The sequence below is a fragment of the Tachypleus tridentatus genome, chromosome 10, assembly GCF_004210375.1.
Source record: "Tachypleus tridentatus isolate NWPU-2018 chromosome 10, ASM421037v1, whole genome shotgun sequence".
In the NCBI taxonomy this organism is placed as follows: Eukaryota; Metazoa; Arthropoda; class Merostomata; order Xiphosura; family Limulidae; genus Tachypleus; species Tachypleus tridentatus.
Window position 1 is genome coordinate 39505794 of NC_134834.1, and position 144179 is coordinate 39649972.

The 144179-nt window shown below is 33.6% G+C and overlaps 2 protein-coding genes across 8 annotated transcripts; one reads left to right on the top strand and one right to left on the bottom strand.

The window, feature by feature from the left end:
* Positions 1–4739: 4739 nt before the first annotated feature.
* On the top strand, positions 4740–60189 carry LOC143229104 (uncharacterized). 7 transcript variants are annotated; one of them, XM_076460932.1, is made up of 10 exons: positions 4740–7176; positions 8547–8609; positions 14601–18557; positions 22885–22956; positions 24613–24791; positions 33735–34936; positions 44669–44834; positions 48890–48950; positions 55250–55349; positions 58873–60189. In XM_076460932.1, exons 3-10 carry the CDS (start codon positions 14704–14706, stop codon positions 58972–58974), a joined length of 5736 nt encoding a protein of 1911 aa, XP_076317047.1. In that variant the 5' UTR covers positions 4740–7176; positions 8547–8609; positions 14601–14703; the 3' UTR covers positions 58975–60189. The 7 variants fall into 7 exon arrangements, 6 of the variants coding, with proteins under 6 accessions (XP_076317047.1, XP_076317046.1, XP_076317048.1 ...); XM_076460931.1 differs by having other exon boundaries at positions 4747–4902; XM_076460933.1 differs by having other exon boundaries at positions 4747–4836.
* Positions 60190–85988: 25799 nt separating this feature from the next.
* LOC143228051 (uncharacterized) lies at positions 85989–110614 on the bottom strand. The gene is made up of 2 exons (XM_076459391.1): positions 110002–110614; positions 85989–86777 (listed from the first exon to the last, which is right to left on the bottom strand). Exons 1-2 carry the CDS (start codon positions 110507–110509, stop codon positions 86521–86523), a joined length of 765 nt encoding a protein of 254 aa, XP_076315506.1. The 5' UTR covers positions 110510–110614; the 3' UTR covers positions 85989–86520.
* Between the last annotated feature and the right edge of the window lie 33565 nt (positions 110615–144179).

Genomic DNA, 144179 nt, shown 5'->3' on the forward strand with positions numbered 1-144179 from the left:
TTCAACATCTACTGTACTGAAATGGTATAATTTTGTTATAAACAATTTTCTAAGATTTAGAGACTGACATAAATTCTGAAACTGTTTCAGAGCTTATTATTTAGCTGCATTTGCTATTGCCACTGGTTTCTTCCTCTACTTCAACAGGAAGTTGTATGTGACTGTTTTAAACCATATTAAACTGAAACTCCTTGAAAGACAAGATGTATTTCAGTCCCATATGGTACAACATGAAATAACTCAACATGCCTCAATGTAAAATTGTCAATGAGTACTTCACTGCAGTCTGTGAAAACATGCACAGAAAAGTCTTCTCATGTGATTTCTTGAAATATCACTCCTCATTGTGACTACGGTCAATGCTTTTTGCTGCCGTGAATAGTGAATTAATACATATGTAATCCATAAAGATTATTTCACTTGTCTTTCAATCACTAGTCTAGTTATCACCATTATAAGCCATCCTTACCACCATTTGTTCTTGTAATACATAAAAAAAACACTTATCGGAAAGCAATTTGGTTCAGTGGCTGAGCTTCTGCTTTTTAATTTGTTAATTCCAAAGATAAATAGACAATACCAGTGGCGTAACCAGAAATATAGTTTAGAGGGGAGGGCCATAATATAACAATTTTTAAAAATCGTTTTACCTTCCTTATTTGAAAGGTCACAAATCGTCTGAATATTGCTTACGATAAATAATTATACATTAAGGAAATTAAACCAATTTAATGTTTTTTATTTGTTAAAATGAAAACAATTCCACTGTCAAAGATCAATAAATAAATTTGCATCATCTTTATAGAAAATTAGCTAATTAGTGCATTTTGTCTATTTGTATTAAATTTGGAAAATAATCTAAGAAATTATATTATTACATTCTATGAAGAATGAAATATTAACTAAAAGCAAAATACCTACAAAAAATTTAAAAATAATTTTTTAACCTATCAAAATAAATATTATGTTATTCTAACAAAAGAGTATAATCTGTTAGTTTCTAAAAGTCACAAATTAACATATATTAACAGTCATTAATTTGAAGATCTGAATAAACAGGGTGTTGTTATACTGGAACTAAGCTTGTTTATTTGGAATTAAGCACAAAGCTACAGAATGGACTATCTGTGCTCTGCCTACCAGAGATATCGAAACCCCATTTCTATTAGTGTGAATCTGCAAACTTATCGCTGTGCCACTGGGGGTGGAACTAAGCTGGTATAATACTTGGGCAATAACTCAAGATTAGAAAAGGTGGTTCAAATATGCCTTTCTCTATAAATGGGAAACGTAGTCAATAATTTATTGATTTATGTAAGAACTGTTTGTACGTATTACGAGTATCACCTATACCTTCAGAGAGTGAGAAAACCCTTTCATGATCAAACAAACGTAAGGTTGTTCATAAATATACCACGCACTTCTATCTTCTTGTAATATTACAGTATTGGTTTGATGTGTAATATCATTGATCTGTTTCTTTTCAATTATTTGATAAAAATAATGCAACTGCAATCCATGTAATGATAAAGGTTGAATTTATTTTCTCCTTTTCATTTGCTACAAACAGACTGCTCTTACTTGTAGTTGTAGGATAGGACTTAGTGCACAAACAATATGGCCCGGCATGGCCAAGCGCGTAAGGCGTGCGACTCGTAATCCGCGGGTTCGCGCCCGCGTCGCGCTAAACATGCTCGCCCTCCCAGCCGTGGGGGCGTATAATATGACGGTCAATCCCACTTTTCGTTGGTAAAAGAGTAGCCCAAGAGTTGGCGGTGGGTGGTGATGACTAGCTGCCTTCCCTCTAGTCTTACACTGCTAAATTAGGGACGGCTAGCACAGATAGCCCTCGAGTAGCTTTGTGCGAAATTCCAAACAAACAAACCGTAAGCACAAACAATATTTCAACAGAAATTAAGATCAAACATTTGTAAAGTATATTGAAATACTTATAATTTTACAATGATCTATTTTTATTAATATTACATATTCTTAAAAAAACGTTTTATTTATGGTAATGAGTGCTGTTTAATCTATTAGTACTCCGTTACAGTTTTGAAATTTGTTGTCATAAGATTACAAACAAAGTCATAAGATAAATATATAGTTTACTCCACGTAATTAAACTAGCAATAAAGGCATTTTTTGTTATATTTTAAGTCTTCAGATGAGTCGGTTATAGACTTACGATTTACTAAGTTAAAATCAGGGGTTTAAAATTCCGTGTTGAACAGAGTACTTATATTTATTGCGTAATTTACCAAAGGTTTATTAAGATACACGTCTGTTTGTTTGTTTTTTCTTTTAGATTTCGGAGCAACGCCTATCAAACCTTAAGTATGGTTCACAGCTGGTGCTTCCTAAAATAGTTTTTTCGTTGTTTTAATTAACGAACTTTTATTTCTTCTGTGTATACACAGTACTCTGAAAAAGTGTTAGGACAAAGCTATTATCAAAGACAATGGAAAGTAACTCACAGGTGAGACATCAAAATCTTATTAATCTTCATAGTTAGTGCAAAACAAGCTCAATGAAAATGCTTAAGTTTAGCAAATAGTTAATAGTTTATATATCTCCATTTTGCTTAAATAACTGAAGACAGTATTTCAGGCATCGTTGCAACATATTTAATCAAAGTGTCCTTTCTGACTTTACTCAAAATATTTCCACCACACTCCCTTAAAGTTGCTTTGGAAGAAAATTATGATTTGTCAAGTTTTTAATCTATAAAACCCTAGATCTGCTCATTTGGGTTAAGATCAGAACTTTGTTGGAGCTATTGCATCAATTGAATGACTCCAGCAGCTTCTTTATTAGCTAAGTAATCTCTCCCTAGGGTAGATGAGCGTTTGGGGTCATTATCGTGTTGGCATTAGAATCATTTACCAATAATACGCAAACCACTGTGTATACCATGACGGATTAGTATCTGATGGTACTCGCGCTGGTTCATAATTCCATCTATTTTGTGAATATTTGCTGTCATTTCAACAAAAATAACACTTGAAATTATCATATTGCCTTTTTCATACTTCATGGTAAATGCTACGCTTTGAGGTAAGTATCTTTCACCTTTCTTCCACCGAACATAAATCTATATTTTATACCAAATATTTTAAACTTGGCCTCATCCGTCCACAACACTCTTCGAACATCAACAGTTCAGTTTTTGTACTTTTTAGCGAATTCCAGTCTCTTGGTAATATTTGGAGATCAAATTAAATGTTTTTTTTTAAATATTATATTCTCTTTAGGTCGTCTTGATACTACAGATCTTAACACTTTTCTGTCATTTGATACATGTTTGTTTAATAAATCGTGCTTGAAATCAGTGGCAGTCTTACTTCTCTTTCGAAAGCTGTATAAAAGAAGACACTTAACATCAGTATCATGGATTTTAGGTGTTCTACTTCGTCCTTTCCTACTTTCAAATTTACGTATCACAGTCTTATGATCTAGGTTGTACATGACAGTGTTTGGAGAGTATTTTAAGTCTGCAGAAATTTGTCGGAAAGTCCAACCAGCATCACGTAAAACTTTTATGCGAACTCTCTGTGCTGTTAACAATTTTCCTTGCTTTTTTGGGCTGTGGCATGACAACAAAACTTAATATAGAGTTAAACATTTTTTTTCAAGGTTTAGTGGTGGAATGCTGTAAATTGATTTATTCTAGCACATAACGGTATCATACGCTAGCTTCTTTCTAAGCAACTCATAGAATAAAAATGCACAAACTATGTATAAACAACAAACATCGTATATGTTTCATATCTGTCGAACATTGCAATACTTTCTTAGTTAATATCCACAAACTCTCTTGTTTGTAGTCTTAAGCACGAAGCTAGACAACTGGCTAACCGTGTTCTGCACACCACAGGCACTAAAACACGTTTTCTAGCGTTGTAAATCTGCGCACATACTGTTGTGCCATTGGGATCTCTGCAAAATAAATAATACTTCATTAGTCGTTATATTGTTCCTTTAAAAAGCGGCAGTAAGTACATCAAAGATTTTGAACCTTTACTTTTTCATGACACACGTTTGCGTTATATTTTACTGAAATTAACGGGTTGCACTACAAAATTAAAAATACTAGTGTTTAAAGGAATGTTATCAACCTCTGAAATTCTAGGTTTCCATATTAATGCTATTACAACATATGAAGGTTTGTGTAAAGGCCTGGCATGGCCTAGCGCGTAAGGCGTGCGACTCCTAATCCGAGGGTCGCGGGTTTGCGCCCGCGTCGCGCCAAACATGCTCGCCCTCCCAGCCGTGGGGGCGTTATAATGTTACGGTCAATCCCACTATTCGATGGTAAAAGAGTAGCCCAAGAGTTGGCGGTGGGTGGTGATGACTAGCTGTCTTCCCTCTAGTCTTACACTGCAAAATTAGGGACGGCTAGCACAGATAGCCCTCGAGTAGCTTTGTGCGAAATTCCAAAAAACAAACAAGCAAGCAAGGTTTATGTAATATTAATTATATTATATTAATTATATTATTATATTAAGTATTTATAGCAGTGTTAATAACACTGACAGAGCAGTAAAGATTCTTTACGTCATAATATTTGTCCATACAAATTATATATTTTTATTATTTTGTTTAATGTAAAGATCTTTAGTGACACTGTTATTTGTAGCTTCTAATTTATTTTTTTGTTGATGATGCTAATAACAATTTTGTTTTTCACAGTTTGAAGCATTCCGTAGGTATTCAGATATAAATGTTTTTTCTTTTTTATTAGACGTAAATCACGCAATGGCATAAACGCCAAAACTGAACGTAATGAGGGTGAAATGAATGAGTTTTTAACGACTTCTGTTTTGTTTTTAAATAGTTGGTGAAGTTTTATAATTATGTTAATATTTTACTGTACTAGTATTATCAATTGTCTGCTACTCGGTAATGATAGAAATTAGTATTACCGTATCTTATACTTTTACTGGAACTGGTACTAATAATAGTAGTGTTAATATTGCAACTTCTCAGTATAAATTTAACATTAATAAAAGTATATTTGAGTGCTGAAGTAACGAGAGTCGGCAGTTAAACCCTAAAATTTGAAATGAATTTAATAATTACAAAGCAGATTAGTCTTAGTGATACTAATACTATTATCTTTTTCGATCAGTGGAGTTGAAGTTTGAATTTATTATATAGTTGGAATGTATCATCTCCAAAGGTCATTTTTTCTTTATTTACCTTTATTTATCTCCAGTTCTGATTACTAAGGGAATAAATAGTCTAAAACGTTTAACGTGGTCTGATATATTTCGAATTACTCACATACAGAATTTGCACATTGGAAAATCACAGTTTTCCGTACCCTCCCGTTATATATACATACAGCGTGATTTGGTTGTGTAAAAACAGAGTATTATGTTAGCAAATATAACACTAATACTAGTGATGTTTTATTACATTTCATTACATTTATTGTGTTTTAGCTTTTTTTTAATTTGTAAACTGTTGGTAGTGGCAAATATTAGTAATGGTGCATATTGTACATTTTGCAGTGTTATTTAAATAATCCTCTTTGTGCTAGGCAATGCATAAGGCCTTCACAACATATTTCCACTTTTAGTTTGGGCTCTTCTACTGTAAATATCAGATCAGCTTTGATTGATTTTCTTCACATTGTTTTAGGTCTTTTTCTTCTCCATTTTAACTGAGGATTCTAAGACAGAGATATCTCTTGTGCTACTGTCTTTTTGTTTCCTTAACATGTGACCTATCTGCATTCATCTCCCTATAATGATCTCTACCAAGATGCCTTCCTATCTTGTTTTTTTCTCATTTCTTTATTTATGATCTTTGTGCAACCATACTGTAGGAGTTATTTTGAGAAATTTGTGTATGAATATGTGTAACTTTTTGACAATTTCTTTGGTTGTTTTCAAAAAGTTTGATCCAAAGACCTATACAGATTTTACATTGGTATTGAAGAGCCCGAGTTTGATCTTGAATTATATCTTCACAATAGTTTTAGTTATGCAAATATATATCTAGCTTTGGTGATTTGAGTATTCACATCAGTGTCAATTCCTCCTTGTTTCAATTATTCTTCTAAGGTATGGATATTTGCTAATGATTTTTACTTTTTGCCCATTTGCTTGTGATCACATGAATAACTGTCAGTCCCTCAGTGTTATATTATTATAAAACTGATGTAACTCTCTATTCTTTAGAAAAGTAAACATCCAAAAATGCAAACATTTGAAGAAATAATTATTAAATTAAGTGTTAATGGTACCATTATATTATTCTTGTCCTGTTTAGCTTGAAGTAATTATTAATAATTTGTTTTTGATGCTGTTAGGTTCAAAGAAAAACATAGTATTAATATGATGTTTTAGAATAAGTTGTTGCATATCATTCAGATGTTAGAAATATAAGGAACAAAAGGTGGTGGAGGCAGTGGATAAAAAGAAGGGTAAAGTGTTGGGAATGGCAACAGGATTTAAAGAGGAATTTAAGCTTTTCCATGTGATGAATACAGTAGCTAGTGATGATTTTCATAAAGTTAAGAATGGTACTAATATGTCTTGTAGGCTCCAATAAATAACAGATTTTAGCCTTTAACTTATGTATGTGAAGAAATAGGGAATGGAAAGATAACAAAAGGGACAGATAGGGATGGGTGTGAATAACATAAGGAAGTTTTTGTTATAGGTGAGTCTTTTAGTATGGTAAATGTATAGGATAGTCTGTGGGGTAAATAGGGGGAAAAGATTTATATTATATTATCCATGGATTGGAGTTGATGATACAACTGATAGAGCAAGTGATATATAGATGAATAGATAGTAGAGAATGGTAGCAGTGATGCAGGGACTAATAATGTAAGCAAGGTTTTTGAGGTTATGGTAATAACCCAGTTAAATGTAAACAGTTTTGAATGCAGGAATTTATTTGAAATATAGTGTTATAAGTTATTTAATGGCTATAAAATATTTAAAACAGGGGAGAGGTGGTTTTATGTGTAAAATGCAAGTTGCATTCTTCAACTTCTTCAATTTCATAATATCAAACTAATAACAATGAGGTTAGTTTGGGTTTATGTTAGTAGGGAAGAAAGATTTTAGTTGGAGGTTGTTACAGACCACTGGATGAAACTGATGGATGACATTAATGAGATAGACTGCAGTGAAATAAATAATTCCACTGTTAATGATGGTAAAATAATGATATATTTGAATTTTTGGCCATATAATTATGGAAAGTTTAGTCATGAATAATGTAGGTTTTTAGAAACTTCAGGATGATTTTATTCACTAATTGGTTAGGAAATATACTAGAAACAATACAATACTGTTTTAGATATGTTGTTAAGTTATGAAAATGGTTGACAGAGTGTAGTTTGAGTAATATTTGGGTGTAAGTGATCATTGTTCAGTTAGATGTTTTACTGTATATGGAGTTAAGGATAAATAACATTTTGGCTCCATATTTAAATAAATGAAAGTAGAAGTATAAATGATTATCTGCTGTGATCTGGGCAACTGAATTAATTAGATACTGATAAGATGTGGAAATGTTTTTTAAATAAATTCTTAAATATTCAAGGTAGGTATATGTCTTGCAGCAAAAAAAAGGCTTCTTTAGCTCCTATAGGAGGTCATAATTTTGCATCTCTTTAAGTGTTCATGGTCATGAGTATCCAGATTAGTTTCCATCCATATGCTTGAGATTCCTCTACTCAGAATGCCAGTGGCCATAACTGTTGTATGTCTTTAGGATCTGTGAGTGCTAGACTCTGAGAATTTATGGGTATGTGTAAGATATTTAACACAGATCCCTGGTTGTGCAGGTTGTTGCTTCAAGATTAGTCATTCAATTCACATCTCCACTACCCCCTCCCTCCCAAACCTATAGTGTTTCCACCTCCTGCAGATCCTTGGATTTCAGAACTTCATTCCACAGTTACTGGAGATTTGTGGGTCAGGGAAGCAGTGGAGAAAATAATTTCAGTTCTTCCTGGGTTTTATTCTTGTCTGTCTGTTGTGCCTAATAAGGTGGGATATTGGCTTCCAGTTATTTGATTCTTCTTGTACAAATCAATTCCTAGATCTTCCAAAAGTACATGGTAAAGTCATTCCTCACTCTGCCTTGGTATTTTTTGCCAAGACTGTGGATAACCAAGTTCTGTGTCTGCATGTTTCCACAGTGGATTTGTTGTACCACTATCTGCATTTCATGCATAAGGAATTTTGAATTTTTGAATTCTTATCTCATAAAATAATGAAATATAAACACTATAAATTATCCAAAATGTTTTTCACATTTACATTTGACCCATTGTTATTCTACATAAATGCCTATAATGCAATAGTTAAATGTTTTCTTTTTGGCCATATAGATCCAACTTGAGGAATATGTGCGAATAAAGGTGCCCAGATTCCCATTGTGTCGAACTGGAACAGGAATTAAGATAATCACATTGTAGATTGAATCCTGAAGTTAAATTTTTTTATAGTAATTTATGTTTCCATTTATTTTATATACTTGTATACAGACTACTTTTACTTATTCATCTCCCTTTTCAGGCTTTTCTTATACTTTACTGCAGCATGAATCATCTTTTCAATAGAAAAATCATACTTTTTTAGGTGAGTGGATTTTTAATCTTCAGAGCATTTCATAAAGCCTCAAGAAAGTTCAAAACATTGTTAAACTTGTGACAAATTTGTTTCTAAATGTTTTTTATATTGAACCAAGTTTTATTGTTAATTCTTATTTTGCTTATAAAAGAAAATATTATCAATACTGAATTCTTTTGCTAGGAGGACAGACTCAATAACCATGAATTATAATAATGTACTTCATTTTTCCTGACAACTTCTAAACACTTTAATCCATCCTGCAGATCTCATGGTGCCAACTCTTAATTTTTATTTAGTAAAATATAGGTCAGTGCTGTAGAGATTTTTTAAAACTATATGTGATAGTAGAGATAAACTTTTTCTTAATATCTTGGCTAATTTCTTATTGATCTTTTTTAAATTAACGATTCATATTCAAGTGACAAAAATGTTTTTCATGGTGTAAATCGAGGTGGAACATGACATGGAACAAACATCTACTAATATTAGACTTAATAACATTTTCCAAAACTTCAATTTTTCATAGTGAGATTTTGGCTTCTACTGTGTTCTTGTTCACTATCGACAGATTATTAGTAGCTAAAGTAGAACTTTTGTGCTATTGCTACTGACTGTAGTGAAGTATCATTTTAGAATGTATTTAGGTTTCTTTGTTCACACTGTTTTTATGTTTATGCTTATGTAGTAAGGTTTATGATGTTGTTAGAAATATAGCTTATATTGTAAACAAATGGAAGCACTTTTCGTAATTATGGTCAAAATGCAATATTAAGTTTTTTGGAATACAAAGTGAGGTTTCTTAATCAAAAGTATTCACTCCTTTCTGAACTTTGAAAGACATCAACTATGATGGTTTTGTGAACTTCTAAAAGATGAAGTGATTAGAGCACTTTTATGAAATTAAAAAAATGTAAAATATCAGAAGTTTTTTACATTAATAGCAGTGACATATATGGCATTGTTAGTAAAAAATTACATTTTTTGCTTACATTTATTTTTGGAATATGCTCTTTAACTTCACTTTAACATCACTTCAGTATCTTCCTGTTTATAATATCAAACTTAAAACTGTTTTTTCTTTGTATCATATCAGCAATTTAGTATTTTATCTTGAAGTTGTGTTGGACTTAATTATTAATTATTTCAGACTACCATTGATGTGTTATAGATATTTTCACTGTATCAATATGTCTGATACTTTAATTATCAAAGTATTACCATTTTTATAATTTCTGGCTCTTTGTTTTTTTAAACTACCTCTACTGTGACTTGAGAATGTGCCCAGACGTTGTCTACTACGTTATTTTTCAGAATACTGCACTGTGTGTGTGTGTATATATATACACATACAATGCTTTCCAAACCACAATGGATCAGTAACAACAACAACAAAAAAAGACTACACATCCACTCATTTAGGCAATTTCTGTTGTTCCTGTTTAAAGTAAAATGTTGCATACACACTCTCATTGAAAGACCTTGTACAGGTTAGATGATTCATATTTGGTTTAAATGACTCATGAGTGTTCTACTCTCTTTGAATTCCTCTTTCATAATTTTTTCTAGTGTTGAAGGAGAACCCTGACTTTCTCAGTACCAAACTAATGAGAAGAGGGGGATGACATTGAGTTCTCTTTCAAGTTGGGGTATTCCTATTAGTATTGTGCACATATATACTAATAATATGTTAAAATATTGCTAACATTTCCAGGATAACAGTTAAAAATTCTCTAAAACAGATTTTTCATCCATCTAACTTCCTGATCAAGTCAGTGGAGCTTGTATCTAGACAGCTCAGGTTATTTCTACAAGATTTCCTAAGCTTATTTGACTGGTTTGTGGGTAACTACTTTTGATATTCGAATAAAAATCCACAGATATGATGTAAATGGTAAATATATTATCCATAAGTTTGAATATCTTTTTGACCCAATTCAAGCCAATAGATTGTGCTACATATTGATGGATAGACATGAGACAGTTTCTAAAAGTAAAGTATATACTTTATACAGGTATAACAGAAAAAGTAAACAAATAAGAGTGATAAAAGATTATGAATTTTAAATTGAAATGGGGATCTTGCTACAAAAACTAATGACAACAAGAACTAAAACAGCAGTTGCAAATATATAAAATTTAATCCCTACTTAGACAGCTTTATGCACATATGTAGACCAAAGTTTTGTTTAATATATATAAATTGTGATTGTACTTTTCATTCTTGTAAAAGTTACAGCTTTCAGAGATATGACTATACTGAAAGTTTATAGACGTTTTGTCCATTTCATAGACCTATAAAACTGAAGAAATAAATAGCTGAAAAAAACATTGTAATGGAAAGTAGGGACTGTTGGTTATTTGTAGAATTGCTGTAAGAAATATTTAAAACAAAATAAGTGTTACAATCATTTTAAAATCACTCCCACGTGTATCACTTCTGTGAGTATTTTTTGTTGTAGTATTTATTTTGTTTTGGATACTCCATATAATAATTCTATACCAACAATTCACATTTTTCATTGACTTTTCATTTTTGGAATCCATTTTGCTCTTTATGTTCATCTCCTTAGGGCATTATCTTGGTGATTGGATCATGCTCAGACTACTAAGTTCCTCATACAGGATCTCTTTCTTCTTCAGTGGTTTCCTCTGTGTTAAAGGCAGAAGTTTGGACATTTTATTGCTGGTGCTGTGTTCTCTCAACATCCATGGACTTGATTCTTTCTAATGTTTGGGCATATGTTCCACTTGATCTCTTACATGTTCATTTTTTTGCACCAACCATTAAAGAGGATTCTGTTTCAGGTCCCTTTGCCTTTGGGTGTTTAGTTGCACCATTCACTTTGGGCCTATTTACATCACGTTGATCTCCTTGCCCGTCATTTGCAGTGAGCTTATATTTTGATGGTGGACCACATCTCTTGGCTAGTTCATGTTGTATCAACAGAGTGGTTTCTTCATCCCAGACCTTACATGGAGTTTTATCTTGGTTTGTCATATCCTTCTTGGATAAATGTATCACCCTTCATAACCCAAGAATTTCTTCTTTATGGTCTACTATTTCTAAACATTTTGCTCTGTCTGTTTTCTCAGCCTGACCTGGTAGTCCCATTTTCTATATGCCTATTTCCATATTTGGGTACTTCTTTAGGTTCTCATCTTTATGCACTACTTTTCTTCATGAATCTTAATGTTGGTGCCTCTGCCTAGCTCAGTCTTTGTCCACTTGCATTTGGACGTCTTTCCTTTATGTCTCTCTTCATCAACAGTTATCTTTCTGATGCATGGAATGTGCCCAGTCTGTCAGTTCTGGGCAGGACTTCTGTCTTTGTGTCCATTCGTATGCTTTCTTTTTCAGTCAACAACTGTGGGAGGTCTTTTTTCATCAGTCTTTCCTCCTTCTTTTTTCCTTGGTCTCCACCTCTACAGTTTTTAGTTGCTCAAGAAATTACCTGTACTTCTTTTCTCCTTTTCTACTGACTCTTGCCTGTTGAACTATTCAGACTTAAATCAGCTCCTATAATCTGATGGACTGTTTAATTTGCACATTAATAATGAACTAAATGTTCAAAATTAGTAATACACATATCTGTGACAAAAACTTTATCTTTATTTGCAATGTTTCAGTCAATTTTTGAGTAAAATATTGTAAATAAATATAAAGTTTTTGTCATATCGACATGTGCTTTACAAAACATGTCTGTTACCTTTTCCAGTAGACATGCTTTTCTCAAGTTGGAGGTGATTGGCAGATTAGCAACTTTTTACATTTGATATAATATAATATAAAAAATATACATTTTTACATATGTTACCTTTCTTTTTCTCTTACATCTCTTTGCCAGCCAAGGACCAGCTTCTTCAGGCAGTCATGTGGAGGTTCTCCACACATTTCTCCTCTATACCTTCTGGCTGTTTTGTTTTCTGATAGTTTTTGGCTTGAGTAGGTGACCATTCTTCTATCATCCCTGTCATTAAGAAGAACACGTACTATTTCTTTTTCAAGCCCCTTTTACAATCACAGGATCTCTCCAGGTGAATAATAATGCATCCCAGGGTATACTTCCTAAATAGTGCATTAAGTCAGGATAACAATAAGTGCTCATACTATCTGTATATATGCCCCCTGTCAGATGGAGTGTTCTGCAAGACTACTTGAGGTCCTTGTGGTAAAAATATGTATCTTATGGCAGTTGATGTAATTCAGTTGAGTTGATGTGGGTACACATCATAATTTTCTATAGCATGACTTTAGAAGCACTCAAAGGAAGCCCAGAGTGTATGACATCCACTGGCAGGGAATCCATAGGGGCACATCCATGGGATACTACGTCTCATCTCTTTCAGAGTATACTGTGTCTGGATAAAAGGAAGGAAGAGGAAAACAAGTCCCATGTGTTGCAGGGACAGGCAGAATAAGAATATGGCAATTTGAATAGCTGCACAATAGGTTGGTAAGCCAATGGGTATAGTATGATTGGAGCATGTTCAGATCATAACTTGTGCTCACCTCAACTAAATCATCAGACTATATTGGACCAACATTAGCTGCAAAAAACAGAAGGATCAGTAGTCATGCTGTAGAGAAGTATGTTGTGTACCCATGTCAACTCAACTGAATTACATCAACTGCCAAAGGAGGGCATGGTTTATTAGTGCATGCTCACTTCAGCTCATCTGAACAAGTGATATCTGAAGGAGGAGGTTACATTGTGCACTCTCTTCAACTCTACTAAACAGACCCAACTCTATGGTCCACTAACTAAGTAAGAATTGATAAGTGGCAAAGGTCTCCTATGCTCTACTCAGTGAGAAGTAATGGAGAGAGGAATTTGTAGTGGGAAGACCTGAAGAAAATGGTTGAATCCATGTCAGTCCTTCAGTCTTGGAAGCATTATCAGGCAACTGGAGGGATCCTGTGATTGTAAAAGGGGCTTGAAAAAGAAATAGTATGTGTTCGTCAGGTAAATAAAGAATTAATTTCCACATGCATGCATGTGTAGTATCTCGTGAGTGTGCTCATATGGATTTCCTGCCAGTGGATGCCATACACCCTGGGCTTCCTTTGAGTGCTTTCAAAAGGGATCTCATCTAAGTAAACCTTTGAACTGCCCTATTCACCACATTAATGTGAGATTCTAGCTTAAAAGTGTAAAATGTTATGTATTATCATGGAAATTAATTCTTTACTACCTGAAAATGTATTTCCAGTGCACATTTTCTTGTCATGTCAAAGAATGAATATTCACAAGTGCAAATATTTAAAAGGAGTTAATGCACATGGCTGTGGCATATTCATGCTGGTAGAAAGCTTTGCTGCATAATTATGTCACATGCAGTTGCATAATTCTTGTTAGATCATGTGAGGTTGGGTGGGATTATTTTTTAATGCTAGTGGGATGCAAGTCTTTAAGGAACATTTGAGGATAATAGCTTAATTGGAGGCAGAAGTATCTATTGAAAACATGCTTTCAGATAAGGAAAATGTTAACTTTTAATTTGTAAAACATATGTTTTCAGTACAGAACATTGTCTATTTCATCTTCAGTTTGAAAGTTTCTATAATAGTGTTCAGGCTGAAAAGCTTTAAGGTTTTTATGCCATAATTACATTATCATATTTTAAGAACACGGTTTGTTTTATGCATATTATTATTCTATGATTTTAGATGCTTTATTTCAGTAAAAACAAATTTAGTGCACTAGTATCATTAGCATATTCAAAAAAAAGAAAGAAAAAGGTAGGCTTACATTTTATCAGTAACAAACAGCAAAAAAATGAGGCCTGAAGTCAATGCTATAATTTTTGTTTTTCATGTATATTCTTTATTTTTTTTATTATAAAGGAAATCAAAATCTAAGAAATGCATTACATTAGATTAGGTAAGAATGAAAAATGATGATAAATGTTCTTTTTGATACATTGTACTAAACTAACATGTATACTATCTGATATAAGATGCTGTTTCACCTTCTCATTTCATTTTTATGTTTTCAGCATTCAAGAGAATAAAATAAAATGCTGGCTTCCAAGGGTGGATAAAACAGAACAAAAGAGATGAAAAAAAAAGAACTTGCAAATCTTTGCAGAGATAATTTTCATGCCATTACAAGATATGGAAAATAGCAATTCTTTTGACAGATCCAGCATAAAATTTTCACCTTCCCAGTATCCTCTGCCTGAGAAGAACAGTATTTGTTCTAATGAGGATACAGGAAGTGGGATTCCCTTTTGGTATTTCAATGCAATTCCCAATGAAGAACCATGTTGTGGGCCATCTAGTGGGGACAACAGGATAAGCACTAGTTGTAAACTCTGTACTCAAGTCTCTACTTGCTTTGATCAAGAACATAACATATCACTGAGGAATTCCAAAGTAACGTGTGATTCAAATTTTACTTCACCTAGCACTAGTCAAAATGGTCGTGACACTTCTGGACACCCAATACTTTATCAGGTTGAAGAGGAACTATTCACAGCAGTACCAAATTACCAGTTAGCAAGTGATGATTTTGATAAATCAAGAAAAGATGCCTTTGAAGTTAGCATAAGAAAAGAGCCAATGGGAAGTGATAACAAAGACATTTCTTTGTCTGTGATGACAACTTTACATAGCAGTAATGATTTAAATGGTGAAAGCCATCATTTAATTTTCTCTTCCAATTCAAAGGAACCCCAGTGTGTAATATTACCAGTTAGCTCAGTAAAAGAAAATGAACAAGGTCTTTATCAGCAAGTAAACAAGGATAGCATGAGTTTTCACCATCCACTGCCTTCCATGATAGGTCAGTCTTTTGATGTTTCTTCAGGAGGTTCTTGTAGTGAAAACAATGATTATTACAACAAAGGGGTTTCAGAAAGTGAAGTAAGTAACCAATCATGCCGACAGAGTGAAAGTTCCGGAGAAGATCAGGATACATTGTCTCAAAGAGTGGAAGCTCTTCTTGGAGAAAAGATTATATATACACAAAGTTCTGAAGAGTCTTACCAACTGAACGATTCTTCTAATGATAATGGGAATGAAAAAAGCACACTACAAGAACAGACAAACTCTGATAAAAGTATAATGACACAGGAGGTGAATCAACTTCAGAACAGAGATTTCATCTTTTCTAATCAAATGAGTGTTAACAGTGGTGATAGTGAAATAAAAACTAATTATTCCAAATCCAATCTGACAGAATTACCAATAAAAGGAAATGAAATAAAATTATTGAAAACAGATACATCTTACTTTCCCAATTGTGATTTCCCTTATTCAAATGATGCAACTCATTTTCAGTTTTTTCCTACTGTAAATTTAGGACAAAAGACTGCTGAGAAAAAACTTGAAGATGGTTGTCAAAGTAATACTGACCTAGAAGAGAGAGGGATTCTTGGTACTGGAGAGGAGAGAATGTTATCTCCTCTTTCTGTGTGTAGTGCAACATCAAGTAGGCGCTTAGAGTGGGACAGTGGGGCAGATATTGGGTACCCTGTATCTCCTGCCTGTTGTAGGTCTGAGCCTGAAGGATATTTCCCTATTTTTACCGACAAAATATTAGTAATAAATAAAAGAGAAAAGGGTATTCAAACTGTAATAAATGAGGATAATAGTCTAGAAGATAACTTAAGTGTGAGTGGAGAATCTGTGAGTTCAGAATGCATTTTAGAAAGCCTGTATGACAAACAGTGTTTTACTAGTCCTTGTGACCTTTCTAATAAAGAAATGGAGAGGAAGCAGTTGATTGATAAAGTTCACCATATATTACAGTCATCTAGAGCAAAGAGGTTGAAAGCTCAAGAAACAAACAATTTGTTAGGGAGAACATTAGTTTCAAGAACTGAAAATAATGTTAGAGTATTGAAAAATCAAAACTGTGTTGCTGACAATGGACATGGAGATGATTCTTCTACACCCGATTGTTCGGTATACAGTGACTTAGAAGTTTTGAAAATCACAAATTCTTTGAGTTCGTTGAACATGAGGGTAGGGGATATATCCAGCAGAACAGTGAGTAGCCAACCTCTTGTAACATGGATTTATACAAATCCATCATTAAACTGTCCTCAGGTTTCTGTAACACATAACAATGCACCTTTAAGTTGCATCAAAGACTTGTTTGGAGGGGAAACAAAGGAAACATCAGTAGTGAAAGAAACCAATTATCATCTGTGTGATAGTAAATTTACTAGAGATAATGACTCTAACTGTAATGACAAAGTATTTCTCTCCAATAAATTATCAGTTTGCCATGACAGTCAGGGTATTGGAACCTTATGTCGTAACAGTCAGATTAATTTGAGTTCTGTTCTTGGATGCAATAATAAAGAAACTGAAGATATTCAGCAGAATGAGGAAGGTAAAAACTTTCAAATTCAAACAAACCCAGCTGGAAGCATAAGCCTTTTAGAAGTTCATGTCAAGGATGTATCTGGTTACAATGTACAACCCTGTAATGGATCTCAGTGGGAGAACACTCCAAGTACTTTGGTCAGGAACAAGACAAATGAAAATCCTGTTTCTATGTACAGTATTTTTTCACATTCCATAAATCCTGTTATTCAGGATTTGAATCAAAGTCCAGGTGAGAATCAAGAAAAGAATTTACTTGTAAAACATAGTGATGGAAGACTGGTAGATAAAAGTATAACTGACCAACAAAAGCAGTTAAAACAAGTTGTAAATGCTGATAAACAAAATGTTGAAAAGAGTAGAGCCTTTCAGTTGCTTCCATATAACACAAATTTCAGTCAGAAAGAGCATTTTGCTAATTCACATTGTTTAGAAAACACTGGCAGAGAGCAGGTATTAAAATTCAAGGATAGTGAAACACGAGAGATGAGAACAGAAAATCGGTTAGCACCAATTAATGGCAGTGCCTTATTAGTTTTGGGGAATTCTAAAGTCTTAAATTCAGATCTAAAGGAAAAGGATTCTGAAGGCTTTGAGAGAGATGCTGAAAAGTCATTATTTGCTACCAAAATTCTCATTAGTAGTCACCTTCCTGAATTGATGAAACCTAATGTTTCTGAAGCACAAACATCTAAATTATTTCAAGTGATAAAGACTGATACAACTATGGTTGAAGGGTCATGCTGTGCTACAGAGGTAAGAACCAGAATAAAGTCACCTTTAAAATACAGTTCACAATTGCCTTCAGTAGAAAAAACCTTAAGTGTTTTCTATCCTGTGGGAACCCCAGCTGATCAACATAAAATTAATGATGCTTCTCTACTCTTGAATTCCCACGCTTATGATCTTGATAAGGACAGTAATTCAGTAGGTAAACATATTTCTACATTCTCAACAAAGTGTGTTGACCTTAAACAGCATTTTAAACTTCCTTCTGTTCAATGTGTTAGCAAAGATGACCAGTGCTTTTCCTCCTGCAGAACCATTCCTGTTGAAAGTAATCAGTGTTCTATGCAAATAATGATAAAAGACATACCTCCCTCTGCAAACCATGAAATTACTAAAAAGAGCAAGTCTTGTGATACTTTCAGTGAATGTGCTAATGCAAATGAGGGACAAAAGGATAATCACAAAGAATTATTAAATGAAATACATGTTCCAAGCTTTGAAACACAGATATTTCCTTCAACACTAAGTATGAATACATATCAAAGATCTCCAACATCAATAAATACTGACCTGAAACAAAATCATCAAAATATTCTTGCTACCTTCAAGAGTGAAAAAGTTGTTGTTTCTGAAATGTGTCAAGTATGTGGATTCAAGTCTAGATCAATGATACGTCGACAAAAGCAACCTCCAAACAGACTTTCTACTGAACAACCTCCTGAAATTAGTCTGTCACATACACCTTTGTATGTACAGTCAGCAAGTCGGGAATCCTTGTTATCAGCAAGGTCAAAATGTTCAAGCTGCATCTTTGCTGTTACAGATACTTTACTTACAGATGACCCCACAATATGTTCTGAGATGCTACAAAACAAATTGAGCTGTAAACAGTAAGTTAATGTTTTATTTGTTGATAAGCAGATAATTTGAATGATTACTGCAAGTAAACTTTCTGAAAAATTAATATCAAGTATAATAATATGATTAGAGAAAGCACAGTGCTTATGAACTAAATATCGTATCTGGATCGGCACATCCCATTCTGGAGAAAATGTTGCACCACTGAATTAAAAAAAAAGTACAAAAAAAGAACTTGTGGTCATATTTACATACACTGAAATCTGAAAAACAAGAACTTTAAGACTTGAAATTTATTCAATAATAAATTTATATTTACTTAAATCTACAGATAGGAGTAAAAATAAAAATTTCAAACTTTAGTTTTAAGTTGATTGCAACATGCTTACAATGAAAACATTTGTGTTTGTAATTTTCCTGAGGATTATACAGTACTTGGAGCTCTCTAGGAAAAAATTCTAAATATATTTTAATAAATTAGCATCAGTTTGTACCTTAACTCGAATACAACTGTGATTTTACTGGTTTTAATCAGTCGTTGAATCTTAGTCTTGATTGTTTAGGTAATTGCCTACATCTCAGCTCTCAGAAGCCATAGACAATTAATCTAAACATGTAATGAAAGCTCTCTTCAACTGTGTAGGCTAAGGTAACATCTAGTTCAATAGATTCACAGAGAAATTGAAACAAAGTGATAGTGTAACTTGGTGATATGTTGATTGAAAATATGTTCATGAACAACTGCCAGAATTGCAATGCTGACTTTTTAAAGCTTGCTTTATCATTTTATACTTCATTTAAATTATGATGTTTACAGTATGATAGAAAAATAAATATAATTTTTTTGAACAAGATGAGATTGGCTAAGTGAGATTATTTTTTGTTCCACCTACCTTATCAAGTTTCATTTTTATTAACAAGGCCATGTTTACATAAAGCTTTAATGGCATGAAGAATTACTTCAATGAGCAAAGGAAATCCCTAAAAACAAGCACAATTGAATGTATAATAGGTTTAATCTTATGTTTATTAAATGAAAATTACTGGTTAATAACTAAAAAAGTCAGCTTGTTTGTTGTTTAGGTATGGTAATTTTTTTTTTATTGTATACTAGTGAACACAGTGAAACTGTGCATATTTTCAATAAAACAAATTTAAAATTTAAAGATTTATAAGAATGTTGAAAGTCACAAAAAATCGCTTACTGAAATCTACAATAAAGGTAAATATTATTTTTATTTCATAATTTATCATAATGAAATATTTTCAAAGGTTTGAATTCATTCAAGTATCTCACTGAAAAGTAAAATGCTTGCATAACTTGCAGATAGTTCTGTAGTTTCAAGTTAATTCAACCAGTTTTTTTTTTTTGTGCATTGTAATAAAACAAACCACAGAATGGGTGCATTGAATTGATGTATCCAGAGATTTTAGAGTTAAGATAATTGAGTTTTGTGAGAAATAAACATACATAATATAATGGCTTATCTTTTAACTAAAAATTGTTGCAAACTTTATACCATATTGCAAGTTCATAAAAACAGATAAAAAGTTAAACAATTGCCTTATTACTGTATGTACTAATTCTTTTAATCCTGACTGGATGTTGCCAGTGTCCAGATGGAAATCCTGGTTTACTCATTGGACAGCATCTGATAACATGTCTTTTTGGCTGAAACTAATCCAAATCATGTTATTATCCACCTATTATAAATGGACTTGAAATTTTATACAGTGTGATGATGAGTAATTCTGGCAGTATTTGCTCACTGTTGCACATAAAACTAATTTGTTACTACTATTGCACTACTATATTCATAAACAGTACTTGCTTTTCTGTAGAACAAAAAGTTATTATTTTGCACTTCTGTTGAAGATTTTTTATCATGCTATGAATGAAACTCCCTCCTCTGCATGTGTTAAAATTGACTGTGTAAGCCTATGATGTAGTCATTGTGGACATTGACATTACAATAAAGACTCATTCTTGTCATTAGCAGTGTTTTATTTCAGTGTAATTTTTCTTAATAATTAACCAAAATTTTAGGGTTTTTAATTTTAAACTTTCATTTTTAGTGTAGGCTTTCTTCTCTATAGTTTATTGATTATGAGAAAGAAATATCGAATTGTAAACATTTAGTTTGAACTTTGATTCAAAATAACTTGGTTTTTAACTTTTGAACTAATTTGTAATTTTAGGACAATGTTCCAGTATGTGATAAGGTTTCATTGATAGTACTCTTTTTATTGTTTTAACACAGCATACAGATATTGTTACATATTTCATTTCATTATTTCATCAGGGATTTAGGTTTTATACCCTTAATATACCAAGCCATCTTTACAAAAAAAAAAGACGATTTATTGGATCATCTTGATAATGAATTCATATTCCTATGTTCCTAACATTTTTTCCAGATTTCTGACACTTTTTAGCAGTAGTCATCCATTACTGTCGTTGTAGTTGGAGGCACTCATATGGTCAGTGATGCTACAGTCATTGTTCACCAAATAGTTGTTCCATTAAATCTTGAATACAGAATCTCTGATTACCTGCTTCTGTTTCTTCTGCTACACTTGCTTCATTTTTGAATAAATTTGACCAAGTTTTTACACTGGAGGCAGATCATTAGTGGCATTTACTAATCAGTGGCTTCATTAATTAATTACTTAAATAATTAATTAGTATATACTCCCCAAAGAAAAGGAAAATACAAAAGTGGGCACATACTAACTTTCTCATAGTTTTTCTCATTCATGTTATTTTGGTTTTTTTAAATTAAATTTTCAATTATCTATGGTTCTGTATGATAGGTCCTTTTGTAGATGTTGCCATTTGCCCATTTTGAGAAAGACATATTTTTAAAAATATATGCTATATGTCTTGCCACAAATATTTTTCTAAAGATAATTTAGGCAGTTTCTGTTTGAGTGAATCAGTAACATTGAGTAAGTATCACCATTATGCTTTTTTTTAAAATACGTAGTAATCCTACTAATCCACTAATCATCTGCAAATAAAATAACTATGATATAAATAATTCAGATATTTTACTATGAATGATGTGGTTAAGATTTTTTAAAAATTTTAAACATATTACCATTTTAATTAGAAACAACTAGCCAGTTAAAATGCCGTTTAATTAGGATAAACAGAAATAATAAGCAATAAAGATTTGAGTCATGAGGGTATTCTGTAGTCACCTGTTATACTTACTAAACAGTGAACTTATCTAATTTGATAATGGTTTGTTTCATGAAAAGAATAATAAACAACTTGTTTACAAACATTGTGATGCAATAAAACCAAGTAGAACTACTAGAAAGTTAAAAAACAAACAAAAAAACTTTAAACAAATTATTTTGAATTTTGTACTTAATATTTTTCTTCTGTGTTGGTGTCTTATTTGGTTGTAGTTTTAATGTAATTTAAATAGATAAATAAACTTTGTAAATAAAGTTCTAATGTAAATAAATTTGTTTCTGTATTAATTCACCATGCCTCTTGAGAGCATTTGTTTCACATTACAGTGTATGAAAAACACTCGTATAACAGCAGAGAAAGTGTTCACTTCACATTCTTCATTTTATGGTCACCTTTTTTTTTTTTTTGAAAATCACTTGTATGTTTTTGTATCACTTTTTTATGATAATCTTGCTTTTATATTTTTTGTCACAATTGTAATTTTTGTATGTGTAAATCCTTGTAAGTAGCACATAACACTTTTTTTTTAGTGGCTTCATTACCTTCTCTCAAGAAATATATGTTTAAAGAGTATGTACTATACTTAGCAGTGTGCCAACTTTCTCAGGAACTAGTATCCTTTTTCCCTTGAAAAGCATTTTATATGTTAATACTATGAATAATCAGTATGTACTGTTTAAGTTGTGATTAGTGTTTTGTATGTTTATGAGACTTAGTATTCCATGTATGGTGATCTGTTATGAGGTGCTGTAGTGTTATAACTGTTTTTGTTACATAATAAGGATAAAGCATGACAAGTTTTACTGTTTGTAAGCTTGCTTCACTGGATTAGTCCAGTATTTTATGCTCCCATCCTATTACTTGGAATTGATCAGTGTTATAGAAACTGAAAGACTCAGTGACTATCTTTATATTCATGAGAGAGAAAGAAATTCCTGTGCTGGTTATGTGGCATTTTTCCATCATTGGCAATAGCTGCTTTTATTTAAGATAGTGTTATACTTCTTGTTTACATTTTAGATACAATAGTCTAATGGGATAGGGCTCTTACAACCCCATATTACTTAATTTTGTGGTTAAAATGTTCCTGTTTATTCTGATTCCTACCATTGCACTTTTTAACCTTTTTTTTGTTCTTCTTGCCCCTATCTTAGAGTCTTTGTTTTTATGGGATATCCAGTACTGGTCCTTGCCTATCAAAATTGTTACTTTCCTGACATACAGATGTGAGTAAACATTCAAGAAGAACAAGCTACTTCCTTGTTTTCCACATTAGAGTTATTAATGCTTTTTGATCCCTCACTTTATTATTATGAAAATAATCAGGAAGTAATATTTTCTCTTTGAAAAGTATTTAATTGAAATTTAAATTAAGGAGAAACTTATCTCTAGATATACCCATTTCCTTCATTTTTTCCCTGCAAAGTTGTCATGGTAAGAATGAGTAGGTAGATGAACATGAAAAATGCTTTAGTCAGCTGTACACTGGAATTTGAAAGTTTAGTATTAGTGAGAGTTGATGAACTATGAATAACTTCAAAATTTATACTTATAATTGTAATTTGACCAAGTTTTATAAAACCATGCACAGTGCTGTATTCCCATAATTTTTTTTTCCACAGTAGTCAGTTAGGCTCACTGACTGAAGGTTTAGAGAAAGCCAGAATTTGAAGTATAATGCTTTCTTCAATTTACATCTGTGATCATCAATAAAAAGATATTTGTCAAATTATCAGGGTTTAATACAGTGTATTTACATAAACACTAAAAATAAAAGGAAGGGCAAGTGTTATTGATGTGTATTGAAGTGATATTAGTAGAATCAAGACATTATTTGAAAGGCTCTTATTAGATTAGCATGTTTGCTTTGTAAGAAACTAAACTATAGAAGTGAAACCTCAAGTTAGAACAAAGTGAAAATGAAATCGAAATTAAGCTTTACTCTAAGAAGATAACATTTCTAAGTTTAAATCAGTATAAATTACTGTAACATAAGCTTACACTTACAGAAGTTACAAAAGCACTACAAGATATGTTGATTAACTAAAGAAAAAATGTTTAAAAGTGTAAAAGTTATGTATGTATTTTTGTTACACAAGTACACTTGGCATTAAGAATAAATACATAAGCAAAGCCTGGTGTTACTCAATAAATCTTTCCTGTATTTAAGATCTTTGTTCATTGAGAGCTAAGCTCTAGTGTGCAGCTTCCTGTGACTGTTCTTTGTCCTGTGCTATCATCCCAGCAAGAAAATCGATTTAATTTACAGTTAACAAACCCATATCTTCATGAATAATTATTAGAATATAAGTTAACAACTCTAAAGAACATTAATTTTGAAAAAGAAAATTGCATCTTAGCTAAAAGATTAGTTTGTAATACAAAAATTCTTGATAACAATATGAACAATATCAAGATAGGTTATTTAAGTATACAATGCTGCATTGTAAATTATATATATATATATATATATATAGCATAGAGTAGTCAAATAACATTAGTAGCAGTTCTTAATAACGTGAAATTACATAGGATATATTTCATGCAAATGTTTTGTGTTACACATGACATATGCTTATGAAAATGTTTCTGAGTAATGTTGTTAAAATAATGTATTACACTAAGATATAGTATTTTAAAAGGTCTTAAATTATTCCAATGTGTGAACATTGGTTCAGTACTGTTTAAACTATGGCACAAGGTTATAAAGATAATCATCATAAGTTCACTTTCAGTGAAGCTTAGATTTGTTTTACAGAAACTGTGTTTCTTATTGTGCATATGTATCTGTTTGGTAAGAACATTCATTGTTTTGTAAGTATATTGTTATTTCAGATTTTAATTCACTCTTATTAATATGGATTGCATTATATTACCATTAGGTTACCACAGTGGGAAAAACACCATAAGTATTACAACGTTCCAAGTGCTTGGCACCTATCAGGGAGCTTAGAAAACTTATCAAAGAAATCACAGACAGAATTAGAAAGGAGTAACACTACTATTCATCAAAGCTTTGAACACTTGGATGCAGTAAGCCCTACATTACCAAAAGAGAAAGGTGTTTCTAAAGCTCATTCCATTAAACTTTATCATACTTGACAATGCCTAGAACAGTTTTTGAAGAACTAACAGCATTAATATCAGACCTCAACTTGTAAGTCAAAGACTTATGTATGGAGGTTTTGTTCATCAGGTATATTCGAACATCCCTTAAGAATATGTGATATTATCATCATTCAGATTTGTTTAAGATATTCGTAAAAGCCAATATTGTAACAAACCTCTGCACAAAATTCTTTTGATTCACAGGCTGAAGCCTGAAATTAACGTAATTAGAAAAAAGTTTGGTTGAGACTATAAAATCCAATAATAGTTAATCTTTTATTTTGTGCCAAAGTAAAAATTACTTTTATGTTATTTTCTTAAACCTTACATTACGAATTATAACTGTAAAGATATCTTTAAACACAGAGTAACTTTTTTCTCTGAAAACTCATTCTGTCATTATTGTTAGTTGTGCCATACAAAATAATGAGCAAGTTAAACTAAGATGTGAGTCTGTCAGTTACTAGTGCATTTAGTCATTTAATCAGTTCAGGAGTTAAACTAATGCCTAATGTTAGTTATTACATAAAGTAATGAATTAAACTAAGATCAGATTCTGTCTGTTACTACTGTTTTTAGTTGTTCACCTAAGGTAATAAACTAATATCAGATCTATTAATTACTACTATTGTTAGTTCTGTCACATGAGATAATATACTAATACCAGATATGTTAATTACTACTATTGTTTGTTGTGCCCCATAAGGTAATGAGTTATACTAAGATCAGATTCAGACTACATTACTCACCTTTCCACAAAGCAAAAAGTTAACATCTCAGTGCTTATATCAGAAAGACTTTAGTGCAATGCCAAGTCTTTGAATGATTTCTCATCCCTACATGCTGTAATTTGAACTGTGCCAATCTATGATGAAATCACCATTAACCCATACCTCATAAGAGGATAACTTACTCTCTTTGAGTAGCACTCTCCTTGAACTGTAATCTGTAATGCATTTGGTTTAACAAAGGATCTGTTGCACTGTGCCTAACTTTTGAATTTAATTTTCAGTTAAAATCTTCTGAAAAGAAATTTTTTTTTTTTGTTATATTACATTGATGTGTGGTTTCTTTGGGATAAATATATCCCATTAACCTCAGGGTATGGTTTAGGCAGAAGCCAATAATCAGTTGTGGCTTTATTTAAAAAGAGAGAGAGAGAAGAAAAGTACATGAAAAAGAAATACTAATGACAATTCTTTCAATTAATTTATTTTCATGGATCTTATTGAATAATAATTATTGTATTAATGTTTCTGAAGGCTCCATAATACCAATCACTTTTTAATAGGAGTTGACTTATTCTACTTTAGTGGAAACTGGGTGTGCTCAACATTATCACCATTGTATCTTAATTGGTTGGCTCTATTCTGTTTTTTTCAAGTTGGGCCTGAAATCATGCCATGTTGATTCTGTAGCTTCTAATGAGCTGGCCTTCTATTTTGAAAAATCTGGCCAGTTCTTCCCACAGTGTGCTCTTGCTTCTGACTTTTATATCTTTGAGAAGGATAAGTTAACCCTACCTTTATCCTTTACTATTCTGATAACTTAGGTGTGTGACATTTTTTGTTAGATCCCATTTGTTTTTTTTAATTCAAAGACAATCTTTCACTATGACAAGAAATGCAGTTTAAGTAAAAATATATTCTAATGAGGGGTTGTATGGGTAGTAAAACTTTAATCAAAAATAAAGTATAGAACAATGTTTCGACTTTCTTAGGTTATCTTCAGGTTAAAAAGCCAATTTGAAATGGGCAACGGTCTTGTGTACATGTTTGTATGAACACAAAACTATATGTACAGGGCTGTTTACCAATCAGTTGTTTTACATTATTTCAGGTCAATTCAAAGAACAAAGAAATACATTTTTTTCACTCTGACAGTGGTCACAACCACCTTCTACACTAGAAATACAAATTCTAAGACCCCTATACATATTTGAAGTACATGTTTATAACCAATAGAAAGAGCTGAACTTAGAATACAGTCTCTTAATGGTTATTTTAAAATGGCATGCATTATTCATTAACAAGTGTATCGTGCTGCTCACGTATTGTTGGAGGTCCATCTTCAGTAGCATTTAGTATTTTATTTTCCATCATATAAATATTAGTTTGATATGCAAAACATTATTTAAATGGTTTAATAATTATTTTGATGTAGCCCAAACTTCACCTTAAACGATGAGGCTAACATTACTAAGCGAGAGCAAAAATATTTTATTGGAAGCTAAAATATCTCTGCTTGATGATACTGTTATATAACCCCTGAGCACCCACTTACTTAAATAAATCAAATGGTAAAAAATATGAAAGGAAAATAAAAATAAATTTATTTTACAGGTAAAGGCATGAAATTATGCATATGACCCAAAAAATATTTTAATATTATTCAACAAAAAGCTAAAAGGTAAAAATTGATAAGATATGAAACTTTGCTTAAAAAAATTGTTCATTTAAAGTGGTTCTAGAGGTTATGAAAATAAAATTTGAAAAATTTAAAATAAAAAACGAAGTATTTTTATACTTGAAAATCACCTTGTGCTTGAACTATTCAGACTGAATGCAGAAAAAAAAAGTGCAACAAATATTTTAGTAGAAAAAAAAAGTCAAAATTAAATATTGTATTTATCTGAAACTAAATACCTTCAGGAAATTGCATGTCAAATTCAAACAAATTTATCCACTAGTTTTGTTTTGGAAATAAATATTACAAGAGTTACATTTTCTCCTCATTGTGAGGACCCAGTAACTAAAGGGTTTTGTTCACAGTATGAGGGCAAACTCAACAAGAAAAGTCTTTCAGTATTTCAGAGGGAATTATATATTTCAAATTCATTTTAATTCTAAAAATGTAAAAATTTCACATATTATTGTGAAAGGAAAATGTATATTAAAAATGCAACTGCTTACTTCAGGATCAATTACCAACTCCTTGTATGGTCAGATTGTAGATTACTTTTTATGAAACTGCCTGCAGATAAAGTTCAAGGTTTATGAAAAAAAATTGTTATGATAAAGTTGCTGTAGTTTTATTCACTGTGAATCTGAAACTTTGTTTATCCAGTGTGGTTTATAAGAATGTGGGAGCTATAGTTATGGTTCCTAAAATATTGTATCATTATATTATCTCTGACAGAAAGAGTACATATGTTACGATAAATCAACATATTCCTATAAGAGTCAGATTTTAGTTGAAGAGTGCTAAAGAATTTTTTGACTACGTAAGTCTTAATTTTTTCAAACTTACCTGAAGAAAGAAAACCTCAGTTTTATAAAATGTATTAAAGATTTTAGATAGTTGAAAAATGTCAAACATTTAACTCTTTTGCAAATCATTTAGAAAATTCAGCACAGAAGAATGTAGATAAACTTTTGTTGAAAAAGAAGTAAAAAAAGTACTTTGTTGCTATTTGATCTTTGTAAAGTTTATTACTGTAAAATTTTAGTGATTGAAGAATTTGTTTTTATTATTATTTATATGACAGTAGGGAAATATAACTTTGTTAATGGGTGAAAACAGTTTGCATTCAAACCTTAGAAGTTATGGGGTGTTTAAAATTGGGTAAGCATGTACATGTAAATGCTTAACAAGGAAAATGAAACAGTGAATCAATATCAGGCACAGGAAGAAAATCAAGATTTTTTTGAAAGTTGTAACTGTTTTCTTGATTTGTTAACCCTATGTGCTCAGGTGTGGTCAGAATGCACATCATGACTCTCTACAGGGTTGTATTCCAAATTGAATTAAACTACTGTTATTCATATATATGAATAAATTTAGTATCAAAATAAAGTTTGTAAATTAAATTTTAATTTTACATAGGTTTTGATTTCTTAGTTTCAAATATAGACTTTTCATACCTCAAGTTTCACCTCTTTATATCATGTGATCCATTATGATATAAAGATCATAATACATGTAGGTACATGTCAAATTGCCCCCCTTTTTTATGCCATATAATCTTCTAAATTTGACATCAATCACTTGCAGAGCAATTATTATTAAGCCACAGTGTAGATTCCCCTTCAAGGTTATTCCTTTACTAAGAAATAACTAAGAGCTCTGCATATTTGCATGATTTTCAGCTCTAGTGTTGCTGTATTTGGTGACAAAATAAAAGTATTAATATAAGTAATTTGTAATTTCATAATCACTACTGGAAAAGAAAGAACTTTGTTACTCAGTTTTTTCATGTATTTTTAATTATTCTTTTAAAGTATAATTAATTTCGTGTAGAGAAATCTAATGTAGAATGTAAAATGCTACCAAGGAAACAGCTTTTAATATTAATTTAGGAGGTTCCAGAGGTTATTCAGATGAAATCTGAAAACTTTAAAATGAAAAGCATTTTTATTCTTATTGTGAAATTCACCTTTCATGCAGACTGTGATTTAATAAATTCTGAGATAGATCTTTGTTTAAGTAGAAATACGTAATCGAAAAATCTGTTTTTTTGTGCACAACATACTTTTCACATTTAATAAAATACTACTAACGTATTGAGCCTGTGTACATACAGTTAATTAACTCTACTTGTGTGGTAGTGACACTTTCATGCATGTCAGAATCTTTAGTGTTACATTCAACATTGAATTAGACAACTTTATTATCAATCTGTGATGATAAATTTGGCATTGAAATGAAGGTTCTAATAAAATTTTTATATTAGCTAAATTTTAATTTCTTAATTTCAAAAAGAAATGTTTTAAAATATCTCAATTTTTATGTTACAGTGTCATGTGACTCTGCTTCATTTTCTCCACATCAAAATTTTCTAACTTTAAAAATAGGCTGCTGCAGTTTCTAAATAATTAAAAACTTTGGGGATGGTTTATGAATCAGCTTTATGTGGCTGGTGGGGATGTTTTATAGCCAATAGAATTTAAGTTCTGTAGGTGAAACATACAACCTTCCTTTTGAATTTGGTGGGGTTAATATTCACTTGATGGAAATTACTTGTGTGATCATGGTACTATTGCTTCAAATAGGTAATGGAACTTGTGTAACCTACTTATCATTTACTTAGAAAGCTTGGGAATATTCTGTTTTATTAATTGATATTTTATTGTGTTCTAATATGGATATTTTGGAACCAAATGAATTATTTTTGAACATTTAGATTTACCTATTTCAACATGGCTTAAGAAATAATGCTCATAGACTTACATGTGAATGCAAACTAGTTTAAAAGCACATTAAGTACTCCAAGTGTTTGTGCTTATGTATATTTTTCATTTATTGTTATATATTTTTTGACATAAATTACTGAGTTGTAAACAGTTTTCAACTTCTTGATTTAGTTTCACAAAACTAGTAAATATTTGATATTTCCCAAATAATGCACATCTTGTGTTTCAATCTAACTTCATATTCTGTTTGTGTTACATTTGTAAAAAAGACAAATGGCTTCTGCTGTGATTTATTTTTTTGTTAGTGTGAGTATTGCTGATTTAGTGCATACAAAGTACTGCAATAAATCCATAACAGAAAAACAAAATGTGAAAAGTTTAACCCCCTTTCACTAGTGGTTTGATCAATGTGACTGACTTTTTTAACTGCAAAGTGATTATCATAATTTCTATACTATAATTTTTAATAGGTTTTGTGTATTTTCATGAAATGTGGAAAACTTTTGCATTAACATTACAAAACATTTGTTGGTGAATATATGGAGTCAGTTTTGACTACTCTTAGTGAAAAATGATTTTCATGTTAAGATTAAAAATACATTTTAATCAGGTAATTGTAAACTTTCATTTATGTAACCTCTAAAACTTCCTTAATAAACATCAAATGTTCTTTTTAGCAAAACTTTATATTTTATCTATTTTCTCTACTTTAACTCATTGCTCATTTGCTTGGTTTGACTGATCTGGTAATTACCATCAAAGCTTTCAAAATGAGGCAAAATTATCCCTTTTTTGTTGTTGTTTCTGGAATGACTGCAGCTTGTAACAAGATACTAAAATTATGTATCCCAACTAGCTTAATCCTCTTCTTATGACCAGGGAAAAATACATGTTTCAATGTTTTAGTAACTTTTAATTAAATTACTCAATAATCATTGTATATGAAGAAACATGGTAGCATAGTTAATAAATCAGGTTTTATATAAGTTTTAAGCTATAATTGTGTAAAAAAAAATTTGAAAAATTGTTGATTACCCTTAGTATGAGAACTGTTACATTTGTTCTGCAGGTCTTCCTTCTTCTCCAATTTATTTACCACCCCTCTGATAAATATAGAATATGACATAAATTGCTCTTTATAACATAGATATTAATCTGTAAAGCATACTTTTTACGGCTTTCAGTCTTGTGTGTTTACAAATTATAAATTAGAAAATCAAGTAAATTTGCTACACTCGCCTTCTCTCTTTCACAATGTATCACTAATTCTATGCGACATTTTTTACTATATTATATATAAGCAATAGAAAAACCAGAGTTTTAATCTATTAAATAACATATTACATTGTTTTCTGCACAGAGAATAGTCTAATTTATTTCTTCCAGTTTGAAACTTTTTTTCTCACAGGAATCACATCAGCAATCTTACTTAAGTAATTGATAGCTCTTAACACGTAGTTAAAAAGCCAAGAAAAATATGCCAATTACAGGACATTGTTTGTTTTGTCCATGTTTTTACTCGTGTCTTTAGGTGCAATCTTTAATTAAATAATCTAGTGTAGTAGTACAGTACACATAAGAGAAAAAAGTAGGCTTGATGCTCATTGACAGTTGACAGCAAAAAAATAAGTTCCAGATAAGTACTATATAACTTGTTTTCTTATCTGTATTCTTTATTTATTATTATAAAAATTACAAGAATATTGAAATTATAAACTTTTTCTCCAACCATAATATTCTTATTAGTGGTTGTAATACCTAGATTATATATACTAGCTTTACAAGCTATTGTGTATATTTAATGCAAAATAAGGAGGAAACTAGTATCCTTTTGTGGGTCAAATGTTACACTTTTATGTGATACTAAAATGTTCTCAAATACGCTGTGTATCCATAATTCAAGTCTTTCAAGGAAGAAAAATTTAAGAGACTTTAAACTTGTAGGAAGGTGAAATGTAGGTAAAAGGAAACAATTTAACAGAAATTAAACTCATAGTTAGGTGGCAAAGATTAATATTGTATGTTTTTTGTTTGTTTTTTTTCATTATCCAATTCATTGAGGGTTATTTTCTGGAGTATGTACATACTCTTGTATTCTCTTGTTATGGTAGCTGCTTTTTTTGGCCAGTAAGGCCTTAGTTTCTTCTTTTTGCTTGGATGGGTCTGTGAGAATGTTTTTCTTTACCTCCTTTGTGCTTTATTTTATTAACTACATATCATCTATGGTTGAAATGTGTATTATTTTCAATTTATGTTTACTGTTTTTGATATTCTTTTCCCTGGCTTTTAACTTGCTCATGCCATATTTATACCTTACATCATAGATATATCAATACCAGTAGAAATATTTTCTGTACTAATGTGGTTCTTCTATTTCTTTTATTTCACCTTTGTATTTTCATTTTTATTGGCTACTTTGCCTTTCAGTTTGGTAGCTCTGACTAAGATGTGTCACACTTAAGTGTTTGGTTTGTTATTTTCTTTTTCATGTATCTTTCAAAACCTTTTGTGTTTTTTCAGGTCATAGGCTCCTTGACAAGTGTTCAGACCACCAATTTTATTTCAACCAGAATATATTGATTATTCTTACCTTTCAGAAATCCTTACTGCAAATGAAAAATATTGTATGTATTCCCAGGTTATTGCCCTGTGTTTTTCACATGTTTTGTTAGTCATTCTGAGGTGGATAGGTTGCCTTTCTCATCCAGATAGTGAGTTATTGATTGGCTTGTAGGTGGCACTTGCATGGTTATTTTTTTGGAGATAATGTTCATCATTGGATCTTCATTGAGAGAGATGTCCTACCTTCTTATCACAATTATAAATTGGCTTAAGAAGCTTTTGTGTAAGGTTTATTTATATCTTATTATCTGATGCACATTTCTCTCTCCTTTTAACCTGTTATTCTATGAAGAAAGTCTGCATGTTATGTAGACGATACTTGATACTTTTATATGGATTTTGTTAGATGTGGACTCCAGGTTGTTCATTTACCTTTTTTAAGTCACATATATCATCTAATTAATATCCTTGTTTGCTGCATTGTTTTCATATATATGAAACGAATCCCATCCTTACAACTAAGTATTGTGTTAGTGGATACTTTTGCTTCACCATCACATAAGGATGACTTAATATGGCATTATGTACATTTTGAAATTTGAAGAACCCTTTACATGGCCACAATTTAAAATGACATTTTTTTCACTTTAAATTGGTTAACTTATAATTCACTCTTCATTTCATCATGACACTGACATGGATTATGTGATACTTTGAATGTCATTCATCATTTCTTTCCTGTATGAGGAGGCTTCTGTCTTTTGTTTATTTCAGGATTTGACATTTTTGTTATTGTTGATATTCTAACCATTATACAAATATAAGCAAGTCAATAAATCTTGATGTAGTGTTTGTGGAATTAAAATTAATTTTAAGTACATACCTTTAGTCAGTTTCATTTTCATTGAAATTAGGATGTCAGCTGGTATCATTCAGAACATGTGCTAATACAGGAGGCTTTTGTAAAGGATAAAAAATCCTGTAAAAAAGATTCTGAATGCAACAGTATTAAGCTTGAATAGAAGTGACAGGAGTTGAGCTTAGTATAGCAATATCTTTGAGAAAGCTGGTATACAAAAAGAAGTATATCTTTTAAAATTTTTAAATTTAATATATTGTTATGTTGGTGAATTTTATGTATGCATGTTTATTTAGAATGATTTTTATATATAATTCTAATCTGAGTCCTAATTTACCAACAGAGGTCATGAACTCAAGAGCTGAGACACCAGTTGAGCAGTTAGGTGTTAACAGTTATATGTCCATTTCACACTCAAAGAATTCAATTGCTCAACCGAGTAAGAATGTGTTATCATCTGATGAAACAAGTACAAGTTTATCTGAAAGAAAGTGTGTGAAAGCACCATGGAAAGAGTGTTTAAATAAACTTAATACACTTAATGATTATGGTGAAATGCCAACTTCTGCTAAGCAGAGCAGTTCAGGAGAGGAAAGGTATGATGAAGATTTTAGGAGAAAGAATGTTGAAGGAGGGGTAGGGTCTGAAAGAAAAAATATACAGAAAATTAACAGCTGCAAAGATCACACATCTTTAAGAAAGGAAGGTAAGAAAACTGTTTTACAAGCACATCAGCAATCAAGAACAAAGTCTTCTCTTCACAGTGCTCAACAACAGAAGTTAGTCTATCCAGTGAAGAGAAAAAGAGAAACTGCCAAAAAAGAGCTGGAGAAACTAAAACATTTAGTTGATCGACAGAAAAAGAGCTATTTACACAGACTTCAAAGAGAAGTAGAGCGACTAGAACGTTTAGAGAAATTATTCCAAGAAAGTAGCCCAACAGATGATGAGAAAACAAGTACTGTTTACACTAAAGTACAGGAGATTTCTGAAAACTGGTCATCTGCTAAAGGAACAACATCTTCTACAAATAGTAGTTTTTGTACTATAAAAACCAAAACTCTATCTAAGCATGCTGACCTATCCAGTCTGTATGACCACTATCCAGCACATAAGTTCAAAAGAAAAGTTTTACACTCAGCTGGTGTTCAGGAAACACAGAAATATAGAATGGATGAAAAAGGTGAACTGTCTAATTGTCAGAGCTCTAAGTTTACATATAGGAGAAATCACATTGAGAAAACATCTCCAGAACTTGTATCAGTTTGTGTTCAAACTCAAGTAGAACCCCAAGAGGGTATAAACAAATATGAACGCCAGTTTGTATCTACTGGACTTTTATCATCATTTGAAAGGAAGAAATTTGCAGGTCAAAAAGGGAAAATTTATAGAAACCAAAGACTTAATTCAGCAAAAAACACTTTAAGAAAAATGATTCCTCCTAGTGTATCATGGTTTGTGCCTGTAACAGTCAGTGTGAGAAGAAACAACCAGAGTGGAGCACTTCATAAACATTTTCAGGAAACTGGAAGAATTACTCTTCAGGTCAGTTAAGCCATGTTCTAAGTGTATATATAATGTATATACTATTACACAGTAACATATTAGTAGAAAGTTCTGTATAATAAAAAGTAAATACATATTTTTTGTTGCATGGAAATTCATACTGTTGAGTAGAAGTAATTTTAAATGCTAAATAATGAATAATGCCAAAACTTAAAAACAAAAAAATATAGTTTTTCAAAAGAAAAATTGTGATGAAACCTACATTCTCTCTTTTTAAGGAAAATCTGGATTAGATCAGTTAGAAGGTGATTGTTTTTGTTTTACTTTGATATTGTATCACAATTTTTTCAAATACAATTTAGCTGAATTGTGGCTAAACTGTCAATAACATATTTAAATGTTTGTTTAAACCAGTTAGAAAAAATTATTTTTTCTCTTCTAATAATTGTATAGAATTTTTTAACACTACACTATTTCAAACACTAAAGGAACATTAATGTAGCAAAAGTATTCTCTTTATGAACAAATTAATTAGTTGTACATACTTTATGTTTTGTATGTGCTTACTTTGTATGCTTTTAGCCAGAACTTTAATTGGCTGAAGTTAGTTTTAGTTTGCACAAAGTGTTACTGATGTTTTTAATACATTCTGAATTTTTACCTTCAACTTCTTCAGTGAAATTGGTTGAAAAGAAATATCTCAAGGTGCATAAAGATAGCTATAACATCTGACTTTGTAATGTTTCTTTGTAACCATGATTCTGGAGACAATGTATTGATAATAAATTCATGTTTAAAATTATAACCATTATTTAAGAGTGTCTTCTTTCTAGATACTAAATTATTTTATTGCAGTACATATTCCTAATTTTTGCAAAATGATCCTCAGAAGCATGTCTTTAGAATTAAAAGATTGCTGATTTGACTAAGAAAACTAGTTTACATTTTAGCTAAAATGTTACCATAGTCAAAGCTCCAGTTTAAACTCCTTGCATAAGATGAATTTCAAGTGATATCAAATACAAAACAATCTGTCCATTGTATTCTCAGTGACAATAACTATATTACTAGCTGATCATTTTATTACATTCAAGAGTTTTTATAGTTGGTTGCTAATGCGTAATGACTGGTATAAATTTTGTAGCACAACATTATAGTCATTACTCTTTACACCTGACTTGGAGTTGTTGGTCTGTTCATGTGTATGTATGTGTATGTGAAATTGTAAAACTGGTAGGATTATGATTAAAATTTCTAAAAAACAAGTGTGAACCATAGATAGATAACACGAGTAAGGAACAGATGACTATGAGTAGATTGTGAGAGCAAAAATGAAGGAAAACAGAAAATAGCAGTAAGCTGAAAAAAAAAGATTCAAGTGATAGAGGTGCATCAAGGTAGCCCAAGGTACAATGAAAAATAACTGGAGAAAAAAGAAAGCAATACCTATGGATTCAAACAAAGAAGGAAAAAGATAGGATTACCTGATCCTTGACAGAAAGAAAGAACCAGAAGCATTGTGAGTAAGCATGTAAATAATTAGCCAAATCTGTCATAAGATGTGGCAGTCTCAACTGAAGCTACAGAAGCATGAGGTTTGGAATCTTGGTTGTAAGATCTTATTGGAACAAACTACGTTATGCACAATGACAGTATTATTATTGGCCATTGGAGTATCTACAGTTGCTATTACATTTTGATGACTTCTTTTAGAGAGCATCAGAAACTTTGAAATGTGAATTTAGAAGCCCAATGATCAACAAAACTATAATTTATATTTAATAAACATACACATTTTATTAATTTTATTTTTCTATCAATAAAACTTGGTCTCTCACATCAGTGTTGAACCTGTATATTGAGTTAACCATTTCACAATGGGCTCTGTATGCACGAGTTTGTCTACACATTTGCACACATTAAGTATTTGTTCTATAATTTTTTATACAATTTTGTGTGTATCTTTACAAAATTTGATAGACTTTTAGTAAAAATTACAATTTTTTTGTGCACAAAAAATTAGATTTTGTAATGAAATATTTTTACTAAAGATATGTTTGTGAAAGTATTGAGACTGTTTCATTAATAGTCTGAATGCAAGGTTTCTTTTTGTGATTAAAAAAAACAACTGTTCTTTGTTTCAAAAATCTTGAATATTATTTGCATAATTTCTAAAGTGTCCTAAATACATTTCAGGTATCTGTTTTCAGTAAGATTTTTTTATTTTCTGTACCTAACTATGTGGGGTCTGTCCTTTGATTAACACTGTAACCATCATAAAAAAAATTAGAAAATAAATATAAATTTTTTTTGTGCTAAAATGATTGTAGTGTAACACAAAAATACAAATGTTTTGTCTAAGTAGCTTAAGCCTCATAACACTATATATTTACATATATATTCATTATTTCTTATTTTATTGAACTTCCAGTCATGCATAGCTAACATTACATAACTTGCAATAAGATGGTGTTAATTATTCAGTAATATAAAACTGACCTTTAGTCTTTCCTGTCTTGGTTGTGTTTTAATGGACTACTATTTTATAATAGTCACATTTCAATTATTACACATTACATATTACTATTTAGAAATACATTATTAAAACTTATTTTTCTTATAATACAGAACAATGAATGAAAAGTTAAAACAAACAATTATCTCTTCTCGCTACAACCTTTGAACTCGGTTGCTGCTGGACATAGATTGTTAAGTTTTTTAAAATTTCACATATGGAGGATATAAAAGAAAATTTATTTTTGTGTGTGGGTGGTATATATACATTTGAATAACCAAAAAATAATAAATATATAAGTATTATTACTACTTTGTAGACAGTTCCATCCCTCAATTGGGCAAGGTATATATATATATATATATATATATATATATATATATGTGTGTGTGTGTGTATGTATGTATGTATGTAAGTGAATGAGTGCAAGTTAAGTTCAGTCAGAAAAAAGTTAGTGTGTGAATGATTAGCTTTAATGGGTGATTTCTGTAGTGTTTTTCACAGCTGTATTCAAATAACAGAGATAGGAAAAATAATTGTCTTGTTAGTTGGGTTCTAAGGTAAGTGAATCAGCCTGTATGGATTTTGATGAAAGAAAGAGAATTATTTAAAGCCCTGGATACAACTGTGGTAACCAACATAAGAAGTGACAGAAGTCAGAAAGCACTAAATTGGTGAAAGGGAAGTTAGTCTGCATGATTGTTAGTATAACTGTAATGGGCAATATTTTAAAGTGAGTTTCACAGGCTAACAGAAATAAGGAAAATAATTTGTCTTGTCAAAGGGAGTTCTAAAGTAGTTGAACCTGTCTCTGTGGACTTTAACAAAGAGAAGACAATTATATAAAATGCAAGGTTTCAACTGTTGTAAACCATGAGGTAACATAAGTGAATTTTTTTGCAGATTGTAAAATAAGAAACAAAGTTGAGAAAAAGAACTGAACTTGTGACTGTCTTTTGTTTTTTAAAAGTAAATGTATTTTTTCAGTTTGTTTACCCTTTTGAAGTGTATGATTTTACTCAACTAATTAACTTTTCTGGTAAGAAGCTTTCCATGCCACGTAAGGCATTATTTTCAAGAATTCTAACAATATGAAGTTAAATGTGTCCAATCCCTCACCTCATGACCTTCCTCATATTATCCTGTATCACTATGTTTAGTTTGGTGCTGATTGATCAAGAAATGTGGAAACATATAAAGAACAGTTACACACGTGCACATTGACATTTGTTTTTATATATTGCTACACTGTATTTCACTCTACCTTGTACACATTTTATAAGCTGTTTGGTTTTTAGATTAAGTGGTTTGTAGTTTTTAGAGCTGTTAATGGTCATCTTGTAAGTACATCAGTGTTTTACTGCACAGGGTAATTAGTACATTAAATATTTCTACAAAGCAATCAGTAGGCTCTTTTTACACACAGTTCTCAGTTACCAATACAGATATATTGGATATGACAGCAGCATTATCTTTTATACACTTATGTTCTATATTACTTAGCAATTTCTCATGTTTACAAAGAGTATCTTTTATGCAAATAGACAACTACTTAGTTGTGGAGCTTACAAGTAAGTAATCATCCCCCATAGTCAGAACAAACCCTGAATTAAAAGTAGCCTTTTTGTAAAGTATTGTAATTCTTGTCCTACATCAACTTTATAATGTTATAAATAAAATTACTACTGAATTAATTTTGTTTCATAAAAAAATTATACACAAGTTTTAACTAAGAAAATGTTATATATTTTAGGAAGAAAATTATGAAAATGAGCATATAATTCTGAAAATGTTGTATTATATACAACAATTTTAAAATCATGTTTATATTTAGCTCTAAAACTTTATATTTGATGTTTGTTATTTCAAGTGTTCATTAAAGTTATGTTATGATTGAAATTTGGTAAATACATTGTCCATAAACTCTATATTGAAATGGTTTATGACACATCTTCTCATCTATTCTTTATCATGATAGCTCGAGGACGTATAAGCAATAACAAGTGCAAGTCTTGATCCAATATTAACTTTATTAACCTGATCATAAGTCAAAAGTTCAAAATAAATGCAGTTTAACTATCGAAGGCATCAGCATAGAAAGAAAAAAATGTTTCAATGACCAGTCTGTTTATCATAAATGAAGATGAAGATATACATGTTTTTATTCCTTCCACACATAAATCTCACAAAAAGATGTTAAATCTGATAGTGTATCTCTACTAGTGAGTTTTATTTTCTCAAATACCACTTTTATTAAGATGCAATTTAGCCTTCCTGCAATGTAGTTTGTGTCCTAGTTGTGTGATCGTTTTTTTTTTCTTTTATAAATAGTTAAAATATAAAACATAAGCTGTATTAAATTTATTGAAATTTATTTTTGAATGTGTGAGGTATAGAATACACATTGCACAGTCTGCATGTGCACTACTGTCTCAGTTGGTGTAATGGTATTCTTGTAGCCACTGTAGCAAAGGATCAATGATAATAGCCTCTGAAATACATAAGATTACACTAAATTTTAGGTTACTAATAGTTTTTGGTAAACAAATGTATATATTAAAAAGTATTAGTGGTTAATTTTTAATCTTATAATGTTAATTTTTTACTTAAAACTCATTTATATTGTGAAATAACTATTCAAACAACATGAGTGAGCTTCTCTTTCTGAATGTTATTAATATTTAGACTTGGTAATAAGAGTCATAACAATAACATAAGTCTTCATCACAGTTTGTCACATGAATTTTAATAACATATGACAAGAATAGCCTTTCCACTGATGTATAGAATAAAATGAAAAAAATTATTTTTGCTATTTGTCCATACGTTTTTTACCAAACTTTGCAATTAATTTGTTACATATTTAGTTTTTGTTTGTGGAGATTATGAAGTATTAACTTAATATATTATTATTTTGCCTGAGGTATGTGGGTTTTTTTTGTTCTTTGCATGTTCATAACTAAGAAAGCCTCCAGGTTGAAGATACTTTCCCAATATTCATGACACCCCACATAGTTCTTATGTTGAAATTAAGTTCTTTGTCTCCATTTGGTAGCTTTCTTGTTATTTGCTTTGTAAAAGAATGGTTATTACACTAAAAGATCAAATAATTCTAAAGTTTCCCATGTTTTTTTCTAATTTAAGTATCAAGTAACCCCTCATTTTTCTGATGTTCTAGGGTCATTCTTTATTATTTAAGTATCCTATTAAGACAAGTCTTCAACAAATTGGGTATTTCAAATTCTCACACCTTTCCAAGTATTGAAAATTAGCTCCACAGCAAGTTTGTTTAGTTTTTAGGGAATGAATTAGGTGTAGCATTTAACATGTATTTGATTACAGTCAATATTATTTTGTATAGTTTTGGGCAAAACTAAAATCTAAAAGCAAATTAATTATTTGAATAATTATAAGACTGTAATAATAATATTCAGTATTTTTTATGTATTACATAAAAATCAAATGTACTTTTCTCAAAAGTTTGCATTATATGATTTATAGTTTCTTTTTACCATAAAAATTGTTTGTATGTTTTAAGTTATATGATGTTTCACAGTAATTAGAGCTTTTTTTACTTTATTTGAATGCCATTTATGAGCACTTTAAATGACATGCATGCATTTCAAACTTTAATTTAATTGATATGTCTTTGTTCCATATTTATAACTTAAGGAAAATAATCCAAATGCTAGCAGCCTAATTGTAATATCTGACTAGTATACCCAACAAAATGACAGTCAAAACATACATAAAAGATATTTACCTTTTGAAATATTTTAATAGTGTCCATGGTTTTTGAGTTTAGTTAATATAACTAGTAATTCCATTAAAAAAACTAGTATAATTTCAGTACTGCAACCTCAATATAGTTTTGCAGTAACTCATAACATGTCTTCAGCAGTAACTCATAACACGTCTTCATTGTATCTTACAAATATTATATAGTTTTATCCAGAGAAGAAACTGAGATAGGAATTACTAGACAGGTTTTGAAATACACATACATTGAACAAAACCAGTGTGACATAAACTTGGGGTGATAGCTGTTGTGATAGCTTGGTGTGATAGCTTAATAAGATAAAAGTAACATAAATTTGGTGTCATACCTGTTGATGTTACTTTAACCAGATAAAAGTAATGTGAACTTGATAGGTATAACAATTAGCTTAGCCAGACAGAAATAACATTAACATGATAGCTATTGTATTTAGCTTAACCTGAAAAATGTAACATGAACTTGTTATGATAACTGCTGCAGTTACCCAAACTAGAGAAATGTAACATGAACTTGTTATGATAGCTCCTGCAATTACCATAAAGAAACAAACTTAACTTAGACATGACATGATAGCTACTGCAATTACCATAAAGAAACAAAGCTAACTTAGAAATGACATGATAGCTGCTACAATTACCATAAAGAAACAAAGCTAACTTATACATGACATGATAGCTGCTACAGCTACCTTAACTAGAGAAATCTGATATGAACTTGATGTGATGGTTTTTGTAGTCATCTTTCATTAAAAATTTAACAGTTATTTAATATGATAGCTGTTGCAGTTAGCTTAACAAGAACTTGATATAATAACTATTGCAATTAGCTTAACCAAACAAATATAACAGAAACTTAATATGAGAGCTATTGTAGTTAGCTTAACTTAAAAAATATATGAACTTGATGTGATAGCTATTTGAAACTTCAGATCCATAAAAAATATGTTAACTCTAACCTTTCACAGATTAACAACATAACAAAGCAAATTTGTTTCATTCTATTTTTTGCCAGAAATTACTAGCCTATTTAATAATTTTAATGATTTAATAACTATTCATAACTTCACATAAAATCAGTACTACACTACCTAATCCAAAATAATTCCTACTATAGAACAAAAATAAGGATATACAGTATCATGTGTAAATGTGGAAAGAAATACGTAGGACAAATGTCACATTCCTTAGAAATAAGGTTGCAAAGAATGCCAAAGTAACATGCATATAGGTGAATTACAAATATCTACCTCAATGCATTGTTAATATAAAACAGGTCACAAAATACTTTGGGATGAAATTCTTTTCCTACACTGACCCCAAAAAAACATTGACACTGTTAGAAGCTACAGGAATTATCAAAGCAAACTATCACTTGCTTAACCTTGATAATAACCTTGGCAACATCAGCTATATTTGACAAGATCTATTCAGCATTTATTTGCAATGGCCATGTGGGCAGCCTGTGGACTTAGTTGTTGGGTTTGACTTTAGACTCATTTCAAAGTAACTTATTTAGTTTTGGTTTGTGCTGTTGTGAGTGGGCCACACAGACCAACAAAGTGAAGAGGTTTAGGTGAGGAATAAAGAAATTACATAGAAACAACCAACTACAAATCAGATAAACTGTTGAATGGTTCATTTGTGTTAAAACTCTCACAGGTGTCTTTTGAAAAACTGCTTCCTGTTAATTGAGTTATTCATTTCAGAAGTCTGGATGTATGCTAATAAGTTCTGCTGTTACATTCAATAACATAGATATATTAGTGAAGTTATTAATTACCACAAATTCCCCCTGTTATAATGTGTATAACTGCATTAACAAGTCTTCTGAGATATCTTTCAGTAGTTCTGCTATAACCTCTATTAAATCTATTTCTTTAGTGCAATTAATGTTTGTCATTTTTCTTTCATGATACATTATACAGTATTAAATCTTGAGTGAAACACTGTTAGAGTAGATAAAAAAATAACATATATACGAGGTTACTTACAAATTTTTTGTATATTCTGGAATATTGCTGTCTTCCTTTCAGTTTATAAGGAATAGAAGTCAGAAACACTGAGTTATTTATTTACTCAATTTTTTAGTGTTTCTCTGATTATTCAAGAAGTTTAGCAAATATGTTGGTACAAGTGGAATCTTCCAGCAAGGAGTGAACAATTCCATCAGACTGTAACCAAGATCCACTTTGTTTGTTTTGAATTTTGCACAAAGCTACTCGAGGGCTATCTGTGCTAGCCGTCCCTAATTTAGCAGTGTAAGACTAGAGGAAAGGCAGCTAGTCATCACCACCCACTGCCAACTCTTGGGCTACTCTTTTACCAACAAATAGTGGGATTGACCGTCACATTATAACACCCCCATGGCCGAAAGAGCGAGCATGTTTGGCGCGACGGGATGCGAACCCGCGACCCTCAGATTACGAGTCGCACGCCTTAACACGCTTGGCTATGCCAGGCCTTCACTTTGTTATTGGTCCTTATGGAACTTATTTCTGTCTCTTATCTAATATCGTTTGTAAAATCGCCCAAGACAATGAACTTGCGGTATATAGAGACAAACTGGGTGACCTTGGACTTTTCACTAGCACAGTTTCACTGTTGTCTTTCATCACAGTTCTATTAACTGCTTTATGTGTGTGGCATGGGTTAATTTCATTGCCCATTTTGAAGTTTCACAGCTGTGAACTGTGACTTCTTGCCCTAATGTTATAACTGGAATGTTGCTTTTTGTTTACATCCACTATGACCTCAACCCTGTATCTTTCTTACCTTGTAGATTATGCATTAAGAAGTTTGGTCTTTTGCTTCCATCAATGCTCACATTATCTTCAGTTACACCAAACTTTCCAGCAATGGTAGAGTTTGTTGTTTTTTTCTGCCTCAAGCAACACCATAATTTAATTCTTTGTTAATTTGACACTTTATTATTCCCTGTCTTTCAGTGTGGTCACTGATTCTTACATAAGAGTCAATCACTAAAATAAGACTCATAATCAAAACAGTAATGCATCTCAAAATAAACATTATAACAGAACAGCAAATTATTTAATTAATGGATTAATTGCAAGAATTACCAATTACCTTGAGCCAAACATCTTGTACTTGTGTATAGATGGATCCTACCTAAATACTCAGAATGCAATAGGCTAAAATAGGGTAAGGGGGCCTCTAGTCAGTCATAATTATAAAGGTAACTGAATTTTACAGCTTAATTATTAATGAAAAACATTACCTTATAATTATGCCAATATGATATGTATGAACAAAATTTTCTACCACAATTCTTTGTTTTTTTATTTACCTGATCATGCCAGTATTAAAGCAAATTTTAGATTCATTTATTCAGCATTGTGGTATAATAATGAAGAAAGTTATAAATATAAAGCCTGTCTGTGCCAGAAGGGAAAGATAAAATTGTGGATAGGATCTTGAAATAGTGCAATACATTTTTTAGTAAACATTTTTTTTTTATCCAGGATGCATTCAACAAGCATTGTTCTCATGTCATTAAAAATTCACAAGAGAGACTTCAGCACGTAAGAAGCTTAGCTGAATTTCGAAAACATCACTCAGCAAAATATGTGAAAAATGGTCTTATCTGTCACAAACAAAGGAGTCATAGGATCGGCAAGACATATAAAGGTGATGTGTTTCATTCTGAAATAAAAATTAAGGCAAGAATTGGGAATGGATAGTTTAATATTTTTACATGGAATTAAGAAAAATTGAATTTCATAGGCTTGCACATTTTTAAATCTGAACACCTGCCACATGAGCCAACCCAGCACTTTTTGATATTTAACCTGAAATGGACAACGGGGAGGTCTTTCTAAAAATTGGTGGTTTATGACTATTTCTATAGTCCTTGGTGAATGAAACTCGAAACCACTTCTAAAATGGGAAAAAAAAAAAAACTAAATGTTAATGGAAATACAACGTGATTATATTTATGTAATGGTACTATATAAATGTTTGGTTATACTACACTGAGACTTTGAGAATTTCTGGGAAATCTTCTTGTAGTGCATCTTGCATCTGCTTTTACTTCAGCACTGCATATTTGGGCTTTATTGTGCTGTTAGTTTCACAAAATGTTGAAACCAATAATTTCTTATTAATTGTTACTTCATCCAACCTGGAACCATGGTTTAGCTTAACACTTACTGTATGTGCACCATTTTCTTAGCATTTCAAAGTTTTAGTGAATTATCTTCAAAATTTAATTAAACTACTTTTTTATGGTATACAAATAAACTTGGTATACAAATGTAGCTAATAATCTAAATTTTAATATTATATAAGTTATACTTTTTAATTTCATAAGGCAGTATTAAAAACAATCCTGAATTTCCCCTAGTATGAGAATTGTGACATTACTTTCCAGGTTTTCCCCTCTTTGATTTTTTTTTTTTTTTTTAGTGATAATGCGTTATTAAAAATTCTAATTTTTTTTGTCTCAAAATCAGTTTTAATGTATTACTGAAAGCTTGCAAAATTTCATGAAATAAACAAAACATATCAAAGTTATAGTATGGAAATTTTAATATCAGCTTAGGGTCACATATTTGGATGAACCCATAGTGAAAGAGTTAATCATTACACTTAAGTCTTCACATTCACAACCACATACAAAACATTTCATGCATGCTTCATTTGCTACATCATTTCACTTTGCTTTCACAAGTTAACTAGTCCATGTTGGCTCTCATAGTCATGTGTCTGGTCCAGTGACACAGACCTCGAAAATAGTGCCAAACATCATCATCTTGTCTAATTGAAACAACTCAAACCTTTCCAGAATGACTGTTTTTCTGTTGTTGTTTTTAATCCACATCAAGGTACTAGGTTGGCTATGTAGCAGGTATTAATATATAATAGTATAACTACACTAGTTTGTTATAGCTTAAAAAAACAATCTGAAACAAAAATAAATTAAACAAAAAATGTTGCACTAATTGAAAAGATCCCAGGATAGAAGCTGTAATGTGGGATTATAAAATGTATCCTAGGTTTTGGAGGTGACTGAAGAAGTAGGACCCACATTACACTGGGGATACATTGTCTATCGGTCTTAACCTCTATTTGCCAGTCTCTCATAAGAAATATAAGAGTAGTAATATAGATACAGAAATAGAAATTAGAAAAGCAAGATGTAGGTGCTCAAGCATAGATAATAGACTTTATCAGTTTGAAATGGTGCCTTTTGGTCTTAAAACTACACCTGCAACCTTCCAAAGACTTGTATGACTAAGGCTTTAGCAGTAGCAGTTACATGTTTCAAGATGTATATTGATAAGAAAAAGTGAACATTTTCAGTTTTGAAAAATATTAACTTTTATAAGAGCCAATTTCAAAGAGTTATGATAACATTGTTTACACTAAAATTATATATATTTTTTTTAAATTACTAATAGTTATGAATCATGGGTAATCCATTTGGAACTATGTTACTTCAGTGAAATTGTATGTTACCATTGTTTGGTTTTTGAGTTATCATGTCATAAAAATAAAGCAGAAATAAGAAAAAGAACTACAAACTTTTGGCTGTGATATTTGTAGACATTCCAAGAACTTGTGATTTAGTCATTGCATATAGATATTGCTATAAAATGAAACACTGATCTTTAAAATATCATTTTGATGAACAATTCAAGTGAGGCCTACATAGGCCTCCCAGGTAAGAAAGTTAATATCATATTAGAAAAATGTAATGGTTAAAAATGTGTAAAGATGCACTATTTGTTTTTATTGTATGGGTTGTAGGGAAATGGTGCTAATAGATAAATGAGCCCAACAATTAATCATTTAACAAATGCCTTAATTGCCCAGCTCTAATCTTAGCACAGTTAGTTTTTGATGCTAATTATCATAATCCAAGATGTGTTAATTAAGTGCACACTGATTTATACCCTGTACTGTTGGTACAGTTAGAATTTAGAACTCCTTAGGCACCCCTCAGTTATTTGAGTATGCATATGCACCTAAGATTTCTCAAGTTCTGTTTTGTAAGCCACTGCTTCCAAGGAATAAGTAATATTAAATGCTACTCCCTTTTTGAAATTGACTGTATTTGTATAATGTTTGGCATTTTTTGATTACCATGGGTGGGAAACTATTTTTCTATTCAGATTTTAAGTACCCCTGTGGTATTTTCAGGTTAAGACAGATCTTCTGAAAAGTATTAAGTACTCAGACCTACTAATAGTGGCAGTTTTGTTCAGGAAATAAGATTAATTTTGATTCTGATAACTTCTTTTTGTACCATATTGACAAATTTATAAAAATGAAGATAGTATTTCTTTATAAAACACTAAAAGAAAGCAAAACATACTTGCAGACATGAAAATACACTTGCTTGTCATAGTGAATGTTTAGCTACATGAGATTTGACGTCATTTGAATTAAACATGATAACTTTTAAGTTTTGTTTGTCAGTCTACTAATAGAACTGAATTAAGAAAATGCATTTAAGTCCAAGTTCCATGGATAATATTTTTTTTCTTTGCGTAGTCAACAGTGTCATCTCATGACCTTAGTTCTCTCACAACATTGGTCAGCCATTCCATTTAGGTAACTAACTCAGTCAGCAAAGGATATTAAATATTATTGCAGTATCCTCTTGGGCAGAATAGATATTACCTACCATAGAGAATAAAGCAACTAGAGCATACACATTAAATAAAAAAATTCCATCATCACTAAATCAGAAAACATATGATTTATATCTATTTCACACCATTTCCACTTGAATGCTTGGGTCTGGCACTATTCTTCACCTCTTGTTGTTTCATAAATTGAAAGACAGTCTTTAGCAAAAAATACTTTATTTACTATAAACATATTTTTTGTGAGGAAACAGTAATATTATAAACATTGCTACATGCAAGTTACAGAAGTGGATGTTGGTTCAGTCCACAAACGCCATACACCTGGTGTTCAAACTTGTTTTGTTTTTAACAAACATCATATATTTTCATATTAATAATATTTGATGACCTTCAATTGTATTTTCAGTAATCAGAGTCAAGATGACTATTCAGTTTGAACCTATGTGTTGCTTTTTGTTAACAAACATGAGCAAGCTATAAGCTGTTGATGCAAGTCAAAATTTCAAAGATCAGTAGTTATGCTTGATTAAACTGTTGATATCTTTTAATGCCTCTCTATTAACTTTGTGAGGTAGGTGTAATTTGTTGATTTTAGTTAGTACCCAAAATTCAACAGTCAAGTCCTGTTTAGTGGCTCTAAGTAGAAAGAAGAAAGCCAATGCTTGAAAAAAAATAATTTCTATTAGGAAGTAAAGGTTACTACACCAAAATGTTGATAATTTTATTTCTTTGAATGAAAAATATGATTAATTTTTATTTTCAGATTTTATAAGTTGTTGAATTTTTGTTTTTATTTGGTAAACTAGTAATATCAAAATGTCTTCACTGAATTGTATTTTTAACAAATTTACATGTGATGCTGTTTTGCTTGCTTTTTGTAGATGTGTTGGTAGTTCTCTAATATTCATATGTAGTGAATGCCAGTTATAGATCTATTGTTAAGCATTCTGACCAGGAGTGTTTTGTATATTTAATCTCTGTAGTGCACATCAGTATATAAAAGATAGTACTAGAGATAAATTATTTTAAAACACCCAAGTTTCTATTATAATTTTACTAATATGTAAGTAAGCATTTTTTATTTTACAGATAATCATCAGCAAAAGAGAAAAATCTTCTCTCATTGGGAGATGAGGCAACAGACAGAAAAGTAAGTGATATAATTCCCTATTTTTATTTGTTTTTTACATGCTGATCATAGCTCATGAATTGTTGTGTGTATTTTTAATATATAATTGATAACATACCAACTTCAATCTTATTACAGGTTTTTCTATACTGTTGCCTTTTCAGGGCTGATCAAAGATGATTCTTAGATACAAACATACCATATTTACATATATAATAATAAAAAGTTTATTTTTAAGACACTCATGACTATCTTATCCAATTGTTGCTATTTTTATTATTTTTAAATATAGTCAGTATTGGAAAACTTCATTACAGATTGTACATTATTTTATAATTTTTTTAATTTACTGCAAACTTTTAGATATCTTTAGTTTGGAGATTTTTTTTCAGCTGTTGCTACTGTTAGAGGAATATTAAAAAATGTTCTAAGAATGGCCCAAACAATCAGATACAAGTATTTTAATTCATGATTCTGAATGTGCTGAATACATTCAGTAGTGCACATAAACATATTTTTCATGTTTTAATAAATAAAATAAATAAAAATAAAACAATGCCTGGGTTTTTATGCTCTTTGAGCAACAAAATTTTCAGACTCTTCAGTTAATCACACATTTTAATGACATTTATATTTGATTTATATTAGGATGTTGTTCAACTGTCTACAGCTACTGAATAGCACAATATCACTTTCAAAGTTGTTCAAAATTGTACAAAAATTTCCAAGTTTTAGAATGATTTTGAAGCATTTTGGATTTTTCATTTAAAGATGCTAATGGCATATATACAAGTATGGTAGAACAGAATTAACCCTATTGCAGTGGTCATATGTCTAAAGCCATATCATCGTGATGGTTGACTTGCATTCAAAATGTTATTGAAGTACTATTTTATGAACATATGTTAAGTTTGGTATCAAACTGTATATTATAATTCAAACGATAATACTATATGTGAGTTAATTTCGTAATTTAAAAGTAAATGTTAAAAGAACACACCTAAATATCGATTTTTTGTGAGTCACATGATATGTTGAATGCAGCACTGTTTCAGATTAGATGTTTGTGATATCAAAATACTAGGTCTATAGCTTTGTATGCATTAGGAATTCAAATTACCAATATTGACAAGCTAGAATATAAAATAACATCGTATCTTTTCATTTTGCTAAGATATGACTTGTATACTGAATCACAGTGATGATTCACCACTGGTGAATTAACATTATTCAACTCTTTCCATTTTTGAAAATGGTCCCTTATACACACTTACTCTAATAATTGACATGTGAATAACTAATTGGCAGCTTAGAATGTCTCCCTAGTGATTTTCTCAGTCATTTTAATCTGTTAGGGGGCTTACTAATTTTTTTCAAACTAAGATTTCAAAGAGGTAGGTTGTGTCATTAATCTGCTTGAAATTTCTTCTTTTTTTTTTTTAAAGACTTAAATACAGCTTAGTTACTTACTAAGTTTGATGAATTATAGTGAAAGTGTATGGTATCAGTAGAGTAATTTATGATTTTTTTGGTTATTCAATTGTAATATAAAAATGTGCTGTTTCATGTTTTCCATGTGCAAAATTTTAAAAAGCTTAGTGACTTGCATCAACCAAAAATTAGTTCAAAGGTTGAAGCTAGAAGAGATAATTGTTTGCTTTACTTCTTTATTTATTTTTCTACAGGGTGTTCGGAAAGTCACTGTGCACTTATATATTTATTAACAGACGTGTTTCAATATAGAATACAGGAGGTAAATATGAATGACAATTATAAACAATGTTGGAAGTGACCCCCCTTAGCATACAGGCCTGGATTCTTCTTATTTTGTTTCTAAACACTGCTATCAGTTGCTGGCTTGAAATAGACTGAATAAAATATGATTACAAAACTGCACAGTGACATTCCAAACACCTTGTATATTTTAAGAAGAATAAGTTGAGTAACTTATTCCTCTAAATAGTAATAATCTGTATATAATAATTGAAATGTGATTGTATTTTACCAAATATCAGTCCACTAAAGAACAGCCAAGACATGTCACTTTGTAAAGACTAAAGGTCAGTTTTATATTATTGGCTATAATAACCTGAGTGTACGTGTCCTGTGTCAATGCAAGTTCTGTCATGTTAGGCAGGCATGACTGAAAGATCAGTATAATAAATACATATAAATGTATAATGTTATGAGCTTTAAGCTGTTTAATTTAAACATTTGTGTTCTTCAGTAGTCATTCTAGAACAAAAAAAAGCTTAATTTATATTTATTTCCTAATTTTTTTGTGGTAGTTAAAGAGTTGATCAAATTTACAGACAATACATACTTAGGTTAGAGGAAATAACAGACAAAATATAAGGTCTTATTGGAAACACATTTGAAATGTATTTAGGATGTTTTAGAGATTATACATATAATATTTGAGATTTTTGTGATGAAAAATAGTATTTTAATCATAACATCAAAAATCACTTCTTACTTAAAACTGGTAATGAAACAGACTTGAAGATTTTGTAAATAAATCTTTAATAAAGATACATCATCAAAAAATCTGATTTTCTATGTACAAAACACTTGTAAGCTTTACCAAAATATCTTCCAAATTTTGTGAAGATACACATGCATTGCATCAAAAGTTATAAATACTTCAGTTGCGTAAATGTGTAAATAAACTTGTATGTTATACTGAGCTCATCATGAAAGGGTCAATATTAAAGCAATGGTTAAGTCTTTGGGTGTTTTATTTTTATGTTTGTAATCAAAATGCTACTTTTAATAAATCATTATGTGTTAAGATTAAAAGCAAGATGCTATTCCTAGCTTTCTGGTCAATTCCTTTTCATCAGCAAGCCTGTTTTCTCTGAATGACAACAAAAATTCACATTTTCTTCAGAAGATGGAGGACACTCGAGATTTAGACATTCTTCCAACAACTCCACACATCTTTGAACTGTTTTTAAAATTTCTGACAACAAATGAGAATTGTTGTTGTTAGCTTATGTAAGGAGTAGTGTCAAGCATAGCTTTCAAGCATTTTGTCTTTTTGACTTCCTGTGTAATAGTTCCCCTTATTTCATTGCTTTGCAGTTTTATGTGTGCATTTTAAATGTTTACCTATTTAAGGCATACTTCACATTTCACTGGTTAAAACTATTTACATCAGGATCAGACCTGGTAATGAGTTAAGTTGACCCAAGCCAAGGGTGATTCTTTTTCTTAACCGTTCTTCTTCCTCTTCCTTCATTTTGACCTCCAGATTGTTATCTTCAATAATATTTATTCTAGATGCCTAGATCATCTACTCTTTATACTGATGTTTATCTTTTTATTGTTTTTAGGTTTAATTTATTGAGCACTGTGCTGTAGTGGCTTATAAATAGGGTTCTCTGAAGCTATTGCTCCTTTTGGTGATCTTTCTTGCAAGACAGATCACTAATAATTCCTAGCTTTGCAGTTGTGCTTTATCATGCTAGTCCATTATCTTCAGTTTGTCCTTGTTTTTGAGAATTGAACATCTTTTACTCTGCTTCTTTATATAAATCCACTTTGACCCTAAGAATATTTCCTCATGCAGTTAAATTTATCTGTCAATTAACTGTTATTTCCATTGTGGGTGATGTTGTGTTGTGGTTTATTTTTTGATTAAAGTTCTCTGGATTGTTCAATGATTACACATGATCTTCAAATAGTAAGGGCAGCACAACTAGTTTTTAGCCTAATGTTCTTAAAATTTGAAACAACTAAGGGCCTTACTACTTTGCCTGAAATGCTTATATGTGATACTGTTTGTTTGACAGATCCATAATTTCTTGATATGTAGATGGAGAATTAATTGCTTTTGAACTGTCCGACAAAAACCTTTAATTTTGTTCACTACCTTTAACATGTGGGAATATGACTAATGTCATCAAGTTGTCTGTAAATGGTGAACTTCAACAATATTTTTGTAAATCATGTCTTCTTTGTTGGAATGATCTGTATTTCAGTTCTGTGCACTTCTTTTTGACCCATTTTCTTTTTTACACTGAGAATGTTGCTGACTGTGTTAAATGTCTTGATTTGCATTTTCATATTTATCCATCTAATTTACTTCTGTTTTCCCCATTCTAGTAATCAGTGGTTGTAAGACCTAGGACTGGTTGTTCATATTGCGTTGCCTCTAGGTTGGTACATTGATCAAGGGGAAATGCCTTCTGGTACCAGCTTTACTCCTGCTTATTTCCTTTGTGTTAATAACCAGTTGTTAAATTTTGCTTTGTGTAAACTGCTAAAATTGGTAAATTATGCCCAATTTTAAGCCAGTGAGAGAGAGATACAAATGCTAGTGGATTTGTGGTTAAAGGTATCAATATCTGAAGCTTTTTAGTATTGTGCAATAAATATAAGATTAAATGCAACACTGTGTTGTAGCAACTTGCATTTTCAAAATAAAAGTAAATTTTAATGGAGATTAAAATAATCTTTTGTCTTAATTGATAATATTCTTAACTGGTGTTTATTTGGGCATTGATTCCCCTTTCTGGTAGAACCAAACTCCATCCTTATTCATATGTTGCAATTATCTGTAGTTATATGGGATCAGAATGGTTTGTACAAACAGGCAAAGAATGTTTAGAGTAATACCATAAACATTAATGAAGTAAATTATTAACTTAGAAGCTAATATTTTTTATAACATCAGTCTCTTCATATTCTGCTTTAGGCTTGACTTGAATGATGATAATATGCAAGTCCTTAATCTTATTGCATGGGATTCGTAACATTTGTTTTCTAGGTCTCTGCCATTCTCTAGTTCCCTTACCACCCCTTACAGTATGGAGTTTAATATAAATTACTCATTATAAGATAGATATTACTGAAGCAAAACCTAATTTTATAGTCTTCAAACATATTTGTTTACAGAATCATAAACTAGAAAATCATACTCACTTGTTATACCTACTTCTTGCATCATCTCTTTCACAAATTTCCAATAGTCTTCTGTATTATTTATAGCCAGAGTTTTTATGTATCAAATAAGTTACTATATTACATGGTTTTATGTGCAGAGAAGTATGTATATTGTCTCCAATTTGAAACTTCTTTCTTACAGGGGTCATGATGACAAACTTAACTGAAATTATAAAGGCTCTCAAGGCAAAGTTAAATAGACAAACCAAATATGATAATTATATAATACTGTTTACTTTGTACATGTTATTACACAGTGTTCTTAGGTGTATTCATAAACTAATTAAAAATTATATAGTATAGCAGTACCCGTACTATGAAAAAACCGTAGGCTCAAGTTTCATTCACAGCAAAACAATATAAGACCCAGATAATTACATTATGTTTTGGTTTTTGTGTGTATTCTTTATTTGTTATTTTAGAAGTAATTGAAATCAAAAAATAAAAAATACACTTGTATTAGGTTATCTAATGTTAGTTTGGGTACAATAATGAAAAAAGATTTTTCCAGGGGGTATGCTTGTGTGTATCTCTTGCATTACATTTTTTCCACATTATCTACAACTTGTATGGCAAATTATTATTAGTAAGATGTTGTTTAAAGGGTGAAAAAAATAATATTAAATAGAAACAAATATAAATTGTTACAAGCCTAGGGTATTTAGGATAAACAGTTATAGTTTCTTACTGCAATTTGCAGTCATTCAAGAAAGAAGAAAGTTTTCATTTAGATTCATTTTTTATGGTAGATACAAGTATGGTAGGTAGTTACAAAGTTGGTCAAGTTGACTGAGTCCATATAAAGTTGAGGTAGAAAAAATAAGATAAAGTGTAAAGTTTAATTTAAAAAATGTTTTATTTATTTAGGAGGTTTCATAGGTTATGTAAATGAAATTTAACATTTTTCATATGAATAAAAAGTACTTTTAACCTTTACATGAAAATCAATTTACACTAGAAGCAGTCAACACTGACTCCATATTTTCACAGACAGATCTTTGGTAAAAATACATAATTATAAAATCTGATTTTCTTTGTATCAAAAAATACTGAAGATGACCTTGGAAGGTCGAAACGTTGTTCTTTGCTTTAATAGTAAAAGTGTCAGTACTCATACCAGCTGTTCTGAGATACAGGTATGGTTTTCCTTCTTCAGTCTGTTGCTTCTTTGCTCAGATTCAGTTAGTTTTAACTAATATCCTGTTAGTCCTCCTGTTATCCAACAGACTCGCCCATTTCTCTTTAAGGAAGTCAGTTTCACCTAAAGATACCACATGCATTTTGCAAGATCTTGTAAGACTAATATAAAAATAATTACTTAACTAAAAACAGCTGAAAATGATAAATAGTGTTTGCTGTTTACATTCTTTCAGAGTGTATCAGAAGCTTCCTGAAGTTTTGAAAAAGTCTGAAAATGCCAGACGAGCTCAGGAATACAAGAACAATCAACTGAAATTACTTATCTATAATCAGGTACATTCTTTTGTGGTTTTGTACAAGTCATTTAAAAGTGAAGTAATAGCACCTGCAATTAACCAAGTTCAACTTTCAAACTTTATTTTGTTTCCTATTAAATATTTGTATATATATCCCTTCCATTTTTATGCTATTTATTTTGGTTCAGCAATGTAACACACACACACACATTCAACAAAGTTTATGTTGATTTTTATTTTATTACTTTCTTTAAATAATTTTATCCTGGGATTTAATTTCTATTGCCACACTACTTGTTTTGTCTTTGTTATTGCAAAGCTACTAAGGCTGTCTGCCAATATCACTAATTTTCATTTACTGATTAGAGGGAAGATAATTGGCTGCAGCACCAATTGCTAACTATCTGGTGACTTAAGTGTTAAATAAAGTTTACTGTTTTTTTATTATTTATATTGTTTTATCATTGTTTGTTTTTAATTTATAATCGTATCCATTACTGTTGTATAAGGAAAAACAGATCCAAAGAACTGATCCAGATTTACATTCATTCTTGTTTCAGAAATTAAGTACTGTATTATTTCCAGGGGAGGAAAGTCTTGACTTGCTTCAATTTTTTTTGGGAATTAATAACTATTCAATCTAGGACAGGAGTGTAAGGGTTGAACCTCTCCACAAATTTATAATTGTATTATTTAATATTGTTTAAATTGACATAGATGGGGAGTATATTCCTTTTTTTGACAAATTAATTTAAAACAGCCAAGTGCCCTTATATTATCATGTAGTATCAAAAATAAACATTAAAATACCATAAGAGGTTTTGTGAGATATTCTGAAGGCCCCTGTTAGGCTATTAAATACTAATCCAAAACATAATTTAGGATAGTTAGCTTGAAAAGTGAACTTAGAATGTTTGATTTTTGAGTTTAGTCGTAAAAAGCATATAGTGGTGATTTTTTAAAGTGAACTTATCACAGCTTGTATTGTAATAACAGAGCAAAGAAGAAGAATTCATCTAGTAAAATTGTGTTTCAAAGTAACTGAACGAGACTGGAATTTGACAAAAAAGAGATTGTCTAAAGCTCTGATACAATGAACAGTGTAATGGAATTTGTATATATGTTTGACACATTTTAATGTATTTTGTTAAAACAAGCAGATTATGTGCAATTTATTTATTTTTGAAATTTATTACCAACAAGTCACAGATATTTACTGTAAAGAATCTGGCTCTTGTTATGTACATAAAAATCTGATATATATATATATTTATTTATTTTTTAATGTCAAATACAGTATTTGTTTTTGCATGTGTTTAGAGAATAATTTTATTTCCAATAATGAAAGAAGTATTCAACTAGGCATATAGCCGAAGCTAAATGACGTTTAAGACACTAAATTTTGTTAGTTTGTGTTTGAAAATGTCAAAAAGCAATATGTTTATTTTCATAAACAAAAAAATGCAATGATTTTAGTACAGTGGTCTTAAGTTTGTAGAGAGAAGTCCATGGAATACTATTACTCATATTTTAAGTTTGTTGCAGGTTTTTGTTGCATGGTATATTTTCCTGTATAACAATCTAGGATGAAAAAAATAACTTACTCCTGAATTAATTTATATGAAGACAAGATTTCTTTTAACTTTTCATTTTAGAATTGATTCTTGCCATTTTCAACAGGTACTTAATGTAATTCATGAATTTAAAAAATCATATTTTCATTTCTGCACAGTTACCTGCAAACAAAGCAACCTTTGTGTTAATTTATTTCAGAAATCTTCTGCACTTTCCAAAAAATAGATTTATTTTTGCTAAGAGCTTATTCCACCCTGGGAATATGTTATTCATTTCTTGGTTTACAGGTTTTTAACTGTTGTTAGAGTTCAAGTTTAGGTATTATTGAACAATGTAACAATTAGTCTTTTATGTGTTAATGAAATGAACATTTAGATTGAAGAGTTGTTTTTTGTATAATTTCTGTTAACATTCCTTTAATTATTAATTATGCTTTAAATATTAAAATGTATCTGTTTAAAAGTTACAGAAATGTTCTTGGATGGTAGATGTTTGATAATTAATGATAAGATAAGCTTGTACCATTTTAAATGTGGTTGAATGGGTAACAAAGGAAACTATTACAAGTTTAACATAGTAACATTTGGAAAAGGTTTTTTTATTATCAGGTACAAGTAGTTTACCTAGATAGAGGAATATATATATACACACACACAAACAGTTTGAAACAATGATTACAGATTGCTTAAGGCTTAATGAAGGCACCGTGTTGATGTTTGGTTTTTTTCTTTCAGATTTAGTGTCTTTACCTTTTAGTAAATATTTTAGTTTTATTCTAGTGTTTGTAGATATGGAGGTTTGTTTTTTTCTTCATTATGTTAACTAAATAAAATGTCTTCACATTATATAACTATTTAATGAATATGGTAGGTAACTGCAAAATATTCCAATTACTCAAATTCTAATTGAATATTATTTTTATCTTTGTCCTATTAAAATGTACGTAAACAAATTTCTAACTGACTATTTAATTAATTTTTATTACAGCTGTTAAGTATTTTCATTATTTTGTTATCAGTTTATCAGTTTTGTGAAAGATCAGTGTGATATTATACATTTGAAAAAGAAATGTAATGGTGATACTTAGTTAATATAAGCAATTCATTCAACAACTTGGAAATGTCTGGAATATGTTCCTTGTACAGGTTGTAAAGTGAGTATATACTAGTGGTTTAGTTAAAGGTAATGAGTCTGTTGATTAATCAGTTACTAAAAGCCAAACAGCTGTATGAGACAGATACCAGTATGAAGTAGTAATATTCATATCATCTGTTTTTCTTGGTAACTTTATGAAAAAGAAATTTCATCAAAGGCAGATACCAGTATGAAGTACCACTTTTATTAGAATCAGTTTTAAAAGTGTCTTTCTCCACTGATGGGCTCTGCATGTACAAGCATTAACATTGGTATGAATAAATACCCTTTATATCAAAATGTGAGTCACTACTTTTAAACAGACATAAAAAAATAAAAACATATGGTATAACATATATTTTTATATGTTGACTTCATATTACCAAGTCCAGCATATTAAAGAAATAAATTGGAGACTTCTTATGACTTTGTACAGAAAGTGTAGGTAACATTCAAGAAAAAGGTTTTATAAAAGTAACATAACTAAAGTTATATACAAATGTTTCAATGAACAGAGTACTTTAAGCAGTTGATGACTCGAAGATCTTTAAGAAAACTTTCTGGAAATTGATGGTTTGTGAGAAAAATCAATTACCTATAATTTTATTCATTAAGCTTACCAATGCTTATAGATAGAACATGTTTAAGCATTTTTTAGATATAATACTTTTATATGATATCACAAACACCATTTATAAGTAAAATTTAGTGTGATCACTCCTCAGTAAGTGAAGGCTCTGCTATGAATGTAGATTTACACATATTATATACATATAGCATATGTATAAAATTATGAGCAAAAGGTGTGTTCTGGGTTTATGATTTGTTTGTTTTCTTTTCTCTTATCACAGAAACAGAAGGAAAGAGTTCTAAAGGGTAAAGTAAGCTTACCTATTACCCAGCAGTGTTGTCTTTCATCTGTTCATCAACTACCTAAGCAACCAGCACAGTAGAAAATTTCCTTTATACTGATTATTCAGTAGTTGATAGTACAGTGTTTCTGATGATACATATTTTGAACACACATTATTCACCAAAGATACTTTAAATTTACATCTGTTACTTAACAATGTCTAATTTAGCAGTTTTATATCAGTGCTGTGTTTGATGAAGTTATGTATCAACATCTATAATGTTGAGATACAATGTAAGTTCTATTTCTCAGTGACTATTTTATATTTCAATGTTTTTAAATGAAAATCCTTAGATTTGTGAAGAATTAAAGTTTTGCATAATAAAATGTACAGTTAATATTAACTCAGAATTAGAAGATTAATATTATGAAAGCTAACATAGAAATGAACAAGTATAAAAGGTACATGTATTATAATATTAGTTTTCTTAAATTTTTAATTGTATATATTTTGAGAATGGTGTTAATTTAGGTTGAACATAACTTTTCTCAACTCATTTTAAACATGCTTTAGTCACAGTATGAGTTTTGAATTGATGTAATATAGGCTGATAGTATTATTCCATGAATTATGTTAATTCACATTATTAATAATGACCATTTTTTTGTGTAATGATAGAGTAATAATATTTTCATTTTTTTGTAATATAATTGTTTTCACAATAATCATTTATTTGCAAACATTAAAGCCTCTTTTGTTAGATTGATTATTTCATCTATATAATTCCATCTGCTTCATAAGTGAGGAAACAAAAATCAAAAGTGAGAAATAAGATCCATTAAGTCTGCCTTAACAAAAAACTGTAATATAATGTTGGCTATGTGAGAGTTTTTTGTTAAAAATGTAAAAAGTTGTCCAGCTCCATTTTATAGGTACTATTAATACACATGTGAGGGCCAACTTAATGCTTACCTCCCAGTAAACATACAGATAGTTTTATTTTGTGCTCCAACAAGAAATCAACTGTTGCAGTTTAAGTTTTGAGAGCTAAATCAGTGAAAAAGAAAGACTGAGAAAATAGTATTTTTGACAAACTAGAATAGTGTGGTATTCTTGTACTATAGAAACTTAATTTTTGCAACAACCTTTCATGAATAAAAATGTGTCAAGTTAATTATATTCAAATACTTAAGAAAAATCAATGTACCATAAATTCTAGCACAATACTGCAATGCCTAAAGAAATTGTTTGTAACTTAGAATAGGTTATTAGAACTTGTAATATCAGTTTCTTAATAAAATTTGTTTCTTGCTATAGATCTTAACCCCTGCACCTAACATTATAATTTTTACAACAAAACTTGTGTCCCTAAAACTGGCACAAAAAACCAAACAACTTCTAAATCATATGCAATGTGGCAAAAAAATCAACAATATTTCTATGCACTGAAAGACACTTATAGAGAGTTTCATTTTTATAAATTTGACAATCATTAACTAAACCACACAAATTAAAACAGTTTGAGCATGAATGGTAGCTACATAAAATTCCATTACCAAGATAAAAAATATTACATAATTAGGATAGTATAATACATTTATAATATCTTAATTATTAATACTTTAGGTATCATTAACTCGATATTTTGAAGATAATAAAAACCTCACTTTTAGACATGGAAAGTTGCCAAACAAAATGCAATTATTATTGTTATAACCTAGCACAATATGATAAGAGTGATGTTTTCTTAATTACCATATTTACTCCATTAATCAACTGTACATGGGATCTATCCAGTTGACTGACCCTGTATTGGAGAGAAATTGACTAATTTTGAATTTACTATGAGTATCTACACAGAGTGTGGCTAGCTTTTATTTCATTGTACAAATGTGTTTTTCACAAAATAATCAGATGAGTTACAGTTGCTGACATCAGTCTGACTTGGACAGGTCAACTTACAAGGTGATGTTCATGTGATGAATAAAAATAAGTTTGTCCATTGTACAATGTGCATATTACACTTGCATAACATCTAGAATGTCCAAAATTCACATCTATGGTTTTTTTCTGTATCTCTCCATATTGTATCTAATATTTCTCCTCTCTCATGAACTGTTACTAAGTCAGCAGTGCAAGGTCAAACTAATAGTCAATAACTGTGGTATCAAATACATAATACCACGTTGAAAGAGACTTTATAAAGGTGATGGCAGGTGCACTTTGACCCCACCTGTACACATACGTTTAACTACCATAAGCAGTTTAAAATTAACAGAACAGACTTGAAGTTGTGAGGAAGGGTTTATTGCATTGCTTATTTTATACCAAGTAACATGAACGAAGGGGGCTGTCCTCTCATAGCACTGAAACTTGCATTTTATGTTTTACATTTGATTCATTACAACATATTATTCACTGATGAATTTCTCATTATCTTGGTATGCTCTTTTCTGGCATACATGAGATAAACAATTAGTATAACATACTTCAGGATGTTTTCAAGATAAATCATGTAGTGTTATTAAGATTGATTAATTACAAAGGCATAAACATATGATTGGAATCAAAACTGATGTGAAATAAGTTTCTGATTTATGAAAATATAAACTTTTATATCTTTCTTAAATAAAATGTTTATTTAAACATCACAAAGTAACTGATTGTTTAGAAGTATAAATTACAGGTATCTATTATTTGCAGCATTTAAGTTTACTGCCACTGACTTGTACACTTACTAAACTGCCCTGTCAGTGGAATCGGTAAAACATCACTATCAAATAATATAACTTATATAATAAAATATTTAAATTGCATTTAGCAGGGTGTAAATGTAGTGGACCTCAACAAGTAGCTGTATTTTTACAAAAGCAGGACTTTGCTGTTGACAGACGAACCTGAGTGCATAGGAGGACACAAAAAAACATTTTAATTTTTAATCATTAAAAGTACTTAAAATCAGTGTACATCAAAAAGAAAGAATGAGAAATTTCAAATGTTTTGAATAATGTAAACAGTGGTCATTTATGTAACTTGGAAACATGATAACAACTAACATTTAGTAACAGAAGCTTTAAATAGTTGCATCTTTAAGAAGAACTTTTATATCTAAGAATAAAGAGAATGTATATCAAATAATGGGTACTGACAACAAAAAGCAATTAAAGGAAGAAACTAAAGTTTTCCTTTAGCATAGATTTACATTTTTATTTGTTAATTAGCTTTCACTTGCATGAGTATCTTAAATCTTTTTTTATTATTATTATTAAATTTTAACCCCAATATTCCTAAGTATTATTAAGGATTAGACATTTTTTAAAACTGCTTTATAGATTACCAGAGCAATTGTTCAACTCACTTTTGTTAGAATCTAGTATTTCAAAGAAAACTGATATGTTTGCATATATTTGTCAACAAGGTTTATGACTTCTGAATAGAAATAAGATAATATTTTGTGAGTAGTATTATTATAATTTAACAGTGAGTACTGTTATAGTAAAACCATGTTAAAAATATTATCAGTAAGACTAAGCTAGCTTTAGCAACTTCCAGCAAGCTAGTTTGATTAAATGCAGCCAAAATCATTGTTTAAGTTGGAATTTGTTGAAATGAAGAGAGATTCCTGGTGAACTGGCAGTTAGATCATGTTTTGATTCACTTTTATAATAAGGACACGTGGGAGTGAATGGACACATTGCCTAATTAGCAGTATATCGTGTACATTGTTAATTTCAACATTGAATTTAATTTTTTTACTTCAAGTACTTTGAAACCGATGTAATAATATTTATATATATTTTTTCACAGCTTTAGGTAGTGCTCAATTTTTTATTGCTCAATTACTTAGTAATAAAGTATCACAACTTGACAAAGTCAGCATAGATACTTTTAATGATGGTGAATGGTGTTTATATATATATATATGTGTGTGTGTGTAATTTATATCCTCTGATATTTGTGGAATTTTACTTGCACGAATGTGGCTGGGGCTCTATATGCTGTATTATTCATTACTTGGTAGTAAGATTAGTGAAGGTTGGTTACATCCTTTTGATATAATATTTAATTAATGCAGGAACTTGCAATGAAATTTCAGAAAATTCACCTGAATACACCTCTTTTTAGATGTATTCAGTCTAAATTATGAAAAAAATAGTCATGGTAATTATATATCACAACTCCACTTCCTCTCTTATCTGAGGATCATCTTCAGTCCAATTACCAACCAATTAACTTTTTGTTTTAACTTGTCATAATAAACTCAGTCTTTATGTTTGGGAAACCTCTAGGTGCTGGGATAATAAAAAAAAAAAAAATTTTTAAGCATATTATAAAAAACGTTAAAATTGAATACATAACCATGTACAGCCTAAAACATGATACAATTTACAATATAATAAATAGATGCAAGTTAATATAATAATCAATTAAATATTAAATTAACAGCTATACACACATTTCCATAAGACACAACCCTTGAATAATATTAAACATTTTAATAATGAACTGATTACTAGCAAAAGAAGATGGGTGATATGTGTTTGATTACCTGAAGATCAGAGATTTTTATTCCGTGATGATGGGAAATCCCACTTGTAGAGAAAAATATACATGTTAAAACGGCTGGTATGGATAGAGAAAGCTCTATGTAGAGGAGCGATGTTTCTGTGGGTAACACTCTTACTTGACCCTACCTAAAATTTACCTATCATTTCCTACTTTTTCCATGTCATCTTCCCACAAATGTTTGCTCTAAGCACTATAGAGGCCTGGGTGAATAAGGTAGCTCTTTGTCACCCAGAACCCTGTGCTAGGGGAACTATTACGTATTATTTTGTGTACTACAATGTCATACAATTACATCAGATTTTTAACTTTACGTGTTGACCTTGCCATCGGAATTCGGCTGTAGTCCACATTCGATTTCTGCTCGGAATTTAAACTCTTACCTATGTTGAGCGACTTCGGATTGTTACTCAAGGTCATCAACTTTGTGTGGTCGCCATACTCCAAGTCAGTACTTGACCCTATAGGTCTTTCCTTTCTCAAAAAGGTGACTTCCTTCACTGACCTGAGAATTCCGGCTTCACCTTAATGTACCCAACACCCCGCCAGTATGACGAACATCCACTCGACGGCTAACCACACGGTTTCCTGCGCCGTCCGCTGCCGAGGACAGTCAGGCCCCCGGGTGCGATCCGTACCCTAGGGGTAGGCTTCCTAACTCCATCTCCTGTAACACACCTCATTCATTCCTTCAGCGTAGAGAACACTTAACTAAACCCTTACTGTGGGGAGAGGATAGGGCATATCTCCAGCCTATCCTGCAACCCCAGTCAACATAAAGTAAGTTATAGAAAATACTTACCCTAGTTTCCTTTTTCTCTGTTACTGTAGGATTCCTTTGTCGCAGTGATTTTCTGTTGTATGTTGATTTCTTGTTGAACACATTTGGGGAGCTCGATACACAACTTCACATGTGTAGTCAAAGTCACTATTTTTACGGTCCATGAGCCATTTGTCCAAGCACCTACCATGTGAAGTACACAAACACACTCGCTAACTAGGTTTGCACCTCCAGCGTTGGCTCGTCCGCCGTGGTTCCCTCCTTCGTCGTCCACTTGAAGTCAGCGTGTGATGCTTGTCTTAACATAGTGAATATTAAAATCTCAGATCTATGAATCCGCCTTTCGTTTCCATGATTTTCGACTCTTCCGGGACCCATCTCTTGTTGAATTCTACTTCTGTTAATCGATGTTTATCGATTTTTAGCCTGATCCTCGTGTTTGCTCTAATTTTTTTTCATCACCACCGGAACACTTACCTTTACATTTTAGTATACGGCTTTGCACCTTGCGGACCATATCTGGTATTTAAATTCACTCAACAAAAAGAAGGAGAATTTCTGATTGGTTTTACAGGTAGTGGGGTATTAAGGAGGACTATAGCGTAACTTATCAAGCCCGTATAGAAAATATCAGATATCTTCCGCTAATATACTTTAACGTATGCACAGTCATAGAAAGCATGCTTTGTTGTTTCTATGGGCTGGCAGTACGGACATTTGTTTGTCTTCATAATTTTCTGTTTGTTTAATCTTTCTTTTGTACTAACTATATCATGTACTATTTTATAATTTAGATCTCTTCTTTTGCTTTCGATTTTCCTGTTACTTGTTGTGGACTATGCTGTCTTTCAGTTTATATGTGGATATTGGTTTACTATTTTGTCTTGGATTTTATCTGTTAGATTGTTTGTTTGTTTTTGAATTTCGTACAAAGCTACTCGAGGGCTATCTGTGCTAACCGTCCCTAATTTAGCAGTGTAAGACTAGAGGGAAGGCAGCTAGTCATCACCACCCACCGCCAACTCTTGGGCTACACTTTTACCAACGAATAGTGGGATTGACCGTAACATTATAGCGCCCCCACGGTTAAAAGGGCGAGCATGTTTAGCGCGAAGGGGTATTTTTTAGATTTTCGTATATATTTTCCGTTGACATTTTATATAGTTCAATTGCTGGGTTTTTTGTCACCGTTTTTGTTTCTGTTATCATCATTTTTAGGTAGGCTGGTGGAGTTTCTGCTCATAGTGTTTGAGGTTTGGTCTTATTTATGTGAAATTTGGCGTTGAAACCAACTAGAGGAGCGAACAACGTTTCGACATTCTTCGATCATCGTCAGGTTCACAAAGAAAGAAAAAGGTAACCGAGCGATAGCCGACCACATATTTGAAGGCGGTTGTGTAATTGAGTGTAGGAATGTAGAGGGCGTGCTTAGATGTTGAATTATATTTATCAATATTGGTATAAAGATGTTCCTTTGTATTGGTTTATTTTCTGCTTGAGTTGTATAAGTAAGGCCTCTTTAATTTTGTATTTGTTTATGTTGTTTCTTTATTTAGTATTTGGGTGTTTTTTATGGTTATGTTGTGTTTATCTGATTTGCAGTGTTCGAAAACGTGTGAGCTTCTCCTTTATAACTTGTTAGAGTTTGTATGTACAACACGTATATGTAAAGATTATGAGATAATGAAATTAGTTTGTCATTCAGGTGTACATCCACTTTAAAAACAGAGAATAAAAAAATAAACATGCGCAACTTTATCATTTTTTAAAATGTCAATTCCATCAGGTTTGACAATCTTTACTTTCATATGAAGATATGATTGTACCAGATCTAAATTTTCGTCTGCTCAATCTGATATAGTAAACTCGATGAGTCCTTTGTTGATCAATGATAATAGAGGATAATATTTTGTCCACTGACCTTCCTTGGTTATGGTTTGTGTGGAAAGGAGAGAAAATATATCTAGTTCGAATTATGCATACTAGCAGTTTTCATTGGGTAAAAGAACAAGACTACTCGACAAAAAATTATAGAGTTGATGCTAATGATCCAAAACAGAGGACCTTTTTCTTTTATTAGGTATAAAAGAATGTACTTAACGCGTTAGCTCCCAAGACTATTGCCTATACTTTCCATGGTCCCACTAGTCATTTTACAATTATCTTTACAGGAAGAGTCTAAAATTTTTATATCGTATTAGGTACGAGTCAAAGACGTTGTAAAGGTCATTTTTTACCCATAGGTCACGGGTGATTCACTTGGGATCTAAGAATGATTTAGTCTTGCTGTCCCACACGACCTACTAATTATTTTTTATCTTTTTCAGATATTTTAAATATTTTTTATGCTTCTAAAAAAAATCAAAATAAGATTGTTCGTAAATTTAAGAAAATTCAAATACTGAAAATAAAAATTATGAAGATTCAGATTATGAAACTAGTAATGAAACTTTCTACTCAGAAGATGAAAAATCCCTCACATCTGAATATTTTGAAAATATAGAGTCTGAAACTGGAACTAATGGTAAAGTCTAACAGCACACTCTATCTTATGGGTGACACCCACTGAATAGTTCCACTTTTTCATTTATTGCTCCAAGTTCCGGATGCTATAATAACGCGTTTCGAGGCGTGTGAGCTTATGGTCAATGACGAAATAAATCTTGTAGTTCAACAAAAAAATCTCAATTATCACCAGACTAAGACAGCTAGTAACACAAAGGTAAGCATTTGGAAAGACACTAATTGTGATGAAATAAAGACGTTTCTTGGAATTACTGTGTGAGATACCGAAAGATCGCCTACTGTTGGAAGAAAAATCTCTTCCACAGGAATTCTTACATACCACAAATAGTGTCAAGAAATAGGTTTCAAGTGCTCCTACGTTTTGTTCATTTTGCAGATAATTAAATAATTAGGAGGGATCGTTTAGGAAAAATAGAGCTACTTGAGATTCTTGAACACATTTTGCAAGAGTTAATATTCTAGATGAATGCATTGGAGTAGATGAAACAATCGTACCATGGCAAGGTCGCCTAGTGTTTCGTCAATATAATCCTCGGAAGGCACATAGATATGGTTTGAAAGTATACACACTATGTGATCCCCAAGGTTACACATATATCAACACTGTTTTTGCTGGAAAAGATGATAGACAGCAAAAGCGATGGCGTTCCTTAGATTCACCCATACAACTCAAATAGTCCTTGATATTACTAAAAACTATCTAGATGCAGAGAGAACATTCGCTACAGATAATTTCTATACATCAATCAATTTAGCAAAAGAACTACTAAAGTGTCAAACCCAATTTGTGTGAAAATTACGAATAAACAGAAAGGGTAATCCCAAAACTAAAGAAGGGAGAAATTGTAGGTCGCCAACAAGATGATGGAATTGTGATTGCAAAATGGAAGGGTAAACGTGACGCCAATGAAGCATGATCTGAACTTCAAGGAAACTGAATGGAGAATCAATAATGTAGATTTTGAAAAACAATAAATTGTTTTCAATTATAATATCATAAAATAAGGAATAGACATATCTGATCAAATGTCCAGTTATTTCTCACCACTTAATTGGTAGCACAAGATGGCTTTTGAGTTTTTGTGAAACATATGAGTGGTAAATGCTTTGGTATTATTCAATAAAGCACACTGAAAAACTACAAATGCATGAGTTTCGAAAATCAATCATTATATCACTGTCAAGTACATGCTCAAGCAGCAGGAAGAGCCAACATACAACACATTATGAAGACTTGCACTGAAAGAGAGAAGTCTAACAGAATAATTGGTAAAAGATACATTGGCTACTACAGTGAAACAAGAAAGACAGTGCCTGCAAAAGAAGTGGACAGAAAGACCAAAAAGTTCGCACATAGTGTGATGAATGTGATGGTAGCCCTGCTCTGTGCATTACTTATTTCAATAAAAGACATTAGGTCATATAAATTCCAATTATACTTATAATAATAACTGTCACTTTGTACTACTTTCTTACTATTCAATATTTTTAATTTCATGGTGAACTGATTTATTTGTTTTCTGATCTGTTTTGGAAACATTTAGTTGGAAAATTTACAGAACATTTCTCTTAAAAACTTCCTTTTTATGCTTTTTTCATTCACTGTGTCAAAATAACAATTTTGTTGCAAAATTCATTTATTTTGTTCTAGCCATTTATGTCTAAATAAATTATTTGCTTAGTCTATTTGTACATACTATATACAACCATCAGGTTAATAAAACCTAAAAACACTTTAGAAAAATAGGTGGGTATAGAAAAGAAATGTCCTGATATCCTACTCCCATCTGTATATGTAGCCGTTGTGTCCCAGCCAATAAGTGGCCCTTTGAAAATAAAATAAAGCATGACTTACCAGTGAGTCGTGTGGGAGCCAACATGTTAACAAATGTTTCCTCGCATCTAGTACGTATCAGATTGGTATGCATTCTAGTGTATACAATGATGTTCCTCTTTCCAGATATTGCTTCATGTTAAGTATATACAGAATTGGTGTGCATTCCTAACATTGTCTTGCATTTAGTTCACACTGTAATGGTATGCCTTCCAGATGTTGCCTAATATACAGTTCATACTAGGATAGTGTGCTATCCAGATATTGCCTTACACGCGTTTCGTACAGGATTGATTTACTTTTCATATGTTGCTCAACATCTGACACGTGTACCTTTATGATATATATTCTCACATCCAATACATACATGGTTGGTGTACCTTCGAGATACTGCCGCACATACAGTACATGCTAAGACGAAGTGCATTTCAGATGTTTCCTTGCATTCATCATGAACAAAGATGATGTGCCTTCCTAATATTGCCTCAAATCTAGTACCTGCTGGGACGGTTCGCCTTTGGAATACTGCCTTACATTTACTATGTAAGAGATTAATGTGCTTTCCAGAACTTCCCCAAATCCACGTCGTACTGGGATTGTGTGCTATCCAAAAATTGCATAACAACCGTTATATACAGGGTTTTTTGTCTTACTGATATTGCCACAATCGAGTTTATAATAAGCCAGCGTGTCTTGAAGATATTGCCTCGCGTTCAGTTCATATTGGGATAGTGTAAATTTCAAATATTTCAGCACATTCACTACATAAAAGATTGGTATGCCTTTCAGATGCTGTCACACATCCAAAACGTACAAAGTTCGTGTGAGTTCCAGATATTGCCTAATATCTAGGAGGCACAGAGTTTACGTGTATTTGAAATATTGCCTTCCAGATATTGATCCACCTCCAGTATGTATAGGATATTGGTTGTTGTCTGCTTTGGCGTGGTATTCATTGAAAATATTTCTTTACGTCCTTTACATATAGGGTTGGTGTGCCTTCCAGATATTGCTTCATCTCCAATATGTATTATGCACAGTGTTAGTGTGCCTTTCAGTTGTTTTTCCACATCCATGATGTACAGGGTTTCTGTACCTTCCTAATATTGTTCCTCATGCAGTTCATAATTAGATAGTGTACCTTCCAAATATTGCTTTACATCCATTTTGTAAAGATTTGGTGATTTTAATCACATTAAGCATTTCATGGTTCATGAGCCTTCCAGATGCTCTTGCACATCCATTACAAACAGGGTTGGTGTGCACTTCAGATACTTCCCCACATTAAGTATCTACAAGATTGCCTGTTTTTTCAAATATTGGCTTACATCTAGAACCTGTTGATATGGTGTACCTTTAGAATATCGTCTTACATCCAGTATACACAAGATTTATGTTCCTTCGCGATATTGTCACACATCCAGTACTTACGGGGATGTTGTGCTTTTCAAATATATCTTTGTATCCAGTATGTACGGAGTTTATGTGCCTTCCTGATGTTGCCTAACTTCTTGTACATACATCGTTGTGTGACTTCTTGATATTACTACACATACAGTAACTATTGAGATGAAATATTGCCTAACATTTAGTATGTAAAAGATTAGTGTTCCTTCCAAATATTGCTCTATATTCTTTATGTACAGTGTCGTCCACGATGCTGCCTCACATCCAATACGTACAGAGTTATTGCTCCACATCAAATAAGTGCAAGACTTACGTGCCTTACAGATATTGGCTAACATACAGTGCATACAGAGTTGATGTGATTTTCAAATATTGCCCAAGAGCCAGTACATACATGGTTGGTTTTACTTTACAGATATTTCATTACATCCAGTACGTACGGGGATAGTGTTCTTTGCAGATGTTGCCTTATACCTAGTATGTACAGGGTAGGTTTGCCGAACAGATGTTGCCTCCCATCCAATACAATCAGGATCGATGTGCATTATAAATACAGCCTCACAGACAGTACGTACAGGGTTGGTGACTTATTTAATAGTTAGTCATATGCAATAATACATGATTGATCTGCCTACCACATATTGCCTCATATCCAGATTCAGTACATACAGGTATGGTTTCCTTTCCAAATATTGACACAAGTCCAGTTTGTATACAGTTGATATATCTTCCAAATATTGTTTCGTATTCAGACCATAATTCTATGGTGTATCTTCCAAATGTTACCTAACATTCAATTCGTACTGTGCATCCAGTTGGTGTGCCTTTCAAATATTGCCCAACTTCCAGTATATACAGACTTAATACGTTCTGTATATACTATCCCACATCCAATATCTAAAGGGTGTTTATGTGACTTCCTGATATTGTTCCACATCCACTTTATTCTATAGTAGTGTACCTTTCAGATATTGTCTAGCATTCAGTTCATACTAAAATGGTGTCTCATATATTTCCTCACATCCATTACATACAAAATTCGTTTGCCTTCCAGATATTGCCTTCCATCTAGTATATAGTGTTGGTGTGCCTTCCACATGGTGTCTCACATCCTGTTCATGCAGGGCAGGTGTGCCTTCCAGATATCACTTCACACCGAATCCCTCGGTGTGGATTCCTGTATGTGGTGATGGGCACTCCCAGGGAAAGTTCTGTTCTTTCAGTTTACCTCCCCTGGGATCTAAACAACCACCAACATGTTTGCCGTGCGTGGTGACTCGTAAGAGGAGGAGAGTATCTTGTGGTTGAGGGGTCCAACCCTAACACACCACCTTGGGTTTGAATTCCTGTAGACGGGCGGCCTTGGGTGGCCCTTCTAGGGTCAGCCAAGTACCAGTGTTGGATGTTCTCAACAGGTGTTGTGGACATTGTATTTGATGTTGGTGTTTGAATATAGTGCTCACGATACCCTGGCGTTGCTGCATTGTCCTTGTTTGGCATTGTAGTGTGTCCCCTCTTAAGGCTCCATGGTGAGCACCAAAAATTCGTTTGTATTATGGATCCTACAAATAACAATTTAACTAAAATAGTGAAAAAACAGTCCATAGGTAAACGACAACATCTTGAAGATTCTAAGCAGCAGTCTTCAACATCTGTAACACCTGTACCTCATTTTCTTATATTACATTATCTTTCAGTCAAACCATTAGGACAAAGTTCTCCTTTTTTCATTCAGAAAGAACTAGAGGGATTGCTGGCTCTCCAAAGTCAATCAAAAAGCCTCGCTCTTGTGGCATATTGGTAGAAACATCCACATCTTAACACAGTGAGCTCCTCTTACATTCAGTGGCGATTGAAGATATACCTATTGAGGTTACGCTTCATGCTACTTTGAATTCGTCACGAAGGGTTATTGTTGGGAGGAATTTGAAAAACATCCACAAATCAGAGATTCTGGCTGATTTCTCCACCCAAAGAGTTTCTGCACTGAGGTATATCTCCACTCGCAAAGATGGAATTATGATGCCAACCAATGTCCTCATTTTAACATTTACATCATCGTATCCACCTACCACCATCAAGGCAGGTTATCTTAATTGCAAGGTACGGCCATACATTCCAAACCCTCTCAGATGTTTCCAGTGTCAGCAGTTCAGTCACTCGAAGACATCATGTCGTGATTCCTTGACGTGTGCTCATTGTGGTGGGAAGGACCATGATGCCTGTGAGTGTGAAACAGACCTTCATTGTGTCAGTTGCAATAACTCTCACCACCCTACTTTCGTTCCTGCCCTTAATGGTTAGAAGAAAAAGAGATGCAGCATTTGAAGACGATTCAAAACATTACTTACCCTGAGGCTCGAAAGTTGGTGTCCACCACTTCATCTCGAACTATGCCTCTGCACTTCGTTCCACTACTACAGTGGGAGTGCAGACGGAGCTCTCTGTGCCTCCAAAAAAATCATTCTCAAACCATATGAAAAGGCTTTTGACCTCCATGGTTAACAAAGTTGATTAATCAATATCAACACTCATCTCTGTCCCTAACATCCATTCCAACAAACCAAAATATCCACATCCTTTGGTTTTGGGTACGGGCATTTCCTCAGGTAAATCTTCTCCCGCTACAAGATGCAAAACGATCATTCGTTCACGTCCTCAGTTGCTGAAAACCTCTTCTAACAGCAAAGACCTGCCCAATTGACCCAGGGCCGGATCCATGGAGGTCGACAGACCTTCCTTGAATAAATACAATAAAGAAAAAAGATGTAGTCGTAAACAGAAGGGCGCTCCACCCAATTCACTTACACGTACATAAAAATGGCCAACATGATACAATGGTTTATGATTGGTCAAGGTTTATGATTGCTTCCTATCATCCTGTATGTCTTTCCATAGAGGAAACATTCCTGAAACCTGCCGATACCGTCACCTTTAAGTTGTTCTCTTTGTACAGAAATGACAGCTGTGTGATGGACGAATGCATGGAGGAGTGGCACTTTTGAATGATCAGCATGCGCCCACCCTGTCTTTGCCACTCGACACGCCCTTGGAGGCCGTAGCCATCCGTGTTTTTTGGGTCGTACCATCACTGTTTGTTCTCTCTACCAGTCGCCTGGAGAGACCTATGATAAATCAGCCCTTGATGCTCTCATTGAACAGTTGCTGTCTGCATTTTTAATCCTGGGGGACTTTAATGGACATCATCTCTTCTGAGGAAATGCTGATATTGATGGGAGGGGTCACTCCATAGAGCATATGCTCTCTGATCACAACCTTTCTCTTTTCAATACTTGTTCTTCTACTTATTTTCACGCACTTAGTCAGTCCTTTACTGCTATTGATCTCTCAGTTTGCTCTCCTTCACTATTCTCCCACTTTTCATGGAGGGTTGACAGTTGACAATAACCCACGAGGCAGTGATCATTTTCCTATAATTTTTAGGGAAACTGGCCGTGATTGATGCCATCCGACCCGCGATCCCCGTGGAAGCTGGTTCTAGCAAACTGGCCCTCTTTCACTGCTCTCGCAGAACTTGATCATGTAATCGTCTGTAAGCCATCATTAGACGACTGTGTGGCAGCAGTAATTGACTGTATTATACAGACAACTGTTCAATATATTTCTAAAACCTCGATACATTTTTCACGATTATGTCGTCCGCGGTGGAATTCCGCCTGTCACATGACATGGAAAGCTCAAAAACCGATCTGGCATACTTCTCGTAGGTATCCCACACTCTCGAACTGCATCACTTTCCAGCAGGCCCATGCACATGCTCAGTAGGTGAGACGACGAAGCCAGAAAGAATCTTGAATTAAGTTCACAACCAGCATGTCTTCTACCACCAGTTCCAAAGTTATACGGGACAAGATTTGAAAGGTCAGTGGGCAATATAATTCTGTACCACTCTCGATCTTACTCTCTGATGGCCAGAAAGTAGCTGATATTTGGAGCATGGATGATACTCTAGGTGAAAGCTTTTGCCAGGTATCTAACACTTCTGCTTTATCCTCCACCTTCTTAGCCATCAAGACACGGGCAGAGCGATCACCTCTTGACTATATTCGTTGCTTTACATTGATGGAACTCAAACTGGCCTTTCATCAGTGGCAGTACATTGGTTGAACCTGATGATATATACTACGAGATGCTGTGCCATCTATCTTCTGCTTCTCTTGCTATTTTTCTAATTTTTTATAACTGGATCTGGCAGGAGAATGTTTTTCTTGTTGCCAAGCTATTGTTTTATCTTTCTCCAAGCCTGGTAAGGATCCCAAGATTCTTTCAAACTACTTACTGCCCTATTGCTTTGACGAGCTGTCTCTGTAATTTCTTAAAGAGGATGGTTAATGCTCTTCTTGTTTGGTTCCTCGAATCAAACAGTCTCTTCTCGCCCACTCAGTATGGGTTCCAACGATAAAACTCCACCATGGACCACCTGAAATGTCAATCAGCGTAGCCCTTCTCAAATGACAACATCTTGAATCAATATTCTTTGACATTGAGAAGGCTTATGATACTACATGGAGGTATGACATTTTGTGAGACCTCCATTTATATGGGTTATGTTACTTTACTTTCTCAAAACAGACATAATGTCAAATAACTCAAAACAAGGACTGGAAAGGCCAATTTCAGGTGACTAATATTAATTTTTGAACTTACCCATTCGCCATCCTGGCGAGTTATGATAATTACAGTTATATATATTGCCTCAAATTCATTATGCACAGTTTGTGTACCACATCCAATAAGTACAGTGTTGATGTTCCTTTTAATATTGTAACACATCTAGAATATACAGGGTTGGTGACATTATAGACTTTGCCTTGCATTCAGTTCATATTGGAATGGTGGGCCTTCCACATATTGTCTTATATTCAATATGTTCTTGGTATGTGCCTTCCAAATAGTACCTCACATCCAGTATGTATAGGTTTGATGTGTCTTTAAGATGTTGCCTCACGTCTAGCGTGAATAAGGTTCATATGCTTTCCAGATATTGGCTAACAACCAGTATGTACATGGTTAGTGTGACTTCAACATGGTCTCTCTCGTCCAATAGAACTGGATTGTGTGCCTTCCAAATATTGTCTCACATCCGATATGTACATGGTTGGTGTGTCTTCCAGATTTTGGTGCATATCTAGTATATACAAAGTTGGTGTGCTTCACAGATATTGTCCCATATGCAGCATAAACATGGATGGTGTGCCTTTCAGATATGGCCCCACATCCAGGACTTACTATTATAGTATGCTTTCCAGATGTTGCCTCGCATCCAGTATTTATAAGATTCATGTGTCTTCCAAATATCATCTCCCATTCATGGTTGTGAGCCTTCCAACTAGTGCTTAAAATCTAGTACATACAGTGTATATGCCCTTCAAATATTACCTAACATTCAGGATGTACATATTTGTGTGCCTTTCAAGTATTAACTAACATCAAGTACCTACTGAGATGGTGTGCCTTCTACATATTTTCTCACATTCAGTACATACTGGACTGTATTCTTCCAAATATTACCACACATATAGTATGTACAGCTTTGGTGTGCTTTGCAGATATTCCTTCACATTCAGTATGTAGAAAATTGGTGTGCCTTTCAAATATTGCATAACATCTAGTACATGTTGGAATGATATGCTTTTTAGATATTGACTCACGTCCAGTATTTCCAGGTTTGGTGTGCCTTTCAAATGTTGTCACACATTTAGTGTGTACATGGTTAGCGTACCTTCTAAATCTTGTCCCAAATCAATTAAATAGAAAGTTGTTGTATTTTTCAAATACTGCATCACATCCAACACATACAGGATTGGTATGCCTTCCAGATATTACCCGACAGACATTACAATCAAGGTTGGTGTATCTTCCGGTATTTCCTAACTTCTAGTACCTTCTGGGATGGTGTGCCCTCTGGATATTGCTTTACGTCCAGCACATACTGGAATGTTGTACTTTTCTACCGTAACCACATGTTGTTTGCTAATTCCCTGATCGTTACGATAACATGTTTCTGCAAGAGAGTAAGGTAACTTTCTCCAGTCATTCTACAATTAATGAAAAGTGGACTAATAACATGAAATCTTACTGGGCTACACCAAACATACTTTATCTACTCATGGTTTCGAATTTCTTCAATCTCGTGTGAATGTTTTTCATAATTATATCGGAAAATGTGGCAGTTCATTACACTCTTAAATCAAAACGTTGCTTCAACTCTTCCAAACACCTGGACATACAGTCTTTCTGCACCGCGAAACATTCACAAACCGTGATTGCCTGCCTGCAGACTTCTTGGTTATATGTAGTGTGTTGTGATGAAAGTTGTATTGCTTCAGAATTCAGTGCTTTCTCTTTCTTCTTAATAATTTGTTGAGTTGAACTAAATAAAGGCCCGTTAAAGTATCTGACCAGCCACTAAACTGATTTTGCGAAACTTGACCAAACTACCAACACTTTTATGAGACAAAGTAGCCTCCCACCCAATACATTTCATGTTCAGTAATTACAAAGTATCCTCCTGTCCAGTACACCGAAGGTCAGTAATTATAAAGTAGCCTCCTGTCCAGTACACCTCAGTAGCCTCCCTCCCAGAATATCACCAAATGAATTCTGTCTCGACCTGCAACTGATTTAACCCAGGATTCCTAAAGAAGAAGATTACATCAGATATTCTTTCAGGGCTAATGAAATTATAACCAATTATTTGAACTAAGGCGAAAAGGCAGTTAATGAGCGCAAATGTGACTCTCAAAAAATAAAGTGATGGTGCGCGGCGTTTTTATTTTCCAGCATTGATAAAACATATGTAGGATGGATAAAAATAAAATAAAGTTAAACTTGTTTCTTCCTTTGAAATCGTAAAAAGCTAAGATCAAGGGGTTCAAGATTGCTGTGAAACTTCTACCTTAATAATCTGTAAGGTGAAAATATATTTCAAACTTTGTGATATCTTATTGGCTAAATATTTTTTTCCGGTTAGCAGCTTATGAGGCAAACGTACCAACTCTCGACATGTACTTGTTTGATAGCTCATGGTAAGAAACAAGTTTTCCTCAACGGAGATGGAAATGAAACATAACGAAGTTAAGATTTCAAGTGTTTGTAATTCGAGTTTTAAAATTAATGACAAGTATAAACAAAACTGGACTTCAAAGCTTGTTGAATTTTTTCTTCATTTTACATTTACAGAATACTATATCAGATACCTGCTCCTGGCAAAATATTTATTCCTTTTGGCTGCACATGGATGCATAATGGCGTACATGTTTGCCATTCATCATCATTAAAAATAGAAACAAAGGTGAAAATTTAAATGTTTGTCAAATTGGTAAAAACAAGATCAATAAAGTAGAGAAAGGGTTTAGAAATTTCTGAAGAAAATACTCAAAATAACCCTGTTTATAGCATCAGTTTGTTTGTCATGGCTACAACGTGGAACATATTACTTATGCTCCTTTTTTCCTAGCTTTCTATGGTGCTAAATATAGATTAATACACAATATCACTTGTAATCATGACATCTCGCCTTTACATACTGTATTGATGTGTTTAAAATATGTGTGTACACAGTATATCTTGAAGCCATAACATATCATCGTTACCAGCTGTAATGATATACAGTGGTACCTCAGTTCTCGAACAATTCGGTTTTCGAATATATTGTTTGAGAAAAAAATTTCTCGGTTGTCGAACATAAGCTCGGTTCCTGAACCAAGCTGTCATGGTCCAAACCCCCAAAATAACTTGACTGATGACCCGTACGACCCTACGACCATTTTCGGCTCACGCCAAGCTTGCCCAAAACATTTTACCCGCACCTGTTGCTCAGTCCACACCCCCACTAAAATCTGCTGTGAACGTTCTCGTTTTTTTTTTTGTTGTTGTTGGTTTTCTAAATATTCTGATTAAATAAGCCACCATGGGGTCAGAGAAGGATAATAAAGCAGCAAACTAAAAAGAAAAGTTGTTAGAGCCACAATAGAGGTGGAAAAAGATCTCATAGCGAAGTATGAGAGTGATGTTCACATGTCTGACCTTGCTACACAGTTTGGTATGGTGAAGTCTACAGTCTGCACCATACTGAAAAATAAAGAGATCATCAAAGGAGCTGATGTTGCAAAAGGAGTGACAGTGCTTACGAAACAAAGATCACAAACAATGGAAGAGGTAAACGAAAAAATAGTTAGCTGGTGATAGCATTTCTGAGACCATCATTTGTGAGAAAGCAAAGCAGTTGCATGCTGATCTCCTGAAAAACACCCCTGGAACGAGTGCTGATACAAGCGATGCCTTTAAAGGCTAGTACAGGGTGGTTTGAAAAATTTAGGAAAAGAAGTGGCATACATAGTGTGGTGAGACATGGGGAGGGTGCCAGTTCTAACAAAGACGCTGCTGATAAATTTGTAAGGGAATTTAAGGGCTATGTAGAAGCTGAGGGTTTTATTCCCAAACACATTTGTGATGAGACAGGCCTCTTTTGGAAGAAAATGCCAAAGAGGACCTATGTTACCAAGGAGGAGAAGTCACTGCTAGGACACAAGCCAGTGAAGGACAGGCTAACTCTGCTGTTATGTAGTAATGCAAGTGGAGACTTAAAACTTAAGCCTTTGCTTGTGTACCATTCTGAGAATCTGAGGGTTTTAAGAAAGATAATGTCCTGAAAAGTAAACTAAATGTCATGTAGAGGGCTAATAGTAAAGCATGGGTAACCAGGCAATTTTTTTATGGAGTGGGTCTATGAAGTGTTTGCCCCAAGTCTAAAGAATAACCTCACGGAAAAACAGTTGCCACTCAAGGCCCTTCTTGTAATGGACATTGCACCTGCTCACCCACCAGGCTTGGAGGACGGGTTGATGGAGGAGTACAGTTTCAGTACAGCAAAGCTCTTGCCCCCTAACACGACTCCTCTCATTCAGCTCATGGACCAGGAGGTCATATGGAACTATAAGAAACTCTACACCAAAGCACCGTTTCAAAGGTGCTTTGAAGTGATCTCTGACACAGAGTTAACCCTCAGAGAGTTCTGAAAAAATCACTTTAATATCCTCCACTGTTTGAGGATCATAGACAAAGCCTGGAGGGAAGTGTCTTTGAGGACCATGAACTCAGCCTGGAAGAAATTGTGGCCAGACTCAGTAGCAGATAGAGACTTTGAAGGCTTTGAGGCTGAGCCTGTTATCGAGGATATTGCCTCACTAGGCAAGTGTATGGGTTTGAATGTGAGTGGTAATGATGTGGAGGAGTTGGAAGAAGACCACAACACTGAGCTCACCACGGAAGAACTCCAAGACCTTCAAAGGAGCAGCAACAAAAGGCAACTGAGGAAGTGTCTTCAGATGAGGAGGAGGGAAGGGAGAATGTTCCTAGTTCACTAATCAAGGAAATGTGTGGAAAATGGGGAGAGTTACAAAGTTTTGTGGAAAAATTTCAACCTGACAAAGCTGTAGCAAACCGCAGCATAAACCTTTTCAATAACAATGCCATGTCTTACTTCAGAAACATTTTAAAATGCAGGCAGAAACAAACCTCATTAGACAAGTTTTTAGTGAGAAATAGGTCCAGTGTCTCAAGCAGGTTGTAGCGGTGCAAAGAAACAAAAAAGAGAAAGAACCCCAGAAGGAGAGTTACCTGACGTTTTTATGGAAGGTGACTCCCCTTCCAAACAATAATAACCCTCCTATTCTCCACGTTCCTCACCACCTTTCACTTAAGCGATGAGCTCTCCTCAGCACAGGTAAAGTGCAGTTAAATTTTCATTTATTGTTTTTTATTGTGCTTATAGTTTTTGTGGTTGACTTTATGCATGTAAGTATCATTATACAGGTATAACTAAGTAATATTTTTACTTAAAATGCTTCATAATGCATAATTTTTGTAGGTCTGTAACGGACTAATTTAATTTACAGTATTTCTTATGGGAAAAATTGATTCGGTTTTCGAACAGCCTTCTGGAACGGATTAAGTTCGAGAACCGAGGTACCACTGTATTTAATGCAAGTTGATAGTTTGTTTGTTTGTAGGTAAGCTCAAAGCTACACCACCAAGGGTATTGAAACCCAGTTTCTACCATTGGAAGTCTGTAGGCATTCCTCTATGCCACTGGGGAGAGGGGAGCTAATAAACATTATCACTCGCAGCCTCAAGATCTAGTCGTCATCTACTGTAACGATATTTAATATTACTTATTACCAGGGTTGTAGATCCTGGGGGATACACCCCTTCATTTTAGGTGGGGGTATGGTGCATACAATCATCCCCCCCTACAGTTTGGTCTGTTGAATTGTTTTATTGCATCACAGGCCTACAAATTGTGTGTTTGTTCTTGTGATTATCGTGTTCTTATCAATCGAATTACATAATTAGGCCTAGATGTAGGCTTTTTCAGAAGCCGAAATGTTCATCTTTAATATAGACGTGCCTCTAAGCTTTTCGATCTAAGCGATAGTTCGTAAGTATCAGTCAGTAGGCCTAAGTATACATGGAAGGCTTGCAAGAACTATCACAGAATCTACCTATGTCTTGTACGTAGTGTAAGATTAAGTAAAATTTTCATCACAACAGATTGAACAGAGCATGAAATTCGAAAATAGTACTCCCAAGCGTAAACTCCTGTGATCTAGATCTGGCAGGCCATTTGTAGCTTGTAGCTGCATCAATCTTATGTGAATATTGTGCGGTTTTCCTATGCCATTTGGTCTTATGCATGTCCAGCCAGTTTTATTGTCGAACGCTTTACTCTCCTTAGCTGCCGAATCCGCTGACCATAGTGTACGTTTAGAGTACAGTTAATGACAGGTTCGGGCCGCTCGGATCCAGACGCGCCCTCCATCAACCCCCTCCGCTCCCTTTAGTCTGAGCCTCGATTTTACAACAGGGCTCATTAGACCTGTGTTTATGGTCCTCATTAACCCATGAAATTTTAGATTATCACCGACCTCTAATAAAGTGCTGATGCTTTATGGTAAAAGAACAATATATTCTCTTATCATAGATAGCAAAAATATTGTATTTTCTTGTATAATTAGAACACAAAAGGAGCGATTTCAACGGCCTGAAACCTCTACTCGAATTGAATTGCTAGTTTTTGTTTAGGTGTTTTTATTTAATATACGTGCTTATGGACATTATATCACAACGTGTTTGCCTTTTGATGAACTTTAACAGGAATATAATATATTTGTGATTGTTTAAGTATTTTTCGAGAAACTTGCAATTACTTGTGTTGTAACTAGCACACATTATTGTCCCAGCGATGCCCAGGTGGTCAGTCGGCTCGGTAGTCACTGTGAGGTTCGCGAGTTCGACTTAAATACATTGTACAGTTCAGTCCTACTTCCATTCTGTTCTATCTTCGTTCGTTGTACGTTAGAGCTTTTCAAAAAAGACTGTATTTTAGCCTGTTGAGTCATCTAGGAAACAGATTCCAATTACGACAAGCAAGCGCCTGAAACTTTCTGATATTAGACAGTTCTGCAAGCCAGTTACTGGTACTACAAGTGACAATGCAGATGCAGATAATCCAACAACCTCAAGCAAAAGAATAGAAACTTGCCATATAGAGGAAATACCATGTTCATCAGAGGACGAGTCTGAAAATGCTTGTGCAACTATTGCACATCATGAACCACCAGATAGTTCTGAAACAAGTTTGTGCAGTAATGAAAAATCTGCCACTCCACAGATACAGTGTGGAAAGCCATATCATTCAGACGCACAACTAATACCATGACAGAAAGCAAAATATCAAAATATCAACTTCCAGAGCAAGTGGTTTGATGAGTTCCCATGGCTGAACTTCGACAATCAGACTCAAAAAGTCATATACTTTCATTGTGCCAAGACGGAAAATAGAGGCCTTTTTACAGGGAAATTGGAGAGACCAGTGGAATATACCTTCATATCCACCGGTTTTTGCAATTGGAAAAAGGCAAAACAGAAATTCAATGAACACCAATCCTCTTCTCAGCACAGATTCGATATATTTCCAGAAGGTTCATTTGATGTAACTCCAGTGACTGTCCACCTACATGATAGAAAAAAAAAGCAGCAGGAAGAATGCAAAAGAAGTCCAGCCAAAATATTCAGAAGTTTACGTTTCTTACTGCGTCAAGGTTTAGCATTACGTGGACATACTGATACGGACGGGAACTTCCTGCAGTTAATGAAGCTCCTGGAAGATGAAGATCCTGAGTTGACGGCTTACTTGTCAAAGAAAACCACATTCACATCACCCCAGGTTCAGAATGAAATAATAGAGATGTTCAATCATCAAATACTGAGGAACATAGCATACGAAGTTCAGCAAAGTAAAATCTTTGCATTAATGGTTGATGGCACTCAAGATGTTACAGGTGCTGAACAGGAAGCACTATGTGTACGATACGTAGATGAGAACCTTGATGTCCATGAGACATTTCTTGGTTTGTACAGTGTTTCCAATACAACTGGTGAAACAATATCCTCGACTATACTTGATGTACTGACTAGACTCAATTTACCACTGTAAGGATTAAGAGCACAAACTTATGATGAAGCTGCTAACATGAGTGGTGCGTACAGTGGATGCCAGACAAAAATAAAAGAGAAGCAACCGTCAGCTTTGTTTTTCACTGCAGAGCACACAAGGCTAATTTAATAATGCAACATGCAGTTGAAGCTTGTGAAAGTGTTCGAGGTTCTATTCAGTGAGTACAGTGTCTTGCTTCAGAGGTCAGACAAATATAAGACAATCTTTGAAAATACTGTATCGTCAGACAGCCACAATGGTCCAGCTAAATACATCCGCCCACTGTGTTCAACACGCTGGTTGTGCCGCCTATCAGCAATTACATGTGCTAATGATCACTACAGTGGCATTGTTGATTCTTTGTCTGAATTATCAAATAAATAATCAGATGTAGCAGTGAAAGCACTAGGTCTGCTGAACAGATTTGACAAAGAAAAGAGAGTTTTAGGGTTGTTGATGGGTCAGCATTCATTAGCTGCATTAGAGGAATTAAACCGTGTATTCCAAGCAAAATCAGCGACAGTATCTGGCATGATTGAAGTATCTGCAATGACAGTTGAGCAATTGCAGGTATTGCGAACAGAGGAAAATTACAACAAGACATTTGATAAAGCTGAGAAAAAAGGTAACTTCCCTAGATTTGGTGCCTATTGAACTACCACGCATTCGCAGACCCCCAAGAAGGATTACAAGTGATGGCTCAGCACACCATTCTGCAACAGCAAGAGATTACTACAGAAGCCAATATTTTGAATTTGTGGACACAGTCATAGAACATCTGAGCACTAGATTCAATGCAAATAACAATGACTTGAGGAAATATCTGGCACTTGAGAACATGATCACATCTGGCAAGATTGTCAACTCGGTTATAAACTTCTATCCAGAAATCTCTGCACAAAAGCTCGAGTTTCAGTTGCCCATGTTCAAAGGAACAACAAAAGCAATATATCTGAAAGGTGCGAAGGATGCTTACTGTAAAATGCATGAAACAAGCCAGCAGATGCTTAGTGAAGTGTTTCTTCTCATGAAAGTTTTGCTTGCATGTCCAGTATCCAGCTGCGAATGTGAACGCAGCTTTTCTTCATTAAGACGGTTGAAGACGTGGGTAAAGTCAACTATGTCTCAGTGCCGCCTTAACCATATGGCAGTTTGTCACACTCACAAAGATGAGGTCGACAAGATAAATATGGAAGAGCTTATGAAAGAATTCATAAACAGATCATCACAAAGGAGGTCAACGTTTGGGAACATGTAGACTAGAGGACTAAATTAATTTTACTTCAATGAAAAGTATGAATAATTATGTGCTACATTGTATTGATGTGTAATTTTCAAGAGTTCGCAATGACATTTTAATTATTTTTATCAAACAACATGAACAGTTTTTCAGTAGATATAAACTTATCAAGGGTAATTACTAATTTTATTAATATTTGAAAACGTAATTCATGCAATGAAAGTTATTAGTAATCTTTTATACTGTGCAGTGTGCAGGAATAAATTCATGTGGCAGTTAATTTGCGACACATTTGTCTTTATTCTGTTAACATTTTGAAAACTGTTCACAACACCTCACTTATACAAACCTACATGGAATCCTTGAAGTATCATGGCAACAAGATTACTGTGTGACTACATGTTTACAGCTTTCAGGTTCATGCAATCAGAGATTACCAATTTGCAAATTGAACAGTGCACATAAGTGGTTGCAAAAATCATCCCCCATCGGGTGTAAAAAATCTACGCCCCTGCTTATTACATTATAGACTTGCAGTCGTCACCTAGTACAAATGTTGAGTATGAGATAATACACAATATCACTTGCAATCATAAGATTTCGCTGTAAGTAGCTGTAATGATACATTTAATGTAAGCTAATAAACATTATCACTTGCGCCCATAAAATCTAACCATTATCTACCATAATAATATTGTAACAAATTTACTGTTGTACATTTATTTTAGTGACTGTGCTTGTTTCGGTAAAGTTTTCTGTTTTGTATGTGACATATATTCTTGGCTTCTGTATTGCGCATGTTCCGCCTATTCTCGGTATTTGTAGAAAATTCTTGAAAGTGAAAATCAACAATATTTGTTTCACGAAAACGCGTTAGAATATTGTTGAAACGTCGAGAAACTCAAGTGATTCTTATACAAAAACAGACGCACCGAGAGACAAAAATTATTACTATTGGCTAGGTACAGTTAGTGTGCTATTGGCCTAGGAAGCTATGATTCTGATTAACGCCTATTAATCGGAAAACTACAAAATTTGATCAGAAACGTTTACAGAATTCGAACATTACAAACCGTTCAACTTCAGTAAATTACTTCAGACGTTAGATTTTCTACGAGAACATTAAATGTCTTTCTCGGTAAGAATTGAAGTTGTAAACGGCTTTAGGCCAAACAAATTTTTTGTTTGTTTGTTTTGGAATTTCGTACAAAGCTACTCTAGGGCTATCTGTGCTAGCCGTCCCTAATTTAGCAGTGTAAGACTAGAGGGAAGGCAGCTAGTCATCACCACCCACCGCCAACTCTTGGGCTACTCTTTTACCAACGAATAGTGGGATTGACCGTCACATTATACGCCCCAACGACTGGGAGGGCGAGCATGCGACGCGGGCGCGAATCCGCGACCCTCGGATTACGAGTCGCACGCCTTACGCGCTTGGCCATGCCAGGCCGGCCAAACAAGAACCAAGTTAGCTATCATAAGCGAAGTGCATCAATATCAACTTCAATTGAATTTGCTCGTCGTGGACTTGGATCGTCGATAAAATATTCAGACTTAGACCAGATATATAATATTCAGTATTGTGTACAAGTTTGTAAAACTGTTGTATGTAAACCATCATTTTTAATAACTTAGTAATAACCGTTATTGTAAACTGTATTGTTTTATTTTCTATATTTGTGTTAAAAAAGCAAATTGTATGTATCAATCTTCTTGGTAAATATTATAAATTTAATACACATTAACATTTAATTAACTTCTAAATTAAAATTAAAATGTCCAGCTATTTGAAATTGCAGAACGTTAATGTATGTAACATAATAAATCGGAGACTCGTCTGAAATAAAGTATAGTACCTTACAATATGTTTAATAAGAAATAACACATTACCTCACTTTCAATCAGTCATAAGACTTGCAGTCAGCTACTGTAACTTCCACAGAAGGGAAGCCAAAGGCCGCCTAGAGGGGTAATCTGCTTTAACCAGTCGCATCACTAAGCTGTAGTCTGTTATCTGTCAGTCAATCAGTAAATAATAAAATAGTGTCACATAAGGGGCATTCAAAGTTGCAGTTGTACTGTCGTTGCGTCAATAAACGCGTGCATGCCATGAATCACGAGAGGAGTTATGCATTTTGTATGCTAAAACACAGCATAACATATGAACTACAATAGCAAGAAATAAAAATATTTGTTTCTTTTAGTTTGGGTTTTATTTATTCTTGAAACAGAACGCTTTCGTAAACCCTGCGAAAATACATCGAGTAATATTTTTAATGTGAAATAATACATGACCTCAATTTCAGTCATAAGATCTCACCGTCACCTAGTGTAATGACATTTTTGTTATATATCACTTGTAGTCACAAGATATCACTGTTAAGAACTGTGATAATGTGTTTTTAAAGTATGGCCAGTAAAAAAATTGGAAAACTGAATTATATCATTTTTAATTTTGTTATAAGTTAATCTTTTTCTTAATAAACATGGATAAAATGCCTGTTTTTCTAATTACATGGTATCATTTATAAATACAACATACACATTTGTTATACAATAAAAACACACAACACTGAGGGGTTTTATAATATGGTTGTTTCTGGATTAGAATACTTATTCATATTTCTTATTTCCAAAGTTATTTTCTAGTTGTTGATTGGTGAAAGGCCTATTTTCAATGAATATGGTTTATAAGATATAAAAATTTAGTCTTAAATCTTATACAAATAACTTTCCTTAGCGGTAAAGAATTTGACGTATTAATTGAAGCATTAATATCTAGAAAAGGGAAGAAAAGTGGGTATTGCAGGAAATGGCATAAAGTTCGCTGGTGCTATGAAAGAAGCAGTTTTCTTTTGGTGTGTCCTAACGTGCTTTTTCAAGTGGTCCTTCCTTCCGAATCTTTTACCACACACGTGACACGGAAAAGGACGTTGACCTGTATGAATTCTCTTATGCCTAGTCAGTTCTTCATTTCTCGTGAATGATTTTGTGCATTCTGGGAAGTCACAGGCAAATGGTCGTTCACCTATGTAAAAATAACATAGAAATATTAAAACAACTAAATAACTGTAAAATTCAAATGTTTTTGTTCCAACATTATAACATCAAGTGAACTGTCACATGAAAATTTAAAGAGGGAGTTTTTAAAACATTGTTTTGACGTTAGGTGGATAACAGGAAACAGTGAATAATTTCTCTTGAAATTTTGCATTAAACTTTCCGTTGAACGTTAAATGAGTTTTGCTTTTTAAAAAAACACGCTAATATCAATTTTTGAGCTTCTAACTGCACTTTTCGTTTCCTTTAAAAGCAAGGTCCTCTTATGTTATTCATATGTAAGGGAGAATAAACCAAAAGCCAATCATACTTTACTTCATTCATTCATTGCTTTGCGTACTGGTGTTTTTCTTTTAATTACCAAAATATACTACATTACATAACACTACATTCCACAGACTTTCAATTCATTGTTTGTTGTTAAACTACTAAGCTACACAAATGTACTCACCACGGGTATTTAAACCCAATTTTTTAATGTTATAATTCCTTAAACGTGCTCTTAAGCCATTGCAGGCTCAGATTTTCTTTGAAAATATTTTTTTATACGTTATTCCATAGAAAACGAATTAAAACACTACGATTTAGCTAAACCTGTGACTAAAGCAGATAATAAAAGAGAGAAAAGATGTTTCAAACGGAATAAGTTTGCAATATTTGCAATGCTATATTGTAATTATACTACCACTATTCTACCTGTGAATACATATTGTAAATAATCATTATTATAATATATTGTAACAAAGCTTTCTTTTGGAATACGGTAACTATGTCACCGTTGTAATATTTTGACCACATAGCTACCAACATAGTAGTCATGAAACTCTAACGTGAATAATTTTATTACTGTGAGTTTCGTCCTGAGATAAAGTGAATATATTATCACTGTAGTTTGCGTAATATTTAATTGTAAATAATCTTACCACTATAATTTTCATGATAGTATATCGTAACTAATGTTATCACTGTAATCTTCGTGTTGATATATTGTAACTACACTGCCACTGTAATATTTGTGTTAAGATACTGTAACCGCATCACCACTATAATATTTATGTTGAGATACTGTAACTATATTACCACTGTACGTTTTGTGTTAATATATTGAGTTTATATTTAATACTATAATATTCATGATAGTATATTATGCCTAATCTTATCTCTATTATATTCATGATAATATACTGTGTTTCATTTCACTCCTATAATTTTCGTCATAAAATGCTCTAACTTGTAGTCTTCCTTATGGTGTATTAAGACTTTCTTATGGATATAATATTCACGATAACTTATGATAACTAACCTTAGTAATAAAATATCAGGATGACATATTATGAATAACCTTGTTATTATAATACAATAATCGGTTTGACGAGTGTTGCTAATCTTTCCATTATAATGTTCGGGATAACGTATTGTGACCAAACTTGCAACAATTGTGTAATCGCCGTGATAACGTATTATAACTGACCTTATCATTGTAATATTCATGCTAACAAATTATGATAGGTCATACAACTCTTTTTTTTTTCGTAAATCGTGACAACATATTATGACTGTTCTTTATTACTCCACTACAATATATTGTGATTTTGTAATGTTATTCGACTACAATGTACTGTAATTGTTCTATGTTACTCCAATACGACATGTAATTTTTCTATACCACGCAACTACAACTTATTACGACATATTGTGGTCATTCTTTATTACTCAACCAGAACGACCAGATTTCTGAACAAAAAAATGAGACAATCCAGCCCTTCCCACTAATTTCAAAACGACTGTTACAAATATTGAACTGTTCCACCATATTTCCAAATACATTAACAATGGCATTATTTTAGAAATAACTTCAGATACTCTTTCGGTGATAGACATAAAACAAATGAGCAAAAATAGTCACATTATATATCCAAGAAATATTTAATTATTCACTTTATCTAATTCATTTTAAAATGGGCTATTATTTATTTAATAATCCATAATATTTTAAAACATATTTTAGATTTTAACATTACTTTGAGACTTTTTTGACATTTGAAGAATGAATGAAACGTAGAAGTTTTGTGTCTTCATTAAATAATCAAAAACATTCAGTACATGACTGTGTAAAGTGCGTTGTTACGTGATCCATAGAAAACACTATGTCTAAGCCCGGCATGGCCAATCTGAGGATCGCGGGCTCGCATCCCCGTCGCGCCAAACATGCTCTCCCTTTCAGCCGTGGGAACGTTATTATGTGACGGCCAATCCCACTATTCGTTGGTAAAAGAGTAGCCCAAGAATTGGCGGTGGGTGGTGATGACTAGATGCCTTCCCTCTAGTCTTACACTGCTAAATTAGGAAGGGCTAGCACGGATAGCCCTCGAGTAGCTTTGTACGAAATTCGAAAGAAACAAACAAATACATGATCCCTAAGTTTCTCTACATTCCGACCTGTGCAGAGTTCGATTTCTCACTACGCATAATCGGAACTTTCGAGAGAGTTTATCGACGGGAGAATACTTGTTACAACGATGAGTAAGTCAAGTAGGCCTCAGACATTCTTGATTAGTTGTGACTGACAGTTTGATGTCTTTCTCACATTTTATATGTCCCGAGAATTTTCCTCGGGACACTGTAAAAAACTACCAAAATACAGCAACACTAGAACGTCTGCTCACCATGTACTCTGTCTGCTACAACATTTTTCGACTAATTTTACCATTGTTATCTTCGTGATGTTACGCGAATACAACACATTTTGATTGTTATTTACTACTTCTCTACCCTATTAATGAAAATTTTCACTATTACAATATAAATAATATAAGCTATTACACTTTGATCTAAAATATTTCATGCATACGTTTTCGTTTCTTGATACACAATACCCGCCAACGAAACACTGATTGGGAAAATAATAGAGAAGTGAAGTGAAACTGTAAACATTAAATAAACTTAAATAACAAGAAATGTGTAAAAACACATGACACATAAAAACAATACAAGAAACGGTAACGATAAACAACAATAATTAAGCCCTAAAACAACTTCCTTCCGCTTTCTAAGCGTATTTTCTTAATTATTTATGAGCCAGATGACTTTATTGACTACAATTGTCTTTATAACATACGAAACACACAAGAAATTATAAACAACAATAATGACAATACTGCAATTAATACCACGAATCATTACTGGGTTCCCAATGTGCTGTTCTGTGCCTTGCAAAAGTAATTACTCCCCAGCAAAGTCTCCAAATTTTCTTGCAATCATGAAACTTTCAAATGCGACTTTATATTTAGAATTTACACAATCTACACCAAACTGAGAAAACTAAAAGTAACATAAACGCTGATAGTATTATATAAGTTTGATTTTAAACTACAATTAGGTTATCCTCAATTGCATATATATTCAACCTCTTTCTACGGCAACCTTAACTCAGTTCATGTGAAACAATTAGTTTTAAAGGTCACAAAAGTAGTGTAATGGTCTCTCTCTGTGTGATCCCCGCTGGAACGGCGATAAATCTTCAAATTACAACCCTAAAATTAGGGGTTAAATTCCTCTCTGTGAACAAAGCAAATAGCCTGATGTAGTTTTTGCTATAAGAAAACATAAACACTGTCTGTATGTAATCAAAATGGTTTAACTTGACTTCAGAGGAAATGCATATGTTTAAGCCACAACTCACACAGTAGCATTAAGATGAAGCATGAAGATCAAGGATCTTTCCAAATAATTCAAGGATAAAGTGGTAGAGAAAAACAAAACAGGAGAAGGTTACAATAAAATTTTTGAAGTAGCTCATTCTCCCTGTATGTACGGTGCATCGTTAAGAAATGGACTGTACTTCATACCAGCCAGTTAGATCAAGCTACCTTTTCAAATTAAGCAGCTGGGCAAACAGGGAACTGGTTAGGGATGCCACTGTGAAGCTAGAAGTGACTTTGAAAGATTTGCAAAGTTCCATGAATGAGACTGGAGTCAGTGCTCATATATCAACAACATCCTGGTCCCCTCCACATGAAACTGGCCTGTATGGGCGAATGGCGAAAAAAAGCCATTACAGAAAAAAATATAGCTATTAAATCTTGTATGGAATTTGTTACAAAGCACCCACTGCCAATTCTTAGGCTACCCTTTTATCAACATTATAATGCTCCCACTGATAAAATGGCGAGCATGTTTGGTGTGACGGGATTCAAACCGCAACCTTAAGATTGCGAGCCAATCGCCCTAACCACTTGGCCATGCCAGGCCAACCCTAGAGGAAAACCTCTTTAGCTAGCCAAGAATTAAAATTGTGTCGCAGATTTAGATTTCAGCAAAATAACGACCTGAAACATTAGGCCAAAGCAACGCTAGAGTGGTTTCAAAAGAATAAAGTAAAAGTCCTGGAGTGGCTCAAGTGGCCTGACCTTAATCCAGAAGAATATTTATGGCTAGACTTGAAAATTGCAGTTTATCAACGTTCCCCAACGAACTTGTCAGAACTGGATCAATTTTACTGGGAAGAATGGTAAAAAATTATATTATCCCATTGTGCAAAGCTGATAGAAACCTATTTAAAATGACTCACAGCAGTAATTACTGCCAAAAGTACTTTCACTAGGTACTGACTTAGGGACTAAATACTTATTCAATTAACAAACTCTACTTTATATATTTTCTTTGGAGGTTTTACTGAAATTCAACCTCCTTCATACATCATATTGTTAAGTTTGGTCATTAAAAACATTGTTTATATTAGATCAAAATGTGACATTATTGGTAGAGGTGAATATTTATATGCAAAAACGGCTTGTTTGGGTTGAGAAAATATTTTACATAGAAGAGCGAACAACGTTTCGACCTTCTTCGGTCATCGTCAGGTTCACAAAGAAAGAGGTAATTGACCGGAAGCTGACTACATGTTTGAAAGGGGTTGTGTAACTGAGTGTCGGAATGTAGAGGGCGGTATTAGATGTTTGAATATATAATTTATTTATTTTATTATATTAATATAAGTATAAATATTATATATTTATAATATATATTATATTGGTTCCTTTATATTGGTTTATTTTGGGTTTAAGTTGTTGTATAAGTAAGGCTTCTTTAATTTTGCGTTTGTTTATGTTTGTTTCTTTATTTAGTATTTGAGTGTTTTCTATGGTTATGTTGTGTTTATTTGACTTGCAGTGTTCGAAAACGTGTGAAGGTGACTTTTTATGTTCTTTGAATCTGGTTTCCATTTTTCTACTTGTTTCTCCAATATAGAAGTCGTGGCAGTTATCACATTGTATTTTGTAAATAATGTTGGTGTGGTGTTTTTCAGTGTAGTTTTTACATAGTATAGACCTCAGTTTTGTGCCTGGTGTTTGAATAAATTTGGTATTAACTGGAATGTCATATTTTGTCACTAATTTTTGCCAAATGTTGGTTATTTGTTTGCTGATGTCAGGAATATATGGTATACAGCAGTATATGGTTTCGTGATTTAGTTGGTTGATTTTGCTTTCTGTCTAGGTGTGTGCGTATAATGTTTTCTACGGTTTGTGAAGGAAACTTATTGATGTTGATGAAGTATTGTTTTATTTTGTCTAATTCATCGTTAATTTTATCTGGTGAGCATAGTTTTATGGCTGTGTTTATTTGGTTTCTTAGTATGTTGAGTTTTTGTTTTGTTTCATGTGCTGAGTCCCAAGGAATGTATAGTCCAGTATGGGTGATTTTTCGGTGGATTTCTGTTTTGAATTGTGTGTCGGTTCTTGTAATTTTGAGGTTAAGAAATGATATTTGATTGCTTTCTTCCTGTTCACATGTGAAGTTAATGTTGGGATGTATAGAGTTAATGTGATTGAAAAAATTAAGCGTGTGTTCTGCAGATGTGAATCCCGCAACCGTGACATCTACATACTCGTATCTGTACCAGTATAGTGGTGGATGTAATGCTAATGCTGTGTTAATTGCTTGTGTTTCAACTTGTGTCATAAAAATATTGGCTAGAACTGGTGATACTGGGTTGCCCATGCTTAGGCCATTTGTTTGTATATAGTTTTGGTTGTTGAACATGAAGTTTGTCTTTATCGTGGTGAATTCTATGAGGGTTGCTAACTGGTTACTGGGAATTTCTATAGTTGGGTTAGGGTCTCGGATATAGAGTTCTAAGGCTATCTTGCAGGCTTCAGTGGTTGGAACTTCTGTAAAGAGGGATATAACATCGAAACTGGCCATTAAGGCTTTATGATTAAGTTGATTTAGATTAGACTTGAAATTAAAAGAGTCTTTGATGAATGAGCTGGCTGATGTTACATATTTGGAGAATGCCCATGCTATGTATTTACCAAGATTGTAATTAAACGGATCATATGTGGACATTATTGGTCGTAATGGACAATCTGGTTTATGAGGTTTGGGGATGCCGTATATTTGCGGTGTGCGTGAGTTGGTTTTAAGTAGGTAGGAATAAAGTGTTTGTGAAATTTTATTGGCTTTTTTCATTTGTAGTTGTAATTTGTTCAGTTGCGTCTCGTGTGTCTTTGTTGGATTTGTGTGTATTGGTTTAAATTTGTTCGTGTCTGATAGGATGTTATTCATTTTTTGGATGTATTAATTCGTGTTCATTATGACAATAGCGTTACCTTTATCTGCTTTTAGAATTTTTATGTTTTTGTCTTGTTTTAGGTTTTTAATGGAATTAATGTCTCTTTTGTAAGGTTGTTTTTTAGTTTACTGTTTTGTGAAATTATGTTGATGGTTTTGTGAGAAAATTCTTTGAAAAAATCGTTTAAGATGTTGTTTTAAGGTGTTTCTGGAAAATATAAATTTGTAATTTTACCTGGGAAGCTTGGCTGTTGGATGTCAATAAAATTATCTTAGTTGTCTTCTTTCTGTTGGTTGTTTTTGGTTGTTTCCTTGTTTTTGTTCTCTGTAGAAAGTATCACAAGTCTCCTGGCTAAGTCTTCTAAACATGTTTTGATTTCTATCGTTGGAATGTACCTAGGTACTATTGCAAAGTTGAGTCCTTTGTTAAGTAGATGTATCTCGTCTGTGTTTAATTGTCGGTCGGATCTGTTAATTATGAGGTTAGTCAACGGTTTGTCGTTTTGATGTCTTTTCTGTTGTTTGCATCTTAGTTTTTCTAGTTTTTTGTTGTGGCAGATCTTTTTGTCTCTTCTATGTAAAATATTTTCTTTGTGGTCAGCTTCCAGTCAATTACCTCTTTCTTTGTGAACCTGACGATGACCGAAGAAGGTCGAAACGTTGTTCGCTCTTCTATGTAAAATATCTTCTCAACCCAAACGAGCCGTTTTTGCATATAAATTTCTCAACAAGTGGGTTTCTCGACATCACTGAGAGGTGAATATTGTTGCAAGGCGTCAAATATATGTATATATAAAGAGTAATTTCACTCTTTTTCTTCCAGTTCTTATTCTGGTTATTATAATATTTAATACATGAATCCTACTGTTAAATGCTATAAAACAAGAGTGGCTAATTTGAAGGTAAATATCCTATGATATGTTTGGAAGCATACTTTTTATTGTTTGTTCTGAATTTCGCGCAAAGCTACACAAGGGCTAACTGCGATAACCGTCCCTAATTTAGCAGTGTAAGATTAGAGGAAAAGCAGCTAGTCATCACCACCCACCGCTAACTCTTGGAATACTCTTTTACCAACGAATAGTGTGATTTACCGTCATATTATAACGCACCCACAGCTGAAAGGGCGAGCATGTTTGGTGCGACCTGGATTCGAACCAGCGCTACTCAGAACGCCTTAACCCACCTGGTCATGCCGGGGCGTTAATAACATCTATCAGAAATAATTATTACAAACAATGATTTATATACAAGATTTTTACAAACTTACAAACAACACTGGGTCCTTTATCTGCTTTCAAATTGAATCTTTTATTGACGCATCAAGGAGAGCGAATTAATCCTGTGTTGATACACACGTATAATACACACGTCTGCGAAGCTAGTTAGCTGCTTCACAGGCACACAATTTTTCACTATCGAAATTATACAATGCTTTCATAGAAATACTAACGTTCGAAGTTAATTTTCTAAAGTTGAACGGTTCGTAATGTTCAAAATTTATATACATTTCTGGTCAAATATCTGTAGCCTTCCGATTAATAAGCGTTTATTACAATTAGAGCTTCCGAGGTTTATACTATACTGACTGTAGCGACTCAACAGTATCATTAAACATATATATGTAAAAACGGCTGGTTTGGGTTATGAAAATTTTTTTATGTAGAGGAGCGAACAACATTTTGACCTTCTTCGGTCATCTTTGTTCACTCTTCTACATAAAAAAATTTTCATAACCAAAACCAGCCGTTTTTACATATATATTTTTCTCTACAAGTGGGTTTTCTCGTCATCACTGAGTATTATTAAAGTCTCTTAGCGCGCCGATTTATTATCTTTAGGTGAAGTTCTTGAAAGTACAGCAGGCAACAATGTGTAACATATATTATTGATTTTTACGATCGAGAAATTTTTACAAATTTAGAGAATAGGTGGAACTTTCGAAATATACATTTAACAATATGAGTTACACTCATTTCTAAATATATATGAAACTAAACTAAACATCAATATCAAAATAAATGTACATTAATAAATCTGTTACATAACAAAGGTTTGAAGAGTTCTTAATGATCCATTTGTGTTAAAAATTCTGTGAAAATAATCTACTGATCTATTTTGAAATCTGTCTGACAGCATAGGGTTGTTTGAGCGATTCTATAAGAAGGTTGTATTTGTGTATCTGTGAGGTAACAAGGTTTTCAACTTGGGAGTGTAGAAAGAGGGTTTAATAAATGAAAAATATGAAATTGATCTAAATTTTTAAAAATAAAATAACCATGTAAACAAATCAAATGTAATAATGTTTATAGAAGTTTTATTTTTTATTAAATGATACAAGAATAAGTTATTACATATATAAAAGCTGAAAAATAATGTGATCAATATGCCTAGTGTTTCAGGGGTTGGGCCCCCTTGGCTACTCATATGTTGTGTATCTAGCAGTTCTGTATGTTTTAGTGATTATTGAATTTTGTATTGTTTGTAACTTTTGTAAGTGCAATTTGGTGACATTTAACCATACTAAATATAACAAGAAGAAAACTACTGAATAGCTACGGCATTTGAAATTATTTCAGGAGGGAGTAGAGTAAATTAATTTACGACACCTTTGTTTCCTTTTTATTATTGGGGCCTGGCATGGCCTAGCGCGTTAAGGCCCCTGAGGTAATCTGAGGGTCGTGGAGTCGCGCCAAACATGCTCGCCCTCCCAGCCGTGGGGGCGTTATAATGTGACGGTCAATCCCACTATTCGTTGGTAAAAAGTAGCCCAAGAGTTGGCGGTGGGTGGTGATGACTAGCTGCCTTCCCTCTAGTTTTACACTGCTAAATTAGGGACGGCTAGCACAGATAGCCCTCGAGTAGCTTTGTGCGAAATTCCAAAACAAACAAACAAACCTTTTTATTAGCTATATTTTTGTGCCAGCAATAACACGAGTGTGGCGCGCGTATACCAGATTCAATTTTATTATTTATCAGCCTAGCCTCAAAACAAAATATTTTAGGTAAAAATAAAATAAATTAATCTATGAAATCTTGAAACGGTTTCACCTCCTGAGTCTAAAACTGTATTTAGATCTAAAATAGATCAAGAGACAATGGAGACATGAGCTAAAAATTTGCGCTTGAAAAAAAATTACGAATCGGTAATCCATGGTTAAAAATAATAAGTTTTAGCGTAAACATTTGTTTCAAAAAGTATACTATTACACTTTATATGTGGTATAGTTTGTTTGTTTTCTTTTATCTTGTGAAATCACTAATGTATTATTTATTTATACGTGTATATATATATATATATACACATATACACATTTGTGAAATATCCTAATAAAGCCGTTATAAATTACTGTAACAATCAGTTGACGTAAAACCATATGCACCACACCCATTTGTAAGCCAGTGCTTTCAATTAATAAATGATGGCTTCAAGCCAGTGATAAGTTTAGGTCTAAATAGGTTTAGATAATAAAATAAATCACATACTTTAAAATGCATACGTTTATAGTTTTCATACTCAGAATACCATTTATTATTTACTAGCTGGAGTACTCTTTCAACAAATAGGGAAGGCATAGCGTCCAGGTGGTTGACACAGGGGTTAGATCCGAACTCTGACCACCTTATGCAACTCCTCTGGAGACATAAAAGGTACATGTCAGGTTTCATGAATTTGGGATAACGGCTCACCAGTTATAAACAAATGCACACAGAGACTTAGATTCTCACCTACATTGCGAACTACCAAGGAGATATATAAATTTTAACTAGATGACAAATTTGTTCATAATATAATTAAGATAAAAACTTCAATTAAGAAACATGATGCACCGGACATTGAATACAAATGAAAATCAGGAGCAAAACACTTTTAATTATGTTGAACTTAATAGCGTATTAGAAACATAAACGCAATTAAATACGTTATTGCCTGTAAACAGTTAACTGTTTCTTTGTCAGAGTTCCTACGGGATGAAGCAAAACCAAAACTATATTTGTGCATACCCACCAGATACCTGTCACAAAAACTTTTCAGGAAGCAAAACTTTTCAAAAACATTGTTCTGCAGTGTTTGGTAACTTTACACATTTGTAGCAATAGTTATGAAGTAACTAGTAAAAGAGATCTTCTTGATATTTTGAAATTTAGTCGTTAATCCTACAACAAAATATTTTAGGTTATATTTGGTCCAAAGAGGAAATAATTTCATGTGTAACTTTAGTGTCCAGGGAAGAAAAAAAATCCTAAATATGTAATGGTTCCTTTATTATCACTGCAAATAAACATTGTTATTAAATTTCCTTTAATGTGTATGAAAATGCTATTTTCGCATATATGCATAATGTCAGAAAAAACAATTATATATAATGAGAGTCAGCATCAAAGAAAGGAAAACAATAAATGTTAATAGGTGAGCGGAACTCTGGCGGAAGTGGGAGGTTCTTTCACGTTCCTCGAACCTCCATGACTACGGACTTGATAGGAAAAGAAAAACACATGACGATTATAAAATCCCACAGGTACATGACAAATACTTATCAATAGCCCTGAGTTTTCCAATATCACTGGAGAGGTAGAGTGGTAATCTGATCAGTCTAATTTCGAAACAGGTCATGGACTCGATTGATCAATATAATCAGTTACCTAAGAGTATTGACTAAATTGATTAATGTCGCGAAAAGAATCAGCTATTTAAAATTAATGTTTTTGGCTATTACCATTTTCTTTGTTAGGTAATCGAAATGAATGTTTCTGATTGCTAATATCTTCGATAATTCCAACTATACAGTAATCTAAATATTGCCATTATGATTTTGATTAATCAAAACTTGTAAATTTAAAAATTAGATACAGACTTCTTATCACTAACATTTAAAAGAGAATACAAGATCGTATGTTTTATAAAGACCCTCAAAAGTCAAAATATTATCTCTGAAACGACTTTTTCAACAAATATCCTTGGTGGCACCAAACCTACTAGTTTTTATAACCTATCCCAATACACAAAACTAGATACCCTCTCCGCCATATTCTGTCAAATGTAGACTCTGGTAAATAAAACCTGTCAAAATTAATCATTCCTATCATTAAATCCCTCACCTTAAACGAAATTACGATTACCGATTATTTTACCTTTGCTTTTGAAATCTCCAAGCTTCCTTCTGCTGATCAAAATGTTATGGTCTTTTTGCTTATTGAATCTTTCTATACTAATATGCCCCTTGACCTTCTCTGGACCTTCTCTTTCCTTCTAACACTAAACAGTATCTTGGTTTCACTCGTTAATAATTCTTCGAACTTTTATTCCTCTCCACAAAGCTAAATCATTTCTTCTTTAATAACGTCATTTATGACTAAGTAGATAATTTGCCATAGGTTCCCTGCTAACTTCAACGATAACCAATAGTTTTCTAAGCTATCATAAACGTAAATGGCTAGAAAACTGAATTCAAACCTGTCCTTTACAAACGCCATATTGATAACAGTTTCTTGCCGTTTCGATAATCAAGTTAGGTATCAAAATTCCTTTTTACCTTAATTCCCAACATCAAGTTCACATCCTAATTCGAAGAAAATGGTTCGTTACCGTTCTTGGACATCAGGATTACCAAAGAAGGTAAACAATTTGCTACCTCTGTTTAAAACAAAATAACTTTTATTGGCCTCTACATCAGTTTCAATAGTTTTATCCCCAGTTTTAAAAGTAATATGGTTATATCATTGTTAAACACAAGTTTAAACTTTGTTCCCCTTGTATATAAACATATGTTAAATAATTGGCATCTGGGTGATTTTTCTAACAAAGGTTACACGCAATTTCCTAAAGAACAATTTCCAACCGCCAAACAATGTACACACCTGTCTCCAAACATCTCCTCATCATCTCCCTTTCGTTTATGGGTTCACTATTCCTACAAATCAAACACATCCCTCTTCTTTAACAAAAACTTCCACCCTAAAACTCACCTCAAAATAATATACAGACCTAGCCTCCATATTAACACTTATTTTAATACAAAAGTCAAAAATCTAAACTTCTACCATTATAGCTCTTATATCAATATACGTATAATGATTGTAAGGCCACATACATTGGCAAAACAAAACACCACTTAAAGTCTGTCAAAATTTAGGAGTACCTTACTTTACATTAAAGAAAGTCTACTCATAGCTGAATATCGCCCAACTTATAACGACTCACAAAGCTTTATGGATCTAAAATTGTTATAAATTTCAGACTTAAACTAATGCATGAAAGAGTCGTTTTCTTTCCAGAAATTAAGCAACATTAACTGAGGCAGCTAGCAATCAAAGTAAGTATGATATCCTTCTGCTGATGTGTAATTATGGGTAATAGGTTATCCAGCTGTTCAGTGGAATGGTTATCAAAGTGGTAATTAAAATTAAAGTAAGCAAGGGCAACAGTAACACTAGGGAACCCTCTGTTGTATAACAGCTGGCAATAAGTATTGGGTTGCCAATACATCTTAGATTATTGTTTGAGGATTGTTCAAACAATTTAGATCCAGTGTACTCACACAAGCTGACTTATCCAACACCACATAGATACAAATAATGCATATTTGATTAGCAATTAATGCAGGTTTTCCTGGAGCTTAAGGGATTTAACCAAGTTGATATATAACATATATTGAAGGTTTGGATCATATAATTTTCAAAGAGTGTTTAGTTCATCTTCACTAATAATTGTGAAGAAAATGGAAGATTGAATATTTTGACACTAATCATTGTCTTTCCTCTGCTGCAGACAGACGAATGTCTGAATACACCGGAAGGACCCTGTTCAACACTTTAGATATCGCGTCCAAATACTATCAATTTAAACTGAGGACGAAAGCATATCTAAGATTGCTTTTACCACGAGAATGTTTTGTATAAAACTTACACGAAATTTGGCTAATGTTTGCCCACCAATTTTAAGAAGCTAATGTAGCTGACACTGAAGAGGCTGTAACTGGAGAAATGCAAGGAATTCTGCATTGAAAAGCCTGAAAATGTATTTTAGCAGATAGAAAAGGGAATCTTGAATTTGAAACAAGAAAACTGTGCACTCATGTGCAGAGAAATAGAATTTCTTAGTCATATTATGGGTAGGAGTTGAGTATCGATAGATCCTATTAAGAAAGCAGCAGTGAGAGCCTAAACTCAACCCCTGACTGAAAAGGAAGTCCACAGTTTTATTGGTTTATGTCAGAGATTCTCAAACCGTGTGCCGCGAAAGATTGGCTGGTGTTTCGCGGTGTTTTTGAAGCACATTCAACTTTCTTGGGATTTTACAAACTACTATAGAGACACTCTGAAACCTTCCAAAACATTCGATAGTTTTCATTGAACTCGAGCACTGAGAAGTTCATACTTAAATTTCATTCTCGACTGCAACGGTTGGACTATTAGTTTAATTGTGGCGCAACAAGCGCTTCGTACGTCATAAATGATGCATCAAACAATCAAACTGCTTTCTGGAACACGTTCTCATTTTGCGGTGAGCTACAGCTACTACGATGTAGGTAGGAATTTAATATCAACTGCAGAACTTCGTGCTTATCGTGTATGAATTAGCTTTATCATTTATCCATGGAAAAATATTTAAGTAAGTCTGGTGCTACAAAGGAGAATGTGTTGAATCAAAAGCAAGGAATCAAACGAAAGTACAAAAACGAATACATCGAATACGGTTTTATCGCTTTGGAATCGGAACATTCTCAATTACCATTCTGCCTACTCTGCAATGCAGCTTTATCGAACGAGGCGCTTGTTCCTAGCAAACTGAAGAGACACTTGGAAACAAAACATTCAGCTGTGAAGGATAAACCAAAATAATACTTCGAGAATCTCGCGGCTCAACAACATGAACAATCAAGGAAGCTTGTGAACTACATGAAGCTGCCCGAAAAAGGATTGATTGCAAGTTATAAGATTCCTCAATTGTTGGCAAAACGCAAGAAAGCGCATACGGAAGCCGAATCAGTCATTGCGCCAGCGTTAGCAATCATCGTTGAAACTATGCTTGGAACGGATGCTGCCAAAAAGGTTAAGCAAGTTCCACTGTACAATGACACAATTTCGCGCAGAATTGTAGACTTGTTTGTCGTCGGATTTGAAGGATCAAGTTTGCGAACACTTTGAAGCACCTGAAGGTGAATTGTCTCTGCTATGGTCTCTTCAAGTTGATGAATCTACTGACGTTAGTGGAAAAGCTCAAGTTCTGGCTTTTGTTCGATTCATAAAAGATGGAAAAATCGTAAACGTATACTTATTTTGCAAAGATTTAAAAAGTACAGTGAAAGGCCAAGACATTTTCGAATTGGTGAATGAAAACATTTTGCTCTTCAAATTACGCTGTGTCAGCGTTTGCACCGATGAGTGTCCTTCAATGCAAAAAAAAGAAGGGATTCGTCACCCTGGTGTGCTAACAAAATCCAAACATCAGGATTGTTCACTGCATGATTCATAGAGAGGCGCTCGCCTCCAAATCTTTGCCGAAAGATTTGCAGTCTGTTATGAATCAAGTTATTTCAGCGGTGAATTTCATAAAGTCTCGGCCACTTCAATCTCGACTTTTCTCTCTTCTTTGTGAGGCGATAAATTCAGACTACAAAAAGCTACTGTATCACACTGAAGTTCGATGGCTTTCGAAAGGAAAGGTGTTAAAGCGTCTTGTCCAACTAAAAACTGAAGTAATTTCTTTCTTAGAGGTTGAGGAAGCAGGTTTTGAATTTTCTTTTCATGATGAGATCTAGTTTGACAAATTAAATTATCTGAACTTAAGTCTCCAAGGACCATTTGAAACAGCAACGTCCAAACTGAAGGCCTTCGATTGACGCTGTGGAAGAATAAGATCTAGAAAGAAGTCCTTGATTGTTTTCCTTCTGTTAACGAATGTCCATCAAAGAACAAAACTGTCCCTCAAATTTTGAACACATTAAGCGAGTTACAGTCCGCACTAAAACATTACTTCCCGTCACTTGCTGTCGACGAATATAACTGGGCGGTCTATCCTTTCGGAATCAACGAGACAACAAATCTTACAACTGAAGAGAAAAAACAGCTCATTTATTTACGAAACGACAAATTTTATCAGTCATTGTTTCCCGAAAAGAGCTTGGATGAGTTTTGGATCTCCATTAAAAATTTATATCCTGCAATCAGTTCAAAAGCAGTTGAAGTTTTGCTTTCCTTTACATCTTCGTGGTTTTCCGAAATTGGATTTTCAGCATTGACTGAAATTAAAGCCAGAAAGAGAAAGAGGCTTCTTACAGTCGATGATGAAATACGAGCTTGTTTGTCTACGTTAGAGCCTCGCTTCAATTTGATTTGCTCTCGGAAGCAAGCACAAGCGTCACATTGAAAACATATGTAAAAATAAAAAGTTTTGATTTTTCTGCTATACCACAAAATCGTTAACAAGCCTTAAAACGAAAATCACGGCCAAAGCAAGCAATAGTATTGTCAATGTGCAGATGACATTAATATCGCTTACTCTGGCCGTGATTTTCTTTCTAAGGCTTTTAAGTTAACTCTTCTGTGTTACGTGTATCTAAACGTGATGCACAATGACATTATTATCGCTTGCTTTGGCCGTGATTTTCGTTCTAAGGTTTTTAACTCTTGCCGTATAACGTGTACCTAAAAAAAATCGTTAAGGCTTTCCAGGTGTGCCGCGAAAATTTTCAGATTGTCGTAATGTGCCGCAAATCAGAAAAGGTTGAGAACCACTGGTTTATGTTGTGGTGGTGTTTGATTGGGTGACAGCAACACAGGATTAGCTTGGTTCTGGTTGGAAACAATTTTTATTGTACTGCAATAAACTGTTCTGTTAATCTATAGATTATAGCACTCTAGAAACGTGCACCAATAGATTATACACGTTGAACAACTACATGCATGTGCTATACATAAACCTCTGATGCACTGACCAAAAAACAGAAGAAGATATGATGAGTTAAAGAAGAGTAAGAGCTCTTTTTGTCTGAATAGTGGTTGAGGAAGAAAGAGCCGGAAGTAGTTATCTGGATGTTTATGATACGTCAGACTAGGAAGTGATATATTTAGAGTTATAGCTCTAATTGTTGATCAAACCACTGCTAATGGTCTCACAATCACTCAAATATTATTTGAAATATCATGTATATAAGTCGTTTGCAAAACGAGTTTTAAAAATATTTAATCGATTCTTAATTCAGAAAAGTATGATAGCATTTGTATGATATTACACCTTATAACATTGATAATAATTTAAATCACATTATTACTCACTGCTCAACATTGGCTTTCAGTAAGTATATTAACGAGATTTTAATAATACTGACTGGCTCGGCATGGCCAGGTGCTTAAGGCACTCGACTCGTAATCCAAGGGTCGCGGGTTCGAATCCCCATCACATCAAACATGCTCGCCCTTTCAGCCATGGGGGCGACATAATGGGACAGTCAATCCCACTATTCCTTGGTAAAAGAGTAGCTCAAGAGTTAGCGGTGGGTGGTGATGACTAGCTGCCTTCCCTCTAGTCTTACACTGCTAAATTAGGGACGGCTAGCGCGGATATCCCTTGTGTAGCTTTGTGCCAAATTCAGAAACAAAGAATAGTGACTTGTTTGTGTGCTGCACGTTACTGCCACAAAGCATTTCGCTCAATACAAGAGTCCGGTTGGGAAACATTATGCAAAATCTTAGTTAGAATATTATTTATAATTTTAAATGTTCTGAGGCAAAATTTTCATGGAGATTGACCCCTCAGACTTTCTCAAGGATGTTTTCATAAAATACATTCATGTATTTATTACCCCAGCTACTGTACTTCTACCACTCCCAGTTGGATTAGATAATTATATTATTTCTTCATTTAGTGTTTCACTACTTCAAGTAGTAATGTAAACAGTATTTTAATTATGTGCTAAAGCATCTTACATTTCAAGACAATATTTATGCCATGTAAATATTAATGATTCCAACAGTCCCTAAACAAACGTATTATGTGTTACCCTTGACTCTTTATTTAGTGTTCAAGATCACGTTACAAAGGGTACAATACGACGAGACAATAAATCACGTTAAATTTTACCGAAAAATAATTTAGATATAATCAATAGTTTTTTATCTTATTTTGCACTTGAAGATCGCAATGCAAACAACGGGGTGAAAGACACACCTAAAGCACGTAAACACCTTGATGCAAAGGCTGAGTAGATACAATCAGTTTGACAGCTTACTACCTCCTTTGAACAGATCAAACAAATATGATTACTATGACAGGGTTGGATTATTTCACATCCGCGATGAAATAATGAAAACGTTTGTTTGATACATTTTATTTCCACTATGTTACTATTTTTATTTTTCACCCCTAAAAAAAGTGTGACGAGTTATTTACTGTACTTACTGTTTTACTTCTAGTAAACGTTTTTTCTCTATATAAATTAGTCAAAAAATATACACTTAAAATGCATTTTTAATTTTACAATTATTTGTATTTTGTTCAATCAAAGTTTAAATTCGACGTTTACTAAATTAATATAACTACTAGTTTGATTAAGAGACCGGACATAGTCAAGTGAACCCAAGGATTCAAGGCTTGTACTCCGCTAGCTGTTATATTTTGGAACAGTGAGTGTGTTAAAAAACGAATAATCAGATCCCACTATTTAATCAGACAAAAACAGTTCAAGAGTTTTTTGCTGTTGGTCAGCTGCATTATTTTCAGACTAACGTCCTAAAATAAGGGTTTCTATATTTATGGTAAGCTACTTAAGCCATTTACAACCGTCCCTAATCTTTAACTACTACCCAGAGGAGAAGCAGCTAGTCAACACTATCCTACCAACAACCTTTCTAGCGTTTAGGGGAAAGTTTGTAATATCGTACGGATTCGATCTCATCTGACCACCTCCATTATCCATAGCTCTATTAGAAAGCTAATCCATGTCCTAAAAATTAGGAAATATTGTGCTCAGATAGCGCACGTGTACTTTTTGCGCGAGATTCTTAACAAAATAGGAAGAATTTAGGCCTGGATCGTATCCTGATATTAACAGAGTAAAAATTCATGATATTTATGTTTCTGTCTTCCATAATTTTATAATTGTCATAGACTATTCGAACTAGAGATTTAGCTGATGAAAAGTTCACTGTTATTTAAACTGATGTTTTAGCATAAAACTGTGTATTGGGCTACCTGTGTTCTGTTCGCCGCGAGAACTCACCCTGGACTTTAGCATTGTAAGTCTGCAAACTTACCTCCAACCCACCCAGAAGACACGACGAATAGTTTAATATACAATAACTTCACCAATCGCTCCCGATGTCAAAGTTTCCAAACACTAAATTGCATAGAATTGTTTGATCAGATGAACTAAAAATTACATCATTAACCTTATCTAGTCAAGATTAGAAATACCTTAGACAATACTCCTCACAAAACAACCGATTTCACGTTTTCAGGTAATTCACTCTAACCCCGTTATGTGAATTGACACAGAGTAAAATTTTGAGTTGACCTTCAGATGTTTTTTGTCCATCTGAACGGCAAGTTATTCACAAAACAGACGAAACGACCAGGTAAGAAACTCATGTTTATCAAGTATAGTGTTCATTTAGTTTAAAATATTTGGACCCTTAGTCCGGTGCACTAACTACTATGATGCTCTCGGGATCCAATTCAAATGCAAGTTACATCCTTATTTCAGGACTACAAGTTACATCCTTATTTCAGGACTATTGCTAAGCTCTTACCCGTACACAAACGGGACTTGCTTTTAAATACACGTTATTGTTAACTTGTTAACAATTCTTCTTAAAAGAAGCTATCACTGTCCTTTTGTCTAATTTCAGATAATTCTTTATAATTTGTTGGAAATTCGATTCATAGAGGTTTTTATAAATTATGAAGCTAAGTTTTGTCCGAATTTCCTTCGTATTCGAAGTTTAGATTCTACTTTTTTCATAATGTAAGTAAATAGTATGGCCTCTTAGTGACACAGCGGTATTTATGTGCACTTACAACGCTAAAAACAGGGTTTCAATACCAGTTTTAGCAATGTTGTAGTAGTTTCATACGTTAGAGAAGTGAAATTATTAATAAGTACTAATAATTATTTATTCTAATAATTTCTTACATATAAATTGAAACCAATTATGAGAACAATAACAGGTAAGATGACTTAAAGAAATACACAAACCAGTTGTACCTATATACAACCTTCATAGAATTTTAAATATGCTGTAAGCCTGTACACTTCACTCATTTTATCGTTAAATTGCAAAGCTCCCGCTCAGTTTTAAAGTTGTGGAATAGTTTGATTCAGAAAGTGCGTGAATATCATATATTAGAAGTTATTTTCTCTTTCTAAGAGGGTTATTTTAGTAATGCTTGTACTAACAGCCACGCGGAACAAGAGACTCACGCTGACAAATATGTACTTGGATGGAAAGCTGAAGGCCAGGTCTCCTTACTGTAAGAAGTAACGATATAGAAAAGGTAAAGTTATTTAAAGCATCGAAAGAGTTATACATGACAACGCAACATAAAGACAAGTGAAGTTAAGTTTTTTTTTAATCAATGCTCAATTTGTAAATTAATATTTTCGTACAAACTTTACACTATCACCTGATCACTCAAAACTAAAACAGAAGGCAACACAAACTACTTATGATGCTTTATATTCAGAATGTTTTTTTTTCCTACATTAGGTTCCAATGAACGTTTCATTATGAAAACTCAAACAGACAGAATAAAGAATAAGACACAAATAGCACGCAGATACTAACCACACACAAAAAGTATGGAATTCTTACTCTGTATTCCCATGGTGAAGTCCGGCTAAAAATCTTAGAATGTCCACATCTAAATAACTACAACCAGTATCAAATGAAACATTTTCTTCTCTGAAGCACATCCCATGCTTTTATTCATGTAACTGTGGTGGCTTGATAACAGTTTACCATGCATGAAAGCCTCGAGACTGGTGATTAGTGGTACTTTATTTGGTAGTAGAGGCGCTTAAAACAGTAAAGGGATTGTATGGAATGTTAAAGTTCCAGCATGCCTATCGCGCAAACTTAATTAAAATCTGAACTTCACAATATGCCCATTCCATATACAAGTATGCAAGCCCCAGAACCAAGGTTTCTAAGCACTATTTTTGGTAATTTGAAGAGGATACCAATGAAGATTTTTGTAGTGTTTTCTGTTATTTTGTGGCAAAATACACTTTCAGTTATATGAGTGTAATGGAATCTTAATCAACAGTATCTGAAACATTTTGAGACCAGGAAGTACTTTTTGGAGCCACACATGTATACTATCAACTACCAGTTCTGGTTTGTGATGCAGTAAGCAAACCAAACATGAATTCACTAAGCCAAGCTAATAATACCTCTTATTTTAAGTGATTCCTGCATATATTTTAGGATCTATTACAGTCTTGCCAAAATATTTGCATACTGTTCTATATTGATGTTATTGTCTACTACTTATGGACTACTTATTAAATAAACGCCCGAGTAGCAAGAGAGATGGTAGCATATGATTGGACAAACATATAGGGGTTGTTATTCTGGTCTGTATATGATCCTTCAGAATTTTTTCGTAAAGCACACATACACACATGTTTTGTATCAAAAGCCGTGTTTTTGTTATAGTATTTTTCGAAATAGAACAATGTTTTGTTCAAACGATATCTTTGTACAAAACTGAACTGTAAAGTTAGTAGTCACGACCTTGAGAAGTTACTATAGCTGAGTTCCGATCTAGTGAGATGTTATGATGAAATCACGGGTTAATTACCTCAATAACTTCATTGACAGCATGCCACGTTTCCTTTCAGAGGTTATTAGAGTGCAAGGAGGACCAATCAAGTAGCAAATGTTTTAGAAAAATTGGTATAAGATTAGAGACACTAATCATAATAATTTGATGTTGTATTTTTTCTTTATATATGTTTAAGTAAGCTTTTGTTGCGTTAGGTGAAATAATGGATTTTTATTCAAGTGTTTGATAAAATTGTTTGTTGCTCTGATAAATTGTTCATAATGTCCATTGAACCTGTCTCATTATACAGACAACATATGTAGATGTTTAATATAACAAGCATTTCTCAGTTTGACAGCACTAAGTGTATTTGTATTTCATTTTTATTATAATGATATTTTTATTACAAAATACGTATACATTTTAGTCATTTCTTTAGTTAAAAGCGTGACGGGATACAATAGCAATCACCTGTCACTTTTCTTCTACGTATTGAAATGTACCCAGTCAGTCAGAAACTTGGTCCAGTACAATTTTTATTAGGTGTTATAGAAAGTCAGTTCTTTTTCCATCAGTTATTTCTGATCCAAGTATGCTAATCGTGTAAGCAATGTGGTTAATATAACATATCAGTTTAACAAAAAATATGCAATATCATAATTAAAAAACCGACCAGAATGTATTGATTCATTAGTTAGGTGACATTCTTATTATAAATATATTCATCACAGTCAAGGATATTAAACTTAGTATCGGAACCATTTCAGAAATTTGTTGGCTAGTTTTAGTTAAACTCGGAATCGTGTAAGCTTAACGTTATGAACATGTTGTATAATTTTAAATTTGTAATGTTATCCTCAGGGCTGGCGTGTCATACTGATTAGCGCGATTGACTCGCAATCTATGGATCTCGTGTTCAAATTTCCTCCATCGAACAATCTCGCCTTTTTAGCCGTGGGTTTGTTATAATGTCAGGATAAGTCTCACTTTTCACTGAAAAAATAGCTCAAAAGTTGGAAGTAAGTGGTGTTAACAGGTGTCTTCCCTCTAGTCTGTCTCTGCTAAATTATGAACGGGTATCTGGAAAGGATATGGTGTCACCGCGTAAATCTTCCGAAGAATCATCAATGATTCTCTATCATCCAAAATGCTCTTACAGTCACAGCAACTTATGAAGTTCAAAAATTGTTTTCTACAGTAAAGCTGCTCACTCTAAGTTTAAGATCAACAGCATTAGGTTTAACACTACATAGTGGAATTACAATTTCATGTTGCCATTAATATGTTTACTATCAAATTGTTTTTAGTTTATGTAAATAAAATTATTGTAACTATGTACACGTTGTAGTTGCGTAAAGTCTTCACTTTGCTAAAGTTTTTATACCATATATAATGATAATATTATATTATGTTTTTTATGCTATTAAAGATTATGTATTCAAAGGCATCGCTATTTCTATACAGTCATTGTGTGCTTTCAGCAACATAGAAGGTAAAAAAATCAGCAATTTCATTACAGTCTTAATTTCTCAGCAGACTTTCTGAAAACACAAATTATACATAAAAAGAACTAAAAAACGAGAATGTAAGTACAAAATTATTCAATAAGAGGATTTTTCCATAAATGAGATAAACACTTGTTCCAAACCGACGCACTACACGATAAATTAAAAAATGAATAAATATAACGTACTGATGTTGATATCACAACATATTTTTAGGGAATTATTAAGTCTAGTGTACGATTGTAGATATCAAACCACTTAGGAATACATAGAAAACACACACACGCCTAGCCGGTAACCTACTGTTGAATAGAACATTATGATATTAATATAAAGTTATTTACCGGTATGGATCCTGATGTGGCCTTTCAGCTGTCCGTTGTTACTGAAGGAAATGTGACATTGTGGACATTGATACTTCTTTGGTCGTGGTTTTTTCGTTCGTCCTTGAGCTTGGAAAGTGGTCATCCCTGGAGTTGTACAGTTTTGAGAATTTAAAGTTTGATTATGTGCACGAGACAAATCTCTGACGCTGGTCGTTGGTTCATCTAGCCATAAAGGGGTTATCTCGCTCCACGTCCTCTTTATCCTAGTTAAAGGTGTCTTTCCATACAGCGAAGATGCTGTTATCATTGTTTCATTGGCACGACCTTTTACACTTTTAAGAAATCCAAATGGAGAAGACTGAGATATAGAGGAATTCAGCTTCAGTCCGTGAAATCGTGTGTTGCACGTGGCCACGGTGGTATCTTCATGTATCATGGGTTCATTGACGTTCACTTCTTTACAAGTGATCAGAGTGGATTCTACATCCGGATGCTGAGTGATTAACCAAGGTCGAAACAATTTCATTATCGGATATTTTTCTCTTGCTTTTAATCTTATTTTACAAATAAATATATCTTTCAAAGTATCTTGCTGCGAACCACTAATTTCAATGCATACACTTTAAAATGAACTTTTTTAACATTTTATTTTGTAAAGAGAAACAGAACAATTTTATCATCAATCACATTTTCTGTCCATTCAGATAAAATAATTACATTTGATGTTTTATGAGTAAGACCTCTGATGTTTTCGCTACTTTCTCTGACAGCTACCTGGACAAGACGGGAACAGGTTACAAGTAGTATTGAATAATATGCGGGAAACACTTAGTACATAGATTTGCAAAAGGCGGGACACGAGAAGCCCTGCGTAACCACCAATCGCAGCGTTCGATGGTCTAAAATGTTTGAGTCTACCCTATGTGGGCGTTCAACTGATCTCACAGAAACAATGTCAAATTTATACAAACATATGATAATGTTTTCGTATTTGAAAATTATTTTAACACGGATCAATAAATGTAGGGTAAAGAACAACAAGAGAATTACTTCCTATAAAATTACACTCATCTTTATAAAACCATGATAATACATTAAATAACAATTAGACATCAATAACACTTCAACGCAAGAATAGTATTATTATTTTTTAAAATATTAAATATATATTTGAAATTTCAGTTGAGACTGTGATGAAACATAAGGAATTACAAAGATGCTAATTTATTTAAAGCAGCTTAGAGACTGAACACTTCTTAATCTATACGTATTTATTTAAATATACTTTAAACTGAGACTGGAAAATGGGTTATTCTATACATATTTCTTGCACTATATGATGATACCGGAATATTTGTTAATCTATACACATTTGTTTATAGTTTATACTAGAACTAGAAACTTGTTAAAATGTACAAGTTCATTCAAATATAATTTATACTGAGACTAGAAAAGTTGTTAAAATGTACATATTCGTTTACAACTTATACTGATAACAAATACTTTATTAATCTGTAAATATTTGTTTACACCTTACACTAATACCATAAATTCTGTTAAACTGTAAATATTTGCTTGCACTTTGTACTGATACCAAATATTTTGTTAATCTGCAAATATTTGTTTACACCTTATACTGAATCAAATACTTTATTAATCTCTAAATATTTGTTTATACCTTGTATTAATAACGGAAGACTTGTTTATCTACACATATTTGTTTACAGGTGAAACTGGGACTGGAAAAAGTTTGCTAATCTCTAAGTATTTGTTTACAGTTTAAACCGAGACTGAGAAACTTCTTAATCTGTACATGTTATTTTTAGTAAGTTTTCCAAAATAATAAAAAAACTTAAATAAGACAATATTTGAGCTTTTGACTTTGATTATCGATCAGAACGATAACGGAATTGATTGTGGAAAGTTTATTACGATATAAAGTGAAAGGAGTTTAAAGCTGTATCAATTCAGTTTTCCATAATTCTGAATGCATTTCCAATCGGATATGTCGAGATAAAATTTTAAAATAAACTTTAATTGTTATTGGCTCAATATCTATTTAACTATCTTGACATTTTTGAAAAGTAAAGTATGAGACCGAGCGATTTTCGAGCTTATCGATCGATTTGTATAACTTGAGAATCGCCCGTATCTCTCTGTTCCAATAATTCCGAAAATTGAAGGTTAAAAGGTTTGTAACATTTAAGTTTGCAGTATAGTATATCATTTTGTGTTCCAGTAATCTCAGAGTTGATTTCTTCAATTTGGTTTGTTTTGAATTTCGCTCAAAGATACACAAGAACTATTCTTAATTTAGCAGTGAAAGACTACAGAGAAGGCAGCTAGTCATTAACACCCACCGCCAACTCTTAGGCTACGCTTTTACCACGTAAGATACTTTTCTGATGCATCGCTAAACTAGTTTTTAATTATATTTATTATTAGGAAAGTTTTATTAAATCACTTTCTTGCTGAAAAGACGTTTTGTCAAAATCCATAAAACCCAACTTACTTTGGTGATTTCTGAAAAAAAAAAAGAAACAAATTACAATTGCAGTCTTGTTAGTTTATAGAAGAAGACTTTACAGTGTTGATAAAGTTTTTGTTTTATCAAAATACTCTATACAGAAGACAGATATTGAATATTTTAAACACAGATGGAAATATTTTCCAAAAATTGTTTGTTTATTTTTTTGAATTTCGCGCAAAGCTACGCGAGGGCTATCTGTGCTAGTTGTCCCTAATTTAGCAGTGTAAGACTACAGAGAAGGCAACTAGTCATCAACACCTACCGCCAACCCTGATCACTCTTTTACCAACGAATAGTGGGCTTGACCGTGAGTGTATAACACCCCTACGGCTGAAAAGGCGAACATGTTTGTTGTGACGAGGATTCGAACCCGCGATCCTGAGACGACGAGTCAAACGTCTTAACCACCTCGACATGTTTTATCTAGTTTTTCATTAAATATGGTTTGGTTTGAATTCCGCGCAAGGCTACAGGAGGGCTATCTGCGCTAGCGGTCCCTAATTTAGCAGTGTAAGACTAGAGGGAAGGCAGCTAATCATCACCACCCACTGCCAACTCTTGGGCTACTCTTTCAACAACGAATAGTGGATTGACTGTCACATTATAACGCCCCCACAGCTGAAAGGGCGTGATTACGAGTCGAGTGTCTTAACCACCAGCGGGGTCTTCATTAAATATGCAATCAAAACATTTATATATATATCCTAATCTACTTTTCAGTACTTCTCTGTGCTACAATACATAATTAACATCAATAATAAACTTAAGATTGATTTCCTTCATAGAGCCCATTTTATGCTAACAAGCAAAATTTACATTTTGTGGATTTATGTCAATAGGAAATTTTCGGTGAAGTTTGTCTGATTTATTCAAGGACAACGGCTCAAAAGTTAAATATTTCTGTGCAAGAGCTTTGAAAACCTTGTAGGCTGTTTTCGCGTAGTTACCGGTATCCCACAGAGGTGGTTTAGACCTTCTTTAAGGCTCGTTCCTTCACGTATTGAAAGCTATTACAATAAACTCTACTGAAGAGAGGCTTTTCAATGCATAAATAAAGCTAAAGTAACGATATCTATGAAACTGCTTTAAAAACCTTCTGGAAACGACGCTATAGAACTGGATAACAATCAAGAGGATAAACTGTTATCGGTTGTAGTTGTGCGCTCATTCGACAGAGTACATTTTGTATGTCTAAATACATTGACGGTTGTAGTTGCATACGAGTTCAACAAGGTACATTTTTGGTACTTTTAGAGTGACTATACATATTTGCGGTTGTAGTTATGGACTAGTTCAACAGGGTACCTTTTCAAAATCTAAGTGTATTACGGCTATAGTTATGAACTCATTTAAATGTTTAATTATATCCATGAATGTCGTTGTGCACCACTTCAACAGGGTAGGATTTAAATGTCTAAGTACCTTTACTGGTCTAGCAATACATTAGTTCAATAGAATGTGTTTTCAATGTCTAATTATATTCATTGGTATAATTGTGCCTTCATTTGACATGGTAGATTTTCAAGTATATCTAGGGATGTAACGGCGCATTGGTTCAGTTGGCCACATTTAGAAATTTTAAGTAAATAAGTATATACAGTACATTTTCAATGAATAAGTACGTTTATAGATATAATTGTGAAACTAGATCAACCGTGTATGTTTCTAATGTAAAATATTATTCATCGCCGTAGTTGTACACTATTTCAACACAGTAAATTTTAGTACATTTTCAGGGATTATATGTTTCTAATGTAAAATATTATTCATCGCCGTAGTTGTGCACTATTTCAACACAGTAAATTTTAGTACATTTTCAGGGATTATATAAATTTATGACAGTAATTTTACCCTACTTCAACAAGATATGTTTCCAACGTCTAATTATATTTACTGCTCTAGTTGTGCACTAGTCCAACACGGTACGTTTTAACACATTCTCAGTAAATATGTATATTTACTACTGTATCTGTGCACTAGTCCAACAGGGTACCTTTTAACATATTCTCAGTAAATTAGTACATTTACTGTTGAAATTCTTTACTAATTCAATATCCAGTAATATTCATGGTTGTATTTGTATACTAATTTGACAGGGTACATTTTAAATGTCAAAATATATCTCAGACTGTACTTTTGTACTAGTTGAACAGGGTACAATTTAATACATTTTCAGTAATAAAGTAAATTAGCATCTGTAGTTGTGCACTAGTTAGACAGGGTTTGTTTCCAATGTCTATTTACGGTTGTGATTGTGAAATAATTCAACAGGATACGTCGTTAGAGCCTAACAATTGTATGGATGCAGCTGTGATCTAATTCAATAGAGTGTATTTTCGTCTGTATTTATGCCCCAATTTGACACAGTACAATTTAAGTGTGTAAGTATGTTTATGGTTATAGTTTTCACACTAACTGGACAGAGTACAATTTAAATGTCTAAGTATATTTACACCTGTAGATGTGAACTTTTTTTTTTTTTTGATAGGGTAAGTTTTCAATACCTAAGTATATTTATGGCTGTAGTTGTGCACGAATCTAATAGGGCACGTTTTGATTATCTAAGTATATATTCTGTTGTTATGCACTAGTTCAGCAGAGTAAACATTGCATATTTTCAGGAATGAAGTATATTTATGGCTGCAGTTTTGCACTAGTTTTACAAAATGTTCAATATATAAATACATTTACAACACTATTTAATTACTATTTCGACAGGGAAAGTTTTTAATGCCTAAGTCGGTTTACATGGCTGGTTCCATGCATTGATTCAACGTAGTATGTTTTAATAAGTAATTATAATTATGTTTGTTGTTGTCTACTGATTTCACAAAGTACGTTACCAATGTTAAAGTGTAATTCAGGCTGTACTTATCTACTGATTCAACAAAATACATTTTGGTATATTTTCAGTGATTAATTAAATACATTTTCGGATGTGGTTGTGTAGCAGTGTGACAGGTATGAATTCTATATCTACGTGTGTTTACAGTTGTAGTTTTCCGCTAGTTTAGTAGGGTAGAATTGGGTCTATTTTTGGTATTTAAGTATATTTACGGTAATATATATGCACTAGTTCAAAAGAGCGTATTTTAACATTTTAAGTACATTTACATTTGTTGTAGTGTTCTCGTTTGAGCTGGTTCGTTTTCAATTTTTAAATATGTGTTTACAGCCGTAATTATGTACTAATCTGACAGAATACGTATATTTCCGGTTGTATTGGTTCGTTAGTTTAACGGCCCAGCACGGCCAGGTGAATTAAGGCGTGCGACTCGTAATCTGGGGTTCGCGAGTTCGTATCCCCGTAGCACCAATGTAATGTGACGCTCAATCCCACTATTCGTGGGTAAAAGAGTAGCCCAAGAGTTGACGGTGAGTGGTGATGACTAGCTGCCTTCCCTTTAGTCTTACACTGCAAAATTAGGGACGACTAGCGCAGATAACCCTTGAGTAGCTTTGCGCGAAATTCAATAAAAACAAAACTTAGTTTGACAGGATACGTTTTCTATGTCTAAAAACATTGATAGCTCTATTTATGCACTAGTTCTATGGGGTACGATTATAATGTATATTTAAGGATGTAGTTGTGTCATAGTTCCACACTGTACGTGTTTCATGGTTAAGTATTATATAACTGTCGTTGTGCAATAATTCGAAAGAGTACTTTTTCAGAAACTAAGTATATACTCCTTGTATTTGTTTATTACTTCGACAGGATAGGATTGAAATGTTTAAATATAATTATGAATGTTGTTGTGCGCTGGATCTACAGAATATGTATTGTCAAAGTAGACATATTGTTATGTTTGTTCAATATGGTTCATTTTCAATACCTAAGAATATTTACGAGAGAAGTTGTGAACTAGTCCAAAAGGGCACGATTTAAATAAGTGTTCTTAAGGTTGTAGTTATGCTCTCATTTGATAGGGTACATTTTCAATATCTAAGTATATTTTCGACTGTATTTGTACACTCTTTCAATATCATACATTTGGGTATAATTGTGCGATAGTTCGAAGGAGTAGATTTTTAGTAACTAAGTATATCTCCTCTGTATTTGTTCACTATTTCTACAGGGTACGTTTTTAATGACTAAATATATATTTTCGCCTATTTAAGTTTACTATTTTAACAGGTGTAGTTGTGCATTAGTTCAACAGGCTATTTTTTAACATATAAATATATTTAGAAATTAAGTTGTGAACTATTTAAATAAAATACAATTTGAAATACTTTCAGTGGATAAGTGTATTTTTAATGTAGTTGTGTACTATTTTCAACAGTAATACATTTTTAGCTGTAGTAGTGCACTATTTGACAGTGTACAAATTCAATGTGTAAACGTATTTTCGGCTATATTTGTTCAGAAGCTCAACTGGATAAGTTGTCAATACCTAAGTATATTTACGGTTGCAGCAGTGTACTAGTTTGAAAAAGTACGTTTTTAACAGTGGCAGATTTAAGGTTGTGTGGGCGCAGGGGCTAATAATTTTTGTGGGTTTTACACCCCATATAATTTTACATAAAATAAAATTATCAATGAGCCCTGGGGCAGAGGCCCCTCTAGCCCCTACCTAGATACGCCATTGGTTTACAATGCCGCAGTATATTTTCAGCACTCGTTTTTAATGACATAATATATTTTCGGTTGCATTAGTTCACTTGGTTAGAAGGATATGTTTTCTATGCCTAAATATATTTACAACTGTAGTTTAGCGATTATTCCACAGGGTGTGCGTGTGTTTTTGTTTTTCATAACTAACCCACATCGAACTGATCTGCTATGTCCACTGTAAGAGACCCAAAATCCTGATTATGTCGTTTTAAATCTGAAGACTTACTGCTAGTCAACCAAACAAACTCCAGAGGTTGTTTAGTGCTTAAATATATTTACTGCTATATTTGTTCACTTGGTCAAGAAGGCACGTTTTCAATGTTTGGTCATATTTATGAGTGTAGTTGCGAACTAGTTCGGCATAATACGATTTAAATATATAACTATATTTGTGGGCAAAGTTTTATAGTAGTTCACCAAGATATTATTTAAGTGTCTAAATATACTCGATGGTGTAAGTGTACTCCATTTAAACAAGATCGATTTCGGCATCTTTTCAGTGGTTAAGTATTTCTTTGGCTGTAGTTGTGCACTAATTTGACAATATAGAAATTCAACGTCTATTTCCTGTTGTATTTGCTCACATGTTGAATACGGTAAGTTTTGAATGCATAGATACATCTATGGTATTAATTGTGCATTAAATCAACATTTTGGTACGTTTTCAGTAATTAAATTTATTTACGCTGTAGTTATGTCATACTTCCACATTGTAAGTTCTTCATGGTTAAGTATATATATATATATAAGTTCTTCATGGTTAAGTATATATATATATATATGGCTATAGTTGTGCAGTAATTCGAATGAGTGCATTTTTTGTAACTAAGTACACTTCCCCCTGTTTTTGTTCACAACTTCTACAGGGTATTTTATTAATGACTAAGTGTATTGTCGCTTTATTAATTATATAGCTTGACAGGGTACGATTAAATGTTATACGTATATTTATGGATGTATTTGTGCATTAGTTCAACAAGGTACAATTTAAATATCTAAATATATTTATGGCTGTTGTTGTGAGGTATTTGAACTGGGTAGGTTTTAGTACATTTTCAGTTATTAAGTATACTTACCACTGTAGTAGTACATTCACTGACAGGGTACATCTTAAATATCTAAGTATATTTATGGCTGATGTTGTGCACTAATTCAACAGGGCACGTTTTCAATGTGTATATTCACGGCTGGCGCTGTTCACTACATTAAAACGATACGTTTCCAATGTTTAAATATACGTACAGCTGTAGTCGTTCGTTATTTCAATACAACAAATTTTGGTATATTTTCAAGGACTAAATACTTTTATCTGTAGCTGTGCATGAATTTGACTGGGTATGAATTCAATGACTAAGCCTATCTCTGTCTGTTTCTTTTTCACAACTTCAACAGGGTAGGTTTTTAGTGAAAAGAATGCATATGTTATACATTACACTCCTTTTCATGAGTGAATTTTTTTACTGGGACAGATTGAAAAGTGTGGAGGAAAAGGATGCTAACTTTTCATATGACCAGATTTTCAAGTAAGCTCTTTCAGAAGGTAAAAATAAATGATTTACTGAGTAGAAATAGTATAATTTAGTATTCGTCAAAATGTGACACAGTTTTCACCTTAGAACAACATGGCGTATACTTTTATAGCTATATTCAGACGACCTAGTAGCACAATCAAGAACTTATTTAATATTTCTCAATTATCACTGAGCATCTGCATTTATTTAACTTTTAAAGTCTTCTCATAATATTTTGACAAAACTACTTGAAATTATGTAATTAGGATCTTAACTGTTAGGAAATATAAACAAAGAAAAATATTTTTAGAAAAACAAATGGTGGCCCTGAAAAAAAAGAGGGGTGTCAAAACTTTTTTTTGCATTTTCAAGCTTGGCTGAAACGATTTATTTAAAAATTGGGTCCGTTTAAAACACTAACAGAAATCAGTATTTTTCAACAATTCAAATTGGTATCCAAATATTGTTCCAGGGGGTTTATAGGGGTTCTAAGGTCTAGAGTAGTAGCTTTATATATAAAAGGTGGTATGTTCAAGTTCGAAACATTAATAATGGGACTGTCTAATTGGGCTACCAAACGATTATGAAAACTCTCGTGATTGACCGCATAGACGTATATACATACTAACGTGAACATTCAAAAATAGGTGTACATGCATTTTTACAAAGTCGTCATTTGTTATGTATTTTCATTTATAATTTATTATTTATAAATGTAATATTTTAGACAAATGTAGAAAATATTGTGTATGATCGCCTAGATTTTTGAAAGTTCGTTTCTATTTCGCAAAACGTATTTACCATAATTTCTTTTCTTTCTTCTATAATATTGACACACTTAGTCTGATTCAAAATTAACGTTTTATATTATCGTTCTTCGGTGTGCAGAAATCTTCTGACTAACTTAAGATTTTTATTCTAAAATAATCACTGCTGGAAGCGTTTAGGAATTTTAAGTTGATTCTGGAAAGTTCAGCAAAACAGTCAGGGGAACAACCAATTTCTCAAAAGAGGCTAAGTCCCCTGAAAAGTCAGTCATTCCGAAAAAGCTACATCTCTGTAAAGCAGAGAGCCTATGATTACTGATAAACATCTCCATTTTGTCTTATTACTGGCAGCAATACTAGTGAATCAGGAAGGACCGAGTTACAGATTGGCTTTCTCGGCCAGAGAGTGTAATGCTTGGTGAAATATAAAACTTCGCTTCACATCCAAGCCTCGGTTCCTACGTGAGCATCACAGATCCTCTGAGTTTGGTCTGGAATTAGTGTGGGTATCTTTTTCCTTGTTGTAGATTGTTTTATGAAAAAAAGAGATAGATTCTAAGAAAGAACGGAAACAAAGACGAAAGATTCGGATTGGCTTTAAGCTGAATCTTTGTCATGGCATCAAAATTACCTTAGCTTACTCGGAGTGACTTCCCATACTTTAGACTGAATCATGCACACACTGTGGTAACTTTAGACAATATTAATTAATAATTTAATTAATTCCCAGGTAACAAAAGGATCGAAAGATTCAGTAAGTGATCATCGAAATAAAAGTATGTGATTAATCAACATATACGTGAGATAATCAAAAAGATAACTGATAACTATGCAGTCAAACATAAAACCTTTAATGGCATTTAACAGATATAAATAATCACAAAACTCCGGCACACACTGACAAAATTATCGAAAAACTACATAAGATTCAACATAATAAAGTTCAAGTTACAATGAGAGGAAGTTGAATTCAGGACGTGAAGTCGAGTGAAGCTTGAGAAACGAAATGATCTGGCACAATGAAAGAACAGCAGACATTCATAGAAACCTTTAGGTTTCACTGATACAAGGCCAAGAAAGGACTTCATGAATTAGGTTTTAATCAGTTCAAGAAATCACACAACCATTCCTCGATGTTATGGTTGATTGTTAACCCTTCCCACATCTGTAACAAGTTCTAATTATACAAAGACATAGCAAAATATTAAACATTTTATAGGAAACAACTTATTAATTATATAAAAGTAGGGTGAAAGTATAAATATTTTACAATTCTTTATCTCGGGAAGGCTTCGTCTGAAATTATTTTAACATTAACTTTGGATAAAATTATAGAGAACAAACTTGTTATTACTATACAAACTTTAACGCTAGACAGACAACACAAATGTAAAGTCTAACTATTTACTAATAGCATGTATCATCATACATTACAGAATAGGACAAAATGGACACCTCTCAAAAGACAAATAATACTTAATATACACTTTATCGATTAACCGATTGCTCCCAGTATACATTTAAATAACGTCAAACTACTGTTACCAACAAAGCATAGATGCACAGTAAAGAAAACACATGTAAAAACAAACATTTGTCAAAATCATAATGATTGTCGAACTGAAAATTACCAATCATAATGAAAAATGTATTGTAGAGGTAAATATTTATCACACCCTGCAATAGTTTAAAACAGTACGTACAACATCTGATAATATTTACACTCCAAGTTTTAAAAAAATAAACCATTTATGGCCCTTATAAAACAAAAACTAATTCATCAGTAGTAAAGAAACTAAATATCGACAAACTGTTCTGAAAGTTCAACGGGTTAACACACCATTTAACTCTACTCACATCACTTGGCCATTGTTAAACTTCTTAATACACGGACGAAAATGGAGCATTAACTGCTTTCTTTCTTTTACCAATTTCGTATTGGTAAAATACGAAACTCAAATCAGTATGTAAATAAATGCCAGGGTGTCTTTATTTAGTTAAAGTCAAACTAAAAAGAAATGAAACAAACTGAGTTTTTAAGAGCTATACGATACCAAACATTAGTTATATAAGAAATTCTTATTTTTTATTTAGCCCTCAGGAAATTCACTTGAATAAATGCTAAGGTTATTACATTTCTTTCCAGATATTTTGGAATATCATGGTCATTTTAGTTAATATCATATTCAATTGTAGTTAATGTAGTTAATATCAAGGTCAGTTGAAGTTAATGTAGTTAATATCATGATCAGTGAAAGTTAATGTAGATAATATCATGGTCAGTTGTAGTTAATACCATAGTCAGTTGTGTTTAATATCATGGTCAGTTGTAATTAATGTAGTTAATGTCATAATCAGTTGTAGTTACTGGAGTTAATATCATGGTCAGTTGAAATTAATGTAGTTAATATCAAGGTCAGTTGTAGTTAATGTAATTATTTTATTAGGTTAATTAAAGCACAAGTAACTAAATAAAATACAACTCACAATAATTTAATCACATATAACTCACGATAATATAAAGCTAGAATTTAATCAAAAGCAAAAATTGCCACAAAACTGAATAAAAACAAATCATATACGAATTACATCAATACATAAATGTTTAGTTACATAATAAAGGAAACGGAAACTGTGTGAAGACAAAGTGAGCTTTAACTGAATTCACATTGCATATACAAGTTATTGAGCTGCACCCAGATAACATTCTAAGAGCTCAATATACACAAGGAAATTTATCTTGATCACAGAGAACGTCTGTGCCATCAATTGTCAAAAAACAGTTTTATTTCTGAGTTTATTGTGGAATCCTAACGTACATAATTATGTAGTCATATATTAGTACTTTGACAATTAAAATTATATAACTTGTGTTTTCCGCAGAAAATACATTTAGAGCTTTCAATAGAAGGAGAGTCAATCCATAACTCAACCATTCCAAATCATAACCATTGTCAGACGGTCTAGTCTTTTGATATGAGGGAAACATCATCGGTTATATGATAGTGTGCCAAACCAAATTATCTAAGACTTTATGGAAAAGTTTATTCAGCAATGATGTATTCTTAGCTTTTAATTTTAAACTTTCTCATCATTGAGCAGGAGGGACAGAGATACAATTTGGAGAGATGTCGCGAGAAGATGGAATTCATTGGTATGGATGAAACAGTGTTAGATAGCATGTCTTCTCTAGTGAAGAGGCTACCTGATGTATATGGAAATTACCATATGCTCGAGAATTTTTTTATAAATAAGGCATTCCAACTAAACCTGAATGCATACTTTGTATCTTCTCAAAAGAAAAAAGGCGATCCTCAAAACTTTGCATTTTCATTGATGTTAGCTTATGCAGATTTATCTAACTAGAGAGAACTGGTGTCATATGTTTGGTGCCACTAAACCCGACACGTAATCACGAGAAAAAATAAGAAAAACTTATTATAGCATAAGATAATAAATTTAGCTTATCACGACACAAACACTAGTGTTATGCAACCCAGAAAACGGCTCCCATGTAGGTTTCCCTGAAGTATTAGGAATGTAATAACACTTTTAACGCTTAAGTATAAATTAATAAAACTGAACAAATATCAGAGCATGCTTGAACATAGCCTATGTTAATCATGGAAATGAAGATAAAAAAAGATACAAAGATTCTAATTGTGCTTTAGGAGATTAAACAAAGTAATACATACCACACTTTTATGCTTTTAGACAGATTAATGCATGTCTGGATACTTTGAAGAGTCCCCCACTAGTATACAGCGGCAAGTTTACAGATTTACAACGCGAAATTCAGGGGTTCGATTCTCCTCTGTTGACTCAGCACATAGCCCGATGTGGTTTTGCTATAAACACACACGTTTTGAGGAATTTCACTTGCTCATCACTTTAGCCTTTAAATGTAGTTTAAGAAAAGCATATCACTAAAGGTTTGATTGTTTTCTGAATTTTGCGCAAAGTTACATGCATCATGCCATTTAGTGGTTTATGTGCCAATAGTGTTTTAGAGTCAGGTCACAACTTCGTTGGATGTTAATATTTTACCACCAGTAATTTGATGAAGAAATCTCAGAACTATGTGTTTCCAAGAAAAACGAGTTTCATGGTTCTTCTTGTGATAAAGAGCAACTCCAAGTGTGTGAAGTCTATCTTCTCAATAATAAAATCACTTACAACCTAGCCATTGAAAAGTTGTGGGTATCTATAAAATGTATTTAAAATACTAACAACATTTAGCTGAAAAATTGTCTATTTGCTACTATAATAAAAATAAAATCTAAGTGTCTTGGAATTCAAAAGAAGTGTGATTACTGTAAATGATGTAAACTTTATTTTTCTGTGTTCTTAATATTTATATTATGTATTTGAAATGCATAATAAGAAGTGATATATATAAGAAGAAATAATATGTTTATAAGTGTTTGTTTCTCTGTTTTGAATTTCATGCAAAGCTACACAAGGGGTATCTGTGCTAGCCGTCCCTAATTTAGCAGTGCAAGACTAGAGGGAAGGCAGCTAGTCATCACCAGCCACTCTTTTACCAACAAATAGTGGGAGTGACCGTTTCATAATAACGCCCACACGGCTGAAAGGTCAAACATGTTTGGTGAGACGGACATTTCGAACCCGCAAGATTTATTCTACTGATTAACAATCTTTACATATGCGAGTGGGAAAAAAAAAAAAGAATCGTCATTCAGTTCTGTTTTTGTTGTTTTTCGGATGTTATAACTAGCGAAGGATTGGTTATTTTCTGTGTGTGTTTGCATTGGTGGTTTAATAAATAATAAATTAATTCTTACAAGATTTTTACGTATACTGTGTAACTAAAGTAGGACACCAGATGTTAATACCATAATAATATTATTTCAGTTCTACCTAAAATCGGTCCTGGGTAATAATATTGATTTTTAAACATTTTGTGAGAAATGTCTTGAAATCATTTAAGGACAAATATTTTGAAATTTTATCGTATTAACCTGTCGTGAAAGTTATAAAGTTCTGTACAAAACAATGCTATAAAAACGGTGTTAACAGTGTTTCCTATACGGTTATTTTCTAACCATATTTTGTTATCAAAATTTAACAAACGGTCCCTACTTTTGTGCTCGAGTAGTGTCACCTGAACGTTTTGTGTGAAAACTTCTAAGGGTTAATAGCTACTAAACGTCTGAGTATCGCCACAGAACTTTACCGTCATATTTTATTGAGTTCAACGAAGCATGAAGATCTGGTCATAGAGAAGGATATTACACAAAAGATTCGGGCTTGCTGTATCACTTCCTGAGTTTGGCAGGAGGGTGCTGTGTCAGGGGCCTTGATATCAACACAAAAGCGTTGAGAGTCGAGTGGGAAATAGGTTTGTCTGTTGAAGTGACCCTTTCAGAGGGTTCTAAAGCGCGACATATCGCGATAGATCAATTATCGAGACTGCACAATAGTCGTCTGTTCTCATCATTGTTACCAGTCGCTACGCCTACTGGTCGTCCAGCACTCTCCCCCTCTTAACTTGGCCATTTATCTATATGCTTTCATCCAATAGTAAAGCACAAAAGGTGTCACAATTCAATCGGTCTTGACGTGACATTTCATGTTAGTGAAAAAACCCTGTTAACTACATCCCCAAACTTTTGTTACTAAAGCAACTCCCAGGCACGTTATTGAGAGAAATTATGTACGCTCGAAAACCGTTGCAAAATTGTGTTCACAAATCTAGTGTTTGTTTAACGTTCCGTTTTGAGATTTTTATTGGATTTAACCTCTTGGTTCGGCTGAATCTAAGTGTTTCAATCATCTACAGTACGCAATACCATCGTGGCATGCGTAACAAAATGAATCAATGTTATCATGACATACGAAACATTAAGTCATATAATCTTTTTTGTAGTTTTCATGTATGATCACGACATAGTAAACAATGAATTAAGTACTCTACTAAGATAAAATACGCTCCAAAATCGTTGCAAGTTTGTGTTCACAAACCTCGTATTTATTTAGCGTTCTATGAGATTTTTATTGAAGTTAAGGTCTTGGTTCACAGCTATATTGCACCAATATCGTTTAAATCAAGAGCTATATTAAGAGTTTCATTTGACTTTGTTTCTTGGTAATTTTGAATGAAACTAGTAGTTCATGTCTTTTTTTTATTTCACGACTAAAACTAGCTGTGGAGAGAAAATAGGTGTTATCCTATGCTTTTATGTTGACCTAGTAGCATATCAAAATCCACGCATTGTACGAATGAAAATTGAATTTTAATAAACATTTTAATCTGTTTTTTCTAAGTCATATTTTAGTGCACTCCGGTTCACTTAGCAAGCATCTTTATCTTGTAGCAAATTTAAGGTTGTGTGTGCCCAGGGGCTAATAATTTTTCTGAGCCCTACATCCCATGTAATTTTACATAGAATAAAATTGTTAATGAACCTTGGGGCTGAACCCCCTCTAGCCCCTATCTAAATACGCCACTGTCTTTATACCTCCAAGAGATATGTTTAAAAAGTCCTGTCACGCACGTATAGTGGATAATGAACACTGGTAATTACACATTTAACTGAAAGACCGACATCACCTTTCTGTGGCCGAAATATAAGATGATGTGATATTGTAAGTTTCGAAAGGTATAACTGAAAACATGAAGTACTGTTCTAGAAGACTGCTCTATTGGAATGAATAAAAACCACTCGTGGAGAAGTTAACGTGTGTGGCTGCGATATAGAAGGTTCAGTGTCTTAGCTGCGATACGTCACTGAATACTGGCCACATTTTCAACTGCGGAAGCGCTTTAATCGTAAAAATTAATCTTTGTATTTAGTTAAAAGTAGCCTCATAACGTGAGAGAAGTAATAATAACTAGTTGAACTCGTTACGAATCAGGAATGATTATACCTGACCTTAGGAGTCTTTGACCTAGCTATATGTCACAAGTTGGAAGTACCAATATCAAAACCAACTACTGAAAGAAGATTGTGTCGATTTTACTAAAACGCCTTCACTAAATACTCAGTCTTGTGATAACACTTCTTGTCGGGATAAGAAATGCTTCGAATTTTAAATGTGGAAGATGTTTGAAACATCTGCAATAATGTAAGAGTAATTATACTAATATGTTAGTTTTAAACTATGAGAAATTTTTGAGTTACACTATGCCTTGATTATATCTATATATGTGCTATGTTTTATACAAATCACTGAGATGAACATTCTAACTCGTAAAAACCATATAACCCGAGCGGTTTCGAAAGATGGACCTTTCTTCTTCAGAGAAAAAAGTCTAGAATGATAAACTCATGCAAAGCACTTCTAACTTGCGATAATTCTGGTGTGGTCATGCCGTACGAAACACCGAATTAATTATTCTGTTCTGTGTAAAGTTCAGATGGAACATGATGCATGAAGTAGTTCGTCAGGTGTTCTGTGTATATGATCATGACAAAGGAATGAATAATCATGTTTCTTTGTTGAACGTCCAACTCATCTGAAGATACCAATTGCTACCTTCTGACCTGTTTGGTGTGATCATGGCATACTTAACACCATGCAAATTACCTGACTGTGAAAATTCAATATTTTCATAACATTCAAACCACTGATTTAAGCGTTCTATACAGTGAAACGTATAGTGTGTTTGAGACATAGAAACACTGAGTTAATCATATGACTGTGAAAAGTCACAGTTTTCATAGCATGCAATCAATAATTTAGTCATTCTGTGAAATGTCTAGTGTGGGCAGGACATATTTACCTGTTAGTCATTCTACTCCATGAAACTTTGCCTATGACCATCAATAACGGTATGCTTAGGCATTCTATTCCGTGAAATATTACTTGTGATCATAGCATAGAAAATACTTAGTCAAAAATTACACTATGTAACGAAATTTTTAGTTTTTCTTGTTCCTGGGCAGAAAGTGTTATTTCCAAACTGCTTATGCCTAAAGTAAATGAAACCTATTTTTCTCTTCAAAATTTACATTTGTGACCTGGGTAATGAAATTTTGAATAGCTGATAGAGAATTTTCTCGAACTTGTAACAATTTTCAAGAACCTTTAGGAATTTTCTAGAACTTGTCATAGTAATATATATATATATATAGGGGCTCACTACTCATCACTTCAGTTTAGTTCTAGCTGCCGAATTGAACACATAGACCTATCTGATTTTATCAAAGACGGCATCAAGAAGCTGCAAGGATTCTCCAGACGCATTCGGCTATGTATGTATGTTATCAAGACAAGAGCGAAAAAGTACTCTGTGACAGCATCTGTTAAACTGTGTGAAGCCTACAAGGCATGCTTGTCGGGGATCAAGACAAACACTGGGCACCTCATTTTACCTGCAAGCACTGCATAAAAACTCCAGAAGGTAAGACGGACAAATTTTGCTTGCTTGAATAGTAAGATTTTATATTATACAAATTTTAGACCTTAAAAATTTAAATATCTTTTGGTGCACCTCGAAGAGGAATACAACAGCGTCAAGACTTTGCTAGAAGCCTCGAAGTATGATGAGTATGGTTGGGAGGTTATCGGAGTCTTCAAAATGATGGCATTCCTGATGGGTCTCCAAGGAGGCATTACTAAGTTTTCCTGTTATCTTTGCCTTTGAGACAGCAGGGACACTGCAGCGCACTACAACAGGAACCACTGGCCACAACGGACCAAGTTCTCTGTGGGGAGGTATAATGTTAAGTGTGAGCCACTAGTGGACCTCCAGAAGGTGTTGTTCCCACCATTGCATATAAAATTGGGTCTTATGAAACAGCTTATCACAGCTCTTAATAAGAAGCCTGCAGCCTTCAAGTACCTTCGAGACTTCTTCCCTTAGTTATCTGAGGCAAAGGTCAAAGCTGGTGTCATCGTTGCACCACAAATAAAGAAGATCCTGGAGTGCACAAAATTCCCCAAGAAGCACAGTAGGAAGGAAAAAAGGTTTGGGGCAGCTTTGTCGCAGTGGTTCAGGGATTTTTGGGCAATCACAAGGCCGAAAATTATGTAGAGCTGGTTGAGGCTTTGGTGAAGAATTACGGCAAAATGGGCTGCAGGATGTCCCTGAAAGTCCATATCCTTGACACTCATCTTAATCAATTCTGAGCATACTCAGAGGAGCTAGGCGAGCGCTTCTACCAAGATGTACTGGACTTCGAACGCCGCTACCAAGAAGCGTATAACGAAAACATGATGGGAGACTATATTTGGGAGATGATACGTGAAAGTGATTTACATTACAGTCACAAATTTCGAAAAACTACTCACTTCTAAACATTTTTTGTATAACTTTGTATAACTCCATTGATCAGAAATTGTTTATCAAACAGTATAAAAAGAAATTTTAAGTAGCATGTTCTAATCACATACATTTTAATGGATTTTATCAAATAATATGTCACCAGATTTAAGGCAGGTAGAGCCACAATATTTTCTTCAATGTACTATGTATGTTACACTCTTCCAAGGACGCAGCGATATCAGATCGTGCTAAGGAGAAGAAAATAGAGAAACACTTTGAGATTTATTACTCACTACAATTATGCAAATTTGAGGGTCGCAGGTTCGTATACTGGTCACACTAAACATGCTCGCCCTTTTAGCTATGGGGGCGTTATAATGTGACAGTCAATCCCACTATTCATTGGTAAAAAAAGTAGCCCAAGAGTTGGCGGTGGGTGGTGATGACTAGCTTCTTTCCCTCTAGTCTTACACTGTAGAATTAGGGACAGCTAGCGCAGATAGCCCTCGAGTAGCTTTGTGCGAAATTCAAAACAAACTTTTAGCCGCATGAGAAAGCCCATTAAAAAAACGAAACAGTTTCAACACTTTCTTCAATTAAATGCCCCCCGCTAGTACAGCGGTATGTCTCCGGATTTACAACGCTAAAATCAGGGGTTCGATTCCCCTCGGTGGGCTGAGCAGATAGCCTGATGTGGCTTTGCTATAAAAAAATCACAATTAAATTTGATTGAGATTTTATATACTTATTTATATTTTGAATGTCTATTTTTGTTCTTATTCTAATAAATAAATATAGCATAAACAGTATAATAACTTTATTCACAAACGTTTTACTTCCCTTGAATCAAACAAATATAACGCTCCGCTCAAAAATTATATATAATTAAGGGAATGCATGTTCACTGTCTAGGCCGGAAATTTTACTCGATCCCGTGCGATTCCGCCTTAGACGGGTTTTACTTTATTTTTATGTTATTTTTTTGTTATATTATTCTGGACTTAGAGAGTAATAACTGACAGTACTACACTCAAGATTATAATAAGCAGCAATTCTTGAAGTTACAGATCTCAGTGAATGTTCAGTTTTAAAAAAAAAATGTTTTCAGCTTATGTTAAAACTCAGGTAAGTCTGATTTTTCTTTTATATAATTCGTAGTTTCTCTTGTTACGCTGTCGTAATGGCGATAGTTGTTTATACTACAAATCATAAATTAAACCGTATTCAGTGGTATGTAAAAGTGGCCAGCTTTTGCTCAATACCCAACTTAAGTGAAGACATTTATAGTAATAACTCTTGTTCCAGTCAGGCTATTTTAAAAAAGTATCGGGATTTGGCATGTCCAGGTGGTTAGGGCGCTCGCCTCAGAATCTGCGGGTTCGAATCTCCGTTCCACCAAATATACTCGCCCTTTCACCCACGGGAGCATTATAATGTGACGATAAACCTTACTATTCGTTAGTAAAAGAGTAGCTCAAGAGTTGGCGGTGGGTGCTGATGACTAGCTGCCTTCCCTTTAGTCTTTCACTGCTAAATTAGGGACAGCTAGCACAGATAGCCCTTGTGTAGCTTTGTTCGAAATACAAAAACAAACTCTCTAGCCTTACACTGCTAAATTAGGGACAGCTAGCGCTGATAGTCCTCGTGTAGCTTTGCGCGACATTCAAAACAAACCAAACCATAGAGTTTGAATGGTGTTTTGCAATCAAAGATATGAGTAAAGAGGTATTTTTTATCTTCTAAGCCCTAGTATGTTTTGCGATCTCACATCCCTATTGTGCGTCTATTAAGCTTTTGTTACACATTTTCATAAAATATGAATAACAAATTATGCATACGCCAAGTCTGGAACAAACAATGTTAGAATTTGGAATCACTTGTCGTGTCCAATGTAATGTGTAAAATTTTGTTAAAATCACAAAACCTATTCACACCGTCAATTTCTTACTGAATTATAACTACTACAGTTTAGGTTTGGTGGAAGGATATATTCTTCAGCTGTCAGGATTTTAAAAGTGTGAAGCTACAATCTTTCATAAACTCTAATACTGTTGCTCTATACAACGGCCTAAGGTTATAGTTCCTATCTAATAACTTCCGAAACACACCAGACAGGCTCGAAATGTTCATCAATAGATCATCAGAACTTTACAATACCACACCATTTCTCCTTTTATAACAATATCTATGTAATGAGTGAGTCAAAAGTCTTTGTAATGTCTGTAAATATCATAAAAAGTTTGAATTTATTTTTATTTTTTTATTTTTTTTCTTTCGGGCCTAACATGGCCAAGCGCGTAAGGCGTGCGACTCGTAATCCGAGGGTCGCGGGTTTGCGCCCGCGTCGCGCTAAACATGCTCGCCCTCCCAGCCGTGGGGGCGTTATAATGTGACGGTCAATCACACTATTCGTTGGTAAAAGAGTAGCCCAAGAGTTGGCGGTGGGTGGTAATGACTAGCTGCCTTCCCTCTAGTCTTACGCTGCTAAATTCGGGACGGCTAGCACAGATAGCCCTAGAGTAGCTTTGTGCGAAATTCAAAAACAAATTTTTTTTTCTTTCATCTGCTTACTTTTATTACATCACTCTAAACCTAAAACAATGGTGTCAACCAATTTCACTAAGGTGACCTAATTTGAAACGCAGTATCCGTTTTTATAGATATTATTAACTAATAGTAATTAAAAACATCATAATTCTACTGTAAACGATATTATCATTACCACTTGAAACTAACTTTCTTACAAAAATCTGATGCTCCTTTAAAAAGCTCAAGTACAGCGTGAAACAGGAATTACCGATTGATAATAGATAAACAATAAATATTATAGTTGGAACTTCATTTTTTTACAATTTAATTATAAATACAAACCTCCTATTTGTATTGAAACACTTTATTAAAAAAAGACTTTATTAAAATAAAAACTTTTCATAAAGGAAATAAATAGAGAGACGGACAATATTAATCTTTTCAAAACAATACAAATCAAATAGTAGGGATGGCATTCATAACATATCTACATAATAGCACAGGCTAGAATTAACATAATGGCAAGATATGTACATATATGTATATAAAACTATTCGATATTAATTAAGTTTAATTTTTCCTATTTTCCGCAATTAGCATTCTACTACACAGTTTGCCTGTATAATTATGTATGGATGATATAAATGCCATCCGTACCATCTTTTTAGCATTGTTTTTGAAGGACTAATATTAACTAACCATACATTTACTTCCTTTTTTGAGAAGTTTTTTTTTTTCTTTTCTTATATATAAACACTTCTTATGTATTTTTTCTCAACACGTATAACACATACTTTTCAGCATTTTATTTCCTCTAAAGTACTCATGTTCCTATTAACCAATGAGTAAGATTAATTCCTGTATATAAGACACAATAATGATGTGTAAGCATAATGGAATAGTTTAACACATATTACATGTTTTGACAGAGAATTGACCTCCATAAGATAACACTCCGTTGTTATATCCTGTTGCCTATAGGCCCTAGAGACATTTGTGTTCTGATATAAATAAACCTCTTTGTTTGGATTTTATCATACCTGATAAAGAGAGACCAATGTTCTGTTGAAACATGTAGTATGTATTATAATGTTTAATTATGTTTGCAAATCGTTGTCTTATGTATATCCAAATCTCCTGGCGTAATGTGCTTCCCTGTACGTATAAAGCACGGTTAATATTTGACAATATGTGAAATTTTGTACATTTAAAACTCAGTTTTGTACGATTTCTTAATTCTTTAAAAATACACTATCTATATATATATGTATTTGAGATGTAGGACACTGTATTGATCAGATAAATGATGTCAAAAGTATGTAAGTTTAACAAGTAAGCTTTCTTCTTGATGGAACGGTAACACGAACTTTATATATGGAGTGCTCTGTATATCATATAACATTTGATGAGCAAAGATCCAGGCAGAATTATAAATCTTAATTACAAAAAGATGTTTCTAAACTGGAGAGTGACAAACCAGTACACAAAATATTGTAAAATAGCTTTTTATAAATTACCAAACATCACAAACAGAAATATGTTACATAAGGGGACAAATCCGTCAGTCATCTAAAAAAATATTTCTTTGTGTATGATATTACATTCTAAAACTTTTAAGCAATATTATTTACCTCAGCAACTAATTTCGTTCACATAACACACAATAGCGGCAAAATAATTTAATAATAAAATTTTAATGAAGTTTTACTATATCTGCTAACAAATGTGTTGTAGGAATTAGTGTTAATGATGAAAAGTTTGTTTGCTTTTGAATTTCGCCCAAAGCTACACGAGGGCTACCTGCGCTAGCCGTCCCTAATTTTGCACTGTATGACTAGATGGAAGGCAGCTAATCATCACCACCCGCTGCCAATGCTTGGGCTACTCTTTTACCAACAAATAATGGGACTGACCGTAACATTACAACGCCTCCACGGCTGAAAGGGCGATCATGTTTGGTGAGACGGGAATTCGAACCCGCAATCCCCAGATTACGAGTCAAGCGCCTTAACCACCTGGCCATGTCGGACCTTGATGTAAAAGATGATGAAAATGTGGCGTGGCTAATAAACAAATGTGATATGGAAATAACAAATGAAGTGTAAGGGATATATTAGATGTGGTTTAGAAAATAAAAGCTTTATGTTAAAGACGATAGCGATATAACAGAATATTTGTAGTTGTAAGCTCCAGGTAACAAATCTGGCGTGGCTAATAAACGTATATGATATGGAATATAGCACATTTAGTGAAAGATAAAACTCATGAAATTACAGAATACATTAAACCTACAGTAACGTTAAAGTACGAAAGCAAGTAACTGTTTTTATTTTTTGTGTATTAAGAAAATGTTATGCAGTGGAACAAATCACCCATTCTGAGAAAATGGAAGAAATGAGCAGAGAAGGGTACTTGCGTTACTTGGATTGGCTGGTGGGCATCCCATAGGGGTGTGTCCAGCAGGTCACAAATCCTCTCTGCCTTGACCCTTCTGGTCAACAGGAGGTTGAGTATACATCTGCTAATGTTGCCCGTAATCAGCTGATTCCTGTGACATCTGTCCAGGCCTTTGTTGTGGCTGTCACGAGAGATGCGAAAAGGAGTCCTGAGGCTGAGAATTCTATCTCCCTCTTCTGAGTGCATGAGAGACTCTCTGATGCTCTGGTGTGCTGGTTGCTGGCACAAGAAGAGTGTTATATCTTGAGGAAAGAGTGACATCTGGTCTGTTGGTTCTTCTGCTGCTGCAAATTTGTCAGCTTTCTCATTGTATTGACACCAGCGTGGCCTGGGACATACAAAAAGGTGGGAGATTTATCAAGGAAATAAGATGCAGTCTCTCTTCACCCATCAGGTAGCCAGCCATTCTGGATTCTCTGCAACACTTTCACGGAGTCGGTGGCAAACACAACTGTGGTGACATCAGGGGATTCTCCAACAAGCCATCCAAGAGCTTGCTTGACAGCCTCAAGTTCCATCCTGGTGCTTTTTTGTACAGAGTGCATGGTCCAGATTTCTCAGTTATGGGTGTGCCATCCAAAAATGCAGCAAATCCCCAACCTGCTCTCATTATATATGGTGTAAACGAGCCATCTGTTGCAATGATGAGATTTATCTTCTGGCCAACTTCCTGGAACATATCCTGGCATGCTGCTTCTGCTGCACCTTGAAGCCACTCTCTACAATCTCTGTTGAACTTGACAATCACTGCAGGTTGGCACGGCCATTCCTTTTCTGCAGACCAAAGCCATGGAGGTTGGTTAGATAGGGAATATGAATTGCAGATCTTCTTGCAAGCCAATGCAGCTACTTCAAGCCACGACTTCCTATTTAGATAAGACCTAGGTACTACTTTAAGTCTTGTGTGGTGTAGAGAACGTCATTGTTGGTTGGATGGTTCAGCAGTGAAAGAATACTTCCTTGTAAGGATGTTAAGTCCATGCCTTGGATTTTGCCAAGCCTTGGCAAACAGTATGGCTCTTTGTAATGTTTGCCTGTCCTTGATACTTGGAAATCCAGTGAAGTGATGGAGTACTGGCAATGGAATTGATTTTGTGCAACCTGTGATGATCCTGAAACATGCATTCTGCAGCCATTCCAGCCTTCCAAGTTGATTGCCAATGAATTGTACCAGAGTCAGTGCATAATAAACCACTGAAAGCACAAGGGTTCTGTACATGTTCAAGTGACATTCCTCAGCATGCCTGCCTGCTGTAGCACGAAGGGTATAAATTCCGTTTGTGGCCCTAACAATGAGCTCATTCACATGCTTGGAGAAGTTCAGTTGCCTGTCAAACACAATGCCCAGATAGCACAATGAGCCCTCCTGTGTAGTTTATGTGCCTCCAAAGGTTGAAATGGGAACATCTGATGTATCAACACGGTTGTTGAGAGTAAGGAGCAGTGCTTTGGCCTTCTCTGGATTAATCAGCATGCCATTATCTTTACACTAGCGTCTTATGTGTTTCAGCCTGAGATGAATCCTACTTGTGATCATTTCTGTAGATGTCCCACTGGTATGAAACAAGATGTCATCAGCAAAGGTTTCGATTCTAATGTCAGATCTGTCCAGCCTGGCTAGATCAAGGATGTAAATTTTAAAAAGGACAGGTGACAGAGGTGAGCCCTGAAAGGGCCAGTGCTTATGGTTGACCAGTCTGACCTCCATTCACCATATTTCATGATGACATCGCGCTGGCTAAGGGCTGACATAACTCATCTGATACACAAAGTTGGAAGTCCCAACTGCAACATCTTGTCAGTGAGGAGAGGACGTCGCACCCTATTGTAGGCATCTTTGAGATCAAGGGCAACTGTTAGTGTTCTTCTTCCATTCAAAACCAGACCACTGTGAAGCTGGCGGCATTGATCCAAGTTTCACGTTGAGGCCTGTATCCTCCAAGACAATCAGGAAGCAGGTGCTTAACATTTTGGTGATGTAGCAAGCAACAACTCTCTCAGAGATTTTTCCAATAAAGTTCTGTACCACAATGATGCAATATCCCTTGAGGCTTTTGTGGTCTTTTTCTGGCTTTGGCACAGCACTTATGAAAGCATCTGTCCAGACTTCTGGAATGACTCCTGACTTGCAGCTCTGTTTATAAGCTTTTGCTAAGCACTGGATCACCACTGTTGGCAGGTATTTATCATTCTTGACAGTGATGTCATTTGGTCCGAGTGCTCCTTCTTTGCTGGTCCTGATGGCATTCATCACACTTTCCATGTTGAAGCACCTTAACCATCTCTTCAATATGATTCCTGACCACTGTCCTGTGATCTTGGTCATTGAGACTATTTTGATTGATGAATATAGCAAGAAAGTCTTTCCCTTGGTCTCATCGGTGAGTAGTACTTGTTCAGAGTCGCTGTACAAAGTGGTTCTTCCAGAAGACCTCCGAGCTTTTAGCTTGTTATGGAACTTTCAAAATTCCATGATGTTTGCGTTGGACTTGTCACATAATCCATCCCATTGTGCTCTGATGGTTCTAGCTGCAGTTCTCTTGAACCTTTAGGTAGCATGGTTACATTCAATCCTTAGCCAAGTTAGTTGTGCCCCTGCACTGCTCAAACTCTCTTTTCTTTCTATTCATTTCTTCTCAGACTGCATCCACATCAGGATTCCACCAGTTTAGAGCATTCTTGCATGTGATTATGGTCTTTGGAGGTTTCTCTTTCCTCATCCTGTTCTTGATAGTAGCTCAAATCCCAGTTTTGTCCCTCTGACTGTATAAGGCCTTCTTCCTTGAAAGAGTGACATGATGGAGCTGGTAAAAGAAGAGTACCTTACACACGAAATGGTCACTCCCAACTTGGTAGCTCCTCTTCCAAACGACCAAATCCCTGGCATCTTCATTTATCAAAGCCTGGTCAATCACTGTATCACCGACCCCAATCTCTCTGCAAGCCTTGTAGGTTCTCCAGTGTTGAGGATGCAAAGGTTTAACTCATCAAGGGCCTCAAATAGTCCTAGGCCATTCCTGTTGCAGCCCGTAAAATCCCAGCTGGCGTGGCGTGAATTTAAGTCCCCCACAATGAGAAATAGGCTATACCAGAAGCTCAGGTCCTGAAGGAATTCCCACTCTTTAGCACTGGGTGCACTGTCACAGGCTATATAAAAGCTGGCTATGGTGAGTGGGCTGGGTAGTCTGGGGTCGGACACTCTCATTAACTGGATATTCCTGTTGAGGGTGTTGTATGCTTGATCATCCAGATGTTTCTCTCTGATAATGCGATCTATCCTGTTAGCGATGGCTAGTCCCTTATTGCCTAAAAGTCTATCCAAAGTCCATCCCTCTAGATCGAATTCAGCATTGTCTTGAAGCTTGGTCTCTTGCAGAAGTATCAGGTCGAATGCTCCAATTACCTTCTTCAAGATAATTTTGCTTCCTCTTATTCCCATGATGTTGCATTATGCACGCATGAAATGTTTTCTTCTCAGTCTTTCACACTTTCCAATGAGTCGTCTCTTTCTGGCTCTTTTCTTAGACCTCTTTTTCCTAGGACCTCTTTTCCTTCTCTTACACCTACCAACTCTTCTCCTGTTGACCATTTAGATCATGTGTCCAGGTGACTGCCCATAAGCCCCCTATGCCTAATGAGGCAGGTAGACAGCGACGGATCAGTGCCTGTTGCCCAGGGACTGCCCGGTTTAGGGGGGCGGCGACTGATCAATGGCACTAAATAGCACCCCCACCATCGTAGACGACACCTAGCAAGTATCCTTATGTCAATATGGACACCCTTAAAACCGGTGACTTTCACCTACCGTGTTGTGTCTGCTAATAGCAGCATCAGCAGCTGGAGTGTTCTCTCCAGGACTCAGATTGAGCCATTGATCATCTAGAAGATTTCTCATCCGCCTGGAGGACACTCACTCCTCCTCCTTTCTGTCAGGGCCAGTCCTGTAGCCTTTAGATAAAAATCCTACTCTACAAGGCAGCAGAACTATTTAACCCATGGTGGTTATTAGGGCGTGTCCACAATCCGATGGGCCATGCACATCGCGCCGCTGGAACTCAAGATGCTCTGATATCCCTTACAGTTTAGCCTGGGGCCGTGAGGTCCCTAGTTACAGTGTGTTGCCACGGAAAGGCACTGCAAGAGTACTAGTGCAGGAGAGGTTCTGTAACGGCAGAGAGAGACTTACACAGTCCGCTCCTCTTTCCACCTGTAGGCTAGCCAGCGGAGGCAACTGAAAGCGAAAATGTTTGTTTGTTTGTTTTTGAATTTCGCACAAAGCTACTCGAGGGCTATCTGTGCTAGCCGTCCCTAATTTAGCAATGTAAGACTAGAGGGACGGCAGCTAGTCATCACCACCCACCGCCAACACTTGGGCTACTCTTTTACCAACGAATAGTGGGATTGACCGTCACATTATAACGCCCCCACGGCTGGGAGGGCGAGCATGTTTGGCGCGACGCGGGCGCGAACCCGCGACCCTCGGATTACGAGTCGCACGCCTTACGCGTTTGGCCATGCCGGGCCAAGCGAAAATGTAGAAGCACTACACTACGCCCACTACCACACTAGTCGCATTACTACACCCTGTAGTAGCACCACTACCAACACTATTTGCTGTTCTAAGTTTTTACTTATTTTCACGGTTTCAAAGAAAATAGTTTTTTTCACAGATCAAATTTGGTGTACAAAAATGTATTTCGAATCTAAAATTGTAATAAGAAGGGTACAGATAGCTAGAGGAGAAATGCATTAGATAGCTTTCAATTAATTGCATTTAAGCTACGTAATTTAACTCTTCAAGAATATTTTTTATTCTAACCTACGTGTACAGACAAATTATACATATTTTTGACGTAATTTAAAAGTTCAGAATTGCTTTTCAAATACACAATATTAAATTTTAATAATTTTAAACATCAAAAAACCTGAAAAGGCTTAACAGTTGAAAAGCTTAGATAAAAGACATTATTAGAATATAAAATTTCGCTCTAGTGGGTAGGCGGAAGTTCAGAGTTTTACAGCTCCCGAACCTGGTGTGCGATTGCCTGCGGTGAACAGTTTATATAAACATTTGTTTAGCCTTGAGCTAAAAACAATCAAACAAGCGGTGTTTACGTACGTCTAAATAAATTTTAACACCAAAGAAGTTATGCTAAACATAAAAGGAACAGATATGTTTCCACATACATTACCTTGGTTTTTAATTCATTACTCCTAGCATGTTTGATGATCTAAATTTAACCCTATTTTCTATCTACTTTTCGAGAATTTCAATAGTATCATTGTAGCCATAGAGGGCCATTATTTTTTAGTTTGTGGTAACTATTTGAAATTTTGTTTCGAATTAAATTTAAACTTGATGTTATAGGCTTGAGAAAGATATAACCGTAAGTTTATTTGGTTTTAATTTCGCGCAAATTCACACGAGGTCTATCTGCAATATCCGTTCCTAATTTAATAGTTTAAGACTAGAGTGAAGAAAGCTAATTATCACCACCCACCGCTAACTCTGGAGCTACTCTTTTACCAACGAACAATGGGATTGACCGTCGCATTATAACGCCCACACGGCTTGCGAGCATATTTGGTGTGATGGGGATTCAAACCCGCGATGCTTGAATTAGGAATCGAGTGCTTTAACCACCTGGTCATGTCGGGCCTATTATGGCCGACTATTTCATCATATTGTCATTTCAACTTTGAATGTTATGATAATTTACAGAGTGCACTATTTTTATAACTCTCTCTAGTGAATATTATTCAGGATTCAAACTATGTTGAACATTACGAATAATGTATACAGGTTTTTGAAAGGTGTTTGAGAACTTTTCTTGGTAATATTTTTGTGAAAAAAAATTTAAATCTTTCTAAGAAAACGTTACGAGGAAAGTGTTGGAAAACCAAACTAAAAAACTAAAAATACCCATAATGCGACATCACTTGTTGGATTTTGTATAGTTTTGCTATTAATTATTCACGTCACACGTGTGTCCCATTACGTACGTATACATATATTGAATTCTAATGTCCACAAGATTTCCGGGTGTATAAATCAGATAGGGGAGAATCCTGCTGTTGATTTGTGTACTTTTAGTGTTAATTACGTAATATGTAGGCATATCATGCGTTTTATATAATTTTATTTTAATGTAAAATTATCAAAATAATTTTCATTTATCATATTTATGTTCACGTTAAGGATTCGTTTTCTTTCACATAAAAGACGAAATAGAAAGGAGACTTTGTGACGTAGTAGCATTCTTTGATTGGCCATACACTCTATTGTGTAAATCACTTGTCTTTATCCCAGGGATCACCAACCTACGGCCTGCGAGCCGGATACAGCCCTCGAGGTCATTTTGTCCGGCCCCTCCAGCAGCTATCCGCTTGAAAATAAAAAGTGACATTTCATCAACTGTCCGACTGTCATAACAAAATAAATCACACCGATAGTCGCTTTAAGCTGGCAAACACAAGACGTTATGATAAAAAGAAACACGCGCATTTTTAACCAATAGGAAAATTCTTCTTTCTTACTCAATAGAGCAGAACCAAATTGAACATATATATAGGATATTCTGGAACAATGCTTGAAACAGTATTTTTCCCATTCATCAAGAAGGCATGAGTTGACTGACTTTATCGTGAAAGAGTGGTGCTGCATTCCCCCTGAAGAATTTCAGGCACTGGTAGATTCTTTGTCACGATGCATACAGGATATACATTGTGGCCCAACATCGTATTAAGTGACTATACTTAGATGTTTTCATTTGTTGGCCATTACTTACATTCCCCATTTATTAGGCAAAGATTTTATATTTTTCTATATCTTCTCTAGCTCTTCAGCGCTCATAATTATCATTTCAATGCATCAACATAGATTTTTGTACAGCATAAACAGGTGAAGTTATTCAGCTCTATTTCCTGCAGAAACTTTTAGTTCGCTGGTACTTTTAGTAGCTCTAGTTAACATTGTGTTAATATGTTTAATGAATTTTTGTTGTCTATTGAAGATTCCTCCCTTCCCAAATGTTTCTTCTGGGTGGAAGACATTGTCTATAAATAATACTGAAGGCTTGTCATCATCAGTATATCTGTTGTTGAATGTGCAGAACAAGACAGTATTCTGGAATACTTGATAACCATTCTCGTGTCATTGCATCACTGAATCACCGTGTTAAGAGATAATTACTGCTTTTATGGGTGCTCTGCTATACTAGAATGCTTACAGTAAAGATTAAAAAACAACATCTGGCTGGAAATTTAGGGTTGGTATGTCAAAGAGAACTAGCAAGAGTGGTTATACTTGAAGCAGACTGGTGATAATGATGAACCGATCTGACTTACAGCTTTTGTCCTTCATGATTCATCTTTCGATATGTAGTACTGCTAAAAACTATATTTCACATGTTATACTAACACTTGTTTTGCGTTCTTTGTCGAAGCAAATGGACTACTCAGCTCTATTGTAGGGATCTTATAGCTCTAAAGCTACTTCCAAAGTGTTATGACCCGCTTTAAAGTCTTGCTATACATATATCAACGGCAAATTCAGCAGCATTATTTCTGGTTTCTTGTCTATCATGTTAACCATCTAATAATGATGATGGCAGTATATGTTTAGTTTCACGGATAAACCTTCCAGCTACAGCTTTCTCTGCGTTCTTACCAATTACATTTAGTAATGATGATTCGATAATGGGAATGATCCGTCACGAGTTTTAAAATGGCAATACTCCAATTCTGACCTCGATAGGTTTTCAAGCCCACAACGTCCTACATGAAAAACAGGTTTTCACTTTCTGCATCCATTTGTGGAAGATGTTTTTTCCTAATAACACAGCAAGGCGAGAATGGTTAAAGGTAACTAAGAAAGTAAATTATTTTGTACAAAAGACCTACAGTAGGTTACGAAATATATCTTCTCAAGTTTGTACTCAAGCTCAATAATAATCTCTTATTTGTAAGCAATATAAGAGAAATATATCTGGATCACTTATTGCTAATACTTTAAGACAGATTAAAAACTGATTTAATTAATACCACGACTTCTTTAATACACAGAACGTTGCTCTATTCGTTTCAGCAATTGTACCCGTCATGGCCAGGTGGTTAAGGCGCTTGACTCGTAATCCGAGGGGCGTGGGTTCGGATCCCCGTCACACCAAACACGCTAACCCTTTCAGCCGTGCGGGCGTTATGTGTAACCATTTTGAAATAATACAAAATCATAAGTTATTTTATCCATACCACAAAATTCCATTGTAATTAATCATTTTCATTCAGAAAACTGTATCTGGTCTGAAAAAAAAGCTTTTGAACATCAATCTTTCTTCGTGAGACTATTACAACAACAAAAGACAAGTTTACTTGTGAATACATTTTGCAAAGGCTGAGAGATTATGTGGGGGAATTTTGAACTTTTGACTGGTTGTGCTGATTTCTCCAAGCCAGTTCCCTTGGCTGTGGTTTCGCTAGATAGTAGATAGGGACAGTTAGAATCTCGTTAATCCATTCATGCACATCTCTAATTAGATGACGAGGCCTTTCGCTATCGATATTACAAATTACCCATGTTAAACATAAATGAAAGGAAAGATCAAAGCGGTATCAATCAATCCTACCAAGCGAGATGATCTTCGTTATTCGCCTTCCATAAAATATCGAGCGTGTATAGGATTGTACACCGACACAAGAACTCTTCGAAATATTTGGACTTAATGTCCAGATCAGCTAGAACTTCCATATTAATGGGAAACCAAGTGCCACGGGTACCAATGGGTAGACCATGAAAAACAACGGAAGAGGTACCAGTCAGTTCTTTAATTTGTGGTGCTAGATCTTTATATTTAGCAACCTTTGACTCGTATGCTTCTTTTTACGAGCTATGCATGAGTTCGTAATGGACCGTCACGTCAACAACCACCACTTTATCATCACGATGGAAGATCAGATGTGGTCTTCGGCATTCACCATTGTCTGTCTCTAAAGTAGTTTCTTGAAGAACCTTCCACCCTTTATAAGAAGCTTCTGTTACTAAATGGTCACAGATCTTGTTGTGACGGCGTGTTCTCATCGACTTAAGCTTCGGACATTGACCACTAAAATGACATAGGGTCTCTCTCGGGGCTGTACAGACTCGGCATTTGGCAGATTCTTTGGTCTTACTAAGGTTACCTCTACTGAGGGCTTCCCTTGTAGGAAATACGTTAGCCCTTAGAACTAGACACTTCACCCAGTGGTGGGCCTTCATACCAACTGGTTTAGGTAACCAGTGGTTGGCAGATCTTGAGCCTTTGAAGAGCTCTACACCATGCCCTTGCAGGGCAAGTCTTTCCCAATGTTTCCTTTCCATATCCCTCCAATTAGAATGATATGTTTCGGAAGTCTGGTCAGACCTAGGGATCGGAAGTCCTGCTTTCGAGGCAATATCCTTGATGGCACCCAACAAACCATCTTCTTTTGCCAGATATGATGTTACTTTGTCCAAAGAATGAACAGTTGTTAAACACGTTTTGATCTTTAATGTGGGAATCAGATATTCCAATTTCATAAAAGTTAGTCCCCCGTCTCGATGACGGGAGTAGAGAAGACTGTCGGCTGTGCATGGTGGAGATGGCACCAATTTTTCACAGCCTTTTTGATCAGATTGTCCAGGTCTTTTAACAATCTGTTACTGATTTTATCCAGTTCGAGTTGGTACAAAAGTCTAGGTACCACAAATCTACTGAGAATCCCAACCTGCTGGTTGAGTTTAAAAGGTGCGTTCGAAATGTTGCTTATCCACTTCTCAAGGGAAGGTGTTACAGGCTCGCTGCAAACCCCTGTCCATGGACAAACGTTAGCTCCAAGGTATCTATAAGACTGTTCGGGTCCAATCATCGGCAGTGTGTCACCGTTGATTGACAAAGGAGGACAACTGTTAACAGTGAAGGTCTTACTGAACCCCCTAATCAGCATTCTGGCACTCTTGGAGATGTTAAGACAGAGGTCGTTACCCGAACAGTAATCGTTCACAGTGTCCAACATTGCCTGGAGACTGGCATGGTCTTTTGCCAGAACTGCCATGTCATCAGCATATGCTAGGGTAGAAACTGGATCCAGCTTCTTGTTTAACGATATGCCTCAGCCAACTTCATCAAGTTTGCAGATGAAAGGATCCAGGGCAATATTAAATAGGATAGGAGACATTGGGTTTCCTTGTTTGACGCCTTTGAGAAGGTGAATAGGGTTGGTATATTGCATACCTATCCAAAAGGTTGTTGTACCACCGAGATACATGTCCTCCACAATTTGGACAAAATGCGGGTGGACTTTGAATCTCACAAGGCTGGCTAGAGGGTATTTGTGGCCAACTGTGTCAAAGGCTTTGCACAAGTTAAGGAAAGCCATAGCCAGAGTTCCATGTTGCTTGGCCTTCTTCATGATAGACTGGAGTAGGAATATGTTGTCTCTGCATCCAGGCTTAGAAATAAATCTGTACTGTCTGGGATTTATCTGCACGGCCTGCTCGAGGCGATGAGCCATAATCTTGGAAAAAAGCCTAAGCACA

Excerpts from the sequence above, each read along its gene's own strand:
- LOC143229104 (XM_076460932.1), top strand. The coding sequence starts at position 14,704 with ATGCCATTACAAGATATGGAAAATAGCAATTCTTTTGACAGATCCAGC. Across the intron at positions 24,792-33,734 it reads TACATTACCAAAAGAGAAAG|AGGTCATGAACTCAAGAGCT; the intron begins GTGTTTCTAAAG and ends ATTTACCAACAG. Across the intron at positions 48,951-55,249 it reads ATGAGGCAACAGACAGAAAA|AGTGTATCAGAAGCTTCCTG; the intron begins GTAAGTGATATA and ends ACATTCTTTCAG.
- LOC143228051 (XM_076459391.1), bottom strand. The coding sequence starts at position 110,509 with ATGAAATTGTTTCGACCTTGGTTAATCACTCAGCATCCGGATGTAGAA. Across the intron at positions 86,778-110,001 it reads CCACATCAGGATCCATACCG|GTGAACGACCATTTGCCTGT; the intron begins GTAAATAACTTT and ends ATTTTTACATAG.